Here is a 144179-nt window from a genome sequence, read left to right as displayed (position 1 = left end):
GTGCAGCCTTAGACACAAGTCTGATGTCGTCATTTTCGAGAGGGGGGGGGGGAATGTTCCGGCGGTGTCTGCTCGAAGCTGTCGCCACAGCGCAACAGCACGGGGGTGCCATGAGGAACCATGTCTCTCCGTTCGGGTCAGAAGGGGGTCGAGGCGCTTTGTGCGGCGGTTGAGCCGTGGTGCACCTACTAGGGTATGGTGTCCGGGACCAAAGAGACGGCATAGGAGGCGGATGGTGGCAGGCTGGATTCGAGACATAAGGGGCTGCCAGGATGAAAATTGCAGCAGGGCGGCAGTCTGCACTTGTGTGTAGGACAGGCGCTAGCTTTTAGGCGTGCTCCGAGAGTAGAAGGTATAGGCCGCACGTTGTTGCACTCTGGCAAGGCGAGCTTGAAGGGCAGCAGAGTGGGGCAACCAACCAGATCGCAGAGCAGTACTTTATGACAGGCAGGACTAGGGCAGTTTACAGCTGCAGAAACGCCGTGTGGGGCATGCCAACACTGCTGCGCGTGACAAAGCCAAGCATGCGGCCGGATCTGGCCACAATGCGGTGGACGTGAGGAGCAAAGGATAGGCGCGAGTCAAGTTCAACACCGATAACAGTTGTGTATATCACTCGCCTAAGTTCGCGGCCTCCAAGAGTGAGCACTGGGACTTCACGAGGGCGACACAGTCCGGTGAATGTCATTGTGCACTATTTGGAGGTGTTTACAGGGAGTTGGTGTTCTTCCGTTCAACGGTGAGACACGTCAAGGTCAGCCTGAAGGGAGGTGTAGTAAGCAGGTCAGTGGATGAGCTGGAGCAGCGTAATGTCGTGAGCGTAAAGAAATGGTATGCAGTTAGGCAGCCTTTCCAAAGCATCGGCACTAGGGCGCGCATGTGAGAGCTCGCCGACACCGGCCAGAACTAATCAGCGTACCCTTGCCCCTTGCGCCGCCTCACACGAATGCCACCTACGGTTTGTTGTTTCTAACTCTTCTTCGCGACGCGGGGGCTGAAAAATGAAGCGCTGGCCGCGCAGCTGGGTGTTTAAAGCAACGCTCTGCTAACCTCCTCCAGCGGTTTCGCGGGCTACGCAAGTCGCCTTCACTTGGCCGCACCTGCGACACACCCCTTGTAGCGCATCACGTGACTCGCCGGGCCGCGTTTGGTGTAGCGCACAAGACGCCGGCTGCCACCGGAGCGGCCGCGCAATTGATGGGCAGTCGTCCTCCCCCGCTTCCTCGCTGCCCCGCCGCTGCTGGCACACATACGCGCCCCTGGGTCGCCTCGGGCTACATGACTCGTCTTGCGCCCGGCGAAGAGGAATGCCGCGTTCTCCATGAATGAAAGCGAGGCGGGGCCTCTTTCGTGAGCGTTCGACGGGAGTCAACGGCATTTTGTCTTGGCCGGCAAACGGCGTCTGATCACCCGCCGGATATCGCTCGGCGAGCTGCATCACTGGAGAGGAAGCAAATTGCAAAACTGGCAAAGCTAGCAGTGCAGGACAAGGAGACAGAGAGAGAGAACCACTTTATTTTACAGCTGGGATTTAGGAAGGAGGGATGGCCGAAGCCCATATGGCTTCGGCGACCGCAAGGGCCCGTGCGGTTAGAGTTTCCTGAACCGCCAGGTCCGAGCTCCCCAAGGCCTGTTCCCAGTGGTGGGGCGTGGGGTAGGAGGGAAATGGGTCGTGTGGACACACACAACGAATTAAAGTTGGTATCACGTTGGTTGCAATGAGGGCAGTGTGGTGTTGGAAACTTGTGTGGGTGCGTGTGTGTGAGCGTGGTTCTGTGGGGGAAGCAGTGAGTTTGTAGGATGCGCCACATGTTGGCGGCAGCGTGCTTTAGTGACGGGTGAGGTGGGGCATAGTGCCTGCGAAGGAGTCGGTAGTGCTGGGCGACTTCTCGATATGTTAGAAGTGCATACCGAGAAGCCGTCGGGACACTGTTGTTAGGCGGAAAAGAGAGGCCTGCTCGGGTTGTCAGTGCTCGAGCTTGATGGTGGGCCGCCTCATTACCACCTATTCCAGTGTGGGCCGGGATCCACAGCAGCGACACGGGTTGGGTGGGGGGCTTCTTCCGCAAGATTTGCAGTGCTACTTTAGATATGGTGCCTTTGGCAAAGTTGCGAAGTGCTTGTTGGGAATCCGTGAGACTTTTCGTGGGGGTGGGGGTTTGTGAGAGAGCGAGGGCCACTGCCGATTCCTCCGCTGTCACCGGGGAGTTAGTGAATATGGTTATGCGATTGGTTGGTGCATCTGTGAGTGAGGTAAGCACTACTGCTGTGAAGGCTTCCTTGGAGTGATACTGTGCTGCGTCCACGTACAGCGTGTGCTCCGAAGGTGGGTAGTGGGTGTTGTGGTGTCTTGCTCTAGCTTGTCGTCTGGCAGAATGGAAGGTTGTGTGCATGTTCTGAGGAATTTGCCTGATCTTGATAAGTTGACGTAGGTCGCTTGGGATGACCTGAGGTGGGTCGAGGGGTACTGGTGGGTTGAGGTTAATCCGCTGGAGGATCCTACGTCCCGGCAGGGATTGAGACAATCTGTTTATTTGAGCTGTTCTGTGGGCCTCCACAAGTTCCTCAATGGTGTTATGGACACCCAGGACGAGTAGTCTTGCAGTCTGGGCGTGGGGGGGGGGGGGGGCAGTAGCAGCGCGGCTCTGTAGGCTTTGCGGAGTAGTGCGTCCAAGTCGTTTTTGTTGGCTTTCGGTAGATTCGCGTATGATAGATGGTAGCAGAAAAGGCTTATTACGAAGCTTTGCACAAGTCTGCGGCGTTCCATTTCGGACATTCCGTGGTGTCTGTTTGTTATTCGTTTTATGAGTCCGATGGTCTGTAGAGTGTGATTTCGAAGGGCGCGTTGTGTGAGGGTTGTGCTTCTATTTGCTTGAATCGTAAGGCCTAGGATGCGTAAGTTACTTACATGCGGAATGGGGTGATTATTATTTGATATATGGATGTTGTGTTTGGCGGGGGATTTTGTTCGCGGAGGGTGCAGGATTAAGAGTTCGGATTTGTGCACCGAGCATGTGAGACCGGCTTGCCGTGTTCTGTGTGCTGCAGCCCAAGGAGGAGCGAGCCTTTCGACGCCGCGTGCGCCATAAATAAAAGCGACGCAGGCCTTTCTTCTGGGAGCGTTGCGCGGAACCGAACAGCTTTGAGCTCTGCTCGGGAGGTGGCACCTGTTCACCCGGCGTGTGCCTAACGATGCGTGTTTATCCAAGCGTAATCAAAATTACATTGACATAAATACCCCAGAAAGCGGGGAGGAAAATCGCCCCGCCGGTAGCGTAGTGGTTATTCTGGTGCGATAACCACTACGCTACCGGCGGGGCGATTTTCCTCTCCGCTTTGTGGGGTATTTATGTCAATGTAATTTTTTCCTGTACTTGGGGTGGTAGCCAGCGCCACTCTGACTTCGCGGGTGAAGGGGACCTTCTTTTTTAATCCCCGCGCCGTGACTCGAGTGTCTACGGCATATCCAGAGTGGTCGACCAGTGTTGAACCCTCTTAAGCTTCTTATGGCACCAAGACTGCCAGAACAGAGGTTTATATATATATATATATATATATATATATATATATATATATATATATATATATATATATATATATATATATATATATATATATATATATGTCCTTGTATTACCCTGTATTGGTGCTGTCTTAGCACTGCGCCTTCCTTATCACTGGGTGACAGGCCACAGCCCATTGTTTAAGCAGAGCTCTTTCTTTTTTTATTTACATTCCTAAAATTTTTCTCGCACGGGATGTAACAAATTTCCAAAAATATTTCCTTGCCCATTAAATCTTCCTCGACGCTGGCATTATTTGTTTTGTTTACTGCAAAGCGCATATGGACATATAATTCCGCATACCGTTATTTCTTCTAAATGGGGCCTAGGAGTGTGCATATCCTGTGTGATGTGGTGGGCGCCATTCCTAAATACGTGTACTATTTTTGTATTTCTTCTTCACGTGGCAATTGTTTATGCTAGATTTGATTATTAAAAATTGTTACCTTCGAATTTTGGTGCTACTCCATTTGGAAAACTGTACTCGTGACTGCAGTTTCAATGGCGCTGCTCAAATAGATCTTGTTGAGCAATTTGCACACTGCTCCGCAGCCGAAAGATTGCTGGCTGGAAGAGAATGACCGTGCACAGCCCACTGGGCATGGCGAATGGCGCTTCCCAAATGCGCGTGCGATGACAGCGAAGGTCGCACTTTGTTCCTCACGAAAACGGTTGTAGTGCGCAACAAAACTGGCTCTCTCTGACCGCGCAGGATTTCAGCGCCGACATAACGGAAGTGAAACACCGCGAAGCTAGCTCGCGCCCTGAGAGGCAAAGCCAGCTTCATACCGAATTTCCGTAAGTGCTGTGCTTGGTTCAATACAAGACTAGCCTTGAGCGCTAGCTGGGAGCGGCATAACAATAGCACCTCTCTCTCGGCACGGACAGTGCCGGACGGGCCCCGAAAGGAAGTCGGCCTGCTTTAGAGGCACTGAGTACCCGTACCCACCCATTACGACATCATACAGCGGTTTTGCGCCGCATTTCATCAAACCCTATCTGGGCGTCCAAAAACAGACTGGAAAGGACTCGAAAGGGGCTCTTCCGGCGTGACGCGACTGCAACCTGCTCCTCTACCTGCTCCTCCGTCATGCAGCCGTAAATGGACGTGCTGCGGACCTCGGAGTTCGACCACAAAAGAAACCATCTACCTCGCTTGTGCCCGCGATACCACCTGAACCCCAAAGTGGCACTGGATCTTAATGTAAACCATGCGAACCACTGCCGCTTAGTCCGTAAAGAGTGCCTTAACCTGAATAGACTAGCCACAGTCTTGGATTTGCAAGTTTCGTAGTGTGTTTATGCGCACCACCAGGACAAATTGCGTCGGCCATTCAGTTCGTTTGACCAAATCGGTCACCTAAGGAGCAGCCGCGAGCCAAGGAGCTCTCCCAGCGACGAGGTTGCACAGAGCTAACACAATGGCTTCGAGCGACTGAGGTACGGCTTGCTCCGGAGGCGAACATCGCGAAAGCGTCTCCCCTATGCCAGCATTCATTGCGCGTGCGGCCGATCACACAAGAAAAGCTCGCTAAAGGGAGGCAGAAAATGCTAAGTATATGCGGCTCCCCGTTGCACACCCGGAGTTTGGGACTCCCCTATTTAATACAACGCAGGCTGCAAAGGTACATACCACGTGTTCGAATGAGCCAAGTCTTAAGGCAGTGTTGTCGCCCCCACGCGTGTGTAATCACTCCGTTAGGATGATATAACGCAGCATAACTGCGTTCATTGCTTTGGCCGCCACCATACAAGAGCTATTGTAAAACACACCTGGTCTTGAGTCAGAAGGGGGGGTACCTGCATGCCGTACGCGCAGGCCAGGCCACAGAGCCGTGGTGTGTGGGACAGGGAATCAACAACGGTGTTCCCTGAGATCACCTGCACAAGCAAGGAGCGCGTAGTCAGAAGGTGCGTGCAAAACTGACCTGCGGTCCTGCTGTGCCAAAGCGGCCGACACCAATTTGCTTGTCCTAACGACCAACCCACAGCTGGTCTGAATCACACCCTCCATTCCTGAAATGTGCACCCTGAATTGTGCACCTGAATACGTGGAAGCGGCGCCGAGGAGTCACCTTACCCGCTTTTACAGATCTTCTGATGCAATGCTTTACGTCCATTCGTCGTATTATAACAGCAGCCGGCGAGTAGTCATGAAGAAGAAGAAGAAGAAGAAGACGACTTTATTTTTCAGCAGACGTTGTTACAATCCCTGCTGAAGGGGCAGGAGCTAAAGGCATTGAGTGCCTGACGAGGGCTCCTGACCCTCTGGAGTCCACAACAGAGGAGTTCACAGTAGAGGACATGTTCAAATCAAATATGCGTGCTTAGCAATAAGATCCAGCAATAGAGAGAAAAAAAATAAGTAAATCAAGAAAAATACAAAAAATCGTACATTTCCTATAATGAGAATCACAAGTTATACAATATACATAGAACTTTTTTCTTCAATACCTGTTGCCAGCAGATGCAATACAACACGAAATGTTTCCTTAATGATTGTTCCTCATGTCTATAAAAACATCACGTCTTCACACAGTACAGTTTAAATTCTTCAGAGTGAGACACGCCTAGTGATTGTCATATCTCACTTTCTTTTCTATAAACATCACCTTGGTTTCAGTCTTAAATACGGTTGCACTGGTGCTAAAATTTAAATTATCCGCTAGGATGTTCAAGACATGTGGTACTTGATAAGTGGCCGATTGTTTGCCGTAATTAGTCCTAGTTTTAGGTGTACGTCTTATTGGACGCCGTACAGTAATGGCGGTTTTCTGCGTCACCATCTACATATAACTTGTTTTTGTGTACCATCTGCAGGAGTCTAAAGTAATACAGCTGGTCAGCTCTAAGTATTGAGTGTTTTGAAAACAAAGGTGAAGTTGGCAGGTCTTGGAATTTCCCTTGAAAATTTTCGAAACACCGTAATATCTTTTTTTGCAGGACAACAAGCTTATTTTAATTATTTCGTGAGGTTGTTCCCCACACCAAGATTCCGTACGTTAGTTTTGAATAGAATAGAGAATAATACATGTTTCTTTTTCGCCATAGCGGTACTAAGTGGGATATTTTATAAAGGCATCCAACTGTTCGTGCCAGAGCCGCAACTAAATTATTTACGTGTACTGACCAGTTTAACTGTTCTTGGAACCAAACACCAAGGAACTTTTGCTCATGTACCCGTGCAATAAGATGACCTTCGTATTTGAGATTGATATCTTCGTTTAAGGGCTTATTGATTGGGCGGAAAATTATATAGGTTGTCTTTGTGGCATTTAATCGCAGCTTGTTTTGTTGAAACCAGTTTGAAAGATGCACCAGATATTCGTTTACAATAGATTCCAGGAATGTTAAACTGTTTGATGAGAAAAAAATATTCGTGTCATCTGCATACATAATAATATCAGAAGAACCTGGTATTTTAACAATATCATTTATGTACACAAGAAATAATAACGGGCCAAGTAAGGATCCTTGTGGGACACCTTGTTTCAATTTCATTTCGGCAGATAATATGTCATTGATGCCAACTATTTGATATCGATCATGCAAGTAGTTTTCCAGAATTTGTAATGCGATCCCACGAATTCCACAGCTAGATAATTTTTTTAACAGCAAATCAAAATGTATTGAATCAAATGCCATTTTAATATCTAAGAAAAGACCGAGTGTGTATTTTCTGTTTTCCATATTTACGATTATCTTTTCCTTGATATATGCCAGAGCTTGCTCAGTTGACCTATGCTTTTGGAAGCCGTATTGGTTGGTTGCTATTATTTGGTGCTTGTCAAAAAAAGAAGTGTCGCTCATGGATTACGCCTTCGAATATTTTAGATAGAGTTGGAAGCACGGATATAGGACGATAGTTCGATAGGTTGTTACGGTCACCACCTTTGAATATAGCAGTGACTTTGGCCAGTTTTAAATGTCTGGGAAAAATGCCTGTGGTCAAGGTGAGGTTAATAATGAAGGATAAAACTTCGCATATTAATGGTGATATCAGTTTTAACTCTGCGGGCCCTATTTCATCTATGCCAGATGCTACATTGGTTTTAAGCATGCAGATTAAATTTGCAACCTCAACTGCGTCTGTTGGTCGCACAAAGATGGACTCAGGCACACGGGGGCCCTCTGTTAACGCATTGTCTGCGCTAATGCTAGGTCTTTCGTACGTGCCCGCATTTATAAAGTGGGCGTTGAAAGCATCGGCTAATCTCTTTCCTGCAATAGCGTCATCGTTTACTGTTAATTCTTGGATACATTCACTACTTGTACTTTTGTCAGTCAGAGCATTCACTACCTTCCAGATTTTGCGTTGGTTATCGTAGATCCTTTCAAATGTCTTTTGGTAATAATCTTTCTTGGCCTTTTTCAGGTCCGACGTGAGCGTATTTCTGTATTTTTTGTACTTCAGAAATGCTGCAGGTTCTCGTGAACGTACAAAGTCATGAAATAACTTCCATGGCTTTCTGCAATTTTTAATGGTCCGGTGGGAGAGCCTCTGTAAAGGGAAAGCTGCAGTGTAGCTTGTACGCAAGAACCCGACAAACTTATCATATGCATCATCAGGATCGGTTTGGTTATAAATGCAGCTCCAGTCATGAGCTTCTACTAATCTATAAAAGTGTTCCTGGGCCTCGGCATTCTTTTTGCGCCCAAGGCGGGTCCGAGTTCGGACTTTACTTTGATTAGGTGCTGATGGAAGAACACAGAACACCGGAAGGTGGTCACTTAACTCATACGAAATTATTCCGCTTGTAACGCTATCCGAGCTTATATTTGTTGCACAAATATCAAGGAGAGTGGCACTTAGATTGGAGAGCCTAGTAGGCAAAGTTATATGATTTGTAAACCCATAAGCTGATAGAACTGTCTGAAATTCTTGGCTGTACGGGTCAACGGACTTCATATCGATATTTATGTCGCCAATAATCATGTAGGGAGCAATGCAGAAAGTGACCGATGCTAGCGTTTTGTCTAAAAACTGTAGGAACTTCGTTTTATGTCCGTGCGGTGGTCTGTACACCAGACTGATTGTGGTCTTTCCAAAACGCATCGTCAAGATTTCAATGTCTTCATTGATAAGAGAAAAAGTTTCTACTAATTCATACTTTAGACTATCTTTAAAATAAATAGCGATCCCTCCACATTTCTTTTTTTGTCGACAAAGAAGTTCGAAACGGTAGCCCGGAAAATAAGGTGCATTGGCTTTATCCCTAATCCAGGTTTCAGAGAAAGCTATTACATCAAAATCTATTGATAGTGACTGCAAGAAAATGGTGATGTTATCACCTTTTTTTCTTATACTTCTACAGTTTACACGTAGTATGGAGGGATTCGAACGGTTCACAGCTCAAACGAACCCACGGGGAAATAAAAAGTCCAGTGGCGGTGTTGGCGGCGCCTTTTGAAGCAGTCACCAAGCTGAGACGTGCAATCGCGCTTTGTGCGAGCCATGTAACCTATCGCAACAGCGATGGCAAGGACCCGCCGCGGTGGCTCAGTGGCTAAGGCGTTGCGCTGCTGAGCACGAGGTCGCGGGTTCGATTCCCGGCTGCGGCGACCACTTTTCTGATGGAGGCGAAAAGCAAAAACGTCCGTATGCACGAGATTTCGGCGCACGTTAAAGATCCCCAGGTGGTCAAAATTAATCCGGAGTCCTCCACTACGGCGCGGCTCATCGCCTGCGTTGCGTCGGCGCGTTAAACCCTACAATCAGTCATCAATAAGCGATGGCAAAGGTAGGATCCACCGGAGCTGGCTACCTCGGGCGGTGAGTGCCTAATGTTACCCACTGTTCCCAAGAATTTTCTTGCGCAGCTAGGTTATCGCATTTATCGTACGCTCCCATATGCCCTCAAACAGAAAAAGACTGGTGTGCAACTAATAACTTATCCATTATTTAGTCAATAATAATACGCGCGATAAATTAAAATGTTATGTTAAACAGATAAATGTTTCTGCATGTTTTACTAAATATTATGACTACTCCAGCCTATAAAACCAGCAATGAGCTTCCCAGTTCCCATGTTGCAATATTTACAAGCTTGGGAATCAACCTACGATCTATGCTTTTTTTAGTCTCACCATCGCAATTTTGCAGTTATTCGAGCTTTACCTTCTTTGTAGCGTCCAAGTCCGCAAAAAGCAATAATGGCAATGCAATAGCAATAATATTCATTCAGCGAAAATTCTCCAGGAAACTGGCAGTTTTGGTTTAGTTCTCCACGCACTACAAGGGCTTTTATGCGGTGGCGTGAGCAAACATCACCGGGCGGGACATCAAGGGTTAGAAAAAAGCTCTGAGAAGCACTGTTGAAAGAACTAATTGTTTCAAACCTAAGAAGAGTGTTTTGAAACCACAGATAGTGCCGATACAGTAAGCAAAGAACTGTAGGGAATTACGTGTGGGTACCTTACTAGAAGCTTGATAGTATAGGAATGGCAAGGGAATCCTAACTTGGACAAGCAGCAAGCGGCTTGTGTAAACATTGGCGGACCTTAAAGCGAAATAGCTCATAAAACTTTGTGACGAGCTAGGCCTTGCTTTAGGCCGTGCGCAGCCGAATAATGCGATTCTCGAGATCATGCGGAAGGAGAACGTAACGGCTGAGGAAAGTACTGAGACCTAGGATGAAGTGAAAAAGCGCCATAAGCGCGAAGAGACGCTAAAAAGAACTGTGTGACCGAGAAGAGGTGAAACGGCAGGAGCGGTTCGAGTTGAAGATGCTAGAGCTGCACCTCCAGAAGTGCTCACCATCGTCTACCGTGGTTTCTTCAAAGGCACAAGCGGAAAGTTCGAGAATTTGGGTGCAACTGCACCGTTCGTTTTTGGCGAAGACTCGAAGAATTATCGCATCGATTTCGAGTACGTTTGTGCTCGAAATGACAGCGAGTGGTCTTTTGGACAGCGAGTGGCGAGTGGACTGCTTCCTGAGGATGCATCCAATGTGACAATGTGAAGTAGACAGTGGCGTTTACGTTCTCTGATGATATCATAGCGGCTCATTTGTGAAAAGTATAGGTTGTCACCCGAGGCTTTCCGGCTAAGGTTCTGGTATGAAAAAAAGGGGAATGAGTCGATGTATACTTCGAATTCCATCTGAAGGCTGACCTAATTGAGTGGCTTAAGGGCGAAGAAGTTTATGACGACCGCGACAAAGTGCACAGGGAGTATCATTGTAGCAATTCCACCACGACATCGAAGATGACTTCAGCCTGTGGCTGCAGGATAGACTTCAGAAACTAAAGCTAAACAAGGCCACCGAGTTCACTGAGCGTAATACACCCACACAAAGTTGCATAGTAAGGCGGTGCGCAGTAATAAAGAGGACACTTTATGGAGACGTCTGAAGAATGGAAACAGCTAGCGCAACGCAGTAATCGAAAATACTCATCCCCTACGAAAGATACTCTGGTTGAAGGAATAGATGAATCTCAAAATCCAGCAGTGACGCCACACAGCACATGGATGCCGCACGCGCATTTGAGTCGGAGAAGGCACTATCCGGCTACACCTACAGAAAAAGAGAATACATCACGTCAAGCTGTAATCAGAAGGATGCTTTTTCACTATCCCAGAAACAGAAAAGAACATGAGGATCCTGGAGCCCTAGATGTAGGAGTTGAGTGGGACCGCAAGAACTGCGGAGCACTGCAAGACTCAGCGGCAACTAGTGACGCACTGTGCGCCGACTTCGCACAAGTAGAAACGATGGCGGCCGCTTCAAGTGGAAGCTACAAAGCGAGCGGCATGCATCGTATCTGTCGGGGTGGCGCCCCGCCGTCTTCTCTGTCGGCGGGCTGGGAGCTTACCTGTGTGCGGGCGAGTCTGCGCGGCAGCACGCTACGAGACAACGCACGCGACCCATGGACCGCTGCGCATTGGTCAACCTGAACCCCTTTAATAAATTGGATGCGCAAAACAAACACTCGCCCGTTTAGGGAGGGACAATACAAAGTACGCGAGCCCGCATTTATATGATTTAGCGTCAAAATGTTGGACGAGACGGAAGGTGTCGTCTTGCTGCATCGTTCATCTCGTTGGATTGGAACGTTTGTCTCGATGGATCTTTCGTCTCGGCGGATAATCAGGCTCGGTTGGATCTGATGTCATGGAAAATCTGTTGTCTCGGTGGACATTCAGGCTCGAAGGCATCTTCCGTCTCAGTGATTCTTTCATCTCGCGGATATCCAGTGCTTCCGTATTACATGAACGCCCAAAGTACCCCACAATCACCTTTATTACCTCCTTCCGCAAAATAATAGTGAGGACGTCTGCATTTCAGGTTTGAAAATATACTTTCGCCTAAATAAACAATACTTTAAATTTAAACGTACACTTGGATTTAGCCTTTCAATGTGGCCAGGAACTCTATTTCCGCAAAACAGCTTCACGATGATAAACATGACTAGTTTACGTCATATATGCTGCCAGTGTAATACCGACTGAAGAACGCCAACAAGAAACAATATTGTGGATGCGGTAAGTTCCTCTTTATGCGTGTTTGGGCGCGTGTACTGGTGAGCGAGATGTGTTAAATTCTCTTAGCAAGAACACGCCAACCGCCTATCTAAAAATTGATTGATTGCGGGGTTTAACGCGCCGACGCAACGCAGGCGATGAGGCGCGCCGTAGTGGAGGGCTCCGGATTAATTTTGACCACCTGGGGATCTTTATCGTGCGCCGAAATCTCGTACACACGGGCGTTTTTGCTTTTCGCCTCCATCAGGAAAGCGGCCGCCGCGGCCGGGAATCGAACCCGCGACTTCGTGCTCAGCAGCGCAACGCCTTAGCCACTGAGCCACCGCGGCGGGTGCCTATCTAAAAATAATATAACCCTACGAACGAACTTAAGTTCCTTCCCGCTGCATGGACACGTTTAGCACTTACGTAAGCATAACGAAAACCTGCGAAATTCCAAAGCCCAACTGGGCACTTCGATATTTTCATTTATAATATGGGTGGAATTGCAGAAGCACACATGCCCCTTTTATACCATTCAGGTAATCTTACAGTTTCTAATTAGGTGCCTAACTACTTATAAATATCAAAACATGCCTCATATTACTGTTCCGCCTATCGATTCTGCTCAAGAATATGGGATATAGCGGTCTCACAAGAGTGAATGGATAAAGCCTTGAACTGTGAGTTCAGTTCTTCGGTGATTGTTCAACTGTATTAAGGAACTGAGTAAGATAAACATTAGCGGGATATTAACCCGAAGGGTGTCAGCGCAGTGTAGTTTTGTCACCCTTCTACAAAAGTGTTTCTCTTGTGCCTCAATTTCCCACCGACCGACGATTACGGCTTTTGGTAGGGCGGTCTGTGCAAGCCTATCGATAACTTTATCACACCTCCAAGACAAATCTTCGCCGTTCATTTTTATCCACTTTTTGTAAAAGTCGAAGGCACATACATGTGATAGGATTGCGGCGGTATGATTTAAGCGGTATTTTTGATGTCTGAGCACGTATTAGATAGTTTAGCGGATTGCAATGCCTGCGTGATTCGTGTTGGCCATGTTTTTCGCCGAAAGTTGCAAATACCCGCCAAATCCTGAAAGCGCTGAATATTGACGAAGAACGAATTTTCTGCCGGATAGCAAACATATGCACCCGGAACAACAGGAATGACCATAACATATGCGTACCCCTGTGACGTTCTGCCATGCACATCACTTTGTGTACGAAAGGCGAATTGCTTTAGGAGGGCGGTGAATTGATATGTAAAATGGCGTTATTACTAGGGCAAATTTACACTACAGCCTCTAGGCCAGGTTTAGACCACTCTCGTTGCATTTACGGGTTTTAGTTAGTAGAAGAATAATTTGAAAGTATTTTCCTAATATGTGCATCCTCTTTGCGATTATCTGTGACGTTTTCTGTTACGCTTACTCTTCTAAGCTTACCCCGAATGCCCCTACTGCGGCTCGCGGACACTAGGCCAGCTGCCAGTGGGTCGTCTCAGCTCATTCAGTGAGTTAGAACTAAGGCACGGCAAAAATTGTGCCCTGAAAAATGTGCTTTTATTTTCCTAATTTGTAAAAAAAAACGCTACGGCTTAGCTTATCTAACATTGGATATGCAAAGCAAAAGCTTCGCTTAGTATGGTTGAGTCTTCGTTTCGCTTGGTTAACCTTTATGTAGCTATAATGCGACCATGCCTCAGAGTCGTTCAGTTCCGTGAAACGCTCACAGAAGGAGGCCAGGCGAACGCGATGTTCATTGACGGCGAACGCATCGTTGTTTGACTATCTGGAAGGGAGTTGCGTGATTGCAGTGATTTTGAGTTTAGAAGACAGACTTTTTATTCCCACTACTCACAAACTGAGCGTCCTTCATTTAATTTTCTGTCTTCTTTTATTTCTTCTCTTTCTTGTTCTTTCTTCTGCCCTGTAATCTATAGGGCCTTTTCTTCCCCCTCACCCTTCCCCCGCCGAGTGGCATGTCGGTGTCGAAATTCCGGCGAACATCTCAGCTTCCTCTTCTAATAAAGCACCTTCTCTCTCTTCCTCTCCCTCTATCTCTCTCCCTGACATTTTCCCCATAGTTTCCACCATCGTTTTTTTCCGGTACTCGCTCACTCGGTTACAACTACGTCGCCGCCGTCATCGCTATCGTGGCCGCAAACCACAGTAGCGGCAGCCAAAGACTGCGCATTAATAACATACAACTGCAGCGAGAGCGATAAACTTTATTTTCTCGAGGAGAATAGAAGCCCAAATGGTGGTGGCCGGTAACGGGCTGAAGATCCCATTCCCTCCTGGACGTATTCTCCTCGATTTAGGTTGCTGGTCCCGTGGTGGCCGTAGGCTGGTGCTTTCTGGCGACCTCTTTCGTCTTCTTAACGAGGCCGACCGGTATGTCCGGGTAAGAGTGGCGAAGTGAGGTCTCCCACGTGTCCTCAGAGGGGATTTCGTGGAAGTGGTCCGGGGGCATGAGCGCCACATAAAGGGCTCGCCGAGGTTGGATAAAGGCTGGGGTGGATATGGGTCACGGGTGCCGGATTAGGAAGACTCATGTATGGAGTTGGCGCCAGACGTGACTTTGCCCTAATGTGAGTAATTTGTCCGCCCGGGGATAGATCCGGCGGGAGAGGAGGGAGTGCGTTGTAATATCATTAAAACCGATCAGACAGTCCCGCGTGGACGTGGCTCCATGGTAAGGATACGGGTTCGACCGATCCCGGATAGTAAATCCATGGGCTAGGTCATGGGCCGCCTTATTTCCATCGAGCCCAGAATGCGCGGGTGTCCATATCAGTTCGAGAAGGGATAGCGGTGGGTTCCTGAGCAAATGTTTGAGTGTCGTTGGGGAGATGCGTCCAGCGGCAAAATTTTGAAGGGTAGTTTTATCACCTGTAATGATTGCTGCGGGTGTGGGGGTGAGTGAAAGGGCGACCGCTATTGCTGCCTCTTCCGCCGGTTCTGGGATGGGCGTCCGGACGGTGATAGAATCGAGCATGCTGGTGTTGGGGTAATTTTGAATCGCGGTGAAAGCCTTGTGTCTGTACTCTATTGCATCCACGTGCACTACTTGCGGATCATTTTCACACTTCTTGTGCAGGGCGCGGGCTCGTTGTTTCCTGTGCTCGGAGCGTACGCGGGGTGTATGTGGCGGGGAGGTGGTTTGGCTACAATATGAGATCGAATACTAGGGGGAACTGTTTTCACGTCCTGATATACTCCTGTTCCTAGTTTGCTAAGTATATGTCTCCCAGTGGGTGTGCGTGCGAGGCGTTCGTATTGTCCCATTAGGTGGGGTCATACCTCGGCAAATTTGGCGCGGCTCACTCAAACTCACTCACAATTTTTTTTCCGAATCACCACTCACTCAAACTCAGCCTGAATGCTGAGCAGCACATCTGCGCTCACTCAAACTCAAACTCACATTGAGCGCAAAACTCACAACTCACTCGGACTCAAAACTCAAAATGTACTCAGAACTCAAAATGTACTCAAACTCAAAATGCACTCAGAACTCAAAATGTACTCAAACTCAAAATGTACTCAAAACTCAAAATGGACTCAAAACTCAAAATGTACTCAAAACTCAAAATGTACTCAAACTCGAAGTGTACTCAAAGTCAAAATGGACTCAAAACTCACAATGTACTCAAAACTCAAAATGTAATCAAACTAAAAATGCTCTCAAAACTCAAAATGTACTCAAAACTCAAAATGTACTCAAACTCAAAATGGACTCAAAACTCAAAATGTACTCAAACTCAAAATGTACTCAGATCTCAAAATAGACTCAAACTCAAAATGGACTCATAACTCAAAATGTACTGAAAACTCTGAACTGAGAACTCGAAATCGGCTGAGAATTCAAAATGAATTCAGAACTCAAATGGCCTCACAACTCTCTCGTGCTAGGAATTTACTTGATTCACTTGGGCTCAGATGGACTCTGATTACATTAGCATTCAGTGTTTTCAAATTCACGCGTGGTAAAATTATTACGGGTGAAAATTCGTGAGCTCAAACTCTTGCATTCGGCACGACATCTGTGAGGTCGCAAACAATTTTTGTTGCAGATTTATTACAGCTATACCTGCTGCCCATGATGACTAGCGCTGGTTGCAAGCAATTGCACGTTTAAATTTCACACCAAACTCTTGATGTAGGCTCCGTGTTCGGGTTCATGACAGAGGCGGTCCAGACTAGATGGTGTGCTGGGTCCCTTGTTTGAAACAAGCAAGATTGACCGAGGGGATGTACGCTCACTGCTCCGTTCATTTACGTCGAAGCTGTTTAGGGTTACGGTTCCGTGCATTCTTGCTCTGCATCCTGAAAAAACGCCTTGTGTCAAAGCGAACTGTCCCCGCGAATATCTGAAGTGCGAGGCGTTCATGGATATGCCGTTGTTTTTTTAATGCATCGCATTCTTTGCCGAGTACCCCTTCCTCCAACCCCCGCCAGGATCGTGTAACGCCCTGCATTTACACAAAATGCAGATACCACGGAAGTTCGACCTGTAATCCTTATAAGAGCGTAAATGTAGAGAATTGATAAAACTAAATGTAAAAAACTAAAAGAAAAGAAATAATAAGAAAAAATGTCGAAAATTGCGAACCGTGTAACACGGAAGTCATGGATAGTCTCAGATTGGGTTAAAATTCAGAGAGATGTGGCGCTAAAGAATGTGGGGGATCAAATTGAGGGTCTCGAGGAGGGAAATCACGTGGGACAAACAAAAAAGTGTCTCGTTGTTTGCTGAGGCACTTGTATTAGTTTTTATTAGCATTTTCTAGGTGGGATGAGCTATAGTAGCTCGGAAAAGCACCACGCTATCGTTGTAAGCAATTACCGCCACCTTATCCAGCTCTTAACATCCAGCATGCACGCGTGTGCGTGTGCGAGTGCGCGTGCGTGTGCGCCTGCGTTTGCGTGTGCGTGCGTGCGTGTGTGTGTGTGTGTGTGTGTGTGTGTGTGTGTGTGTGTGTGTGTGTGTGTGTGTGTGTGTGTGGTTGCGTCAATTATCTGTTCTTTCATTGTGTTTGACATGTAGTCGTTCGAAATCTGCAGAGCCCGAGTTAATTGTTTTTCAAACGCAGTAGCGTGTGTCGATTCAGAGATTCAATCAGGGCTAGAAGTAAATCAGACGAGGGCCGTAGGTCAATTGGCATAAGGAGCACACAGTAAAACAACAAATGAGGCAGTGCAGGGAGACTTGGGATGGGCCTCCTTTGAAGTGAGGGAAGCAGAGAGCAAAATATATTTTGAAGAACGACTTTGAAATATTGATAACCAGAGATGGGCGGCCAAAGTGTTACATTATCTTTACATGAAAAGCGTGGGCACACACTGGAGGAAAGGAACCAAAAGGCTCAGGACAAATTATATGAAACCTGGAAGTGCATGGAAAACCACCACAGCAATAAAAAATGAAGTGAAAGAATCAGACACAACGACCTGGAAAAAGGGGATGGACATCAAATAAGTCCTTAGATATATACAGGATCGGGAAGCAGGAGATCACATGGGAAAAATTCTTCGATAATACCAAAGGGAGTGTATTGCTTTTTGTAGACCGAAGGGGTTGCTTGAGGACAAAAACGCTTATCCGAGAGCCGGTGCAGAAATAACTGTGGCCAGGCTGCGGCAGGAAGCAGAAACCATGCGACATATTGTAACGGAGTGCAAAGGTATCCGCCCAGTCCTCAGTGAGGGAGCCATCTGGCTTCCGGAAGTCCTTGGCTCTAAGGTTAACTGAAAAGTGAATTTTACAACAGTAGAGGTTAGTAAATAACACGTTAGTAAATAAAATAAGAGTAAGTAACAGGTTAGTAATAAAATAACAATTTAGTAAAAGAATGTTAGAACGTTGGTGGGAAAAGAGCAGAGAACAAACTGGGAACACATGTGAACAAAGAAGTCAGACTAGCACAAAATTTTATAAAGGTATTTTCTTTTATTTTCTTTTGTTTTTTATTTATTTATTTTTAATTTTTTTGTGCGAAGTGATTGCACAGTGGCATTACGACTAAGGCCGCTGTGCAAGACAGCATAGTACGGTGCGTAGTGCGGCGCTTGCCCAAAGAAAAAGGCCGCTACTCTTGCTCACAATGCCGAGCGAATTCAGGGCAAAGATCAAAAGTCGACGTGAACCTCCGCCGAACCCTGATTCAGTCTTTACCAGTGTTTTGCAATGAACGCATGAGCCACCACTTCAAAGTCACGGGGGAGGATGGTATGCTGACACCGTACGACATGCTCGTCGGAGCGTCTTGCGAAAGTGTGAGGGGTAGGGTGGCACGTGCTGCTATGGATTTATCGCTATCACTGCCTCCGCCTCACACTTTCGGCATGCGTACCTCTGAGGAGCACCCTGCCCCTCACACTTTCGGCTGAAGCTCATCCTCGTTCGTAGCTCATCCGAACCACGTGAAGTTTGCGCAGGAGGATCCAACACGATTTGCGACAACATGGTCGCCGGTGGCGGGAACGCGCTGGAAGATAACAGCAGAGTAGCGGCGCCATCGTGCGTTGTCTGATCACGCTATCACTGTCTGAGACGCAGCATATATGCAAAATGACTGACGAGACTGCAGTTCCCGCATCGCATAAACTTTGCATTGGGGGGTATTCTGATCGACACCGCTTTTAATCGTGTAGTGATTTGTTTTTACCCGTAGAAATCAGAAGTTACCAAGGTTCTTGAATATTTTGTTTTAACTGAATGGAGTGAGGGTTGCCCGCTTCTCTGCGAGTGGGATTTTTTACATTTAAAGTTAAAACCTTTATAAGGCAATAGTTATGCATCCAAGCAGTACTAAGGGAAAACACATTTTCCGATGTTTGAAAGCCCTTCGCCACCTTGTCATCGCGTCGTTTCAGTTGTTACAGATGTATAGAGTTATGTACTTGTGCACATAGTAAACAAGAAAGAAACGGGTAGTTTGCCAGCTTAAGAAATGTCTAAACACGGAATATTACCTCTAGATTGTTTCTCAGCCAATGCAGTTTTCAAAGCATCGCTGTGCGTGTTCCCTTGCCAAAAGAATGTTATATTCTCTTTGAACTTAAATTTCCGAAATGGGCATTTCTACCAAAAGAAAAAACTACAGTCTGTTTTTAACGTACAATAAAAACATCTCTGTGCCTGTTTTCTTGCAAAGCAAATGTTGCTGACTCGTGTGGGATCACAAAGCTTATCAATAAAAATATTTTATACAGCAGGAGCTCCCAAAGTAATGAGTGTAAAGGGGACTTAGTCGTTATAAATGCTCAAGATATGCTACTATCGCTATGCCGACAAATAAAAATTGCAATGAAGGCTATTGACCTGTATAACTAGTAAGGGTCAGGTCGAAACACGCCATGGAATCCTACATCCCTGACAACATTTTAAGGTTCTCTGCTGCGTAGAGATAAGAATTGTAATCTATGCAATACTCCTTTCACAATCCACCTTACATAAAGTGCACACATTCGTCTACAAGACATGTCAGTCAGGGAAAAGTAGAATGTCGTATAAAAGCTGCGTTGAAATTTAAAATTCTGTGTCGACGACTAAAGATCTGAATCATTCAGGAAATTCAATGGGCAGAAATTATGCAATATGAAGTAAAAATCCAAGAACAAATACACAATTTTAGGGAACGTACCGGTACATACTTTGTAGATACATTAATAAACACGGGGGTGGCGGGTTGTGATTGCAACCTTTTAGATCACGGTAGGAACGAAATGCGCAGTACAATGTCAGAAAGAAAGAAGGTTGCTTTAGAAAAGTGCTAATCCCCTCCGTGGAAGGAAAACAATGGTTGAAAAGAGTAGCTCGTATTGCATACAAAAACCAAATAGGGAACCTCCAGAGTCAAACTTGCTGCAATCGAAGTCAAAGGGTCATTGACCAATGTGCAACCGCCCGAGTGTCAAAGTCCAAGCGTCGACGATTAAAGTGCGAATTACCTGCGAGTCAATGCCAAAACTGAGACTACATCAAGTAAATTCCTTACGAGAAAGTTCAATGAGCCCGTATAGGGTAGACGTAAGGGGAGTTCAACTTTATCTGTAGAGAGGATGCATCAAACTGTTAATGTGTTGTACTGCTGAATAAAGAGGCGGCACCTATTAACTCGGGAGAAATCCAAAGCGAACGCCCTCGCAATAAATTCAATGTGGATGTTAAGGGCCATGATGGCGCAATAGAATGAACGTCGGTTTCGTACCGTGCAGGGCTTAGGTTTTATACGATACATGGAAGCGCTTTTACTGCAAAGCAGCATATTTCTAAGCCCTGCCCCAATATTTTTTATTTCGGTGTTATCGATTTACATGGCGCCGCTCCGGGACTCCTCCTCCTCACTGCTGACACCTCTTTCACAACTATTTTCCCCCTCGAATCCACCGATGACCCTTTGCAGTGTTGCGCAGTCGGCAGCTGGCGGCGGTATTGCGGTTATCAGATGATTGCGAAAAATAAGCAGAAGCACGGATGGGCGCAAAAAAATGCTCTGACGATTGCTACTCTCCCTAATGTGAAATTTGCTGCCCAGTGCGACCGGCAGTATTGTCGGTAGTGACGCATTTTGCCTGCGTCGCAGGAAGTGTTTGCGTGATCAGCGAACGCACAGCGGCATGAGCTACTCTTCTGCTACCTCACAGTGCGCCGCCGCCGCCGCCGGCCAGCATGTTGCAAACCGTGTTTAAATCACCCGCGCAAATATCACGTGGTTCGGCTTACACCTCCGGCTCCTCGATAAAAGGGAGCTGTTAGAGCTGCTTTACGTTTTGCACCCGTAGCGGCGACTCGGTTGCTAAGGTTGTTCGCCGGTTATCACAAAACCACAGAAACGGTTATCTCATCAAAGGTCGCCAGAAAAAAGGCACCAGTTGGAAACACGGGAAGTGTGGGTACCAGAAACTCCTTTATACTGCCACCAAGGTAATGCTACGTTTACAGCCTCCTCTCCTCTCAGTATATCACATTGCTCTATGAAGCACCGTCAATCAGTATACAATTAGAAATTACGCTCGGCAATCCAGCTCTACGGAAATATGGAATAAAATGTACTGCCAACGAACATGCGTTACAAGACTGTACAAAGATTTGTCTGAATATTTTAAATCTCTTTATTTACACAGTTTACAATATGCCAGTAGCAAAGGACGTTCCTGCTATAAGTGACCTGTTTTTGGCGAGGGGAATTGATGGTATGGTGTGTCATAATAACCTAAACAAAAGAAAGACACACAATGCAAAAGAATATAAAAATAATGAGAGACCATGTTGGCGTTTTTCAATTGGACATTCATGCTTTCGCAGTACCTACATCAAAAAGAATGCTGACAGGCCGTCGTAATTTATTACAAAATATTCACCTTTACTAATCCCAGCGTTTGCAATGAAGAATTTTCAAGCAATGGTTGAGCAATGAGTGAGCAGGGATGCGCCGTAGCCTTGCTGAATTGTGGTTTTACGAGGTTGAGTTTTCAATTGCAACTACCTAATATTCCAGATCCAGCACCCAACGCTGCGTGACTGTCCACGTGTTGCAAAATGCCCTCACAACGGAACAACAATTTTATGCACGCGTCCAATTTATTGTCGAAAATCGAACAAAAAAGAGCGTGGAAACCTGGCCTACCTTTTACGATGGTGCGTAGGTTCATCCAACCTAAATTACTCTGGAAGTTCTCTTCGCTTCCTGCGTTCTACTGCTTTCAGTGGAAATAAGTTATTAGCATCTACAAAATATAGTCGGGTATATATTGCTCTTAAAGGTTGCTTAAGTTATAGTCGCTCTCTGTCGCTTACGTTGCACAAATTGAAACTACAATAATCAAGTATTTACCCACAAAATTCTGTTTCGACAGCTAATAAAAATTTGCGATTACATAGATTTTCTACAAACTACGGCCAGAGATGAAACTAGCCTAACTTTAAAACATGAAAGTTGAGGATATCGATTCCGCCTAAACACCAAAAAAGAAATAGTCGTTTTGAAATGTCTCTATCCTATGTACTTATTGCGCCCAGCCTGGGTAACTCTACATCATTGTGCGAGAATGCCTACAGACCTTAGATTTGCCTCTCTTCTACACACTCCTCTATCCAACAGTGTAGTTTCCCCTAACCAGGCCCAACCCGCATACCCAGTTCAACGTGGTGAGCCAAACGAAGCCAGCCAGTCGAAGCTTGAAAATTCCTCACTATGGATGAGAACTTGGGGAAGTCCCAAAATATCATCTTCTTCTAGATAAAAAAAATACTCTCTCTCTTGATATATGTCCTGGCGCCTGACCCAGACAAAGCGTGTTTTTGTAAGTACAATTGTTTTAACGATTTCATATATTCCTTTTAGAAAAAAACTCATCTTACCTTACACATTAATTTCTAATAAAATAGTGGAATTGTCTATAGTTGTACGAGATTTCTGAAAACGAAATCATGTCCTTTATAACCGGATCATTCCTTTCGGTTGTAGAAGTTTCAATTTTAGGTACACAGACTAAGGCACATTGCCCTGACATATAAACGGCTGCTGCCTCATGTTACCAAGCCGTACATTGACACAGTCTCGGAACACTTTGCTAGATCTTGGGAATAAACTAGTACCTTCTTGCGATTTATATCAGCGGGGTGCCTAAAACAAGTACTGTTACTGTAACGTATGCAGCATCCAGCTTAGCGAAAATGTCAAATATCCGTGCATATCAAATGTCAGCGCCTCGAAATAAACCCTTCCTGAAATTAAATGCACACGCATACAACAGATGATCTTTCAGGCTATTTAGATCGAATACACTGATGAAGAAGGATATTGTCGTGAAACAACATATCCCCAGTTTCCCTGGCTATAAAATAAGAGCAGACAGCTAGTGAGTATACCGTAAGCGAGGTTCATGATGCTCTGCAACACGATATTTTACGGCCCCATAGTAATAGACAAATTCGCACTTTTAAGTATGACTTCTTTAGGTATGTATTTTACAAGGTGGTTGCTACTAATTCTAATTATATATTCTTTTAATGTATAATTATTTCTCTCTTCATTATTATTTTTAAGGATCTTTTCTCAATGAACGTTTGAGTACTAGTATATCCTAGAACACCTGTGCCCCAGTCTCTTATAGCGCACGCCAACTTTGTGCATATGCTCCTGTCAGTTCGGGATTTCGATCATTTTTGAAGATTTCATTTAGCATGACAAGTAGTCCAAACAACCTTTCTATTATTTGTCCGTCTTGAACAAATGGCGGTTGCTATTGAAACGCACGGAACACAAAACGTTAAAATGCGTTTGTTTTGCCTAGCTCGCTTTTTATACTATGCTTCTACGGTAGAATCGCAGAAGGTGTGGCTCCGTGCGTGTACTGAAAAATCAAACGTCTGGAAAGTCAACTTACAGTGAAAAACCTTATCGCAAAATATACCGTATCGGCGGTTAAGTTGAAGCGACTACTGTTCTCTCGAACGTTAAAGAGCGAGAAACTAAAAATGTACATCAAAAAACAAATGCACACTTCCGCTCACAACGCAGTAAAAACTGCCCCCTTAAACGTATGAGGGGGAAAGCCATTAGAGGGGGAAAGCCAACAACCAAATTCAAGGCATATAAAAGTTCCTGTCTGATGCTCATGCTTATGGTTTCGGTTAAATGGCATAGGACCATTTAAGGCAAATAGTACGAAGTGATTTATTTATTGCAGGGGTGTCAATGAATACCCGAGTCTGTCAGTAGAGAAGGAGTTAAATTATAGGAAAGGTAATAAAGATGGCTGGTGTAAAGGGCCAGGTTGTCAGTATGCATGATAAAAGAGTGAGGTGTAAATGTTTAACTTCGGTAACCAACTTAAATGTGCGCGTATGGGAAATCATGGGGTCGTCACCTGAAAGTATGATGGGTGTACTGGTGTGTGTCATATGTTTGTTGTGGGAAGTGTTGGCACCTTGTTGCGTCAAGGGCTCTGCATTGAGTGAGGATGTGCATTCTGCCTAGGTAGGCTACTCAAGATTTTTTGGACATCGGTTTTGGAGGTCTAGTGAACAGGTGGGGGTGTTTTACATGTGTGCGGCATACCCGTAAACTAGATAATGCTACTTCAGTGTGTAGGTTGTGTGAATCAGGTGCGCATCTTCCAAGTGGAGTATTATTGCTTGCTTTGTTCTCTCTCGTCTCTCTTCCGTCTGTTTGACACGTTTTATGAATCTGTCTGATGTGTAGCTTGAGGTCAGTGTAAGAAACTCTTGTTAAGTCTACTGTGTGTTTAAGTGCTGCAGCAGCGGCCGTGTCACCCGACAGATCATCCCCGACGATCCTATGGTTGGTGCAACCCAGCATACAAGGATTTCGACATTTAAAGAATGCACTAACATAAAGTCTTACAAAAAATGTCATAATTTGTGAATGGCTTTAAGGACAATAATATCCACAGGACATTTCATGAGTATGTGTAAATGCTGTACTTAGCTATACCATAAAATACCACTTGAACGAACGTCATGTAAACGACCTATTCAGCTCTACGAACCTTTTTAAATCCTCCACTGAACCGGAATTAAACCCAATGCAAAGGCCATTCAGTTTAGCATAATTCAGTGCAGTGCGCATTTCAGCTCTACGAACGCTTTCCATGGCACCATACCCTGTGTCAGGTCATAGTCATCACTTGAACAAGTACAACCTGATCTTTTAAGCTTTATTTTCATTGAGAACAGCGTTTCATTGCCGCACGACAAATAATAGGCCCAATTTCAACTTTGAACTCTATTGAATACCTAGATAACCTTGAAGCCAGCCGAAGCCATAGCCATAGCCACAGCTACAGCTTCAGCCCTACAACTGCTACAACAAAAAAGAAAAGGCATTCGTGTGCAGGTTAATCAGCAGCCCAAACGAAAGCATCTGTCTCTAGACAAAAAACTGGATGTTTTGACTGGACTTCTGGCAGAGGGAAGGGAACGTTGCGAAAGCATCTGGTATCCCAGCGTTATCAAGGACTACGATTAAGAGCCAGCGCCAAGCCACCCCGCCCTCATCGGAAGTACCGCACCTCGACCCCGCGCGCAAGAGACTGTACGCTGGGTATTTCAGTAAAGTCGACGACACCGTTTATGAAAGCTCGGACATAGTGACTCAATCTATGGCCACTGCAGTCATAATTTAAGAGGTCAAGCAAAACATTACTGCGGTATGCAAAAGGTACTAAATAGTGAATATTCGCTGCAAATGTACAGAATGGCATATAAATCGGGTTATGTATCGTTTGAACACCCGATGTATCCGTTAGCTTGTCACAACAAGCGCTAACTTACTTATTTTAGTTCAGTGAACATTCACCGTAATAAACTTTGTCGTGAGGTCCCTTAAAGTTTGTTGCAGTGAAGTTTGCTTGTATGATGTTTGACACTAAGATAGGCACAGAGAAAAGGGTCGTACGCCACCACAGTGGAATTGCTGGTATCTAGATGCATCTTTCAACAAGTTTTAAAGTTAAGTCCATGTGCCGCGAAGGACACAGCAGAGAGAGTTTTTGACGCGCGGTTATCAAATTCTACTTAAGAATAGTTTTCCTTTACAGACAAGAACTTCTGCAAAACTCATTTACTCTCACTTGTTTCTATCCATTTTCGCAATAGAGAAGTCCCGTGACAGGGGCGGAGCTGCCGTGGTGAGAAAAAATCAGTCAAAATAACATACTAAGTTGAGACGCCTTGAAATGCCCTCGAGAGAAATAGGCGGATTAATTAAATTTAGCTGGCAGTCTGGATGTACCATAAAAGATCCATAAAAATATGGTTAGTCACTGATCAAACTTTTGGAGGCATATAGCAGTTCAACAAACAATTGCTGATGCACTCGGTAGCAGCTCTCATATTCCACATAGAGGTTTTACATGAACTTGTACGGAAAGCACCCCGCGCAAGCCGAAGGCCCAACTGGAGCAGTGGAACTAGAGTTTGTAGTTCTGGTTCTGTTGATGACCTGTCCACGTAACTCCCGTTACCGTTCCTCAATAAATAACAGATCTGCGTTTTACAGGATTAAGTTTACAACCATTTTCGTTTGCCCAGCGGGAACGTTTGTCCACCCCGTGCTGGATGTAACATTGACATTTGTACATGTTGGATAATTTAAACGACATTTGCGCATCTGCCACATTCATTGAACAAGCGATTTAAGGTGGTAATGTTTCAGAAGCGAATTCAGCTCAACTATAAATAGCGTGCCGCTCAAAACCCTGACGTGAGGAACTTATTTTCCGGAATGCGAAGGTTTAAGGGTGTTGGCACGACTCTGAAGCGAAATGTTCGTTTAGACATGTAGCCATCGAAACTATATGACATGTTACCAGATATTACAAAATATTTGAAATCTCTAAAAATGCTGTAGGGTCAGCATCGTTGGAGGTCAGTGGATTCTTGCAATTAGGATAGCCACCTTCTTTCCTCCTGTGTTTTTAAAGGAGCCATGAAGACAAAATATAGTTTCTTAGAAAGACTGCTTAGTCCTGATAACAATGACACCAATATCATCGCAATCTTCGAACAAATAACAGAGATATTAAAGAACACGTGTGAAGCAGTCGCGACCCCCTAGCCAATTTCCCGCAACTTTTCTATGACGTCACGGAACACTGTTTGTGCAATTGGCGGCCGCCTAACTGACCTGTCGCGACGACACATGACTGAACGTCTGTAATGGGGCCACTAGTTCCACTTGACCGCATCACTTGAATGCTAACGGGGCCGTTAACGCACTGAAAATTCTGTTTTATTGTTGGCCCGTATGACGTCATTCTTGCTCATAACACATCACAATGGCGCAAAATTTGTAAGTTTTTAAATACTTGCTTTTTTCTGTTAAAAAAAAACATCTTTTGTGGCTGTAATGGAGCTGAGTGACATACTGAACCCTAGTTCTTTCAAATTAAACGAAGTTGCATTTTCTCTTTATGGCTCCTTTAAGGTAAGATCATTTTATTCAAACAATTTATCTGTGAACATATTCCGTAGGGCAAGACGAAGTGTGGACATGATACGGTGGTGAAGCTCGCAGCATTGGAAAACGAACGGACCATATGTGGGTATTGGTACTGGCACACGCTCCAATGTATGACGGGGACGTGAATCTTAGGGCTTATTTCTCACATATTCATCTGTAAAGGATTAGATATAATGATATGCACCGTTTTGAATACCAGCAAAGTAAAATTATAAGAAGGCACTAATTGCCGTCAACGTCCAAAAAAATTTCCTCGCAATTTTCAGCTACTTTTTGTGACCGCACTATGTCGTGTACCAAAAAGCGTCTCTGATCAACTACTTTCACAAGCTCGGAATGACGGGTCAGGTTTTGTACACTCCTATACTAGCGATTATGAAACCCAAACAGCATGCGGGAAAGCTGTAGCAACATCTTCGTGACAGGCGTTTGCATGAGTAATGCAGCATTAGGGCTCCCCAAAAGAAAGGAAAATATCTTTGTCTGCAGGTAGCAACTTTTACTCGAATAGAATAAGTTTAACTAGCCTGTTTGATATAGTGTGCGTGTGTAGTGCAAGTCATTGTCGGAAAAAACCACCGCATCACCCATGAAAAAGGTCACATAGCACATTGGAAAACGGCCACACACTCCGTGTAAACTCGTCAGAAAGCCTCGGCCTTTCTTGAAGCTGCTCGACCTCCGGGAACTATATTTCCGCAGCTACGACGCAGATAATCGCGATTTACAGGTGATTCAAGAGTTTAACGGAGGATGGGAGCGGTTCTCAAACTGGAAAAACTGCATTCTAGCGTGATCAATCAGTAGGGGTTCCGAAGATAACAAGGGTTGGCAAGGCACATTTCATTGACCCATTTACTCGTATTATTGTCTTAATGCTTTATGCAAGCATTCCCTTGTCCGCGCCCTACAGAAAACTTGGTCTTCGGCGGCGTGCGCTTCTTTCTTCGTCAGGAACGCCCCAATTCCAATCACGTGACATGTGTGGTTCACGAATCCCTCGGAGGCGAGTTTCTTGCCCACTGTGGCTTAAACGCTCGTTGATCTACTTGTCAAGTGCTGCCAAAATCACGCTTCACTGAAGCGGATGCATCAAAACAACATCAACAAGAACAACTGCATACGATTATCGGGCGCATTACTTTCACCGTTCAGATTGTTTCGAAATGTAAGTACAAAAGTGAGCAGACCTAAAACGAGCAACTTCAACACAAATTGGCTTATTACCCAGGAGAGACAGACACAAAAGAATTTCCTTACAATACGATGAATTGCTCGGTGCTGCAAGACAATATTCTCGTCCGCACTTTTCGAGTGAAAATCTGGCTGGCGAGCTGTGCGCTTATTAGAGTGGACACCTAGAGCGTTCACATGAATATAATTAAGAATGATCCTTTGGGATAATCCCCATAATACAGTATAACGTGTTATTCAGAGCCCAAGTGCAGACTTCCTGTGGGTTGCAGTAAAAGATGAGACAACCTTTGTAAGCGGGCCGGATACGTTGCCTTTTACGGCGGAGCTGTTATAGACATACTCCGCCGCTTTAGTTTGCGTGGATAGAGTGAGTTAATTCGCTACCAGCTCCCTCACTCTGGCACACCCTCTCCCTTCGGCCCACAGGTTGCCTTCAGGGATTCGAATTTGGCTATAAAAGGCGTGTGCTGCCTCTGAAAAATATCTTCCCTGCCAAGCATTTGAGTTTATGGCGTAGATGTGCGCCGGCGTTGCGAAACTTATTAAAAACAGTCTTTTTAAGGAGGCTCTCCCACATCGTGTGGTGTACAGTGAAGACTGCTCATAGAGAAAAATAGGCGGCAATGACCGCGAAAGTTGCGGAACAAGACCCCTGGCGACGACTGGGCCGCGGAGGCCGAGTAAAAGAGCGATGCCTGTATTACGTCTCCCAAATACGGCGATGTGGGAAACACGAGGCGCCTGCGTTGCTGCAATGCCGATTAACGTTTCTCCACCCCCCCGGTGCGGTTTGAGCGGTAGTTTCTGCCGAACCAACAACCCACGAACAGTTCCGCAAGGTCATCCGCCTTCATGGAGTTAAACGGCACTGAATATTTTGTACCATCCTTCGGCCGCCTCGGTGCACGGCACATGCAATTCACGTCAGCGGTAATCTCACCAGTTATAAATTCCTGTTGGGAATATAACAATACATTTCTCGAATGCATGAATTAAATACGTTAGTTTTTTTACCTTCGTGATTTGTTTGTTCTGTGCATGGGAAAATACAAAAGAACGCGTGCCTCTCAAGGAGGTACACTTCTTTTCTGACATGACTTGGTAACGTTAGTTTTTTTATTTTGTGGGATAATTTGTGTTGAATTAACTGGTCTTCATTCGGCTGGTTTGATGAATTGCGTTAACGCCTATTTTATGTATAGTAAAGGCATTTGCAATTCCTGTTATTTCTCAATTTTATTTCTAATGCGTTGGGGTGCGTTTCTAATGCGTTTCTAATACGGTAATGCGTTTCTACTGCGCTACGCTGTTGTTGGTCAAACTTGCCAAATTTATCGCACAGCGTTTATCCCATAGACAAAGTTTTCTTCATGATGGACAGCAACGAAATGCTTGCACAAGCATTAAAAGCTCCCTTGGCGCGTGCGAATGGCAGCAGCGCGACTTCTCTCGATCCGGTGTCAGGGCAAGCGCCAGATCATCGAGGTAGGCCTCTTGTTATCTGGGCCAATCAATTCTTAGAACAAGCTGGCATGCACTTCTGCCCAGTTAGGCATCAGTCGCGTGCTCCGTTTAACTTTTGTTTCGCCGGGACTTAAGTCGAACCGAGAGAGCCATTATTGCCATTAAATTGAATTCTTCGCCTCCGACGTAGTCAGGAACCCAGAAAACATATCATCTATAAATGCGTGCATGCATCGCACTGTCACCTCTGCTAATGCCGAATTTAAAATAAAATGTTTATAAGAGTTCAATATGAACGTTTTTCTGCCAGGCAACAGCGACGAGTTAGGCGCCTTAGTTTAAACCTGGTTTATGGAACATTCGTAGTAAAAAGCAACCCGTTCAGAAGCGCCGGTACCCAGCACAGATAATCGTGTTCATCTGCTTTTCATCTGTCAGTACGTTAACCTATGTAATATGCTGCCCTCGGATGACGATAGCGCAGCTATTACTTTTATCCCGGCCACTTTTCCAGGGATGCTTGCGCTGACTCGCTTGTGTCGTTGATAGAGAGAAGAACATTTTTTATTGAGCGACTGGGGTTACAGAAACTCGGTGGTGTTTGGATTGAGGTCGGCAGAGACAATGGCCACTCGTTAAGCCAAAGCGATCTGAACGCCTATTTTGGAGCTACCTAGTGTACCCTCCCATTGCTCGTCACGAGCAAATAAATGGAAAGAATAGAAATGGCAGCCCCACATAGAGTGGAGGTGTGTGGCGCGCCCGCCACATACTGGACAATGAGATGAGGGGCAGATGAAGGGGTTGATATGATGTCGCACAGCCCTGCGGGGAAAGAAGTGAACTAAAGACGCAAAGTTCGGTTAGTTTGTTTAAGGATGATAGGCACATCCAACGAGCGCTAAGGACAGAACGCAGAAGGAAGAAAAACACAGGATGAACGGTAGGAAGGATCCGGAAGAAGTGGCGAGGTGCGCGTTTGCTCGCCGCTAAGCTTGAGATGCGCCGGGGTATCAGCTGCTGGCGGGGCGGTAATGCGTGAGAGATCTCATTATCTTTCACTGTGACCCATTCTACTTCCCATTCCGGCTCATACTGTCAGAAATCTGCCTTCTCCCCTTCCACTTTACTATTTTCGATTGACTACACTACTCACGCTTCCGTGCTACTCTTTTGAACTCTCTTATTCTTCGTATTGTCTTTCAACTACTCTCGTTCTTTATATTTTACATGTTCCTATCTTCTTCCCCGTTAAGCCGTTCTTCCCCTGACCAGTCACTTAACGACCAGTTGTTGCTAATATGCTAGCAAAAGAGCTCAGCAGTGACATTACTACCTCATTGAAGTGGCAGACAGATATCTCAATACTTTGCGTCTATTTAGAAAAAGACTGATACCATTTTTAAAAGCGCATAATAAAAATATGGCATTAAATTTTGCGCAAAAATGTAAAACCAATAAACTGTGCGAAGGTAAATAAACGTCAAAGCTGTGAACGTCGTGGTAGAAAAATTATGGTACAGACTCACAACAAACCTCAACAAAGTTGGCAACAGCTTTCTTGTCGCTATGGTATACACCAATTGACATGCTAGCAGCTGCATACCCAATCCCGCATAATTTAAAGTGGATGCACATATGCTGCCTAGTAGTCGGAAACATGCGCAAGGAAATGAATCCAACACATAACGGATTCACCACTCCCTTTTGTGTTCCGACACATACATATTGAAATCACTGAGCAGGACCCCAGGCGTAGTAGGTTCATGTTCAAACGGGTGAGACGGCATTTTATTTCAAAATACGCTCTTTTAGGTCCGTCAAGTGCCCGGCATACCACTTGAATCGATTCGCCGCCTTTTTGCTTCGCGACACCAGCCCCGCGCAGAAAGCTGAGAGTGCTCAAAACTTGAAAATGGATGATCCGCCACGTGGAACAAAGACCTGTTTTTGTGAATATAGCCTCTCGGGGCTTTGTTGATTGGCACAAAAATATTGTGGTGCCCTAGCCAGTTTACAGCTCAGCAGAAAAAAGTGACATGTTAGGAATGCAATAGATAAAAATATATGTGGCTTTATTTTATTTTCAGTTGTTTTATGGCACGTGCATGTGGATGCGAGTTGCAAGGTTGAACTAGCTCGTCCAAATGTAAGTATCCATTGAACAATTTCGGACAAGTAAGACGTTCTGGCGATTATGGCTTCTACTATTTAGAACCACGTTTGCATCCCATGCAATTTAGCACCCAAGGGTTGATTGTACTCTGCTTTCTTTAGGAGCAACAGGTTTGAATGGACTAAATTTATTTGTCCAAACTAAACGTTTTTTATAAGGCGTTTTGTTTCGTGGCCCCAGACAGGCGATTTTATGCCAAAAGCAGATTTGATGATGATTGTAGGGTTTAATGCGCCGACGCAACGCAGGCGATAAGGCGTGCCGTAGTGGAGGGCTCCGGATTAATTTCGCCCACCTGGGGATATTTAACGTGCGCCGAAATCTCGTACACACGGGCGTTTTTGCTTTTCGCCTCCATCAGAAAAGCGGCCGCCGCGGCCGGGAATCGAACCCGCGTCCTCGTGCTCAGCAGCGCAAAGCCTTATCCACCGAGCCACCACGGCGGATTTCAGCTGGGAGAACTTTTTAAATTGTTCTAACATGACAACTGATATACCTATAAACGGTGAATCAAGAAACAATTATTTTTGCAGTTCAAAGGTTGGAAATTAGAGAAAACGTTCAGCATGGCTAAGAAAATATCGGTGGAACGAAGGAACAATACAGGAACGGGTCAGGGAGGTTAACCGAGGTACAATCGTGGTGGCTACCATACACATGGACATGGGGATACCGGAATTGAACGCGAATAAAGGACGGCGATCCACAATACAAGGGAAAAATATATGTAGAAAACTTGAAAAACACAAAGCCTGACAATAGTAACTACAAAAACGGTGCAAATCACAGCTGCGAAAAAAAAAAAATTCACAATACTAAGGCGGGGTGCTAAGCTCCACAATGTTTATAGTGAAATTGAACTCACTTGGTAAGGCACTGCCTCGCTTAGTATCTTCATATATGTATGTATACGACATCAATGTCTTTTAATTCATGGAAACTATCAATTTGTGAACGACAAGTCGAGCTTGGCATCACAAAACTGGCAGGCTGGGCAGACGACAGCGGCTTTAAACTGTACACCGAAAAAAGTACTTGCGTCACGTTTTCTAGGAAGCGCGGAATTCCTCGGGACCCTGAAGCGCGAAATTCGTCCGGATCCTGAAATCAGACCTAACGGTGTTTCGACTCCTGCAAAAAAGCGTCAAAAGTTTGCGTCTATTTTTAAATAAAAAGGTCACGGTATTCCTCAGATTAAACAATGCAAACATAAATGCCTGAATACCCTGAATATTCTCAAGGTGCTCTCACATCAAATTGCCGTGCAAACAAATAACTTGTTTCATGTATTTTGACCAGCTTGGTGGCGTCTCGCTTGGATAACGGGAGTGTTATCTATGGGTACGCAGCGACAACAGCACTATAAATGCTCGCCCAGTTGTCCACTTGGGTGTTCGCCTGGTGTGCGGCGCTTTTCACAGAGACGCTGTACAGAGCCTCTATGTGGTATTTGATAAGTGGTGCCTGGAGCACCAGCGAACGTATGCCTCAGCGAACGTATGCCTCAAAGATTTCAGCAATGACACACCATCCTTTTAGTTCAATCATTTTTATACATCTTCATCTAAGCTGTTTTAAAATCGTTCATATGTTTCTGGGCCTTTCTGACACAGGGTGAGAAGGAAGGCGCAGGAACTTACCATGTGCTTTTTTGACACCTTGAAGAAATCTTTAACCTCCTCAGACCCGAGAATAATGGCACGAAGAAATAACTTTGACCAAGTTCTTATACTTACTTTTGTGTTGCATAGAACCCACAAAAAAATTATTTTGAATGTGCGCAAAGCCTAACAACAAGAAATTGCTTGTCCCCCTGCAGGGACACTGGGTCTATCCTTAGGCATGGCTAGAAATACGTATACATTTTTGCGTATTTGGAGAGGGCCGCAAATAACTGTTTCGAGGATGAGCTTTAGAGAAAGAGAGATTAAATTGATTTTATTAGTTCTGGTGACACATTTAGAGCACAACAATAGCACTTTTGGGGTGTTCTTAACCCCACACACTAGTGAGTCAAGCTATCAGCGCAATTCCTTTGCGACAGAACTCACGAATGGAATTCATAGAAGCAGTTTCTGCCAACTTCTATGCAAAGGTACACGTCGCAGCGAGCACATCTGTGGCGTGTCTTCATGCTGCATCCAGCGTTCCGGCACCTTGCTCCATTTGGCAGGTCGTCCTTCATTGGCAAATGAAGTGCGTCTGTTTTGCGGAAATTTTCTGATGGCAGAGCTTTTGGCCTCTTTCTTGGCGGGATATGTACGTCATCTTCGTCGTCTTGACGAGTTGCGATCACCTTCTGCCATATCAATGCTTCTGCCACGGAAAGCTTGAAATCAAGGTAGTCCAGAATGCTTTTTCTTTGGACGCCCTCTGCCTTCTTGTCTGCTCTGTACTGAAGCCAGCTGTTTACGCAAGCAAGATCAGACATGTGAAGAATTGTACGCAGTGTCCACCTGTTTGTGCGGCTCCTTTGAGCATACAGGGAGAGCATTCTGTCAGCTAAATCAACACCACCCATATTTGCATTGTAGTTTCTGATGACGGATGGGCGCGGGACATCCAGAAACTTCTTGTCTTTCTTGCACCATCTTTTGCACTTATCTTCAGGCTCCACTCCAAAGGCAGCCGACAGCATCACAATGGGCTTTTTGTCGACCCATTTTGTGCATGCAAGCGTGCTGTCTTGTCGCAGTCGCTGCTCCGAAGTGCCCCGAGGTTTCTTCAACAAATCTTTGTCATTTGTGAAATGGGCCTCTTTTGGCATTCTGTTCTTCATCAGAGTGCCGGTGCCAAAAATGCCCTTCTTCATGAGCTCATCCATCAAACCGACCGAAGAAAACCAACGGTCACAGTAAAGCGTGGAGCACGCAGGCACTGTCTCAACCAGCTTCAAGACTGAGTTACCCGATATGCCAAGGCCAAAGTCTGGAAACGTCTCTCTGCCTTTGTAAATTGCAAAATCATAAATCAACCCGTCCTTTCCTGCGAGAACAAAGTTTTTCAGGCCCACAGGATTTGGTTTGTTAGGGATATACTGCTTCATAGGACAGCGTCCTGAAAATGGGATGACTTGTTCATCCACACAGAAGCAGTTAGGCCTTTCCATGCCCAAGCAGCCCTTTCGCACCATCTCAACGAAAGGCGCAACCTTCCAAAGTCTCTCGCTCTTCTTTTCGTCATCACTTACGTCATCGTCAAGTTGGCAGCACAGGTTAGATCGCAGTAAGAAAAAACGATCCCGTGGCATGGTGTCCGCTACTGAGCTAACAGCCAGGCCCTTCTTCCAAAAAAATCGTATTCTTGGATAGCCAATCACTCCCATCAGCATAGAACAACCCAGAAACTGTTTAACTTCCTGACCAGTGATTTTAGATATGATTCCACGCTCTCTCAGAATTCTCTGGTTTGTTTTCTCGGCCATTTTTTCGAGCATGTTGTCATCTACGTACTGCTTGTAGTAGTCGGCAGGCGAGAACTCCAATCTAGTTTCCGAAAAAACACACCCCGTCTCGAGAGCAGGCACATTGTTTGCTGGTGAAGAATTTGCTGCCTTCCACAGAGGACGCCTTTGCGAAATGCTTGCGCCGCTGGAGCCGTCGTCGTCACTCTCAGCAGATGAACCAGCATACTCCTCAGTGTCGGAATCATACGCGGCATTCACGTCGTCGACGTCGTCTTCATTCTCGGAGTCCGAAATATCGGAAGTTTCCCGGTCGCAAATTGTTTGCAATACTTCGTCTGCCTTCTTGGTGGACAAGCCTAAAATTACAAAGCAAAGGTAAGTTAGAATTAAATCCCCACTGGTAAACTTTCATAAAAAAAGAATGTGCTAGTCGGCCATCTGACTTCAAAATAAACACGCACATGAACCCAATGTCCCTGTGCGAGGACACTAAATTTAATTAGCTGCGAAGGTCCCAATAAAGTCAATGTTTTTCTCGAAACTGTGTCAATGTGTTCTCCAGGCATTAAATCTTTACACTCCGTTGCAATTTGTTTAAATTAAAAGCGTTATGACCAACGATAAAGCGACTTACCTCGCCGTCTCGCATAAAACGTGCTGGCGCTGATTGCCGCCATGTTTTCTCCGAGCGGGAAAGAGAAATTTCGCCGAGCTCAAGGTAGATGGCGCCACAGACCTTGTCCTCCTAGAGGGACATTGGTTCTCTCCGTTGCAACAGCCGTTGTAGTTTTCGTCGCCTGTGAACCAATGTCCCTGTGGGGGGACAAAAGGTCTGAGGAGGTTAAATGATCTTTGAGCACCATGGCAGCTCCGCCCTTTATTATGTGACTTCTCCTTTGAGGAAATGGATGAAAACTGAATGCCAAAAAAGTTGTATTCTGCAGCACGTTTTGTAAATACAGAAAATTTATGATTCTGTAGAATTTTATAGCGCTGCATCAAGAACATCCTCCGCTGTGCCCCGTGCGGCCCGTTGGCCCAACTTTAATACCTGTAGAATTATGTGTACAAGCGGGTATTTTCGTTGTGGAGGCGTACGTCATTTTTTGTTAATGATATTGTCATGGAGGCATACGGCATTTTTCTTTTAATTATATGGTCAAACATTCTATCCCTAATCTATTTCCGCCGATCCTCTGTGTGTGGTACACCCGTAATCATCCGGAAAGCCTTCATAAAAACATCGTCAATGTTCTTGTTAAGGCCATTATTGCCGCTTACCCCGTTCTGGGTACCTCGCCCTACTGGGATCGCTGGAAACAAGCTGGCCGATTAAGTAGCCGCAGCCGGAGCGCTTCAAAACAAAGCTAACCTAAAAACACTACCTTGCACAGAACTCCAACCACACATCAGACAAACGCTCCGGAACACATTACAAACACATGGGAGTGCCCAGACTGGCAACAAACTACACGTATTAAAACCACACTTGGAACAACACACTACTGCCTCACACAACAAACTGTAGTTGTCTTGGCTAGGTTTCGGACAGGCCACACTCACGTAAATACTCAAACCTGCACACCGGATCACCAAGAACCATGTGCAGCAGGTATGAAGGGGCCATTACAGTCGGCAGGATTTTTTATTGAGGGGAACAAACCCTTTCACTCCGGTTGAAAGGGAAGGGTAAAAAGATTATCAGAAAAATTCCACAGCATTCCAAAAAGTGAACGAGGAAAGCTTGCTTCTGCTCTGAATACTAACAATTAAAATTCAAAATTGCGATTAACGCTCATACCTCAAAGCAAGAAGCCACTGCGTTCCATAAAGGGCCATTTTATTAAACACAACTATCGCGGGCAGAGGTTTTTGGAACAATCGCCTTGCACCGAACAGATGGTAATGTAAAATAAAATGGTTTTGCGATTTTCGAGGCGAAATTGCGAAAAATCGGTATGTGTCTTCTACGTCCATAAATACTTACAACTCATACATAAATATGAGAAACAGGCGTCTCTAATCGCGCGTACAGTAAGTAAAGTCATTATCTCTTTGAACACTATTACTATATTGCCTCTCTTTTTAATATTTTTCGCTATGCGGCTGAAGAACAATGACTCCAGAGAGGCAATTATTGGACACCGTCGAAGGAAACCACGCTTTAACACGCCGAATCACGCTAAACAAACGCTCAATCCGGACAACATATCGCGGACAATATAAAGGCCGTTTCTTATGCCCGACTGCTGTACTTGTGTACTATTCAGCAAACGGGAGAATGCCTTCCGGGTTATTTAGTGAAGGGTTTTTTTTCCCTAGACGTCGAAGTTCAGTTAGGCTGTCGAAGTTGTCGAAATGGCAGTATTACCCTGCTCGTGAAGCTTCGTTTTGAAGATTTAGTTTTAAAAACCAAATGCGCGGGTGTCTCTGAATTTTTTTCTCTTGCTCTTAGCAGAAAACCCAAGTATAGGATAATGATGGTACGGGTACTGTTTTGGAATTGCGGAGTGCTTGGCCGGCCTGTATTATGCGTGCAATGATTCGCAGCGCACTGAGGTCTCTGGGAAGCTGTTCTGATGCCTCCTCATTACCTGAATGTTGGTTTGTAAATACGGTGAACTCCAGGGAAGAAGAATTCGGTAAAGATTGATTATTGCCTATGTCGAAACACGTAAAAACGTTTTACTTTCCATAGACCCCATGCAAAAAATACGCTTAAGACGAACAGCCTTGATCTTACTCTTCGTATAATACGAACTATTTTTGGGGTTACCACCACTGCTAGTGATTTTGAGTAGCGAACATGGCAGTCTTGGCGGGGTGCGGCGGGGAATCTAAGCGACCACAGGGAAAGCAAAGTAAAAGGAAACCGCAGCGCGAAGCGAATTCGTGCCACACAGAAAGAGAGGGAGTGAGAGAAGAAGACATGCCGATAAAGCTACCAAATCTCCCAGATTTCAACCCGTGAAGCCGGGTGCAATGCAAAAGCGAAAAAGAGCGAGGGCGAGTTTTTTAACCCTCTGCTCTGGAGGAGAGAGGTGCGAAACTAGGAGAGAAAAAAAAGCGAAGATGGATACTTTCTGTTCGCGAACGTAGCAGCTCTCTGCTCGAATGCTATTTCTCAGAGGGAGGGTGTGAGATCGCGGCGCTTCGATTCTCGAGTCTCACCACCTCACCACCAAAAAAGCGAGGAGTTCCATTCAGCGGTGTTGTCGCTAGAAGTAGCGGATGAATGCTCTCCGAGGGAGCTGACATCGAATAAAAGCGGGAAAGAACACTTGCAGACACCCTTTCATGGAGTTGCGCACTCAAATAAAGACGAACGCATTTATTTTAAATGCAGAGCATTTCAGTAACTCACGATGTCACCCGCGTTGACGTCCGTAGTCGTAGTCGGCATCGCTCCCCGTCGGCATGGAGGAATCCCGTCGGTCTGTGATTGGATTGGATTCGATTGGATTGGCTTGGATTGGCTTGGCTTGGATTGGATTGGTTTGGATTTGGATTGGATTGAATTAAAGTGGATTGTGTTGGATTGTGTTGCGTCATAGCCCCTCCACGTTGCGTCACAGGCGCGGCAGGGGGTTCACGGCACGCTTCACGTTTCACCATCGACTTCATCGACAATGTCTACGCTGGAAGAGAAGGCGGCGCGGCGGCGTGCTGCGGATGCTGAGCGCAAGCGCCGCAAGCGAGCCGCCGACGCCGAACTCCGCCAGCGAGAAGCCGCAGCCATTCGTGAACGTCGGGCGGCGATGCGGGAGGGAAAACAAGCACAAAAAGTACAGAACTCCTACTCGCGCAGTTTCAGGCAGGGGGCGCGCCAGCACTGCGAAAGCGGGAAATTTGAAATGCGTCGGGTGGTAGCAGTGAGCGGGTAACGGCGCTACAGCCAATTATGGCGAATCAGTGCTCTGCATTTCCGACAGTTTTCACGTAGAGTGGAACGGCTGTAACTTTACTTCATTAATCGGTATTTGATTCACGGCGTACGCTGTGGCTGAACCTGCTCGTAGACCCTCAAATGCAAGGCGCTGCCCCCCCCCCTTTTGTTGCCTTTCTGTCCGTTTGTACTGAAGACGGCGAGCGTACGCGGGGTGGGAATGAATTATCATATTCACCCGAACCTCGTTCCTTGGAGTCATGTCTTGGCAGATTGAGCAATGCTGAGCGTAAACAGAAAATGTATGTACCTTCAGACTCTAAGCAGGCACTTTCCACCAGGATACTTTGCAGAAGAACACATTTTATATTGCTCTTGAGGGGCTCAGCACCTGCCGTAGGAAAAGGGGGCCAGGCAAGGCAAGTAAAAAAAAAAAGCCTGAAGAAACTACAGTCCGTAAATGGTCATACTAGGTCTCGAATTCGTGTGAAGTGCATAACCTTTTTTTTTTTCAGAAAACATTCCAGGATAGACTCCACTGGGTAAAAGCGTTCAAGGTTGGTTAGGCCTTTATGTTTTGTGTCTTCTTGCATTCCCCCGGAAACATCCCAAATAGAAGCGCCCCATTTCACCAACCTCTACCATTTTCTGACGGTATGTTTGCAATGAACATTCTGGAACACTTTTGTTCAGGAATTTCAGTGAAAAAAATGAGTAAGAACAAGTGGAGCTGCACGGCTGAGGAGGGGTGGGCAGGGGCGATGGAGGGGAGGAGGAGGTCCATTTTCCATTACCCTGCCGATGCCCATGGAGGGGGTCTCTCCGTGATTTACAGCTTTATTCAATGCAGACAACTAGACAAAGTAATGCTCAGATATTGATGCTTTTCAGAACTTTGCAGACAACACATTCCACCGCACCCTTCTTGCTTTATAGGCAAAAATCTTATTTTTTCAATTAAGCGCATTTTAAACCACCTAACAGAAATCAAATTTTTACACCTCATTTCACAACACACAATCACAACCTGGCTCCTTACACCTGATTTTTATATTGAGTTTTAAGCATTTCACATTAACTTTCACATTTCACATTTCGCATTTAAAGTCTCCCATCACATTTTACGATTGTGATGGGAGACTAACGAAAAACTAGGTGAAAAAATAGTACGAGAAAGGTCAGTGAGAAGCTCGGGTTTGGGCTAGTTTGATATACCTCGTTTGAAGAAACAGCGCAACGACGTGGACGACAGAATGTAAAAAAGGCAGTACAGGCGCTGACCTACAGCTGGCGTGAACGAACTGGGAGATGCACATTAAAGGATTGTGAAGAACGAACAGAGGAACGGTGCCTGGAGTAGAAGCAATGAATCTTGTTAAGACTTGGGTTTGGGCTAGTTGGCTATACCTCGTTTGAAGAAAGAGCGCAAGAACGTGGACGACAGAACGTACAAAAAAGTACAACCGCTGACCTACAGCTGGCGCGAACTAATTGGGGGATGCATATTAAAGAATCGTGAAGAACGAAGATAGGAACGGTGCCCGGTGTAGGAGAAATGAATCTAAGTTATGCTTGGGTTTGGGCTAGTTGGCTATACATCGCTTGAAGAAACAGTGCATGAACGCGGACGACAAAACGTAAAAAAGACAGTGCAAGCTTGTACAAAACAGTACAAGACAGTACTTGTACAAAGAAAGCACAAGTACAAGCCGCGCTTGTTCTGTCTTTTTTACGTTCTGTCGTCCGCGTCCTTGCTCCATTTATTTAACTATTCCGCTCATAAAGGTTTCTCCCTCCGCAATGTTCTTGAGGCTGGAACACTGAGAAATGGCATCCAAAGCCACTCAAGTCATTTTTTCAGTGCCTTTATAGCAATACACGCAGTTCTAAGGGATACGTATGCTGGCGAAAAATGAGAGATATTTCACCGAATTCAGTTCAAAAGAACAATAGTTACTTTAAAAATTATTGTATTTTGATATTTATGCAATTTTGCGGTGAAATATGAACTGCTCCTTTTAATATATACCAGTGCAGCGGTGAAGAGAAAAAAATTCTGAAATGCTAGTCAATTCGTAGCGACGATGCCCTGGTTGAAAACTATAAAAATGGAAAATAGTACGGCCATACATTGAACCCGAGCGAGAAATGATATGCTTCGAATCCCGTGCGTAATTTTAGGCGTAAAAAGTTTCCTAACACAGAATAAAAACGTTGTGCTGCAATTACCGAAAAACTCCTAGGCAAGCGGCCCCGTCATCGAAAAGAACAGGTTCCTATTTACAGTGAATTTTGTGTCTCACTGATCAGCGGTCCGGAAGCCAACGGGCAGGATTTAACGTTTACCTTTTCATTTCGACATTCATTAGGCCTCCCCATGAATGTGTAGCTCTACTGTTTTAAAAGCCCAGGTCCGCGAAGTTCATGGGCAAATTTAGGCGTGTCAACCTATTTAATATGTATTGCACCATCTTAGAGAAAACTTAGTTTTTAACGCTATTACGTTGCAGCCGGTGATAAGCAATAATATGAAATGGATGAAATACTTTCATTGGGTTTAAGATTACGAAGGATGTGAAAAGCCGTAAAATAGGGGTACCGATCAACTCCGGACTAACATCATATGAGTTAATGCGTCGCCATTCTTTTTTCCAATGGAAAACTATATGAACGCTCATTATTCCTGTTTATGTACGGTTATCGCCCAACCCAGCGCATTCAGGTAACATTTGCTTGTTATTAAATACTACAAGTAATATTACTGGTCTTTGTGACAAAATAATTTTAGAAGTTGGATGTTTTCTTTCGCCAGAATTAAAGAATAATAAACTTAACGCTTTTTGATTTGTAAGGATAGCGTGGAAATATTTATTCCGCGAGAAGAATGAGCGGAGTGCCTTCATTTTATCAATGTAAACCCTAGGGAGTTTTTTTATCTAAAATCAATATTATGAGGGCGAGTGCTTTTTAAACCCGGGACACAATTTAGTTACTGCGAAGATGAAGAAGAAACGTTCCCTGATGCAATATTAAAATTTGTTGTTCCGACTTTTAAACAATTACAGTACGTGGTCGCAGCGTGCTACTATAATTACGGATTTGGGTGCCACCATTACTATCCCAACGGGACACCCTGCGTGGTGAGCATTAATTCCATTTGCTCAAGTTGTTATAATTTCAACGCTTAGCGTCGCTTGCCGAGTATCCTTTTGCCTTTCGACAAAAATGCATAATTGGGGGAAGTGACATATTTACTGTATAGTGGGGTAAATGGACTCAATGCATTAAAGGACAGTTTGGAACACCAACGAAAAATACAAGCAAACTAAAAGAAACTACAAAAATTAAGTGATGAAATCAAAAATATGCTTCTTATACACGTCCTCCAAAAAATGACGAGTATATTATAAATCCCTGGGAAATACACCTTGGAAATACAAATAAAAAATAGCAAGAATAAGCCTACCGTGTAACGCCCTCTATTTCGAAAAAATTGCAATATTGTCGACAGTAACGGATTTAATCGTTATTCTAGCACGAATGGAGATACATCTTCGAATAGAATTACGAAATAGCGGAACATACGAAAAACGGAATAAAAAATTTGAAAACAATGAGCTGACGTAATCAAAAATATGCATTTTATACATCTCCAAAAAACGACGGTTAAATTTCGAAACTTGGAAAATAACATCGGAAAGAGCAATAAAATCTGCAAAAAGGAGCTAACGATGTAACGCCTAGCATTTTAAGGAAATCGCATCATTTGGGGAAGTAACCCATAAATTCGTAAAAGTAGCGTAAAACCAGATAATTCATCGAGCGGAATTAATTCAAAACGTACTCAGGAAAAAGGGGATTTTACGAAAATTAACTGACGAAATTAAAAATATACATAACCCTTTACATCATGTCTAAAAAACAAAGACTAGAACAACACGCGTAGAAAACGAACAAACAAAAATAAGACATCGCGACAACGGACTAGGCAATCACTACGCCTGGCATCTGCGGACAAATACGTCATTGGCGAAGTGAAGGAACTTGGCCGCTTTACAGATTGAACTTTATATTACTGGGGAAAATAAACAAAACAAGACAAACATAATCAATTAACCAAGCGTATTTGACTAATCGTAGCCAAATCTACCTGCAAGCAACACACAGTTTAGACATGCCCCGTAAGAATGCTAGGGATTAGTAGACAATTCTCGCAATTTCTGCAGATTTTTAAGGGGAAAAATATACTGCTAAATACTGGTTTGTTTGTATGGTTTCATGATTAGTTATTTCTAAGCAACTGAATAAAATTTTAAAAGAAATTGGACTTACGCGTGTAGGTATTTGCAAGCGTGCAGCTAACGAAGCTATATACATTGTAAGGTTTTCTTGTGTCACTCCTAGTACTTCCAGATAGCCTACATTTTAAACGCACCTGCAGAAATTGCAGCTTATATTTTTACCCTATTCCCCCCCCCCCCCCCAGTTTAGCCGCCCTTCGACTACTATTGACGAGATAAACATTTTGAGGTATGATTTATAAAAGCGTATTTCTCACTTCTTCACAAAAACAATCTCGCTCCGAAAACACAAAAATCTCAACATTTATTTATACCACGGAGTACTCTCTCAAATTCGTGAATGTATTTTTTAATCTAGGTTTTTTGCATTTTGAGAGGGGTAATGAGCTTGAGAGGGGTAATAAATTTGTGAGGGATAATTAATCCCTGTCGGTTGCAATGTTGTTAAGTGCTCAAGAATTAGGTGGCCCAGCCCGTGCCGAATACCGGAACTCTCCCTTTTGAAATATTCCCGTTTTCCCTAATAATGCTCTTTATTTTAGCGGACAAAGAATTAGTGTTGCTTCCGATAGCATATTTCTCGAGCCGGTGGACGAGTGCGAAGTCCATGGAGGTTTAAGAGACTGGAAACACCAGTGGTTTTGATGTAGCCAACTTGCTGATACTACAGGTGTAATATGCACTTCCATCAAGTGTGTTTGTACTAGTACGCATTTTTCACTTCACTCTTTTATCTGATACCTTACCTAGTGCAATGAAATGATCTGGCAATCTGTAGTCTCCAAACAGTAACCAAAACCTGCATACAAACTACTGCCCGATGGTAATAGTGCGGGTCTTATTTTAAGACCCAGGATATATGTTTCATTCATGGTATTATACGGTTTCAAATATGCGGTGGCGAACTGATTCACATTTTCGTTTTACGAGCGATATCTCGACTGAAACAGCTTTTGTAACCTTGAATAAACATGTATTACAAAGCATTAAAAAACATTATCTCTGAGGCGATATTTGCCGATCGCAGCAACGCTTCTGAGAACCTTAACCAGAGAATCCTAATAGATACGCTTTATCACTACAAAATTTGGGGAAAGTTGTCAACCTTAGTAAATCATATTCCTAAATCATAAGATTCAATCTTGTCAAAGTAGTATGTTGCCACCAATAACGTTAAAGTGACCTTTATGTATATTCGCCATTGGGTGTTACAGGGGAGTATACTGGGCAGGTACTGCCTCACTCGTATATGAATGATATTGCTTAAATTGATTCATCAATTGAACTTTCATCTATTCTGATGACCGAACATCACATAATTCTGATGAGGACAATATTAATGTGTGGACGCCGTTTTAAATATATTTGGATGGTCATGAACGAATAGGCTGACAATTATTGGCACTAAAACTAAAGCTGCCATGTTTAGCGTTAGACATAAACATTGAAAAATAACTAGAACCGTACGCCTTGATTCCATAAATCTAGAGCTTGTTCTTGAGCAGAAAAGTATTCTATATTATTATTCTCACGTCAGTTCAGGCGCTCATTTCAATAACATGCCTAACAAAACTATTCTGAATGACTGGCGTTTTATCCCGCAGTAGATTAGGTTTCTCACAGAAAAATTACATTGGAGTATATTATTACGAAGCCAAAGATGGCGCAGTTGTATTGAAGGAAAAACAAGATTCTTGGAGTGAACTTGTGCTCCCCTAACAATTGAAAAAATGCACACGCGCTGAAGCAGAAGTCAACAAAGTGATGTGCGCAGGCGAGTATCAGGATATCAAACGCCGCGACGTCTGTTCTGCGGGCATGTAAATTTCTGCGTGGATGTTTCTGGAACTGTCTAATTCCGTCGAGAACACTGTATATCAAAGAAGGCTATGCTAGGCAAGTGACGTTAGGGCCAAACGAGCTCCTTATCAAAAACGATAACCCGTGCGTAATAGCAACAAAAGTATGGAACACGCGCATCACTTGGGAAAAAGTTCAAACAGCCCTACCTGCCGGCCGGTAAAAGCAACACATAAAAAACACATCGAATGCATGGTTCGCGGCAATATCTTGCCTCACGTAGCACGTGTTTAAACTATTGCCCTCCGATCTCGTCTAAACCACAGATATAAACCTTCCTCTGAAACATTTGATCCTCGTCTAAACCACCGATAAATTGTGCTGAAAAATGTATGACTCGTATTGCATATACGGAATATTGCATACGTATTGCATATACACTGCCTACTTGTTGCTGCCTTTGCATAGGATACAGTTTTCGCACGGAAAAGATTACTGAATTTCTTGCCGCATAAATGAAATAATAATATTAAAAACTTCAGGTGACATCTACGTTTGGGTCTTAGGGTATAAGACGCAATACTGTTACTTCGACTCCCATGGAGCGTTTTCGAACGCAGTTTCTGTATTAGCGATTCATGCTTCACGAGCACTGAAGGTCGGCAAAGAAAGACCAGCAGCGAGGGTTTTTAATCGCTGTTGACCGGGATAGACGAAGGCCATCTCCGCTTCTGTGGCTTGGGATGTGAGCGTAAAGGTTGCATAAGCGGGGTTTTGGTCACTTTGAGCACGGACGAGCCAATCTCAGTGTCTCAAAGTGTTTATTATCTGATGCGTATGCTGGACTGAAAATTTTCGCTTTTTCTGAAGGGAGAGATAGAGAATTGGGGGGAGAGAGAGAAGGAGATGGAGTTTATGAAAATGGGGTAAAGCGATGGTAGGGAGCTAAACATTCGAACCTGAAGGCTAGGGCACCGTAAGCAGCAGCTGCTTTCTATGCGTTCTCATCAGTTCGCGCTAATTTTGAGGTAACGAGCTGGTAAAAGCTGCCTCCCACGTCTCGATATAAGTGGAATATGTGATGTAATATTTGAGTTGTTCGCCCTTGAACGTATACCCTCGCACATGGCAAGGTTTCGTGAAAGAGGATGTATGTTTCCCCGATTTTAGCAGGCTTTTAAGTTAATGCGTGACATTCACACCAAGCATCTTCGCTCACATAGACTTGCAGATACTTGTGTTGGTTTATCTTCCACAGAGCTTGCAATTCTGCATTTAGACCCCTTTGAATCAAGGGGAAAAGTGTGTTCCCGGGCGTAGGAGGGGAGTGCGGTAGCCGTGGCGGAAAGCAGCACGGTATGTGGGTTCGCGTGCCTCTTGGTCGGAGCGTCATTCTCTTCCTGGCCCTATTTGTATCCGGGTGTCCAGGAAATGTTACCTTTCTGAATTGTGGAAGGGAGCACATTACCCAAGCGTTTACGTATATTCTGCATGCAGAAAACACTCCAATTCCCTTTCAGAGTGTGCAATAATCGTTAAGCTTGAATTCGATAGATCAGCCTGTCGGATTGCCAAGATGTCTCCAACTGCGTTTTTTTGTTCTTGTGCGTATGAGGGCCATATAAGTAGAAGGCCTAAGTAGTCAACTACGACAATTGCTGCCTAGTAGAACTTCCGAAGACGCCGGAGTAGGTGTCCATAGAGGTCTCATAATTTTGGAACTTTCCTCAAATGAACTTGGTCCTGCCATATCGCCTGTTCTTATGTAGGATTGGATCCGCGTTTTTGATGGAGGAGAGTAATTGTGTGGAGTCGCTGGATCGGTGACATGTTTGTCATGGCACGCAGTCGTTTCTTTTTAGAGGATACCCTGCCTTCTGTAAGATGGCCCGTCCAGATTTTATTTTCCCAGCCCGTCTCTTGGTGCTGGTAGGGTGGTTTCTGATTTCTTCAGAAAAGTTATGAAGACAAAATTTAAGGGCCTATTTATCGTCATCATCATCAACATCCTCTTTAAGTCGGGTGCAGGAAGAAGGGCTTTCACATTGAACTTAACTGCTTTTGCCCTGAGCTGCCCTAGTCTATTCTTTGTCTCCGAATGTTGCTATTTTATCCCTTCATCGAGTTACTGGGCTTCCCCTTTATCTAGGTCCGCCTCTGGTTGCGCATGTTCTTCCCCTTGTGTTCCACGTATTGTCAGTTCGTTTTACGTTCAAAATTGCGAGGTACCCGCCGCGGTGGCTCAGTGGCTATTGCGTAGCACTGCTGAGCACGAGGTCGGGGATTCGATTCCCGGCTTCGGCGGCCACTTTTCTGATGAAGGAGAAAAGCAAAAACGCCCGTGTGTACGAGAATTCGGTGCACGTTAAAGATCCCCAGATGGTCAAAATTAATCCGGAGCCCTGCACTCTGGCGCGCCTCATCGCCTGCGTTGCGTCGGCGCGTTAAACCTTACAACCAATCAAAATTGCGAGGTTAAGGACTGCCTTATATGCTGTGTCCTGACGATGGTGTTTCTTTGATTTTCTTCAATGCTGGTGAAATTGTGGTATAAAAGGCTCTGCAATATCCGGCACATGAACAGTGGCTGAATGTGTCCCAGCGTTTCCTCTTCTTTATTCCCTGCTCTTCTCTTTGTTAGGTGTTTTATAACGTGGGAAATTGGTTAAATGTTTTCTATTTTTTGACAATTTCGAGTTCGGATTTTCCGCTTGACCCTACAGCCACTCCGAGCATTCATACGTGACTTCTCTGGGAGGATATTCTTACCTGTTTTAGGATGATTTTCAACTGCCCCGAGGAGCCGACCGTCGCTTGCCAAACGGAGCTTGCAGCAGAGACACAAGCACGGGAATATTGAAAACTAGTTCGAAAATTCTTGTGGTAATACCCAATATATTCGGTTTTTGTAGCTCGTCACGTCCTCTTTCTGTGTCCTGGTTTCTATTCGCACTTTAGCTATTTTTTTAAATGAACTACTAACTCACCCACCAGTACCCTTTGTCCGTCCATCGACTCCTTGGCTGACCCCTATTGCGTTTATGGTTTATTGTCGGGGAGAGGTGGAAATGGGGAATGTAAAACGGGGGAAATTCGGGGGGAAGGGATGACTTGGCTAGCACTCGATAAACATGGGTGGAGATCTTTGGGAGAGTCATTCGTCCTGCAGTGTCCCCAGCCAGGCTGATAATGATGATGACTAAGTTTTATTTTACTTCGTTCCTGCTCGTAGTCAATGCCTTCCTCGATTTCTGGGATACGCCTTATTCCGTTGCTCCTGCTTCAGTTGGGTGACCCAATGTTGGGGCCGGCATGAGTACGGTGGCAAACACGCCGGGGTGGCTCAGTGGTTAAGGCATTGTGCTACTGAACCCAAGGACGCGGCTTCGATTCCCAGCCGCGGCCGTCGTTTTCCTGCAGGACACAGAAAACTGAGACGCCCGTGTATCGAAATGTCGTCGAACGTAAGCATGTCCAGGTAATCGTAATCACTGTTGAGCAGCCTTCCAGTGCGCGCGCCTTGTAGCCCAGGTGTCGCTTCGGCATGTGAATTGCCGGAAATTTGTATGTTTTATCTTCCAAATGAAAGACGCATTATTGTGATAGCGTCATTTGCGGGCGCGGCTGGCGAACGTGTCTGTCGAGTATGATATCACCGACTGGCCGGCGGACGAAATTCACTGCGCTGGCGTGGCACCTGCTGAAAATGCGTGTCCTTGCTTTTGTCTCCGCGTAGTATCTCTCCACCTTTCCTCACTTCAGTGGCCCCTGCGCCATATTACATGCTCAGGCCAGCCATAAAATTTGGCTGCCTGGAGCATGGCTAATAGCGGACGGCTAGCAGCCACGGGAAAATCGAAAAATGAGCCTAATAACTTTATCGTTTTAAGAATAAAAATAATATTAAGGTCTTTATTTGGCTGGGGACCTGCAGAAAAAGCTCACGTGATGCCAGCTCAACAAGGCCGCAGGCACCTACTGCGCCCCCCCCCCCCTCGAAAACGTGGCAGCAGCCGTCACACTTTCATAAAAATATGCGGGATCCTACGCGTGAAATAAGCGGGTCTACGAGAAGAAGAATCATCACTGTAAATGTGTGGTAACACCAAACGTGTAGTGCTTGAACAAAAATCAATTTCAGAAACGGAAAATGTAGGCACATTTGCCTGAAAAACGGGAAGCATAGGCGTGATACATACGAGTGAAGCATAGGAGCACGTCTACGAGAAAACATGAGCAATCAGCACTGTACAGGTGTAATAAATATGTACATGTAATGCTAGAAACAAATAATTTCGCAATGCAATATGCAGGCGCAGTTGCCTTCCAGACACACACAAAAAAGAAAAATGGCTAATTCATCGCTTTCGCAACACCACAATACGTAGCCATTTTCCAAACAGAGAACACAAAAGCAACATTGATTTATAAATTGTAGGGTTTAACGCGTAGACGCAACGCAGACGATGAGGCGCGCCTTAGTGGAGGGCTCCGGATTAGTTTTGAGCATATGTGGAGCCGAAATCTCGTACACACGGGCGTTTTTGCTTTTCGCCTCCATAAGAAAAGCGGCCGCTGCGTCCCGGAATCGAACTCGCGTCCTCGTGCTCTGCAGCACAACTCCTTAGCCACTGAGCCACCGCGGCGGGTAAAACAACAAGATATAAAAATCTCGAGAAAACTAGAAAGCAGTAAGCAAAATACACGTCAATAAAAACGGGATAGAAAAATACGCAACAGAACGAGTGATCATGACGCCAGGCCAAAATGATTCCACAGTAGTTTAAGGTGATTTTTTTCTATTTCAAATTTTTATTCTTAAGTTTATTATACAATCTTGGAAGGTTATTTCCCTGCGATTGAAGACCAGGTGTGGTTCTAAAGGTTGGAACACTCCACACTTCATTGTTTCGGGTATTACACTTAGGCTGATTGAGTACTAACTCTGTCAACTCCTTTCGAAACGGGTTACAGTTTTTTATGTCTTGCTTATATTTCTCGGGCAGAAGAAAATCGTATATTTTATTACTGGAATTGAGTTATATTTTTAAAAGAAAGTGCAAGTATGATCAGTATTTGCTCGTTCTCTACCACACATACAAGCCTCTTTTGCAACGTATAAAGTCTGTTTATGCTTTCTTTAGTAGTTAGTGCCCAAACTAAATGGCAGTAATTAAATCTTTATACAAAGAACGTATTGTAAATTACCAACAATATATTCCCAGGAAGCAAGTGCATATTTTGGTACACAAGGCCGGCTACCCGAGAGGCTTTCGTAGCTACAAAGTGATGCCATGATAATGTTTCTTGAAATATTATTGCTAATATTTTAAGAGTGAGAAATATTTAAACAGGGGTGGAATTTAAAACGATCGTCCAGTTTGAAATTTCTGCTTTATTTTCAGCATAAAATACCATAACCTTAGTTTTTGCGAAATTTATTTCCAGACCGTTTGCTTTTGTTCATTTTTCTAACCTAATCAACAGAGGATTTGCATTTGTTCATGATTTGTGCACTCATTTTTCTGTTAACAATATATCCGTATAATCTGCATATGTTATAAATTTTACTTTAGAGGAAATGTTCACGATGTGATTAATGTAAATATTGAAGAGGAAAGGTCCCAAAAGCGGCCGCCGCAGCCGGGAATTGAATCCGCGACCTTGTGTTCAGCAGCGCAATGCCTTAGCCACTGAGCCACCGCGGCGGGTACCTGGCCATTTTGACCGTAAAACGAACTGACAATAGGTGGAACACGAAGGAAACAAAATGGACAACCACAGGCGCCCCTAGATAAAAAGGAAGCCCATTAATTCGATGAAAGGATGAAATAACAACTTTCGGAGGCAAAGAATGGACTAGGGCAGCTCAGGGCAAAAGCAGTTAAGTTCAATGTGAAAGCCCTTCTTCCTGCACCCGACTTAAAGAGGATGTTGATGATGATGACGATAAATAGGCCCTTAAATTTTGTCATCATAACGCTTCTGAAGACATCAGAGAAACCACCCTCGCAGCACCAGGAGACGGGCTGGGAAAATAAAATCTGAAATCTGGACGGGCCGTCGTACGGAAGGCAGGGTACCCCTCTGAAAATAAATGACTGCGTGCCATGACAAACATGTCACCGATCCAGCAACTCCGCACAATAACTCTCCTGTATCAAAAACACGGATCCAAACCTACATAAGAACAGGCGATATGGCAGGATCAAGTGCATTTGAGGAAAGTTCCCAAATTATGAGACCACTATGGACACCTACTCCGGCGTCTTCGAAAGTGCTACGAGGCAGCAATTGTCGTAGTTGAATACTTAGGCCTTCTACTTATATGGCCCTCCTACGCACAAGAACAAAAAAAACGGAAGTTGGAGACATCTTGGCAATCCACATGCTGATGTATCGAATTCAAGCTTAAACATTATTGCGTACTCTCAAAGGGAATTGGAGTGTTTTCTGCATGCAGAATATACGTAAACGTTTCGGTAAGATACTCCATTCCAAAAGTCAGAAAGGGCGCGTTTCCTGGACACCCGGATACAAGGGCCTGGAAGAGAATGACGCACCGACCAAGAGGAAACGAGAACCAACATACCGTGCTCCTTGCCATCACGCCTACAGCACTCACTTCCAAAACATGCCCTCGATAAATATTGAATGCTGCCCTTTCATGAGTATGTTGTACTTACGGAACCCGGTACGCTTAATCTGCTCCTTTACTTGGATGGAAAAAATCTCAAGGAGCTAATCATATACCTAATGCACTTATAAAAAGATACGCGGAGTGGTGCGCCAAAGTTCTCGTTATTACTCTAACAGGAGTCCGGCTGGAACTCGGTTAATTGTCTAAAATTAAGCCGCCATTAAACAAGAGAAAAAGACACTTCGAAATTACTGTCCTATAGCACTATTGAGCACCCTCCATCGGAGGCTATGACCTCCGATGGAGGGGCTCCTGTCGCTAGTGTTGATTCGCTGTTTGGAATCATTGAAAGATGACGTTGGAAGGCAACAAGATGACACATAAGTTGGCTTGCGATCTCACCAGCCAAACCAAGTCATAAGTCGCATCTAAGGACAGACATCGGAACGACTGCAGGTTTCTCGTGTATTGGGAAATTCTCAGCTACTATATTGATGGTTGACGACCACATCCCTGCCCTCACCATACCCTCGACAGAAACAGGCAGCAGACCTACGACTATTGTATGCTAATAGCTTTCCAAACCATTTCTGGCATCATCAGACAAGTCCAGACCTCTAGAAACCTAATGTAGGTTTGTTTCAGGGTGCGCCACACTATCGCACATGACGTGAAAGAGCCCGAACATCCCTACACACCCAGAGGGACACACAACACATTTGCTAAACGTACATACAAAGCGACAGGCAGTGTGAAGCCCCGCTGCACCGTTCTGACGCTGAAAGTTTGCAGTAAATATTCGAAATTGCAAGAGAGGCCACTGATTCGACTCTCATGAAGTCGGCCGCACCCCTGTAAGAAGAGAGGCATACGACCAGTGTTCTCATTTGGGGCTACCGTCATTTCTCTCCATATCTCACCTTTAGACCTATAGCGAAAGAAGGAACTGAAAAAGAAGCGCGTGCGGCCACAGTTCCAGTGATGGAAAATTTATTGATGTCTAAGCCTGGGACTACATAAGGAAGAGTGTGAAGGGGTGGGCCGCGTTAGTCTCTGTTACTTTGGAAAAATGAGGCCGGGTGTGTGGACACACATGTGAGTATATTTAAACCATAAAAGCATGGCCATACACACCTCACGAAGACTACAGAAAGAACGCTAGTGTGCACGAGAGGGTACACGATACATTACGGCTACAAGAAAACACAGAACGTTCTATGTGGGTCTCGATGGACCGCCAATGAGCCTAGACGAAGCGCCAGCTCACTCTCGGCTGAGCCGAGCATTTCTGGAGGACGTTTCGCAGCTCTTGCCAGAGGGAGAGATGTGACACCAGACAGGGGTTGGAATGACCCAGTAGCGGTGGTGGCAGCAGGGTGCCGGAAAGGCTCATCCGATGGTCGCGCCCGGCATCTTGCTCGATGCCACAGTCGCTGGAGACACGAGAACACAGGCCCAGCATCTTGCTCGATGGGGAATAAGATGCCGGGCCTGTGTTCTCGTGTTTCGAACGACTGTGGTCCACATTCGTATCGCCTGGTTGTGGTCCCTTGAAGTTCTGTGGCCGCTTTTGAACACAGCCGTCCTATCCGCGGCTCTAGCGGTTGTGGTGGTGATGCCCCAGTAACGTGGCATATACCCACTTAGGAGGATTGCCCAAAAGAGTTTTTGTTCTCATGAAAATCACTCAGATAAGGCAAAGTAATGTAGTGGAAGAAAGGATTTAGTATGTAGATTCAAGAGATATTGAGAAAAAAGAAAGGAAGAGGAACGAGAAAGCAAACTAAAAGTCACCCTGATGGGAATACTTTCAGAACTGCATCTTTAGGACTTTTAGAATGAACAGATGGCGTGACAAACATCCCTATGGCAGTGGCCTAGCTTTTTGCCCCCAAAACATAAAAGCCATGGGAGGGAGAGTGAATGGCAGCCCAAGACTTCACAAAGGGGTCTCCAGCAACCTTCATCGATGATTAGAAAATCGGCGGTAGAAAGGACGGAATGTTCATCAGATTCAATGGCGTTGCACAAGTGTCACAAGGGAGAGGTTGTCAGATCCGCCCGAAATAGGTATTGATTAAGGGGTGGCGATACCACAGCGAAAAGAGGCCAGCGATACTTTGCACGACCGAGTTCGACAGACACTTCTTTTCCAGAGGAACATGAGGTGTTCAAGTTCAGGATATGTGTCCAGTTCATGATCTGATACCTCTTGGGCCGACAGGTAATGGCGATAATTGGTTAGCAACGTGAAAGCGAAGGGGGAAGCACCTCTACAATCGGTAAAGCCGACGCCATTTTTGCTAACATATCCGCGGCTTCATTAGCTCCAACTCCACGTTCCCGTCTTCATCGTTCCTGTCCTATTGTCCAGCGCATACCTTTTTAGCTATGTTCCCGTGGCCTTCCCGCTCATTCACAAATATTTGCTACATCGGCCACATCACAACGCAAAGCACTGCCTGGAGTCATTGTGTCGAACCTGTCTGATAATAGAGTAATGATTTTGAGCGAGGTGGTAGCCAACCTCAGACGACAGAGAAAGTGTTTTAAGTTGGGCTGTCGTAGTTTCTAGTGATATGTCCTCGGCATACGACGCGTTTAAAGCATTTTAATCGTGCCATTTCAGGTGCAGTAAAAATAGGTTAGAAGTCTCTGCTTAACACGAGAGTAAGAAAATCGCGCATGTAATCAGAACTCAGTAATAATTGTGCACTGCCGTTCGAATACGGAATATTTTAAGTTTCAGCAAACGCGAAGATTGCTATTTTGTCTCCAGTGTATTTTAAAATTTATCTGACGGGATAGATGTCCTATGGACATGTATTCGGGCACTATTTTCGCTGTAAGATTCGAACAACAATGTTTTTACCTGTCTGCACATTGCAATATTTATAATGCTTTCATTTATTATTTTTGCATTCTAATATGTAAACAACTAGCCTAATATTCCTAAAACGACTGTACTTTCCTACATTTTATTATTTTATAGTGTAGCTCATTGCCGAAGACAACGAAGCATCACTCTGGGGCTCACTGCGCGAGCTTCGTGGCGAGAGCGGTCAGCGCTCCTAGGAACTCCGAGCGTTCGGTCGGGCATAGCTGCCGCTGGCCGGTCAGCTGCTGCCTTTTCTTCTAAATATTCGTGTTGTTATGCGGCTCGGCGTTTTTTTTTTTGCCTCGTGCTTCCACAGAATTGGTGACCACGGACATCGGACATCGGTAATGACTGACGACAATCACAACACTTTGGATGCCCAGCTCGGAGCCACAGCTGCAGACGACAGCCATCCAACATCCACCGCGGAGCAGGGTGACGTGGCTGCACTTTCGCTACAGCTTCCCCAGTACTTATCTGAGGAACCACAGCTCTGACCCATCCAGGTAAACAGCCGGTTCGCCATAGCGCGCATCACGTCACCGATAAGAAAAATCAATTTCCTCATGCCTGCGCTGCCTCCCCAGATCGCAACCGGGCTTTGTGACCTTCTTGTTTCACGACCGGCGACCGCCACGTTTGACACCCTTACGAGTGAACTCATCAAGCGGACGACAGCGACGGTTGCAGCTTCTACAATCTGAAGAACTCGGTGATCACAAGCCTTCAAGCTGCTGCGTCGCCTTCAACAGCTCTTTGGAGAAAGGGAAGCCATGTTCGATCAAACTGTGCTTCCAGAGCTTTTTTCTTCAACGCCTGCTCACCTTCGCCCGCATGGTGCTAGCGACCGCGAGTCGTTAATCCATTTCCCAGCTGGCCCCCGTTTGTGACTCCGTCATGAACGTATAAACTAATCTCGAAAATCCCATGCTAAACGTATCACTCCCGGAACGTGCCGGGCCCGCTAAAACAGCACCCATAACACAGTCTTCACCTGCGCCGTAGATACTGCGTGAGGAATTCTATGGCGAGATCACCAAGCTATCACATCAATCTCCACTCTCTCGACCCAGCGCCAGCCCTCTCCCTCGCGCAGCCGTTCCTCGCGCCGACGTTCGCTGTCGCCTTCACGGCAAGGTACCACCGCCAAAGTACCGTTGCCTTCAAGGCAAGGTACCACTGCAACTTTCGAAAAGCTGCGCGGGAGTGTAACGCACCCTCCCTTTTTCAGGGAAACTCCCCGGTGCACCACTAGGGGCGGAGAGTGGTGTCAGTTGCAGTGTAAGCCGCGTGTTTTTTGTGACAGACAAAAACACACCGCACTGCGTTTTCTCGTCGAATCCGGAGCGGAGGTCAGCGTAACACCGTCCTCAGCCGTGATGCGCAAGAGCAGGCGAGCCACAAGTAGCTTGCAAGCCACCAACAAGACTCCCGTTGCCACCTACAAAGACGAACAAAAAAATGAAAAGATATTGACAACAAAAATGACCTATGCGCACTGTACATTATATAAAAGTTTGTTACAGTCGCAGTCCCAGAAGGAGGAGAATGACATGCTATAAACTATTTACAAGTTGTTTTCAGTCCTAGTCAGGCTGTTGAGGCTGTCCGGTCACAACACTCAACGAAACCCACAAGACGGCCTCCAAACGTATCCATCTGGCTTACTCCATGGCTCCGCCACAAGTGGTTATGGTGGCGCTTCTGTAGCACCATTGCTGAAGACGACGAAGCATCACTTTCAGGCTCAATTCGCGACCCTCGTGGCGCCAGCGGTCGGTGCTCCTAGAACTGCGAGCGTTCGGCCAGCATAGCTGCCGCTGTCTCGTCAGCTGCTGCCTTCTGTTCTAGATATTTGTGTTGTCTGTGGCTCGGCGTTTTCTTTTCCTCGTGCTACCACAATAGTATACTGTGTGGACTGGTTTTATTATTTACTTACAAATACATGTGAATTAGGCGGAAACTCGCAAGTATTTTTCTTGTAACTTTGGGGTAATCGACCAGTCATGGTATGCTGACGTATTTAAACGAATGTGTATTTTTGTCTATAGATGCATTTACACTAAACCTCAACACATTCGAATGGTGGCTACCCCTTCCAATGGTTTCCGACAGGCAAATACCGAAGTTCAGCTGCATATTTTAAAGTGAGATCATAGAATTTTCGCAAATAACAACCGAATGCTTTAATGCAATTTTGAATTACAGGAAAGCATACCGCAAACAAATGTTCGTACGTGTTTACGTGTCCTATACCTGCGTTCATACTTCGCAGGAGCTTAGCTACAAAGCGTGAGGGCAACTTAATGAAGTAACTCAAAATGTATCCGCTATGACATGAAACGTGCCTATTGTTCATTTGGAGTTTCATCGACGAACTGAAAGAGTGATTCTGGCGGTGTTATTTTTCAGGGGCCGGAAAATCATGGGTATTCATGGTATTGTACTGGTCCGAACAAGACGTGCAAGGAGGGAAGTCCAGACGCTACAGAGATGTAATTCGTTTCCCTTAATTAAGATGCATCGTGTATTCCCTTGACGAGAAAACAAGTAACAAATTACGATTTCACCGATATACGAGTACCGTCGGGACCAACCAACCAGTATTCTCATGCATTTCACAAAAAAAATTCTATTACGTGAACAAGAAGTAATAATAAACTTCTTATGTTAACCAAAAGCTCCAAGGAACTCAATCCCCGTGTCCAGAAAATTGCTTTCTTGCATCATGAAGGCTTCGGGCTTTCTAAATAATTTTTTCTGCTTGTAACATATTATTTCATTTCTAGCCCCGTGGTGTGCTGGCGAATGCGCGTTATACGGAAAACATAAAATTTGATTTGAGGTGGTGGTTCTTATGCCTACGTAATGATCATTAGTAAGAATAAAAAGAGCAACTATGTATCAAGTGGAGAACGGTAACTGTGAGCCAAATTGGCGATGATGATTTAAATTGTTCGGTCTGCACCATAGAGGTGGACACCAAAAACTAGGGAGGAGCATGACGCTGGTGTTGTTCAAACACCATGGTGCTAATTCAGTGACTTCACCTCTGATTTTTAACTTGGCTGAACTTCATGCTTCATGGTTATTTTGGGCACTTGGCTTGGGATTTTTCTGCGCCATCAGTTTCGGTTCGGGCATCCAGAGAGTCTACGGCTCGTTTTGGGGCAGAATTGATGTAAGCGCCCGACTCCAGTGGCTGCATTGAGCAAATATTGCAGCTCCGCTGGAATTATATGTATGCAAAAGCATTAGCATCACCGTGTGTCCTCTACTCTAACACTGGTGATGTATTACGTCATTTGTAAAGCAAACAAAAACTCAGAATTCCGCAACAGGTAGTCGACACGGGCATGCTATTCGATCCGTCGTTTCAAAATTAATATTCAGCCTAGCTATAAAAGATCCGCCACCGCTCCATGCAACAATCCCCAATTTACGTCATGCACTTTACGCTGACAACCTCACGTTGTGGGTCCCCACCGGCTGCACCGGCGCCCAACAAGGCTCACTTCAAGAAGCAATACACGTCACTCAAACATACCTCCGAGCTCATGAACTGGAATGCGCCCCAGAAAAATCTAACGTCTTGACGCTCTGTGCCAGCACCTACGAAAAACGAACAGACCCAATCCCCTAACCAGAGTTGGTGGTGGTGGATTTTTCTGGTGCAAGGCCAGCTGGGTAAAGAGTGCCAAACAAAAGTAGATAGCAGAAAAAAGTTGGTTCTAAAACGTGCAAGCCAGAATAACAGTAAAATCAATTAAAGGCAATTGTGATGGCTGGTGTATATGGTCAGTTCTGATTATGCATATTAGAAAATGAAATTTAAAAAGTTAACATCTGACAAATATTTAGAAATGCGTTTCACAGAATCTATGGCATTGGGACCCAAAAATAAGGATGGGTGTAACAGAATGTGCTCTCTTTATAGTTCCCTGAAGTGTTTGTGTCTTGTTGTGTCGAGTGCCTTTCATGTAATTAGGATGTGGACTACCGATAGGCCCTACCCACACCTGCTACACGCGGGTTTTATCTATACAGTGAGCAGGTGGAAGTGTGTTACATGTGTATGCCTTATCCATAACCTTGCTAAGGTCACTGCGGCGGGTCTGTTGTGCCAGTCAATTGTGTATTATCGGAAGTGTGGCTTTATTACATGCAATTTTTGGTATGTTTGTTCCCTACAATGTTTTTGCCATTCTTTACGTAGGTGCTGTCTGATGAGTGGCTTGAGGTCAGTATAGGGTACTGTTCTTATGTCTAGAGTGTTTCTGAGTGCAGCAGCAGCGGTCCTTTCATCAGCCAACTCGTTGCCAGCGATCCTAGCGTGGCCTAGAACACAGCAGACGGTCACCTTTAAATTTGAGGCATATGCATATAGTTTTTTAAATCAGATTTAAAAACTAGATTGACGACGTAATTTTTGCAAGACCTTTGGGCTGATAATGTACACAGGACGCTGAGTGAATCTGTGAAAATAATGAACTTAGCGATATTATGTACCATAATGTCATTTAAAACAAGAATATATCATATACTTCCGCCGTATAAATGCTAAAATTTGCACTCATGGTTTTACCAGCACTGAAGTTAGGTCCGTCTGCAGCAGAACACAACGTAATGGACGTTTTCGAAGCATGAAGAAAAACCTCTACCGCCCCATATTTCACCTCGAGATACTTTAAATGCTGAAAAATGGCAGCTGTGGGCACCGCATTTTTCTTAAATTGCGTAAAAGAGAAATCACACAATACCGCGAGAAGAGGCCGTGGGTTTACAGAATCAATTACAGTCGTTTTAAAGATGTATAAAAATGAGACAGAAATTTCGGAAGCCTCCTCACTCACCCAGAGTTAGAAATAGATAGGCGCTGAAATAGATAGACGATTTAAAGAAAGTTGAAATGTGGGTGTATCGTTCATTATACATTCAATGGGATGGTGAGACATCGATGAAACTTTAAAAGGATATTGTAAATCCACATACTTGCGCTGGTACCCTATGCACCATTTGACACACTCGACGTACATACTTTGTTTGTAAAGCACCAGACGCAAGTCGAAGGGCCAAGTGCTACACTGGGTCGAGCATTTTCAAAGCTGTTTCCCTTCCTGAACCATATACAACACTGCCATGGTCCAACCGCGAGCCTACCCGGCTGGTAAACATCAGCAGTAGAAGTTGTTTGTCAGCACTATACGAGGGAAGCGACAGGACCTTGAGAATATTCATTGTTTTAAGACATTTTTGTTTCAGTTGTTTCATATGAGGGATAAAGGAAAGTTTTTCATCAAGGACTATACCTAGGAACTTGTGTCCTTTTTTGACCGGGATCGACACACCATTCAGTTTGACGTCTGGATCTGGCCTGATCCCACGCCTTTTGGAAAACACGGCACAAATGCTCTTCACTGGGTTCAGCTTAAAACCGTTCTGATCAGAACAGCCAGCTTGTTTGTTGACACGAAGCTGAACTTGGCGTTCGCAAATTGAAAGACTGCAGGATTTAAAATATATTTGCACATCATCTACATACATGTACAGGAAATGTTTCACGGCAACGCCATCCGAGGTGAGTTCATCCTGCCTGTTGGACCTCTGGGTCCAACAGGCAGGTCCAACACTGCCTATGAGCAAGCTGCAGTTAAAAACGCTGCCTTAGGGCACGCCCTTTTCCTGCACAAAAAACATTTGAAAAGGCAGGGCCAACTCTTACAAGAAAGGTTCATTCCGCCAGGTAGCTATAGTTTTAAACACATTGTCCGAACACCGAATGCTTTTAGACCGCTAAGTATCCTGTATCACCAAGCAGTGTCGTAGGCTTTCTCAAGATCAAAAAACACCGTAGCACAAAACTGTTTGTGGGTAAATGCATCCTTGATATACGACTCAACGGCGATGAGTTGGTCGTTTGTGGATCACCCCACCCTGAAGCCTGCCTGGCAGCTCTCGAGAGGAATATTGTACTCTAAAAAGTACACGAGTCTCCTGTTGATCATTTTCTCGAGAAGCTTCCACAGGCAGGTTGTTGGGGCGATGGGTCGATAACTGGCGGGAGAAGAAGGGTCCTTCCCCTCCTTTAGAAACGCCACTACAATGGCCTCCCTCCAACAGGCTGGAATGTACCCCGAAAGCACTATGTTGTTATATAGGCGTAGGAGTGTTTCAAGGGTGTCTGGGTGTAGGTGTTGTATTATGGTGTATGTAAACTTATCTGCACCTGGAGCTGAAGGTTTACAAGTGCTCAGGGCAGCCCTCAACTCATAGAGTGTACATTCAGAATTGTAACCAGATTTTGACCTGTTATTTTCACGTAGGGACTTCTTTTCGCAAATGGTTTTATGTTTAAGGAAAGTTTTATGCAGAAATGCATTATAGTCGGGGGTTGTCGTGCGTCCCTTGGCCGGCGTGCGCAGCGCGTCTGATGATGATTGTGGCATGATGCCCCTAGGGATTGGCCAACCAAACAATCCATCACGAGATAGCTTCGCGTTCAACCACCATCGTCATCTTCCCGTAGGGGAACCGCTGAAGAAGAAGAAGGAGAAGAAGACAAAGCTGCGAAGAGGAGGGCTGCGTGAGTTTTGGCTACCGTTATCCTCCTCGGCCGGCGCATCTTCCCGGTCGGAACCCGGTCGAAGAGCGGCGCAGCGCGTCTGATGATGATTGTAGCATGATGCCCCTAGGGATTGGCCAACCAAACAATCCATCACGAGATAGCTTCGCGTTTAACCACCATCGTCATCTTCCCGTAGGGGAACCGCTGAAGAAGAAGAAGAAGGAGAAGAAGACAAAGCTGCGAACAGGAGGGCTGCGTGAGTTTTGGCTACCGTTATCCTACTCGGCCGGCGCATCTTCCCGATCTGAACCCAGTCGAAGAGCGGCTCATCGCGCCTCGACTCCCCTTCATGAGCATCAGGCGGCTGACTCGAGGCAACGGGCAGCTTGGAATCAAGGGACAGGCGGTGAACGTGCCCATCGACGTATCGAAGGTTGTGCGGTGCCTTCCTCGCATGGTACCCGAGGACGTTGCGTTCGACGTTCGCATTTCTGCATCCTCACAATCCCCCTCGGGGAGGTGCGGGGGATTTTTTTATCTTCTGTGCAGAGCTTAAAACGTGATGGAAGTGTTGTGCAAGTGTATTAGCCTGGTCTTCGAGTGTTTCCCCTGTTGTACTGACAAGGGGCAGGCTATGTGTATGTTTTCCTTTATGTTTACGTATGCTTGTCTGTACCTTGTCAGTGTCTGTGTATGAGTTAATGGATGTGGGGAAAGCGCGTAACTCTCGTTTTTCGCCTCTCGACGCACACTCTTTCTAAAGGCCTTCGCCCGTTTAAATGAGATGAGTTTATCCGACGTGACGTACCGGCGAAGGAAACCCAACGCTTTGTTCTGGGCCTCTCCCGCTGGCCTACAGTCTTCGTTCCACCAGGGTCTCCTTGGGTTGCGCGAGGCATTGGAGGTCTGGCGAATGAACTTTTCAGCGGCGCTCAGGATGTGCGCCGTGAGGAGTCAGGCGGCTTCATCTGCATATAAATATTATCGATGTATGGTGAAGTTTAGATGCACCTGTAAATGTGTTCAAATTTTCCCTAGCTTCATTTACCTGATGGGAAATGAAACTATTTGGGCATTTACCTATATATGTTAATGTGGTAGAAAAGTGGTCCCCACCATAAGGGTTTCTGCCCGCGTTCCACTGAAGACATTGAAGGAGAACTGCAGAGCCAATCGCGATATCGATGCGTGAGTAAGTGTTGCGTGCTATATTATAATAAGTGGGCTGTTTGGTGTTAAATAGACAAGCTCCCGATGACGTTAAATACCTCTCAATGAGGCGACCCTGGGCATCCGTTCGGGAGGAGCTCCAAAGCGCATTATGGGCACTGAGGTCACCAACAAGAATAAATGGTTTCGGAAGCTGAATCACGAGATCTTCTAAATTAGAGCTTGATAGAAGATAGTCTGGTGGAATACAAAGAGAACATATTGTTATTGGCCTTGTCAATATAATTATTATTTCCACAGCCTTCAGGACAGTCTGTATTGAGACGGTGTGACAAGGAAAAGATTTTCACGCAATGATAGCCACGCCGCCAGAAGATTACGCGCAACCATTAATGTCTTTCCTCACTACAAATTAGCTATTAGAAAATTTGTATGTTAGCGGTTTAGGTGTGTTTTCTGTAAGCACGTTAGACGTGGATTATTCGAGTGCAGTATTTTATATACATTATCTTGGTTTTTGATAAGGCACCTACAGTTTTATTGGAATATGTTATGGTTTCCCATCATGTTATTTTATGAGAGACGGCACTGTACGTTCACATAAGGTCTTTCGTGGCTGTGATTCTCGGAGGGGGGTTTTTTCGGCCTCTTTGTAGGTTTCGACGAGGGTAACCGTTCCTTCCTCTGCAACACAGACAGGGATAGCCCAACGTCTATCGCATCATCGGACGTCCTAGGGGTGCCCTTTTCGGATGCCCCTTAGGTGCCCCAAAGGGGTGCCCTTTAGGAGCACCCTTTCGGGTACCCTTTGTTTCCGCCGCCACCGCCGCAGACGTCGGGAGCAGCACGGGCGGCAGAGACGGTGCAGCGGCTGTGGGAGCCGCGGCTGCTGCCTCCACGTTCATTTCCTCGGCACCCTCAGGTGTTCTGGGAGCCGGAGAAGCAGAGACAGGAGGAGCGGTCCCATGGGTGCTTGTTGCCACCGCAACCACGATGGGCTTGCACTGCAGTGTGGTGTCGAGTGGTTGGGCTGCCTGAGGCAACGCAGGGGGCGGGGGGGACCAAGTTCGAATCGCGGTACTGGATCCCCGCCCAAACCACACGCCGCTCCTCTCCCCGCCGAGCTGCGCCGGCGTATCTCCCCAGGGGGGAAGAGGCGAACCTCTTTTGCGCCTCTGGGTAGGAGACTTTTTCGGTTACCTCGATGTTTATGACTTTTACTGCAAAGCAGTGTAGGTCTAACCCCCCAGTTCTCATTCCGGTGTCGTCTATTTACTGGGCGCCGCTCCGGGGATACTCCTCACCACCGCTGACACCTCTTTCACAACTGCTTTCCCCCTCGCCTCCACCAATGCCCCCTCGGCAAGTTGCGCATTCGGCAGCTAACGGCGGTAGCACAGTTATCAGATGATTGCGAAAAATAAACAGAAGCACGGATGGGTGTGAAAAAATTCACTGACGAGTACTACACGCCCTACTATCATATTTGCGCGCAGTGCGAGATGCACTCTTCTCGGTCACGGCGCATTTCTGCTGCGTCTCAGGACGTTTTTGCGTGATCAGCGAACGTACGGCGGCGTGCGCTACTCTGCTGCTGCGTCGCAGTGCACCACCGCCGCCGCCCAGCATGTTGCCAATAGTGTTTGAACCTCTCGCGCAAGTGTCACGTGGTTCAGATTAGCCCCTCTCAAGGGAACACCAAGCAGGTTGTTGCATATCGTATTTGAACCTCCCGAAGAAACGTTACGTGGTTTGGATTAGGGGAGAATGGAACAGCGTCTGGCGAAAGTGTCAGTGTGTGGACGCTCCCTGGTGGCGACACATGAAACATGTGTGAGGGAAAGGCAGCGAGAGAGATGATGCCGTAGCCGCACGTGTCGTACTCCACTTCACCCTTCGCTAGACGCTTTTCTGCAGTTTCTCTCTGTCGTCGCTTTTGCGTTCGCTCACTCGGTTAAGCGGACATAAACAGACGCCGCTCCCGCGAAGCCCAGGTAACGGCTGCCAAAGGGCTGCCCCCTAAAACAACCGAACCCGGTGTCGCCGGGTCCACTCTGATTCATTTCGCCAAGTAGCTACAAATCCCTCCCGGTAGAAGAGAAACTTCCCCAGTTGGAACGCCGGCTTGAGCACATGTTTCTTTTTCAGCTTGGAGGGCCTTCCGGGCGGCATTTCCGCTGATGTCTTTCACGCGTAAGTATCCGCCATCACCGGTTGCCAGTTAATGCGTGCACGGTTTGCGGGCAGAAACAGGGGGGCGGGCACGCACCGCTAGGCTTCATTGCACTACCGAAAAATGCTGGTTGTGCTGGTATTTAGATGTCGAAACTACATGGCTCAGTGTGGTAAGTCGGTTGTCCTCAATCGAGTGGTTCGGGTGTGGGTTGATGTGTTACACATGCACGACGTCGCGCCGGCCCTATGGGCCACCGCCACTCCCACACCCTAAAACCTGAGTTCCAATAAAGAGGATTCTCTCTCTCTCTCTCTCTCTCTCCATCTTACACATACAGTAATATACATATTACGGGGAAGCAAAACGGACTGCGATATGTTTGTACGTGAGAATAGAGCTCAAGGGCTTCCAGGTTTTGAATCGTTATGGGACGGATGCAGGGCGTTCGTTTGAAGGAAGGGCAAGAATCGAAGCGTTGGCCCGAACACAAGTGGGAATGGTTGCAAAAACAACATAAAACAACGAAAAGCAAAAAAAACTTCCACCCCCTCCAAAAAATTACACTATCTTCCCGTTTGGGAACCCTGAGTAGTATGCGAAACAGCCATGGGATCAATAAAATTTCCCATTTCGTAGTTGTGGTAAGGGAAGAGTGTGGTAGTTACCATGTAACCCAAACGGTAAATATAACGGTAGCTACGTACCTCAACATCACGGAAACGACAAAGTGAAATCTAATGGGCACTTGAATCGACCCCATGCGTGCTTCGCATACTACTCAGGGTTCCCCTACGGGAAGATGGTGTAATTTTGTTTATCTCGACAATGAACTGGGAAGAAATCGACAACCCGCAAGACACCCCACAGCCAGATGGTGGCTGGGGTTCGGTGCACTACCGCAAATGGTAGCGTTTACTAGTGCCGGAAGGCCACGATGGCGTTACAAGCCCGCCTTCTCTCAACTTTAAACTCCATTCAAAGCGAAGGAGACCATCCCCACTTCCACGGCAGGATTACAAAGTGGTTCTGCGACCACCCGAAGGACTGAACTTGTCAGTAAAAACCCCATCACGTAGCTCAAGGGATTGCACTCGCCTCCAACAACCACCCGAGGTGTGTCCAAAATCCCCTCCTCGTGCGTATCAACCTCACCCAGAATGTCGCATGTATCAGCACATTACGCGCCGAGACGGCCGACATACTTCGAAACTCACGCACATCAAGCTCGCCGGCAAGGACCACGCCGTGTGCGCTTACGTAGCAGCACCGGACAACTCAGTGAAGGGTGTGATTCACAGCATCGAGTCTGGCACCCAGCCCTCGGAACTCCAAGCCCACCTCCGAGCCCCGAACCACAGCATCCTGCATGCGCGCATGCTCGGTCAAACACAGACGGCTGTCGTCATCTTCGAGGGGACACGTTGTGCCGCACTACGTCTACTCCTACGGTGCTGAAACAGGCTACCTCCCTTACCGATCGACGCGACAAATCTGTACAATACGCCTGCGCGTAGGTCACCGAGCAGATGGTTGCCCAAATCCTTAAACCAACCGCTACCCACAGTGCGGACAAGCAAGCCCAAGAGAAGATCATGACTGCAAGCCCACCTGCGCACTTTGCCAAGGCGATCACCCTACGACGGACAAGACATGCCCAGTGCGACTACGAAAGCACACACATCGCCAAGGCGGGACCCACGACGGGAACGGGAAACTGCCTGCTGGAATTTTAAGACGCAGCCGCTCGTCAAAGCGTTCATCTTTAGGGGAAGAGCAGCAGCGCTGCTCCTCCAGGTCTGCCTCCCGAGCCCGTTCCAAATCGAGGCGCCATTCCCCGTCCCAGAGTCAGGCTCACTCCACGTCGAAGCGTCATTCCCGATTCAAGAACAAGACCCGCTCCAAATCCACGCGCCGTTCCGGATCCAAGAGCAAGGTCTGTTCGAAATCGGGATGCCTCTCTTGGTCCCGCCACCGTTCCCATTCTTCGGGCCGTTCCCGAGCAGGCTCCAGGTCTGCCTCCAGATCTGGCCTGGATCCAGCTCTGGCAATCGGCGCAGATCCAGTTCCAAACTGTCAATGTGGACCAGGAATCCCGGTGACCCGCATGCAGGGGGCGCAGATGTCACCAAGGTGTGATGGGCGGCGCTCACAACTAACTCACGCACTGGTCTTTTTGCAGCAGGTCACTACCAGACTCACCGACAATGTAGGGGCTAACTACATAGACTTTAATCCTTGCCTGTCATCCTCTTCTTTCCATATAGTGTGTTCTTCGCTTGTTTATGACGTCGTTTTGGTTCTTTTCATTTTTAGTCTACTTTAATCCTATATAACTTCGTCTTTGTGCTCTAGTTTAGGTGTTGCGGTGGGACTGAGTGCGCTGCTGTCGACTGCTCGCAAGAAATTTTCCGTGTGTCAACGGAACGTATCCCAGCTTTGCCATTGCTCTCTTGTTCTTAAAATAGTAGTTGCTTCGCAACAACTTTATTAAACTCGGGGTCATTGTCGGGAGGTGCCGGTGGACGCCGAATGAGAGAACCGTAGCGCGCAGCTGCAGCTATAGCTTGAATAAAATAGAATCGCGAGGCCGATCAGTGGGCGCCCGGGGCACGCTAGAGAGCGCACCCCTGCAATCGCTCCTTGGTACAGACCTGTATCACAACCGATGCTGCTTGAAATAGCCGTACATTGCTGATCCCGACACTAGTTGGATATCCCGCGCTTGGAGGTGGCCGCGCGCTGGGTGATAGGGATAGGGTCTGTTTTCACCTGAAGGTAGAACCCTCGGCTCACATCGGCTCTACGACATAGAGCCGTTAATGAAGTGCAAGGTCTCCAGTACATGTCCGGTGTCTGGGGCTTGGAACCGACGTGGCTTAGAGCCGTTCATCGAGCCAGCCACGCCGTGATCTCTCAGGCGACCCCGAAGACGACTTGACGACGACACCCTGTGGCACTACGTACAGAACTACGCCCGACGTTCACTTTCTCGGTACCGTGCACATTTCACGGGTACCTTTTTACTGCCCTTAACCCTTCCACCCTAAGCATCGTTTGCATCCCTGTTTACGCTATCTGTCCGCCTTTTGTACACGCCTATATATCACGCACACACCCCAGCCGTTGACACGTGACCTTCACACGAATCCCGGGCCTATGCAATACACAGGCCAGGTGGTCTATATCGGAGATCGCTGTCGTCAGGCGCGTTCAGCAGGAGAAGCCGCAATTTTACGACTGCCCGCTGTCATGTTCCCAAATCTCACGAGAGGCTCGTTTTTGTAGCAAAAGCTACACTACGCTACTTCGGGCGCTCTTCGCGCGGTGACCAGTTTTGACCTTGAGAGCTAGGATTCAAACCACAACCCCTTCTCGAAGCGCCCGGTGCGGAGCTGTGGAGCAGCGGCGCGATGGCGGGGAGAGATAGGCGGCAGGGGAGAGATGGGCTCATTGTTGTACGATACCAGTGCGAAATTAAACAAAGACAAAGGAAGTGGAACGCCAGGACAGCCGCTGGTCTGAAAACTAACGTTTAGTATCACGAACGGCGAATATAAACACTTAGCAGAAAACAATAAAAAACACTCCGCATGAGCAAAACAAGTTTACAAAAGCCACGGTGATAAGGCAACTGTCAACCGGCTTAACGCAGATATGTAATCTCTGTGGGTTGAAGACACGCTTGCTTGGCTGACATACTTGTCTACTGTTTCTGCTATCAGAAACGCTTCCATAATTTCGCCGGGCGTTTGTTCACAGTGCCTAAATAAAATGTCACTGGCGGGAAAATTAGGTTTACATCCGCGGCACTTAGTACAATATGATGAAAGGTGGGAGGATTGGGGGCCCTTTGATTAAAATTCATGCGGTCTCAATGCACGTTGGTACAGCTTTCGTTCCACTTCCTTTGTCTTTGTTAAAGTTCGTGCTGTTTTAATCCAAGAATGTCTTTTCAACCAGCCCAGCTTGCAACTCTTCTGGCGAGAGATAGGCGATAGGGAACGAAAACGTGTGCGAGACCCGTGTCGCCCTCTGGCGGAGCGCCCAGCTCGGAGCAGAAGCCCGACGGCGAGGAGGGATAGGCGGCAGGGGAGAGGTTGGCGAGGAGGGAACGGAGGCATGTGCGGAACACGTGTTGCCACCTGGCGGAGGAAGGCGAAGAGGCCGCCGCCGAAGCGATAAGCGTACGCCCTGCAGGAAGGCCAGAAGGCCACGTGCAGTGCAGAGCCGTGTGCGAGGGAGGAAGACGAACATCCCGTTGTGGTCGCCCGTACAGCGGCGAGGCTTAAAAAACGCCGTGAGGCGAAAGAAGATGATGAATGAGCAGTATATTCATTGCAAACATGTCTGTATATGATTGCGAAACCACACCTCGACAACGGGCCTAGCCAGGGCATTGAAGGTGTCGTAAGAAGGAGGGTTAACCAAAGCTAAGCCAAAGCAATTTTTACTGCGCTTATAGGCGGATCAAATTCTCTCCGTAAAACACCTCATCTGAAGTTTTCCACACAAATGCATATTTGGCGAAAGCAACAGATTTAATCGTCCAAACAGCGTAAATGGACATAAAGGTTGGAACCGATATTTGAAAAACCAAAAATTAGTGTTATGAAATGATAATATTTTTACAAAAACAAACCAACATATGCAGGTTAGTCTTCTCCCTGAACATAAGAATAAACAAATAAAGACCGCGAGGGAACGTTCAGAACACGAATAAAAAAATCCCGGGCCATCTCCAATAACACGAAATCTGGTTTGGGCGAAGCATTCAGTGTACGACTGTATTCGTGGCACCTTGGCGTTCTTGCCAACGGAGGGGAAACCATTCGGGGGTAGACGTATACAGCTATGCTGCAAGTTTTGTGTCTTCAAGCATGAAGCATTCTAGCACGAGGCGTTGGAAAACGGTGAATGTTCCTGTGTGTTCGTTTAGTACGCCCTTTTCCCTCGCAGATGAAGCGTTCTAGCGCGAAGCGTTGGAATAGGAGTGTCCCGGTATTGTAGTACTGGGACTACATGATCCGGCGACGACATGAGACAACGAGGACAGGAGACGCTGATAGGGCGAGCCCATGAGGAGCTTCGTCCTTAAAATAGCGGGAATGGCGAACCGTATAACGCCCTGAATTTTCATAAGAATGCGGATTCGTTTGAAGTAAACCCTTTAATCATTAAAATTGCGCAATTGGAGATAAATGGTCAGACAGAACTTTGAAAAACAAAAAAATGCAAAAGTACGAGAAGTTTGATTTTATCAAAAATTATCTCACAAAATCAAAAATGTGCATCATCTTCCCCAAAAGCCAAAGAATAAACAGACAAATTGCACAAGGAACCGCCGGAAATACCTATAAAATTATATAAACGTACCAGCTATGCAGTAGGTTTTGCATGTTCAAAAAAATATATTCAGCGAAGTGATGAAAGTTCATACTCTAAAAGTATACATTTACACGGTTGGCCAAAAAAAGTAAAAGAAAACTTAAAAAAAGCAAAATAATTCAACGCCTTTCGCTACTCATAGCCATATTTTACCGCAGAGAGCTCACACTCTAGACAAGAGCCATAGGAATGCTACGCAATTAATAGGCGATTATCTGAATTTGTGCACGTGATTTACTCCGCCCTCGGTCGTAGTAAAATTATGTTGTCGCATCATATTTACACCGCCGTTTGGTTGTCAGAGTGCTTAGGCGGATGCTTCTTTTACGCCTAGTGCGGAATAAACCTTCTACTACTGAAGTGCTTACCAGAACATTTACCCAAAGGAACTCCGCCGTTTTCACGTAGCACGTAGCATTTAGCACGTTTTCACGTAGTGTGTAAGGCTCAACGCAGTTATGAGCCTGCGCTGCGGTATGCCCTGTGCTGGCATCGCTAACTGGGTGATCATGTTTTTTTTAGCACAAAATCACCCGCGTGGTAGGAAACGTTATGGACACCCTTGCCATACCAAGCCTTTTGTTCGGTTCGAGCTAAGCCAAGTCTTTTTTGCGCCTTATAAAATGCCATATTCAGCCGGGCACAGAGTTGCGACATGTAGGAGGAATTATCCTGGTTCGAACTCTCGACCACATCTTGGCATTGTGTGATTATTGCCTGGGGGATGGCCAAGCTTCTCCCAATAGTGAGCAGTGCGAGTGTAAATCCCACCTCACGGCTCTCAGCTGTACGAACAGCGAACGCTAGCTGGTTCAAGTGGTCAGTCCAGTCCGTTTTGTTCATGGAAATGCCTCGGATCATTGATTTCATGCTACGATTGAAGCGTTCCACGAAATTGGACTGGGGGTAGTAACGCGATTTTGGACGGTGATGGATCCGAAGGGATCAACACGTTTCGTGGAAAAGTCGGGCCGTAAAAACCAGAGATATTCTCTCTTTTGAGGCACACCGGGAAATCGAAGCCCGTGGTACCTTAATTAACTGATGCAGCATAGGCCGGGCTTTAATCTCACCCAATGGAAGCAATTGCGCTCATTTGGTAGAGAGGCCTGCCAGTCCCAACAGGTTCTGATATCCGTGCTTGCTTCTGGAAAAGGCCTATAAGGTCGCAGGTAGCAATTTGCTGCAGCCGCTGGCTGTCAATCGGTTTCACCAGCCCCGGTGGACAACCGTAGCATAATTTTATGAACTGACTGCATGAAAGGACCGGCAATACCGAAGTATGTTCCCATAGTCGTCCACGTGGAGCTGCATCAGAGGGAGCCAATTGTTATCAGAGCGCTCCCTCCATCCGGCACTTCGAAACTTACCTCTGCATTGAGCAAAGAGAGGCAATGCAAGTCATGATGCCCCTGAAATTACTAAATTCGAAAGTCATCATTATAGCTGTGAGGTTGATTTTTTTCATTTAAAAATGTGGCGTAGAAAAGGTGTTTTATAATTTACACGGAGTGAAAAACTTAGAACATCCGAGGAGTGACAGGAAAGGTTTGCAAACCCTTGACTATTTTATAAGCGTACAATCTTTTATGGGACCTCTCATCACGAGAAAAAAAGTGTATTGATGAGCGGGCTCACTCCAAGGTTAAAAGGAACGGCGAGGCGGGATTTTTGATACAACTAAAACCATTTATTGCGCGAACGTAGCGCATAATGTCATCGCGACAATAAAACCAGCAGCCAGCACCGCGAAAACACACGCAAACGGCAGCACAAGTGAAATATTCAGTCCTTCGCGCAAGCAAGCGCCACACGTTTTCTAGTGAAAAACGATCGGCTTCCAACAACACAAAGACTAACAGCGGCTGCGAAAAAAGTCAAACACTATTATACATGCGACAGGCTAACCTGGGTTTGGGCTGTGTCGTGTGGAAAAGCGGTCTCTTCTGCCGTCTCTTCACTGAGAAATAAGAAAAAAATTCAATAAGTTAGTATCGGGGTGAAAGCAACAATATTTCTGCATAGTATCCCTACCTGGCTTATTACAGTGATAGCTCATTTGATGCTGTTACAAATTCCAGTAAGAACACGCCTATAACAAAAGTTTGAGCTTGAGCTTAATTCGGTGACGTTTGCAAAAAAATACCAAGAAAAACAACTACCCACGTGAGCCTGCGCCTCGTGAGGAGCGCTCGGCGTAGGCCCGCTCTACATACGAGAACACTTTCCCAGCCTTCGTGGCATCATCTCTCTCAGTCTGCTCTCTCCCCACTTCATGCGTTGTCGCGCCTGAAGTGGAGAGCAAGGACGCCGACTTCAGGAAGCCGGTTACTGCGGGCGCTAGCGCGGAATAACGCGGTCCACAGTAGAAGACACGAGAAAGCCTTCGCACAAAACGAGCCGGACCGGCAAGACATGGGGACCTTTAAGCGGCAAGTTCGGGAATTCATTTCAGGTGCAACAGCCGGGTCTCCGGCAAGGAGGGAGGGCCGCCAAGTTCTGCTATTCCTCCTTCCTTGAACCACAAGCGCAAGCTGCGCCAATTTTAAAGATGATAGTCTTTCTTGGGCTACTTCAACGGGAAAATTTTCGTCTGTCTGCCTGTATGTCTGTCTGTTTGTAACGATTAGGCCATCCGGCCAAAAAGAGCGTCTAAGTCCAGTTGTAATGTTCATGCTTGTTAGCATTGTTGAACAAGAACAAGACATTACGCAAATGTAAGGAAGGAAATCAATACATGAGTAATGTTTGCAGTGTTCCTATATTATAAAATTGCGAGTGCTTGCTTTTTGCGACAGCAAATAAAATGCTACATCAACTGCAGAAAACCGCCGCCTACTGTTGCACGTGCTATCTCGCAGAATTAAAAAAAAATCGAACACAACAGCAACGAAAGGTTCCACTAGACATTCGGCATTCTGCTTCGAACGCTCGTGGAGTAGGGCAACGTGGTTCTATACACGTTGTAGTAGTGCGCCTCGATTGACGCGTGTCTCCGCCTTACGGTAGCGCTGGCAACGAGGCACCCGACTTGGACCAGTGGAACGACGTACATTTAAATTGACTTGAGCAAACCTCTAGCGTGTTACCTTTGGAGTGACGAGACGGGAGAGGAACACCTTGAGAGGTGAGCGGAAAATAGGAGGGAGGCGTGTACTTGCCAGGGGCACCAATCGACTATCGTCTTCCGTCGACAGTTGTAACGAAAGCAGCAGATACGAGGCCAATTTTTTTTCAAACCAAGGTTACCGGGCCGACGGCGCAGGCTATTACGCGCCAGGGGTCATTTATGCCCCGCGTAATAGCTTGGTAAGCCAGATGCCCGAGAATGGTTCCTTAATTATTGATGTTACCGCCATTTATTTTCACTTCAGCATCTTTCAAGAGCAGCTTCTATGGCTTGGATTGCGAATTTAGGGCGTTTGCCCTTGTGCAAAAGACGTAACGTGGAAAAGCCATCTAAAAAGGCCAAGTTATTTGCTCAAACGCAGCAAATTTTCGCAAACCTCGCAGGGGGGAATATTCCATAAGAAGTCAGGGGGAAGGATTCAGCAAGAAAAGCAAGTGCGTCTCACCACATAAAAGACATATCGCCACTTACGTCGAAGCAGAAATTCTGTACTTCAATGTGAATGTAAAGGGGCCAGCTGACAGTGAAAGCGCCAACAACAGCAGAAGACGGGTATTGCCAAATAAAATGTATATCCCCACTTGAGTCGGCCCTATTCTTCTCATGAATGTAAGACGTATATAGATATATATAGTGCATGAGCTAGTGTGTGCTTAGAAATGCCGACAAGGGCGCGGCGTGAGAGAACAACATCCCGGTGGGTGTTCTGTTAAAATGCTGTCACCGCAAATGTCATCCGCGCTTCAAAAACGTGACTTAAAAATCAAGATTATGCCTATGATAACTTGGATATGCTTTGAGAGTAGATTAAAACTAGAGTCAAAATGAAACTTTCTCTGTGTATGTATTGTCTTTTTAAAGATGACCGCCTTTAGCGCTAATTACGAATGAAGTTTCTCCATGCCTTTCAAATATATTGTGTGTCGCCTCTAGGTTTTGTGGTTAAAAAAAAATCTGATGGTTGGGTGTTTTTTTTTTTTCCTTGCGTTTTCCAGTACCGGGAAAACAACTCCTGGGGTATACGTAAAGTGCACGGTGTATAGCGCCGCCGGCGTGTGGTTTGGCACAGCTCCAGTGGTTTTCACTGCCCCATTGCAAGAAAGAACACGACCAGACTGGTAGGTTCTTTTCGATTGAATTCAATGCAGAGTCGCCAACAGCCGCCGGATGCCACCCTGTTGGGTGTCCTACATCCGATAAAAACGCTCACACAACTTAGGGGGGGGAGGTAATGGTGAATAAGATCTATACCGACGTGGCGCTATTACCTCATGCAGCTAACAAATAGTCACACGGAGCTAGTGTGCACCGCCAACAGTGCCGGCGTTGGAATAATAATAGCACTACGATCTGTATCATTTGATATGGAACTTTACGCACTTCCCGACTGTTTCGGAGCCACTATTCAAGCACTTCCTTCCCTTGCCCCCCAGCAGCCGAAGAAACGCATTTTCAACACGTTCGAACATATCACTGACAACTAGAAAAAACTATTGAGTATACACCAACCAGTAGGTTATACAAGCTGGTGTATTAACCTTTCATTTTGGACCACAGCGCCAACGCGTGAACGAAGGGAACGGACAGGACGAGCGCTGACTAACAACTACTTTATTGAAGGGATGTGTGCGGAATATAAAGGTTTTCAGCAGAAAAGAGAGAGAGAAAATAAAGCCATCAAATCAAACTCACTCCCTCGTACCGCCTCCACCACACAGTCAACAATGAAAGGCTTAAAGTGGAACACATGAATAAAAAAATTGGCCGCGTATCTGCTCCTTCCGTTGCAAATGTCGTCAAAAGACGATAGCCTTTGTAGGCATTTGCCAAGGAAATGCCCGCCTTCGCTTTCCCGCTCACCTCTCATACTGTACCTGTTCCGTCGCGCTCATCCCAAAATAAACACACTAAAGGTTTGCTCAAGGCAATTTGAATTTACCGCGTTCCACTGCTACAGTAGGGGTTCCTCGATGCCAGCGCTGCAGTACGGGGGAGACGCGCGTGAATGGAGGCGGCCGACTACAAGGTTTATAGAACCACGTGGCCGTGCTCCACGTGCGTTCCAAGCATAACGTGCAATCTAGCTAGCGGAACCTTTCGATGCTGATTGATCGTGGTGGGGGTTTAACGCGCCGATGCAGCGCAGGCGATGAGGCGCGCCGTCGTGGAGGGCTCCGGATTAATTTTGACCACCTGGGGATCTTTAACGTGCGCCGAAATCTCGTACACACGGGCGTTTTTGCTTTTCGCCTCCATCAGAAAAGCGGCCGCCGCGGCCGGGAATCGAACCCGCGACCTTGTGCTCAGCAGCGCAACGCCTTAGCCACTGAGCCACCGCAGCGGGTACCTTTCGATGCTGTTGCCGCGTGATTTTTCATATGCCGCCAGGAGGCGGCGGTTTTCTGCAGTAGAAGTAGAATATCATTTGCTATCGAAAAACCAAGCACCCAGGAATTTTTTAATAAAGGAACACTGTAAATATCTCTTGTGTACTAATTTCCTGTCTTATATTTGCGTAATGCCTTGTTCTTGTTCAACAAAGTTGACAAGTATGAACATATAAACCCGGCTTAGACGTTTACATTTGGCTGTGAGTATATAATACTATTGCGCAGTAAGCATTTTACTTTGGCCGGGTGGCTGAATCGAGTTACAGACAGACAGACAGACATACGGACAGACCAAAATTTCTGGGTGTAAGTAGCCCAAGAAAGACTGTCGTCTTTAAAAAAGGGCTACTCCCGGGCTGATAATAGGGTTAAAAAACGTAGTAATATCAAACCTGACGGCACGTGCTAATTAAGTTCGCATTTTTTTCGTCACAGAGCGCTATCCACGTTTGGCTTACACAATCGTCTCCCAGTTTCCTGATGTGAAACGCTTGAATGATTCCCCGGCCTGTCTGCCTGTCGTGCCCGGAAACAACGGTTGTTTCAGCACATGGTAACAGCCGCATGAGCGGCAGTGGTCTGCTAGCCGGGAGTCGCTTTTTCTTTCTTCAGAAGCGTGCCACTTACGATCGGCACGGCCACCGTAATTTGCGATTAGCTCGGTGGCGACATTTTGGCGCAATATGGTATGAAGCTCTCGGACCAATTAGGCAAGCGCGGCAAAGCCCATGCTTGGCCGAAGAAACCGCATTAAACAGGAGTCAGAGCCCTCCTACTCGATGAAGAGTAAAGTTTAGCAAAACTGACACATCGGTGAGATTTGCAATGTTGCAGTTTGACCATATTGGGAATTTGCTATGATGAAAACTGGATGGAAAAGATAACGACGCCTCAACTGCCCCGCACAGGTTGCAGCCGTAGAGCGAGCGGGACTGCGCACTGCCACTAAAAGGGGGGTGGTGGAGGAGACGCCCTGCGTGTAGAGGAGTAATACATGGGGTTGTAGAGGAGTAATACAACGGCGGTGTAGAGGAGTAATACATGGAGTTGTATCATCCTTACTCTGCAGAATGACATGCCACACTGTGCAACACACGAGGTGTGAAAACCAATTTACAAAGGCCAAGCTTAGATCGACACCCTTCTGGTCGGCTTCGCCTCTAAACCCAAATGCAATGCTAGGAAGGCATTTTACCTGGGTAATGTAAACCGCGTTATGCCAAATAAATCAGGCCATAGAACGTTTTCTTCTTTTGTCGTGTTTTTTTTTTCATTCGCTGAAAGTTATTGGCTCAGCTTGGTCTGTCTCGGGAGACGATCTCCTAGATTCTCGCAATAGACAGCTTGGTTGTAAAAAAAGAGCAGTGAATGCAAATATAGGCAACCAGCAAAATAGGATAAGTCAGCCAATTCAAGGCCTGTTACTTCAAAACGAATTATCTTTGTTAGACAGAGCATACAAAGTTAACAATGTATACTAAAATATATTGTGTACGTCGCTGCTTCAGACGTACTTGGTCGGTTGGATTATTAAACTTGCGGGGAGAAATGAATCACATATATTGACAGGTAAAACATAGAGTTCAAATTCATTGAATTTATAAATTTACATTTTGCTCGAAAAACCTCAGTTATTGATTTTTATAACCTGCTGTATTGGCAGTAGGCCTATTTTGTGACCCAAACAAGAGTTAATGATAACTTGTGATGTCTCCGCACGTCAGAATACCATCTGCCATGCACGGAGGCCGAGAATCGTAATGGGTTGCAGTATCCGGGTCAATCTGTCTAAGTGTCATGTACCCGCACTGCCCTTTCTTACAGCGAAGCTTTCAATGCCCTTACAGCGTAAACGAGGCTATATCGCCCAAGCAGGAAAACATATTTGCGGAAATTGGTTGATATTGTTTTTATTAGCAAAGCCACTTATTCTTGCAATATAGCTTGCGTCTAATCGGCTCATTTGCTTAGTTCTGCTATGTTCCATACCCGCATGCAGTTTTCTTTTTTATGCGTCCACTTGATCCCAGCGTGATTTCAGCTGTGCTTGCAAAATATGTCCACAAGCGTTTAGGACTTGGCGCAGTAAGCTCGACGACGAGAGGAGCGCGAATCACGGCAGTCCCGAATATTGAAGGTGGTGGCATTGCTGAAGAAGCAGAAAGCGCTCGCCACTGAACGCCTATTTCTCATCGACTCGGCAGAAGAAATGCTTGATGGTGATGATGATCACGACGAATAATGCGCCCCCACCCCCAGGATCGAGGGGACAGCATGCGGTAACTTGGTAGGATAGTCTTTTAATTTGCCTCCGGCTCTTAATTACCTTTAGTTTCGTCCAGCCGCTTGTATAAGGCATTAGCAGCACCACTTAGGAGAAGGGACGGTATCAGCTGAATTTGGCTCGAGCCGGTGATAAGACAAGCGCCAGAACCTTGAGACGGGTTGGCCGGAGGTGCCCTACCACCCTCACTATCTATGTCTCACCCACTCCTAAATCGCACTGTCATGCCGTTTTGTACAGTTTCGATTCCGCTGGGGTCCTTCGTTTAACCTTTGTACCGCCTGTAGGTTATAAGAGAAGATACTTTTACCCCCGTGTGCCCGGCGCATGATGGGCAATATTGAGGGCTCTTTTATTTACACCGCGCATGCACCTCCAAGCAGAGAGCTGAAGACGGCTTTCCTAGTTTTCAAAGTGCAATGTAATGATTGATTGATTATAAGGTTCAACGCTACAGAGGCGATGAGGCGCGCCATAGTGGACGCCTCCGGATTAAGTTTGACCACCTGGGGATCTTTACGTTGGGACCTCCAAGTGTTTTTACCCATTTGCGTTTTATGCTCACTATAGAAATATAATTAAATTAAAATTTACAGTAAAAACATCGTGGAATTAGGCTCATGAGGAAACATACATATTTTTTAGTGCATTGTTTAATTTATTCGCGTAGAGTGAATATATTGCTCTCGATATTGCCAGTACCATACACTTGCTCTTACCCGTTTGGGTCACTGATCTCCGCCAGAGTTGCTGGATGGCGCTTCGAGCTCTCCGGCGCACAGCCGCCGGAAGTTCGAGCGCTCGTCCCGGAAGTCGGGCCGTTGCAGCATAGCGCATGCTACGCATGGGCTGGTTTCGCACGCATTCTGCCAAAAATACCTGCTTGTTGCGCCGTCAACTGCACAAGCAGACAAGAGAAGTCGTCTGGGAAGACGTTCTACTTGGAAGTATTACAATATTCTGAATGACGTGCGTGATACGCAGCGAAACGCAAATGTCATATCAGTGTCGTTTTTAAGCTGAGGCTCTTGTTACGCAGATTCCCTCGCTCTAAGCCGGATTTATACCGGCGTTGGGTGGCAGACGTATACCCTAGTTACACGGCGAAAGTAACCGCAGTTAAGTTTAACCGTGGTTACTAAACTTTAACCGCGATTATCGCCAAATGCGGTTTTGGATGTCGCACGCGAAATTGCAAGTTTGGTAACCGCAGTCACTTGATTATGAGCGCAACAAAAATAAATTCCCACACTTTTAACTTCACAATAAAAAAAAGAGAAGCAGTGTAGACAAAAAGAAATATCGTTAAAACATTCGCTTATGACACCAACGCAACCCACTCGTGCGCGGCGGGAAGAGGGGCTTCCCCAACAGCTCGCAACCGGCTTGGTTTGCTTAGGTCTGTTCGGTGTTGGGAACTTTCATCTTAGCATCACGGTAGATATTTGACCACCGCTATCTCTACAACTGCGAATTACAATCCATAGCACAATTTTTCACCGCACTAACATCCATTTTCTCGAATGCAGAAGTTCTTTTCCGCGATCAGATTGATTTCGAAGAGCGGCGATGCGATAAGCTGTGGCTGCCGTGGTCTGGGACGGTTCGGGCCGCAAGCAGTGCCGTGCGGGCAGGCGCGCCGGCGTGTTTACAGGCACGGCCGAGGCGCGCGCCGATCGTTTCCGTGTGCTGAAAACGCTTCAAGATTGCCTGCTATATCCATTTTTGGCGGACGACGCGCGGAATTTACAAATTTAGCACGGCGTTTGTCGTAGTTGATCGGGCGGATCGGGAAACGAGCCGCTGCTGACGCCGTGCAGTCGCGCTTATTGCGAGAGCGATGCAAAGAACGTAAGCGCGTCTTGGGGACAGCTTTTGGGCGCCCGCTATTTGAGAACCTTTGTCTCTTCCGAACGCCAGGTGATTTTTTTTTTTCGCCTCCGCTGATGCGCCGCCACTTGCGCCCGAACTGAATTGTGCGATTTTGAGCACTGCGGCTGCAGAAAGTGCGGTTAGCGTGACCGAACTGAGGTGCCAAGCTCAGTTTGAGCTAACCATGGTTAGCGACGTAACCGCAGTTTCGTCTGTCGTGTAACGCAACAAACTGCTGTTTTGTCTAACCGCGGTTTGCTTAACCGCGGTTAACTGTGCCCGTGTAACTAGCTCTCCATTCCCAGGCAGCAGGCTCTGCAGTGACCACTTTACTGACAACTGTTTTGACAGAACGGGCGCACGAACTCGGCTACAGCCTGTCGCCGTGCCCACGTTGTTTTCTTTCTAGCATAAATCCCTAGCATAAATTTCTAGCATAAATCCCGTTAGAGCTGCGTCGTCTCTCAAACCAAGACCCAAGTGACATTTTCGTTCTCCTTTGCAATTAAATTCTGCTTCATATTAACGTCGCATATTTCGGTATAGCATATGTTGCGATCTGAACGCAATGTGTACAGCCAAAATGCAATAAAGTGAGAACAAAATGCCAAAATCCGCCAATGGGGACGCTTATCAGCGGTTGAAAAGCATAGCAGACGCCCGACTTCCGGGACGAGCCGTTGATCTTCCGGTGGCCGTGCGCGCGCCCGGCCGCGACAGCGGCGAAGCGCCATCCAGCAACTAAGTGGAGATCAGTGGTTTGGGACGTTCGGCGGAAACGTGTTTTCTGCGAGATCACTGAATAAAGAACTGGATAAATAAACTTTAAAATTTAGAAACATAAACCATTAAATAAATAAAGTGGTTGAGTTTCAGATGATGCCGCTTAGATCTGAGGTCAGGGGTTAGATCATGTAAAGTGTGTGGTGCTTAATGCAGGCTGAGATGAGCGGTGGGCTCTTCCAACCTGCACCTCAACTGTGAGGTTGGGTGAGGTCGGACAAAGAATATTTCAGTTAGAGGGGAGGTAGAAGCTGATCCTGTCATTCCCCTACCGCTGCTCATACGACACATTCCTATGCGCAGAATTCTTTTTTACGAAAGGGTCCTACGTTACGCTGCAGCGTACCAAACGAGCCCCCTTGACGGTAATCCTTACAGCAACGCCGTACTGCAGCCGTATAACTTCGTTGTGGAATAACCACACCGTACGTGAACTCAATAAGATCACAATTATGAGGAATGCTTAGAATATACAAGAATATTGAAAGCGAACGCCTAGTTGGATTTTTTTATGAGCTGCTTGTGAAAGTTCTGTTGAAAATGCATGTTTCTTTCGTCGGGCTTCGATCACATCTCCATTCATAGCTGCTTCTCCTGAAGAGCAGTTACAGCGAGCGGCATTTCCAGCTGCTCCAGCCCCTTCTACCATGGCGTACTTTCTTGGTATTTTTTTTTCGTGACTAGTGCCTAGTGCGTCGGTAACCATACTGATGTAGAATGAAGCTTTGAGCCAACGCGGCGACTTAAACTAGGCGCGTCCAGAACGTTCTAGGAACCGTCGCCCTTCCTCGGAACCGTTTTACGGCACTGCTTGTTGCGTTTCCCGGCTCTCGCCTAAATTTCTAAGGGCGATTCTGTGGAGGACTTTTATGTTTTTCCGTTCTTCAGAACGCAGACATAGAGCTTTAGGGCTGTCGCCTTAAATCCCGTCTGTCAGTCTGCAATGCCTGACGTTTCACATTCTTGCCGCGCAATAAAATGCTTCCAATCAAATGCGATAAGAAATTCATACTTTATCATGAGAATCCTTACAATGACGCTCAGTCAATGAGAACACCAGGTTTTAGTAGCCAACGGCAAACGTGGGCTATGGCGCCTCCCCTGAGAGTGTTCTCGATATACGTCGACGGCATAGGAAAGTTTGTGCGGCAATTTCTCTACACACCTAAATTTGTTTTCGAGTTCGTCAGAAAAAATTCCGCCAAAGCCGGAACTCAACAAAAAAACTTCTCGAACACTCATTTGCCTACAGTAGCGGAGACAACTTTAAAAAGGTTGTGGGTGGAGTGTTTCATATTGGGACGTGGAGTTTTATTAAGGTATTTCAGTAGAATCCCGTACAGCTTTATTGTTCTCATACAAGACCTGCGCAAAAGGTATTCGCATCCCCAAAGTGTTCATGTGTAACCAGGAAGTCATGTTTAAGGGTGCTGCGTTTATAGAACTTTGTAGTTACACGTGGGGTCGAAGGGAGGTATTGATAAATATCTAGGGCCGTCCTACTTGTAATCACACTGCTTATAACACCTGAAAAAGTAGCTTACAAGATTAAATGTATTTGTACTAGTCAAACCGATGTTAAATTGGCCTCGTGTGAACCAGAGCGGCTTAAAGGGTCCAGGCACACGAAATGGAAGTTTGTTTTATAATAATGATTCGTTTTCTATAGTGCCCTCAGTGCTAGTCTGGTGGAAATGGTGCCGCATCCACTAAGAAGTTAATTTACGTTAAAATATTTATTCTCCCGCCGAAAAATCGTGTGTTTTCGTGACGTCTGCCATGAAGTCACAGGGTGAATATTCAAATAAACTTTCGGCGCGTCATTAGGCTCAGCCGCCTAGCTTACCGTCGTTTCTCTCAGATGGCGCTACCATACTGAGCCGCGGACTGTTGTCTGCCGTTGCCTTACTTTTGACCGTATTTGCATCTTGCTTGTTTTAGTTACAGTAGAAAGTAATTGCTTTGTGAAACATGGGGTATGCTCGACCAACAAGGTCACGTCAGACAACGTCGCTTACGCCAATCGGCCAGAGTTATGTAAGAACTCCAAAGTGGTGGACGGCTGTGCAGCTAAATTAAGCGTAGTGCGCCCAGTACCAATAGCCGTGCGCATCGGTTTTTTTATGTTTACGTGTACTTTCGTAAGTTGCATTGCTTACCCCACCATTCTTACGGCTGTAAAATGAATATGCAATACATTTAAGTGTAACTAGCTCGATCGGTAAACTTAAGAGCCCTGCCTAATTTTCGTTTGCTTTTGCCGGCCTCAGCCAATCGTACACCTGTGCATATGACATCAGAGGTTATGTTGCCGGAAATGAGCTACTGGGTCGCATGGCCATTTCGTTTTTTTCTTAATTATATACCTTATTTGAGCGAATCGGGCGTTAAAAGAGGTGTCAGTACGATTCTAACGACACAATCTATCGAATGAGCTAAACTTGTGTTTTCTCTGCATGCCCCCTTTAGGCAATTAATCGACAAGTGCCACTGGGGCGTTCTTTTAAATATTTTTAGGTGCCTTGCTCTTCGAAGGTCTGCACCGGCGGCAACCTTTTTTCCGTGAATAGTATGAAGCGGGTGCTGTTCGGTGAAAATGTGGGTATTCGAAGATCAGCCATTATAACACGCCACTTTTGCACAGCCATGCAAAAAACAGCAAACGGTTACCCTGCGAGGTCTCGGTGTGGATAAGGACGTCGCGTTCTTTTTGACATCTTGTACTTTAAACTATTATTGGCGCATAAACATTGTGTGCACTCATCCATAATTGTAACAAGTACTGTAAGCCAGGAACCAACAATGCTGAAGATGTGTTATTATTTCGGTGTAATTCTGAGAAGTCTCTAAAAGGCAACTGTGCTAGAATCGCATCAATACAAAATATGCTTTGTTTCCTGAACTTTAGCCCTCCCTTAAGACGCTTCCAGGTAGAGGAAGGAAAGCCAAAAATTCAACACGTCGTTTGTGCAGAAAAAATTGACCATAGTTATTTATCATTTAGAAATTGGTATTATTTTTGTTCGTTTTATGTGTTCTGGAAAGCCAGTTATGACACCGTATCACTGAATAATATTGACAAGCAAATTATCTTTTTAGAGAATACGTTTATCCATGCAATATTAATAAAACTACATGAAGACACCAGCGGGAAACAGAGCAAACGTCAAAGCTTTTAAATTAGTGCACTGGTCCCAATTGCTGCTAATTGGAGCAAATTTGTCCCAGTTGCTGGATTTTTTAAAATTCTTTTCAATACAGGTAACCACTGAAGATTGTACAGGAACGTGCTCATTTGTAAAGAATTCCGCATAGAATACGTTCAAAAAAAAATATCAAATGTGTACTCTCCCATAAAATGTTTTTTTCCAAAAGAGCTTATTCAACAAAAAACACTCAAAACATCATCTCTTGGGGATGGCTTCTCACAGCCCATTATAAGGGCACAAACACTTGAAACCTTACCAAGAGATTTCTCGCTGTGGGGCATCATTCCTTGCATAGGACAGACCAAAGCAGGCACTCAAATATGCATAAAAAAGAACGATGCTGCGGGTAGCCGTGCACTCACTACCTAGCCACCGACACTACAGAGACATGCTTCGAGAGTTCATGTGGGTGTGGAATACATTACAACACATCTGCCTCGGCCTTTCTATAGCCTTTGTTTATATTTCTTCAGGTAAATTATACCTACTCCGGCAGGCAAGCCTACCCTTACTGCCACAAAAATACAGTGACATGCTTATGCTTCATCACGCTGAGCGTATTAAATATATGGCGTGCAAAGCAGCGAGTGGTGTGACATCCGCTGCAGTTGACAGGAGAAATCAAAGTTCCGAGCCTGAAAGTGTACTTGCGTGATCATTGCAAGGTGATTGGCTATAAAACGGCCATATGAAAAGACTATAAATTACTATTGAGCGAAAAAGCCGGTGCCTTGCATCCGTAACGAAAAGAAACCACTTCTTCGGGAGTATTCGAGAACAAAGCAAGTTTAACATCCAGCTCCCAAAGAAAAAGCGAATGAAGGGGGAGGGGAAATGCTGTACGGCAATTAGGTACTGTAGTAAATGGGTGTTTTATTTAACATCTCCTCCTCCAGATTACGCTGCTGTTTCTGTTTCTTTGTACTTGTTCATCTCGCTCTTTTTTGCTTAATTCACCCGCTATGGAAATCTTCCCGGTGATAGCCTATACGCTCACGCTTTACTCTCAGTTTCCAATTAAAAAACTCTCGCATTGTAACTTTCATGCACAATGCGTCACATTGAGCTCTGCCCATGTGACCTTGTTTTAAAGCTCTTTCAACAGTCAGCAAACAATGATGATGATGATGATGATGATGATGATGTTTCAATTTTTATGGCGCAAGGCCGACTGAGGGCAAAAAGCGCCAAAGGATGGTTATTTTATTGCAGTGGCGTGAAAGTAGAAGTGAAGCATTTCAGTAAAAATAAACGGATTAAAACACAAGCTAATGAAGCTGAACAGTCAGCAAACAAAACTCTACATTTGAGTTATGAAAAAAGCGTCAATTAGCTCTCTCTAGAGAACGCTGCTCAAGAAAGATGCATTGCCTGAAGTTCGGTGAGGCTTTTTTCTATTTTTAAAATATACCACCACAGCATGTGCATTTTTAATGGTTCTAGCTTAGCCGTCGAATGCCCTTCCCAAATCCACCTGCACACTTAAAACTTTCCACGAGCATACTAAAACTTAGTGCGAAATCCCTAAACTATGGGTACTTATTACCGTTAGTTAAGCGCCGTCTAGAAATTGTAGTACCGCCAACTCTGAATAATCGCCAATAATCCATTCTCTTTGATAACGATATCGTGGGCGAGGTGCTAATTGGCAGCACTGTGTTAACAATAGGTAACTTTGGGGTAGCTAGAAATATGTTTCATGGGCAGATGACCAGTGTAACGTCGGCGTGTCGCCGTATGCAATGGTGCACATATTCCCCCGTGTTTCACAGCATTAGTCCAGCGAGGCAGCTTGATTTAACGTTTTAATAAAGACATTCTCTACTGATAAAACAGATCATCTTCACGCTTGCACCCAACGACAATTCGTTTTAACATGTTTTTTTCTTTTATATGCGTGAGAACAATGCCTAATATAGCCTAACGAGCCTAACGAATGACCGCGAAGCAGGTGCTTTACAAAGCCGCGACAGTGTTTGATTAAGAGGGAGACCTCTCTCCTTGTCACTGTCACCATATAAAAATCGTTTATTATTCCTCGTCAGTATCACAGACTCCTCCGCATTTGAGCATAGGCTCAAAAATATTTTTGGAGCTACACTTGGCCCCCGCATTAAAGCAAAATCATTCTTCCGCTTACTTGACATAACCGGAGGCTTTAGCACAAGCCTGTTTTACGGTTCGTGTGCACAGCCAGGTACTTGAACACGGCTTGGAGACTTAACGAAACTGGAAACCATAGCAAGAAAATACACGGAATACTCGCTTAAGCTCAATTTAATTGCACAAGCGTCAATACATTCGATGGAAATTTTTAAAAGGTACCTTAGTACTACGTGTGAAAAGTTATTTACCACACATCAACGTGCACATGCTGTCCTATGGCATCTTTGAATACAAAAAATTTCTCTCACTCCAAAGAATACTGTATGGTATCCTTTGAAAGTCAACCTAACCGGAAAGCTCTACATCAGAAGTAAAACTCGTAGTCCAGTTACATTGTAATGATCGTGCAATGATTTCTGTAACGCGTAGGATTTGCAAGTTGAGCAGGGATGGTGATTTTGTTCTTGTTTTTTTGGAACTGTACAGATTGAGTGTTGTTCACTTCTGGTCCCATGGGAATTTCTACATCCATAGTTGAAATCTGTATGAGTGTAATGAGATGGAGGACAGCGGTGGTGGGCACGTCGAAGATGGCTTTCACGACGATGAAGTTAACGGCCTAGCGTGGAAGATCGCCCTCTGTGGGTATGCGTCTGAAAAGGAAGAAGAGATGGGGACTAAACAGGGGTGGATTCCGAGGACTCATGATTCGTACGGCTAGCTGCAAGATGCGGTAGCCGTTGTCTTCCGAGGCCGTCGTCGAGGACGCCCGGAGACGCAGCCAGTTAGGCTGCAGTGCCAGCCGTGCCCGCAAGCTGGCCGTCGACCGCGCATTATATCGCCGGCTTCGACTGTGTGACGTGCTCCACCTGCCAACTACTAAGAGGTCGCCGGCTGTAGTGACAGCCCGTCTACGATCAACCCGTCGACCGCGCATTATATCGCCGGCTTAGACTGTGTGACATTGTGTTCCACCTGCCAGCTATCAAGAGATCGCCGACAACAGTGAATGGACCAGCAAATACTTCATCGACTACGCCACACCACGTGAGGTTTTTTTCCTATCACGGCTCCGTCTTCCAATAGAACTCACAACCTCTATTATTTCTTTTACGCCCTTATAGGGTTTTGGATCTTCACGATAGACCGTAATAGCGCGTTCTGCTTGTAACTGCAACGTCATCTCATTACCTCGTCCAGTCTCAGTAAATGTCCGTCTTCGTCTTATAAGCCTATCTCAAGCGCCTGTCTTGTTTCGGCGACGTTATTCGCGAGCTCTAGCCACAAATACCATCACAATGAGCAACAGTTCCGCATCTCAGTAGAACACTGGGGTAATTCCATTTTTGACATTTAAATGTCGTTCACAAAGTTGTTTCCGTTGTTAGCATCTCGTCATTTCTGTTGGTTTCGAAGCATACAATAAATGTGATCTTATTTGTGACCTATACAACTGAAGCAATCCTAGCTCAGACCTAGGGGAAAAAACGCGTAAACACCGGTTATTATCGCCATCATGTCTTCAGAAGCCAGTCTCGTTTTCAAAACGTCGTTGTACGTGTTTTCATGCCGAACAAATGTTTCCGTCTTTTTGAACTTCAAGTTTCTCATTGCACGTTTATAGCTACAGCAATAAAACCAGCAGTCTCTTTCAAATCTCTTTTCAAAAAGATCTGTCTTCGTGTTCCTTGCAAAACGAAACTTCCATCTCTTTAAGGATGGAAGGACTATTTATTAATTACTTTTGCTGTACAGGCTTGGTTAATGACTTCATTGCAGAAGAAAGACCCAACGTAAGACTGTCAAAGGGAACTATTTGTTATATATGTCCAAGATATACAATCATTATTATGCCAGGTAAATTGATGTTGCAACAAAAGTGATTGATACCACCAATACCATATTGGGGTTGGACAAGAATTGTGTATGTAATTATACCGCTAAAACTTTTAAAGGTCTGTGCTCGGCAAGAAAAATCGTATCAATTACACAAAACTAAACTTCTAAGTGAGGCATACAGATGAAAAAAACATATAAAGATTGACAACGTTACCGGGCAGGCGGAAATATAGTATCCTATACTATTGAAGATAAACTTCGACATCTAAAGTACCGTGTCAAGCGGGCACCTAAGTAGCTGAAAATTGTACACTGGTATCAAATATGCAGTGCAAAACTAAATGGTGCGATAATAAATAAAGGATTGCCGGCATTGTTTCAATGCATAATAAGCGAATATTTTACAACCCTTGAATAGTGTGCGTTGTGATCGCGACGATTTTTTTATTTGTTTATTTATTTATTTATTTATTTATTTATTTATCAGTTTTTAATGATTTATTATACCTCAAAAAGCCCAGGGCGGGGTGTTACTTGAGGGGTTGCATTTTCACATTGTTTTTTCGATGTGCGTTTTGAAAAGAATGGGGTTGGAGTGGTGCGCGAGGTATGGCGGAAGGTGTTTCCAATCATTTGCTGTGTGAACATAACATGACCGAAGTTGAGCAGATGTACGGGCAGGCGCAGGGTAAACTGTGTTGTGGAGGTTATTGCGGGAAGATATGCCATGCGCAGCAATGAGAACAGATGCGTTTGACAGGGAGTGTAAGAATTTGTTAAAGAGAGCGTCTTTGCGTCGCCGTTTAAGGTTGGGAAGACGGGATTTGATCTTCAAGCTAGTAAAGCTGGAGTGGTGCGACTGGAGACAAGGCAGCTGGGAACTATGCTTTGGGATATATAAATAACATGGAGAACCTACTAGTCGAGATAGCACAACGGAATAATCTACGCATCATAAATACCTTCTTCTGGAAGCGGGAGAGCCGGAAGTAGACGTGTAGTAGCCCGAAAAGGGAGCACAAAAATGAAATAGACTTCATATTATGTGATGATCGCGGCGTCCTGTAGGATGCGGGAGTGGTCGGAAGGGTAAGGTGGAGTGCCCACCGTATGGTGACATCTCGAATTAGGTGAAATGTGAGTAGGAACCTAACAATCTAGTACAAAAGAAGCCGATCAATGAGCTAACCGTAAGACTTAAAGTTGAAGAATTGAGGATCGCGCTGCTGAATCGATCTTCAGCTCTTAGGGAGGAAGCAGAGTTTACGACGCAGGAAGCCAGCGACAATCTTACACGCTTTATCCCGGAGTGTGCAGTACAAGAAGGGGGCACTATGGCTAGACAGGATACTGGTAAACCTTTTAGGAGACGAAAACTCTAATTAGTAAACGGCAAACCATGACAATCTGCATCTCAGCTGAGGGAATAGAACTAGCGGAGCTTTCAAAGTTAATACGCGTAAGACAGCTGACATACGGACCTATAATGTGGAGAGGATCTAGAGTGCTGTAAGGAACGGAGGTAGCCTGAAAGCAGTGAAGAGGTGTCTAGGCATCTGGAAAAATCAGATGTATGCACCTGAAGATAACCAAGGCAATCTCATCACAAATAGAGATAAAGTAGTCACAGTAGCCGAGGAGTTCTATAAGGATCTGTACAGTAGCCGGGATATCCAGAATAATGCTGAATGAGAAAGTAGTTCAGAAGAGATAGAAATCCCAGCAGTAATGACATCAGAAGTAAGAGACGCCTTGAAAGAAATAAAAGGGTGCAAAGCACCTGGTGAGGATAAGATATCAGCCGACCTCTTGAAGGATGCCGGGCAAATTCTAGTAATACAACTGGCAAACCTCTACACGCAATGCCTAATGACCATGAGTGTACTAGAATCATGGAAGAACGCAAAGATCATCCTAATCCATAAGAAGGGTGACATGACGAACTTCAAAAATTTCAGGCCGATCAGCTTAGTGTCATTCGTCTACAAGGTTCTTACCAAGGTAATCGTTAACAGAATTTCTGCTATCTTTCATTTCAGTCAACCTAAAGATCAAGCATGGTTTCACAAAGCCTATTCAACAATGGACCCTACTCACACGATAAATTAGGTGATAGAGAAATGCACGGAGTATACTCAACCGCTATATATCGCCTTCATAGATTATGAGAACGTAATTGACTCGGTGGAAACCTCAGCAGTCGTTCAGGTATGACGGAACCAGGGTGTACACAAGTATTATGTAAGAATTATAGGGGATCTCTACAGTGGGTCCACAGCTACCATCGTCCTCCATAAGGAGAGCTGTAAAATACCTATATGGAAGGGCGTCAGGCAAGGAGACACAATCTCTCCAATGTTATTCACAGCATGTTTTCAAGAAGTATTCAGAACATTGGATTAGGAACTGGGGGGAGCAAGGGTTGATGGAAGATACCTCAGTGACCTCAGATTTGCTGACGTCGTTGCCTTGTAAGTAACTCGGGGGACGAATTGCAAAACATTCTTACCGCTTTGGACAAACAGAGTAGAGCCGTGGGCCTAAATATATTATGCCGAAAGCTAAAGTAACGGTCAATAACCTCGAGAGAGCACAGCGGTTTGAGGTAGGTGGCGAGGCAGTGGAAGTGGTAACCGAATATCTACTTAGGCGAAGTTGTGACCAGGAATTCCTACCATGAGGTAGAGATAATTAGAAGGATAAGAATGAGGTGGAGTGCATTCGGTAGGCATTCTCAGATAATGAGTGGCAGTCTACCATTGTCCCTGAAGAAGAAAGTGTATGACAGCTGCACCTTGTCGGTACTCACCTATGGGGCAGAAGCTTGGAGGCTCAGTAAGAGAGTTCTACTAAACTTGAGGGTGAGTCAGCGATCAATGAAACGGAAGATGAAAGGCGTAATATTAAGGGACAAGAAGAAAGCGGCGTGGGTCAAGAAACAAACGCATGTTAAGGACAAATTAGTAGAAATTAGGAAGAAGAAATGGACGTGGGCCGGGCATGTAATGCGAAGGCAAGATAACCGCTGGTCATTAGGGGAATAGAGTGGACCCCTAGAAAAAGCAAGGATGGCAGGGGGTGGCAGAAAGTTAGATGGGCAGATGAGATCATGAAGTTTGCGGGAGTAAATCGATCGCAGTTAGCACAGGACCGGGATAATTGGAGAATAATACGAGAGGCCTCTGCCCTGCAGTGGGCGTAGGCTAATGATGATGATGATTATCATGACCAGTGGCGTGAGTAATCTGAATACTGAAACCTTGCCGCTCTATTCTGTACAGATATTAACGTTTTGGATAGATAAGATGGGTGTGGGTCCCAAACGGCGCAAGCGTATTCAAGTTTTGGGCGGACTAGTGTTAGATATACTAAAAGTTTAACAGAAAGGAGAGCGAGTCATACATTTCTTGTGAAGTATGCAAGGATTTTGTTTGCTTTGTTATAAATGTTTCTTATTTTGAACGAGCAAGTAATATCTGATGTTATGTTTACACCTATATATTTGTAGCAATTGACGGGGGGCATTTCGGAACCAGAAAAAATATGAAGGAGCCGGGTGGGATTTCCTGCGATGAAAAGACACTACGGATGTTTTCCTAATGTTCAGAGTCGTGAGCCAATGTTTTCACACGGTTTGAATAGTTCTTAGATCATTTCGAAGGATCTGGGAGTCATTAGCGAAGTTAATACGACGATAAATCACCAAGTCGTCAGCGAATATATGGATTAGGGACGATATATTGGTAGGCAGGTGGTTAACATCAGTTAAAAATACAAGGGGACAGAGCACCGTACCTTGGGGTACACCTGAAAGGACAGTACGCCTGGAAGACGACATCTGGTTGGACTAAAAGAACTGTTCGCGGCTTGAGAAAAACTGTTTTATTCATTCTAGAAGTACCGGGTAATTTTTAAGCGCGAAAGTTAAAAAAGGCGATTGTGGGGTACTTTGTCGAAAGCTGTTTCAAAATCTTGGAAGAGGGCAACTACAGGAATGTTGTTATCAAAACTTGAGCTTATATCGTTAATAAAGAGCGCTAATTCTGTGTCACAGAAGAGCCCTTTCAGAAATCCGTGCTGACTTGGATGCAAGAAATTTAGAGATAAGGAATTTGACTGTTTGAGAATAAATTATATGTTCCATAATTTCACAGCTCATGCATGTTGGTTATATTGGGCGGTAGTTTGAATGGGATGATGACGGTCCTTTCTTGGGTACTGGAATGACCTCGCTAACCTTCCAGTCCCATGGTAACACTCCAGAACAGTGACTGCTGGAAGATGTGCAACAATATAACAGCAGAGAGATGTTTGGCGTTTTTTAAAACTTTAGAATTTATGCAGTCAATACTAGCTGATTTTGTCAGTTTTAAGGAATCAGTGTATTGGATGACATCACTTGGTCCGAAAATGACATTAGGAATAGCAGGGTAACCATGGGACGGCACACTTGCAAATACATCGTCAGGTTCATCGGCAGACACTGATAAAAACGTAGAGTTTAGGAATTCAGCGGCCTCAAACTCTGGAATCGAAATGTATTGTTTATCTAATAACGAAATGGATTTAGCATGAGTTGGGCTTATAGCGTTCAGAAACTTTTGGGGGTTTCTGCGTAGCATGTCTGGTAGGGCGGACGAAAAGAACGTCCGCTTAGCGTCCGAGATCATTGATCCGCAGTTTTTCAATTTCACGATATTTTTCCCACGCGTGATTAGATTTTGATTAGAGTAACAGAAATTAATTCATGAGGGCTATGGCTCAAAAGAAAGATAGTTTGCTTGCGATAGGCTTTTATCGGCAGCTTTCGGGCTGTAATAAATTATATTTTTCAAGTAACCACGTAATACATGTATGAACAAGGAAGGCTGCAGCGAAAGCACCGGTGAATGAAATATTTGGCTAGTACGAGAAATTCGGAAACATAATGCAAGTGTTAATCAAATTACGTCATGACTCAATCTGAGGCACTTTAGTGGCTAAAATGTATTACAAGAACCAGTAGTCTTCGAAGGTGTTCTGGACCTGGCAAGTGGGAGAAAGACTTATGTCACAATCGCAATAAAGATTAAGTGAGATAGCTATTAAATATTCATAATACGATGGCAGAAGCATGTGTCAGTAGAGGCATTGTGGTGCTCTATATAGTACGTGTGCTTAACGTCGCTTCTAGGTGCCAATTTAGTGTGCACAGTAACTTTAAAATGTAAGTCAAGCAGAACACCAAGAAATAACGCATTAAATGCAGGAAAGGTCTGATCGCCATCAGTGACGTGTGTGGTTTGTATAAGGCGTTTGTTTTGTGTGAAAAAAATCATGAAGATTGTTTTTGACTAATTCAGGCGCAGAGAATTTTTTCAGCACCATACTCGGTGTTTTTTAGATCATAATTTACTTATTAAAGCACAACTTTCAGTCTCTCACTGATAATGTCCGTACACGAAAACGCACTGCCGGAAAGCCAACATCCCTCAACGATGGTTATGATCGTGGGTGAGGTGTAAAAAAATAGAAGCCTTTCCTTGCGAAGCTAGGAGACAACCCTGTTAGGCACCCTCCGCCAAATGTTTAAGTGCAACAGACGGAGGAGGTGACACAGGCGTGGGACGGGACGACGTATACAGGCCTAATGTCATGCTTTGAGGGCAACGCCAACAGCCGTTACCCACTGTTCGATGTACGATGAGAATGACGTTGTTCCGTATGCCATAAGGCTGTTGGCCACATGGCGATAACCCTAACGTCGCATTTGGAGGTTTACGAACTTAAGCCTAACGTCGTATTTTGCAATTTACTACCCAGAATGACTACCGCTAAAAAAAGTACTCACTGTACCCCAAGCAGCAGCTAACGCGTCATGACGTAGACCCCAAAGTCAAACGTTAGGCCTACAGAGTGTATACGCAAGAGTTGCTGCGGTTTTTCTGGAAAAGGAGTGCATACCACCAGAGCCTAATATACGCAATGCGAGTTTGGTGAAACAAAGAAGCCACCAAAAAACGTGTTTCGCCATCATCGTGGTTAGACAAAAGGGAGATGAAATTTTTACTAGATTACCTAAGTCATTTGTGCACAAATATCATCCCGTCAACTGACCAAAAATTACAGTTAAATTTTTGTAATACGTAAACAGGTTGGTGATGTACTTTAAAAAAAAATGGCCTTAGAATACACCCCGTGAGGACGCCATAAGTAATATGAATAGCGTAACAAGACCCGTTTTATATTTTCACAATCTGAGTTTTGCTAGACAAATAACTGATTGGTTTGTGGAAATTGGGTTGTGGGGAAGAATTGAGTGTGTTATTGTATCAAACGCCTCCGTCAACTCTATAAAAACTGCCCCCTTCCAATACGGATCGTCAATAAACTTTTTTATCGTATCAGTAATGTCCATCAGAGGAAGCTCTGTCAGCCATGAACATAAGGTTTATAGTGCCGTGTTTTTATCTAGCAAAAAACTTCATAGAACTTCTTTCTTGTCTGAGCACTACAAAAAGCCCAATATCTGGGAGCCAATGTACTCGTTAGAAGTTTTTTTTTCTTTTCATGCTTTTATCTGTATTTCGATAACTAGCACTATAGTTGCCCCACTAAACAATGCTGGTTTTTGGAACAAAATTGTCTCCAATCCGCGCTGTGAAGGAGTTTGGGAAGCAAAGCTTTTAACGGCACCCACAACAAGTGCCCATTCGACATCATTTGAATTCACACACGTAGCTTAGCAAAGATTGAAAGGAGAGATTCGGCGGTCATTACTTGGAATTCGTGGGGGTGGCGTCCCAAACGCAGCAGCGTCGGCCATGGCCGGCCTAGAGCGGTGGACACCACCGCCGTAGCCCGGCCGCGCGTCGGCATAAAGAAAACGGAGAGGAGCGTCTTTCGAAGGGTGAGACAGGGGAACCTAGCCATCCTGATGTGCTTGCTCGGGACTACACCACCCCGAAACGCAAGAGTAGACACCGAAACAATTCGGCATGTGAGCTTAGTGAATCCCATTTAAACGGATTAAATCTAGTTAGTTTAGTAAGTTTGAGAATTGCGAGAAAGCTGAGGGAACTTTTGTAATCACTATTTGTCAGGCACAGTTGCTCTGTCTGCTTTTTGTATTACCTCTTAAAACACGACCGAATTGGAATTCATCAATTTCGAAAACGTACACCCAGTCGTGGGAAGCAGTGCGCAAAATATACCGTTTGTCTTGCGGCCACATGTCTGTATGTGGTCTCTGCATTTTGTTTTCCAGCCCTTCAAAGCAATCCTTAACATAAATTTGCCATACAATCACCTAATTCCGTCGCGCCCGGCTTACGGAGGAGGGGCTGTCGAACAAGTTAATCAATCCGTGCGAAGAAAGCGCGCAATGGACGCGAAATGCTTCAAAACACGCCCAAAACAACCGTCGCTAAAGCAGACGACAAAGCCGTACCACCGACGCACCCACCGGCGAGCAGGGACCGCCGCGAGGGGAACGCTGGGAAAATTCGCCGCGCCATGTGCAGTGTGCTCCGTGAGTTGAGCGTCCCCCCCCCCCCCCCCCCCCCCCCGTTCCGCCACCGCCTCCGCCGCGTTGGGAGTTTATTGTCCCGCACGCCGCGAAGGAATTGTTTCCTGGTAGAGGTAGAAAACTTTGCCTTAAAAATTTTAATTTGAATGGATAGTGCATGTATAGCAAAATAACTTCGCAAATTATCAATTATAAAACTGAAAATTTCTGAAATGGTAATTTTTTAAAAAAAGTCATCACAAGCGGCAACTTTATTTCTTTGGTTCGTCTATCTATCTGAGGAGCCCTCCATAAGCATGTACTCTTTGCAAGCAAATGCGTCGTATATCTATCATGTACTAGAAGGAACATCTCCGGTTTTCTACACACTCAGGCGGTCCTTAAAGGGTTTAACGATAAGACTTTCTAGAGTTTTAACATATAAGGTTCCTTGTTACCAACCGTAACGCGAGCACACTTTCTAAATATATGACGGGGGATTTTCAGCTCCATAGCCATATTGTGTGCATGGTTGTATGCGAGAAAAAGGTGGCGCAAAAATTAAGTCAGCTTCACTTACTTTGGTTTGCAAACATTGCTGTTACCGGCGAAGCTGCCAGGCGTTCCCTAATTCCAAGGCTAAGCTTCATATAACTTCACAAAGACAGCAATGAATTCCGTTCCCACGATTTCATTTTTGCTGTGCTCCGCTTCTGATTCCATCTACTGAAAGCTTTTGTTACTTGGAACTAGAAACACTGCCAAGCAGGGCCGCCTCTAGCACGTTTTGTTTTTACTCGACGTACTTTTTATTTGTTATCAAAAAAATCAAATAGCCGTAAATTGTACTTAATATACCAATGCAAACGCCTTACCTATCCTTAAAGTTTTCCATTCGATCAACAATGTTGACATATATAAACATTATCACCACATTTCGTAATGTACAAAAGCTTTGCTTATATCAATATCTCGTTCAAGCATTCTGTAAACTTGCCGCACGTGTGCAAGGCGCTTGCTCTCCTCCTAGCTAGGCTATGCCCTCTCCACATCGCTACGACCGCGTTTTCTCATTTTGTCACAAGAGAGCCGCGACCACGGAAAGATTCGCTGCTAAAAATAACGAAAAACTAACTGGCAGCCGGGATGGAGAAGCTATGGCTAAGTGTAAGCCGCCGATACCATAACGTAGTTTTAGTATATTTAGGCGCGTAAAACTTCTCTTTAATAGAAATAAACCAGGCAAAAAAATTTCCACTGGTTTTGGAAGGCCATACATAGAACAAGTAAACGATGGATAAGCGCGACACGCTCCACGATCACAATTTCCTAACACGTATCCAATCATCGCACACATCCAAAATGACAATTGGTACCTAAATCATACAAATCTATTCTATTTACGCAAATTTATGGAAGGGAAATATTTCTAAGCAAGGATAAATTTAAGGAACCATCCTCGAAGAAGCTCTGTCTTATAAAATTACGTACACCTTAAATAGTTCCCAAATCGACGGCCGCGATGTTTGGTTGGCTTGTAATATACCCCCACATTATTCGAACCCTGCTAACGGCTTCCAGTTTTTGCAGCTGTTGAACCGGGGTGCCAGGTTAGCGTATCGCGTGCTTCATATGCCTCCGAACGCTACCGCAGCTGCAACTCTCCTCTTTCCACCTGTCTCTCTGTTGTTAGCAGCGCGACCATTACTTCGTTTTTATTCTACTGCAAAGCTCGCGCAATGTAACGCGGTAGTTTTCGTTCTTCGCAGCGCTCCTCAAAGAGCTGATTTCAGTGTAGTCACCATAGCAGGAAGCCTGTTTCTTGAAACACGATACTCTTTCTTAGGCTACTAAACCACGAAACTTTGGGTTTGTCTTGGCGCCTGCATGCCTGTCTTTCTCTCCCTCGATTCAGCGAGCCAGCCAAAACGAAACAATTCTTGAACTAGAAGTTTATAGACAAGACCTGTCCGAACCACCACATCTGGAAACATGATCCATACTTGTAAACGTTTTTGAGCAAAACGTAAACACCGCGCACAATTGACGCAAAACAGCAATACATAACTAAAAATAGCAGTGTACTTTAAACAAAAAATAAGTGTGTGCTTGGTATCTACGATAGCAAAAAAAAATAGGCAGTAAAGACCATAAATTTTTACGCAGAAATACACAATTGCTTGTGGACGTCATGGCGGTGTTCCAAGTTCAACGGTAACAAAATGTTACAGTCGATAGTTGGAACCGTGGAACGCGTTAAATTCCCTCCTGGTTATTATGGGGGCAGCGACAAATACGGGAAAAGTGGGAGAGGTTAGCGGGGGAGGGAAGAAAGGCAATTACGTGGCCGTGGCGGCAGAAGACTGTCGTCGTGCGACGACATTTTCAGCGAAGTGGGCATATGCGTGGCAAATTCGTTTTTGACTAAGGGGCCATTTATTGGACGTTGTATTAAACCCCAGAGCCAATGTCACGTCAACAGCACAAGTTTACGGACTACGACCGCAGCACTTTTGCGTTGTTTCTCTGCAGAACGGCAACGAGGAACCTTATGTGGGGTGCTTTTGCACTACCTTAGTAATTATACGACATGTCACCAGTACGCCGCAGTTTGTGGGCTGCTACAATAACCGAAACAACCTAAAATGCCATTTTCGCAGCTTTTGAACTTCTACTCGCATCTGCACATGTATCTGTTCTATTCAAGGTGTACCGAAGCATCAAAACGGCCACGTGCCACGGTGCTCTCAGGGATGAATCTTTAATAGACAGTTCCAACGCACTCCATCCTGATCAAAAATTTTGAGGAGGCCCCGGAATTAGTTGATTAGGACACAAATAAAATATCAGTGAGCCATAAAACACTTCAAGCCATAAAGTTAGCCATAACGCAACACGTTGGTCCTTACAGAGCTCCTAATAGGACTGCTCAAAATCTTTTATCAAGGTCAATGCATGCAAGTTCTCCCGGATCCAATCAGAACTTCGAATTAGAATTTCATCAGCGCCCAATCAGAGCGGAATAGGACTTTAATGAGGATTTGGTTCTTTTCAGCCCCCACTTATATTCACGAAAGTGCACAAACAGCACTCTGCGAGCGGCCAACCATATGGTAGTGGGCTCTAGTGATTGATGTTTGGTCTGCGATTCTACTGTTGCTGACATCAGGGGACATCGAGGAAAATCCTGGGCCTGGAGTAGAGCAAATGATACAAACAATCTTGGAAAACCAGGCAAAGTCAGATGGTAGGTTAGATGCCATCAGAGAGAAAATGTCGGGCCTAAGCAGTAAAACGGACCGACTAACAGATATTCTTGAAGTGTTCCAGGAAATGAAAGCGAAAATTCATTTTCTTGAAACGGCCGTACAAGACCAAGCTCACCGACTAACGGAGCGTGAAAATATAAACAGGCGGAACAAACTTGCATTATTTGGCGTTGAGGAGCAGGTCGAAGAATCGGACGCTGATTCGAAGAAAGCTATTGTGGATGACATACTTAAGAAGCAGTTTAGCATTGAAGTGAATTCGATAGAAAGAATTCACCGCATTGGTACAAAACACCCAGAAAAATGCCGACTCGTAATAATGAAATTTTATGATTGCAGGGAAAAGGATAGCGTGCTTTAAAACCGCAAAAAAGCTGAAGGGCACTTCGGTTAGCATCAGCAACGATTATGCGAAGGAAATGTTAGCCGTTCGCAAAAAGTTGTGGAAAAGTGCTGCTGTAGACAGGGCCAACGGCAAAATGTAACGCTCGGTGACAAGATAAAAGTAAACGAGGAAAGATACTCACGTGACACCACACGGAATGAGCGATGTCCTTATCAGAATCACCAAGATAAAGCCCATCAGGGTAAATGGTTTAAAGCCAGCCCATCGCAAAACGCGCATCCATCGCATAACAAAACACCTTACGCACAGCTACGCTTGATTCTCCTAAATGCCCGTAATATTGCTAATAAAATTACTGACCTGGAATATGTGATACTATCAGCGAGTCCTCACGTAGCTTTAATAACAGAAACTTGGTTAAACACCTGCATTTCAAACGATTGTACTGCGCCACCAGGGTACACCATGTTTAGATGGGACAGAGGTTCACGAGGCGGGGCGTGGCCATCATTTAAAAAACTGTTTGCGGGCCATAATGGTTGAACGCAATATGAATGAGTCGGTATGGTGCAGCTTAACCTTTGGAAATATTGTGTATCTTATTGGTGCAATTTATAGGCCACCTTCTGCCCCACCTCACGTCTTAGACAACCATAACGAATTTTTCTGCATTCACGTAAAAGGTAACACCCGACTAGTACTGGCCGGCGACTTTTATTTAGGGCGCATTGATTGGGAGGCTCTGTCATATAACCACACTGAGACGGTAAGTGCAAATAAACTACTGGAAATCATGAAGCTTTTATCATGAATTGAGAGAGATTGTTAAAGAGTACACGAGGGTAACACCTGAATCCCGATTAATATTGGATTTGGTGTTCTTGTCCGCTAAAGTAGAAAATTACAATGTATCAATTCGAGATGGTATATCAGACCACAAAATAGTTTCAGTAAACATACTGCCCTCGTCGTGCCATTATGCTACTAACCCGGGAAGTAGGACTAGATACATGTAAAATCACTGGGCACTCACTGCATAAACGTCACCCAAGAAATGCATTCCCAGTCTAAGAACACATAATATGGCACCGCGAAGAACTGAACCTCTCAATTACACACACACACACACACATAAACGTTGGAAATAAAGTCTCCGAAGAGCGTACTTCTACTTTGTGCGTATTCCTGCAGTAACTAAGGACTCAACTTCACGACTATATATATATATATATATATATATATATATATATATATATATATATATATATATATATATATATATATATATATATATATATATACCCAACCGTGTGAAAAAATGACTGCCAATCACCTTCGTAAAACCAGCTGATGTCAGCGAAAGGGGGCAAACGGTAAAACAAAGTGGAAAAGAAAACTGAACCTGCCCAAAAGCGATGCCAAAGGAAGGGAACAGAAACCTCAAGGTGAGAAATTCAAAGTGAATCTGTAACGGGAATGATGACTTCGTGTTTATTCCATGATTTTCCCATCCTGATGCTTTTCCGTACGCTTCAGAATTAGCGAAAATTTTATTACAACTAGAAGGAAACTCGCCGGACTAACAATTCTGGTAGACAAGAATGGCGCTCTGTATTGAAAATAACGTTATGAGTTGGCCGTCGTAAACGCTGCAACTTGATTTTTCCGCTTTGAAAAATACTTTTCTAACCTGATGCTGCGATAATAATTGATAAGAGTTTGAAAAAACAAGCAATGAGAGCATAAACACTCGCAACGCCACTAAACATTTTCACGCCACCATTATATATAAATGAAGAAAGAGTAGGTTTGGCGCAAAATAAAAAATATTCATTTTGACTGAAAGAGCTCTCCCGCTGTCCGTAATGGTGCCCTCTAGACAAAACGGCACAATTTCGACTTCAAGCAGCACGTACCTGACACATTTGTTTTATTTTTTCAGTGATGAAATATTGGTATGAATAACACCGCTGATATGCATCAGCAGAACACCTTTTTGTCTCCTACACACATATAAATGCTTAATTATGGCACTATTTTTCCTGTGGAGTAGACTCAGTGGAAAGCTTTCTAAGAGCATCACTGTTTGACAAAAAAATTCTCCATTATAGTGAGAGTGATATCCCGTTTATATGTCCCCTGTTTTTACGAAAACCCGTATGTTGCGATGAACTAGTAGAGTCTAGGCGGATTCTTCTAGAAAAAATGCCTTAAAAACTTCGGGTATGGTAGCTGGTTCTATGCCTAACCTAAGTTATTTGAAGACCCACGTGAAGCGCGCGACCGACCGGCGTACGAATGAAAGAGCCGCGGGCCTGTTTTTTTTTTTTTCACCTTCTGTGTCGTCTCCGTCAAGACGGCACTGCACCATTTGCACGCACGCGGTTCACTTGAACTTGACCCCGGTCAACCACGTCTCTCCGGAACTGATTCCTTCCAAGTCTCATCTCTCATTTCTCTTCTGTCCAGAAGCCGCCCGCCATTTGCACAAGTGCTTCCCCCTCTCTTAACTAGGCAATGTGAGGCTTCCCCATGTTCTCGTGATTAGCATCTTCTTTGCTCTATGCTACGCCCCATAACTCCTCTCCTGATGTTCCCCCTTACAAAGACCATAATTTTCTACATCCTCTGGTGTTTCTTCAATCAAAAGTGGCCTAGCGCATATAATGTGACATGAGGTCTATCCCCCTTTTCTCGAATCCTGACGCATCATCTCCAAAATGTCCTAATCATGGCTAACTGATCACAACTTCCTCATCCTCTTACCTTCTCACTGTTCATCTATTACAGCCATGCAGCCTCCCACATCTTCATAAATGATATTCAGTTCACTTTCCCCCTCTTTTCGCTGGTGTCTCCTCTTGTAGCGCAGCTTTCGCAGGGGCTGTGTGCAGGTTTTTATTCGTCCCACTCAGCATTTAATCGCCAACGAGGATACGCTGACAGGCTTAGGCCTGCACATGTGTTTGTTGTGATCGTGTATGCCCTGATTCTACTGGCTGGTGGAAATTACAGCGTAATTGGCCCCTGCACTGCACTATATTTTTTGGATTTAGTTTTTTTTAGTCATACGGTGTTTCAGGGCCTTGTAAATCGTTAGTTTGTAGTTTACATTTATGTGTGTCGATAAAAACCATCGCTCCCAAAGACGTTGACGGCCTCCAAATAAAGGCCGTAAAATGTGTTGCAGCCATTATGGCCCCAGTGTTAGAACACGTCATAAATTTAAGTTTTTCCGAAAAACTTTTCCTGGACGCCTTCAAATAGCGAAGGCATTCCTGAAGCCTTCAAATAGCGAAAGTATAGCCGTCATCCTTAAAGGAGGTGACAGCAATTCTTTTTCGAATTGTTGACCAATATCTATACTTTCAGTATTCTCAAAATGTGCAGAAAAACAGATAAATGAGCGCATGACTCACTTTTTAAACAAACACCGACTTATCAGGCCCTGCCAGTCTTCTTCAGGAAAGGGTTCTCTAAAAAACGGCTCTACTTTCCCAGATAGAACCCGTGTTAGCATCTTTTGAACGGCAGTTGTATACGTTGTGGGTATTTGTCAATTATTCCAAGGCTTTTGACTGTAATAATCACATGACCCTATTGTCAGAACTTGTGCGGTATGCCTTCCGAGGAACTTTTCTGGCTGTCCTTAAATCGTACAATTTCGTCGTCAACAAGTAAAAATTACAAAATCCACATATGAAATGACGTCTATAAACGCTGGAGTACCACAAGGCAGTATTTTCGGTGCATTTTTATTCAATCTGTGCATTAACGAGATCATAAATATTGATAATGGCACCAAGTTTATAATTTAAGCAGATGACACCAGCATTTTTTTGACAGACAAAAACATTCCAAAAATTAATAAACAGCAATGAGGCATGGGCGACATAAAGTAATAGCCTCCAACGTCAGTTTCAGCAAATCAAGCGCTCAATTATCGTTTCTTTCCGTATTCTTGTGCGCTCTTCCATTAACGCATTTGTACTTCCAGAACACTGTACCGAGAAGATGTGTTAAATAAAATTATGAGTGCCGAGAACTGTGTGTTTACGTACCTTTATTGTACCCAATTACAGCAATGAACTGTCTAAGCAAACATTAGCTAGAACTGTCTGCGCCACCTCTAGCATATATCTTATTCTCTCATTTTTTTCTACAGAAAAATTGGTATTCTACAGATACCAATGTGTGTTTTAAATGAAATTTTTGATTTCTTATAAATCATATAATTCGAAGACACCTGGAGGTTCACCTCTGAGTGATGCGAACCCGGTGATGCCATGGCTGCGAGCATATCAAAAACAAAGTCGCGTCCCTGACCTCCTGAACCTAGATTTGCTATGCGCTTCTGTAGTTTTTGTTAATTATCTGTTTAATTAATACCTTGTTACAACACTTCAGGACCTTCCACATGCAGAGAGAGTTACGGCTGATGGGTGTTTGCTCCTGTCTCCATCAGAAAAGTACTCGTGGATAGCACCTAAAATTTATTCAGAATTTTATTTTGCACTTCGAGGGCCACAGAAAGGCCAGGTGCAGAACTACATATTTTAGTTGCCTGCTAGCAGCGTTCAGTTATTCAGATTTCTACAAAAGGAAACGCAATTTGTCAAAAACTTATGTTTCCGCGAAATTCTTAATTTGAATCTGGCCTGAAGACTAGCATTTCATATTATGGATGATGTTCTCACTTTCTGCGCATAAAATGACGTTAACACCGAACGAATATTCAGTGAAGCTAAGACCATTAAGCTCAGCTACATGCATTTTTACTGCACCATAGTAGTCGGTAAGTTCACGCTTCTTTTGAGTACGCCTTTTCAAATGTGCTCTTAAGTGCACAACACATTAAGAGTCTGCCTTGTCTTAATAGCTTACTCGCTGTAACACTGTTGGATGTCATGCGGCTGCCGGAACCAGGCGCCGCAGCGAGGTAACGAACCCAAGTAGAGCCCACGGTGTACCGTAACGGTGTCCCACCGAGGCTTCGAAAACCAAGCGGTTCCTATTGTCATAACCGTTCGAAACTCTTGAACCACTGGCGCTTGTCACACATCCCCCCGTTATTTAGCGCAAAAAAACCGGCGGGTACAGTTGAGGCAAAGTCTGCGTATACAACCGGCAGACCCTTCGTCGATTTAGTTAAGATCACCCGCTGGGTTGGTTTTGGCGACAGTAAGCGAAAAAAGTGGCTGCCAAAAACGACCAGTTCCTAACTGCGCAAGCAAGCACAAAAAGAACAGAACTGCCGCTCGCTCTGTTCTAGACTGGGGGGTGGGGGGGGGGGGGGGGGGCACGCGAGCACTGCGAAGGCGGGAAATACGAGTTGCACTGGACAACATCCGTTCCATTCATCAAGTGAGGAGTGAAGCAGGGCGTGATGGGTGATAGCTGTGAGGAGATAACAGCCCCACAGCCCATAATGGCGAATCTGCACCTGCGACAGCTTTCACGTTAAGTGGAACTGCTTTAATTTTTACAGCACCGCTTTTTTGAAGCCATCTCAACAAATTCCGGTATTTTGTTTCCATGTATCTAGGGCGACTATTTCGGCACGAATATTTTGGCATTGTTCAGCAGAGGCATTTGGTGCCTACCCACCCTGCTCTCGGACCACACGTAGACTGTGTGTAGCGCTTAATATTGTCGCAAGTGGCCCTATTGCTCATTACAGCATGTGGGTTTCGGAGGATGTTGACACCAGCACGGCATTGTATGGACATTGTGAATTCAAAATCGAAAACGGATACACATCAACTGGAATAGTACCACTTGGCCCACCTCTCTTGTGCGAAAACGTGGTCCGACACGAGCCGGTGGCACCTGATATCAAGCATATTATTATTGAAAAATAGGTTGTTAAGAAATTTGGAAGTTTTCTTAATGTGTACATCGCACAAAATTAACGTGTGATTGCGCTTTTTTTTAAGTTGCTGAAAGTGTCAATGCCTGTGTTCGTTTTCGGTATCTTTTGTTCTCCTCTCTGCAATGACACTTAAGTGAGGGTTGACAACCTAAATAAATAAACATCTTGTTCCACAGAGCCAGCGCAATGTTTGCACACTATTTACACAGCCTTTCCGCGGAATGTCAAAATAAGAGCAGTGTGTACTTCGGTGTGTCCTTCAGTAACCCATTGCCCCTCAAATTTGAAGTTTTGCGCATGATTTTTTGAAATGCCGCTGGCTAAGTAGTGTAGGTATTCTACTGCTGCGTGTGTTTGTCGAGCGATACCTAGGCAAATTTGCTGTTGGTTCTTTGTTGGCTTTACGAATAATTACATTGTTTAGATATCACAAACATGTAATATGCTGCGCACAAATTCCTTGGTTTGTTGTGGGTGCTTGCCAGGCCTTGTGGTGTTATATACAGTGGAATCCCAATAATACCACTTTCAAGAGACCGCGAGAAAGCGTCGTATGACCGGGGTGTCATACGACTGGGGTGAGGGTAAATGCCGACCTAGTTGACGGTCTCACACGACAGGTTGGCTACGAACTCATTTAAACAAGTATATTTAGCGCATTCTCGCGTAATACGCGAAACATTATCTGAAATCACAAGTTAAAAAAAAAGAAATGCCTATGTTTTGCCCCCTCCCCTCACCGGCATCCGAGCTAGCCCACCAGCCCTGCACCTCGCACGCGCGTGGTCCAGCAAATTGAGAGGGGAAATAGAGAGTGTGAAAGTGCCAAGGCTAAGCGCAACGAGGAGGCGGAGGTGAAAAAAAATGAACTTCTCGTACAGGATGGAGACACCAGCAGAACGGTCCCGTGCCATCGCTAATGGGTCGAAAGGCGAAATAGGTAAGATGACTTAAACTTCGGGAGTAAATCGTGTTGCGGCGAAAACTATACCGCGGTCTCGCTAGAGTGAATTACTGCGGCGGCCAGCGAGGGACCCAAAACGGCTGTGCCAACGTATGCATGTCTCCACCCTTGCGGCGGAGGCCCGTAAATGTAGGCCCCTTAGCAAGGAAAGTAGAATCGTGACAATGCCACCAAAGCCGCTTTGAAAGACACTGATAAGCAGAGAGCACACACAGATGAAGAGAGCGTGGTGAAAGCAAGAACCTTGGATTGAGAGGGCGAGTGAAGCGGGTGGAAATTTACCGCCGTGGCGTTGTGTTGTAGTGGTTGTAGTGTTTTCGCATTCGTCGGCGGCTGGATGAGAGCTTCGAATTCACAATCCGGCAGCCACCTGAACTCTAAAGTATGGCTTCTCACGATTGGCGCGTTGGCGTAGTGCTGCCGCGTAGGACCGTCGAAGGTTAACTCCCGCTCACGAGTACCCGCCTGCTTGCTTGCGCCTGTTCAGCAAGTGGTCTCGCCTTCGGGCGGACCTTTGCACATCAAGCAGCATCAAACGGGGGTTAAGAATGAAGGTCGCGACGAGGTGGTGAAGTGGTGTAAAATATGAGAAAAAACACCGGTTTATCTACGCGAGGAACTGACGTATGAAGCGGACTGCGTACACTCGAGCGTAATATCATAGCGGTTTTTCATGTATCGTTTCTATGGGGAGTTTGCCGGGACCGTGGTGATTCGTCGTAAGAAGAGGGTCGTCGCAAGTCCGGGGGACGCACCAGCGGGGTTCCACTGTATTATATTGCTGGGACGGCGCAGGCTAGTTGTGTTTCGCAAAAGTTGCGCCGATTTGTGATTAGAGCTGTGCTTATTCTCAGGGATGGGGCTGAGGGATCGGGCTCAGTGACTGAGTGACCTCCTTTAGATAATGTGATAATCGACGCGTAGTGTTTCCCCTAGGCGTTCCCAAGCGCATCTTGGAAGCCGTGGGACAGCAGAAATTTGCCTTTGTGTCGTGATAGACACTGTTTCCAATTACGGTTGGGGTACCTGTTATGACATGGATGAAGATGGTTCATGTAAATCGCCTCATGTATTTTCTGCCCTTTCTTATGGTATCTTTTGTGTCATGTAGTATGACGCACAATAAAATCACCGATGAAAACCAAAGAAAGCACGATTTTTCGCGCGCTGTTTACCACCCTCCAACAGATTATCAGGCCGGCAGGCTGAAGATTGACAGTAATTGGGAGCATGTTTGGCTCGACCTGAGAATGCATGATTCCCTTTATTTCTGTCAGTTTGAAGTGCAGCAGACATGCGTGTCCGCATTGGCCTCCATGCCGCTCACTTGGCCCCGTACCTTACCCAGAATACAACACCCAATGATCTTCGTCTTGTCTGCACGCATTCTATGTGCACACGTGAAGGTCAATAAAAGATTAGATGAGTGTAAGTACCTTCGGATGCATCGGTGGGGCTCACAGAGGTTGTTTTGCAGTACGACAGTGCATGGGATTGTCACTTTCTTCTTCGTGTGTTGCGTGTGTATTGCGCTGTTCCCCTCTTTGTGAAAAAACCGCGAGCCACGGAAGTTCAGCCTTTCTTCTTCGTGTGTTGCGTGTGTATTGCGCTGTTCCCCTCTTTGTGAAAAAACCGCGAGCCACGGAAGTTCAGGATGCTGAAATGCTGGATAGGCCTCAATTTAATCGCCTAATTGGGGTAGAATGCACTCAGTACTTCTGAAAATGTCACGAAAAAAATAATATCACATTCGAAGCTCAAGAAGTTTCAACGGAATAACATCTCCCTTTAACTTTCAGCCAACTCTGTGGATGAGCACCGCCTCTTTGCCTGTCCCCCGATCCAGGCCCTATATCTCACCCCTGCATAACAAAACAGGCAAAAGCGGTAAATGTGTCAATCAAAACACTATCTGCGGCTCAAGAAGCACTCCTATCTCAGGGGCAGACATTTTTCTCAGCTTCCTCAAGTTTTATTATTATTTTTTTGTTTTTCTAGAATCTTGATACTTCCGCACGCTGCCTGCGTCTACGGGAATCCTGCTATGGGCACCCTAGTTCAAGAAAACACAACTTCCAGGTTTCTCAAACCCATCCTGGATGCCAAAACAGCGGCGATAACCACACCTGAATGTACACGTAAGGGCCATGCAGAAGGACGTCGCCCACAAACCCGTCAATAGAAGTTGAGTGCTGAACTCCAGCTAAGTTCTTGACCCGCATGCTTGGTTATAACCCCTTCGAAGTCCACCAAAAAATACTTCCTTCAGGTAAGTGGCAAGACGATGGGATCCAAGATGGCTCAAAATTGCGCCAACATTTTTATGGTATCATTCGAAACACCTTTCATTGAGAAACAACAAACCAAACATCACTTTTATAGGTGTTTTTTATCTGTAGATATTTGTGGTATGGAACCACGAGAAAGGAAGGCTTCTCGACTTCATTTCGCCATTCAACTGTCTCCCCGAATCAATGAATTTTACCCGCTAAAAATCTCAGGATACTATGAACTTTTTGGATGTAACCGTTCAGCTACATTGCAGCACCCCCGTGACCACTCTCAAACAGTACTTACCGTTTGACTGGAACAACCTACCAAAGTGTAAAGTTGCCATACTATACTCGCCGGCAGTCAGGTACCGTCGAATCTGCAGTGACTTCCACGAATTTGGGACGAATTCTCGCAAGCTGTCACGGATACCATTCTGAATTCAATTTGTCGAGAGAAGATAATTGATGTGCAATCAATGGTGCAGGTCATGCAGACCACCAGCCAGCACTCTCGAAAGCCAATGCACAAAAACGGGACAGAACTTTAGACTTCCCCGGTAGTAACACATTGTTTGCATATACCCCGAGTAAAGAATGTACTGAACAACCATGTAAGTATCATCAGAGAAAGTACAGCCATTCTCCACGAACAACCTCGTGTGGTGTATCTAAGAGGACACATTATGGGATATGCTGGTGTAGGCCAAAATCGGACCCACGAGGCAACAGGTAGACTTCTGGCCATGCGGGTAAACGCGTTGCAAAACACGTTTCCACATCTCCCCAACCGGCCATGCAAAATATACCTTTCCTGAGTTCTTCCAAATAAAGAAAAGCCTCGACTGATAGTAACAAAGTATACAGACTACACTATGTGGTGTGTGACCAAGACTGTATTGGCCAGACCGAAGAGGCACTCCGGCTTATATTCAGTTAACGTAAATCTCATGTTGCCTCTCAGCCAGATTTGCCATCCTCCAAACGCCTGCGCCTTCCGAATCCTTCAATTGAGCATGTTAGAATTACTCTCCTCCAGTCCAGCGTCCGCATCACCTGCAAACGGTAACTGAGGGAGCCCTTCTTATGCACAACTTAGAGGATTTCACCCGGGGGATGAATGAGGATCCGGGCCACCTGTCGTTCTTACGGAAAAAAGTGACACAGTTAGTGATAATATTGGGGCGTTGCGACGTGGGGTGGGGATGGTGAAGCACAGTTCCAAAACAATGTGTGCAAAAAACATATACAAAAGGGAACTTATCACCCATTTAAGGATTAAAATCAATGGTGAAAAAGCACCCCCCCCCCCACTTCACTCCGCGCAGCGCCTCTTAACACAAACGCCGAAACTGAAGTAGCTTCCACTGCTCCGGCACGTACCCGTTAGCTGGTCTCATCGCTGAACGTGGACCGCTGTCGGCACGCTTAGTGAGCTCCCCAGCACATTTTGGTCTGAGTTACGACCGTCCGAACCATCCACAAATGAACAGCGGAGGAGCGGCCCTGAAAACGTAACCAAACCCGGCATTCCTAGAATCCTCTCGCCAGCCGCGTAACAAACATCCACTTGCACCCTTGGTTCATCCACGTGGCGCAAACATGCATGTAGTTGTGGCCGTAACTGAGGTTAAAACCAAACAAAAAATTCAGGGAAGCTTCCACTCACGCGCAAGATTTAGCTGGCGAAGCTGCTGTAGGTGATTATTGGGTGACACAAAAACCAGTTTTAGTTTTGTTGGGGTGTTGTGGTGAACATCGCTGGCATGGAATTTCAATGACCTTAAGTTCAGCAAGGGCACAGTGAGCTCGTCGTTTTGGTAGCCGTTATCGTACGCCGCTCTGCAAGCGCGACTGATCGCCTCTAGCGGATGCTTTGCATGCTTAGAGTCTCGAAGCAAAGCGGTCTCTACTAGGCCGTGCGAACTGTCCGCGGTCGGCCCATGTGGAGTCAGCGATCACCTACAGTCGCTTTGACATTCAAGTCGCGGCTCTTCTACGATAGAGAACGCATGTGCACGACGACAGGAGGACGAACGAACGAGTGCCGTACGCCTTGACATGTTTTTCTCGATCTGAACAAGTGTTGTCACTATATGGTGAACGCTGTAGTCATTTCTTTGAGGACGGTAATATTTGGCGATTTCATTGTAGCGGAGAGAAAACAGGCCGTCATTGCATCTTGTTTGAGTGACCCTCGCCAAACCAGCGCTGGAGCGAAAATGTGAGCCGCCTGTTTTCTGCAGAGATAGGAGTGAGCTGGGCTCAGGTGATAGTTATGTTTTTCTAAAGTGGGTGTTGAATGATGTTTAGGGCGATAATAGGTACTCTTTCTCCCGAATAATTTCTGTACGCCCTTTGACATTCCGTGATAATAATGAATGCTCGGTGTGCGTGTTACCGTCGCTTCCGCTCGTAGGATAGTTCGAATTTCACGCAGGACATTTTCAGCGAGTCGAAATATTCTGTCAATAGTAAAGGTCTCTGTGCGAAGCAGTGTCTGCTCACCAGACACAGAATGTGTGGCCTATTTTAACTGAATGCATATTTGTTCTTTTGAGCTGATGGGCTGTTGTTAGGGACCGAAAGATATCGCTTCGGCTGCGCATGTGTTATGCCATTTTAAAGCAGTCTAACTGATCCAGGCTGACCGGTGTAATTAGTTAAACAGTTGTGCTTTTTAAAATGCAAATCACGAACTCAAACCCGCGACACTCTTCATTCAAATAGAGCCTTAACATCTATATTCGTTTACGCATGGGTTACAGATTAAGACAATTGGAGAATACAACGAGGATAAAACAGAGTAAAATAAGAAAAAAACCATGGCTGTGTTAACGTCAGTACGCTTGCAGATATAAACTTCGAAATCAATGGCTCAATTGGAAGACTTCGAAATAAAATTTACAATCTCTTCCTAAAGAGAGTTTACAGAAACGTGAAAACTAAAAGTTGTCGAATCTTCCCTCCAAGCGCATTAAATCGATCGCCAAACCTTCGAAGATCCAAATATCAATAGGGGAACTAACCCATGCGATTATTTTTCGCACACTAAGTAAATACGTCCACGAACGATCTAAATGTACCCATACGTAGATTATGAGAAATAATTATTATATTGTAGGCCGTCTCTAAGATCATTGCGTGTAATGTCTTGTCTAGAGCCGTTCCTTAGTGATTTTTGTGTAACAGTTTCGACCCAATAAAAGTCACGCCCGCATCGTGTGTCCTGAGGTATTACCTGAGCATGTCGATCGACCAAGCTTTTAATTGGGAAACACGTTAGGTTTCTTACAGAAAACTATCGATTCCACTGAAAAATATTTCACTCTAATGACGTGCAACGAGTTCTACCGAAGCGGCACCTTTCACGCTGTTTGTTTACCAACAGCAGATCATTTATTGAGAGCAAAAGCAGATGCGAATAGGTAAAATAGGCTGCACTGCCAGTATCTAGTCAACAAGCGCGCTTAGAGGGGTGGACCTTCAATATGTTTCAGGCCTGCCCGCGTTGAGTCCACTTCTGCTCCCGACATTACCACTTCCTTGGACTTTTCGCATTCGTCTTCAAGAGCTTGTGCCCTAGTCATTCTTGCAGAATGATAGAGTAGGTGTCGCGCGTTTTTCAGTAATGGGAAAGGTTTAGTCTAGATTTCATTTCTAGGGGTATTATGGCGATGTCCTTCATCTCCATAAATCATGAGGGAGGCCAGTAAAAGTCCACAGACGCTCTTGGTTCCCACTCAGACGTTCTTTGCAGGGAAGTAGGCATCGACGACATCTTCTATGTGCTGCGTTGAAGCATTGTAGGAAACCTAAAATTTCGTGTGTAGTATGAAATCCGTGTTCTCAGGTTAGTTTCGAATCGCTGTAGCGCAACGTGCTGTGAGAGATACCCGGCACAAGAGGATAGAGGTTCGGTTTTGTTTGTGCATCCATCGTCTTTTCTTTATTTTGGATTTGCCTCGAATCGTCTTTTGCGTCGTTTTAGGGAGTGCTACGCGCCCTTGGGTTATGACTGCATTGTACACTTTTGTACGGGAATGGCGGTCGTTTTCACCATGGTGTTGCACAGCTCCACGTTTCGGGCTTCTGTGCAATTGTCCTCTGAAACCCCCGAAAATGATGGACAGGCGTGAAAAAAAATGTGGGAAACAAAAACTACAAGCAAGAATGGACAATATCAAAAATGTTACGTGGTGACCAAGATAGAGAGGTAGTAGGGAAATCAATGAGGAGTTGGAAAAAGAGGATCAGGGCAAGTTGTTGGAACGTGACCCAGCTTTTGCACATTCTTGTTAAGTACAGGCGGCTTCTTATGTCAGAAAACGAGCACTAGGCTGCGTTCTCAAATTGAAACCCTACGTAAAAGCACCATCGACGATGCTAGCCGGTGCCAAATACCAGGGAACAAGACCCGGCTTAGCTGATGAGGTGGGACGCTCTAGTTTTTCACCCATGGTGGTAATGGTTCGGGTATCGGTCTACATAGCACTAACTCCAGGCAGCTACTACTAGGCTTATTATGATCAAGCCCTACCTAAAATACTGACATCAGCACCACCACTTCCAAAACCGGAAAGTCAGCGACGACTGCAAGCGTCAGAGAAAAAGGCATAAATAATACTTACCCTAAGACCTACGAAGAAAGATTCAGCAATGACATTTTATCATAGTCTGCAGTAAATTGCTTTATGTCTCAAAGTGTAATTGTGCCATTTTTAAGAGTCACCTAACTTGTTTCTGTGAATCCCATCTCCCGCTTGATTGATGTGACAGTAATAAAGTCACTTATACTTTTGTACTTCCTGGAATTGGCTATTTTTAAGCAGGGTGAAAACTGACTGCTCGCTTGCTCGAAATTTATGCATTTTCGTTAGTATTGTCTTTCAGATATAAATGTGGAGATGTTTAAAGTGGTTTGCCCAAAATTAGTTCATTATTTAGCAAAAACGAAAACATGTACTAACAATGTTGTATTTCTCTGCCAAAAGCGTGTGGCCCTATCACGACAAAGCAAGGTAAATTATTTCCGCTTTTTTTCAGTTCTTACACTATACGGGTACATTGCAAGTGGCTGCGGAGACATTGAAATGAAACCTCCGAAGGTAAGAATCTTCTCAGGAAAAATAACTGCACCATTTTGGGCAAATAAAATCCTAATGCCATGTCGTGGGCCTTCTTTAAGGAACTATTGTTTCAGCACACAGGTTTTCGGACCGGAAGGCGCAATTTTATTTGCTCTTTAGGCATATGATATAGGTGGACAGGCGCAAAAACATCAGGACTGATGCGTTGCATATTAGGTCTACACACGCATTAAAGCGACTGCATTGGAATTGAAATATTTGTGGGCCGAAAATACTTGGAGCCCCGAGAATGGGTTGTATCACTGGTAAATGATGACCAAGATTACAGTAAGCACGAACACGGCACCAACGTATTATGCACATTTAATGAAAGAAACTCAAACAAATGAACAGGTAAGCTTTTTGCCTCAATTATGGCTGATGTTTTTCTTGTGCTGAGCAATTTTGAAAATTGTAAAATAAGGTACCAAATCTAGAGCTATGGCATTATTTTGCCTTTATAAACTTCACGCTTCAGTGTTATTTTATCTTTGGCCGAATGGTTCAATCGAAGGACCGACAGACAGACAGACAGACAGACAGACAGACAGACAGACAGACAGACAGACAGACAGACAGACCAAGGTTTTCGGGTTTAAGAAGCCCAAAATTGCTGTCGTGATTAATAGGCGTGATGTATTCTCCAACATCACGCCGACGATGATGCTGAAAGGTTACGAACGTGTACTTATATTTTAGAATACATTGGCCTCTTGTCAAGAGGGCTGTGAATGTTAAGATTCTTTTTCTCGGCGCGTTCTTCGCACCGTGCGGAGATGCAAATTTTCCGAACAATTGAAGGTTTTTCTTCAGAAAGTGACCTGTAGCGCATGGCAAGCAGCTTCTGAGTGAACCCATTAGTGTGGAAATTCTGCGACTTCAAATATGCCTGCGGGTTCACACTAACGATTACTGGGGCGGATACAGAATGTAAACGCAATGCGGGGATTAAAAAAAGGTTCTAATGAAACTGTCTTTTAACTCTCTGCTAAGTGGCAGAAATAAACCCTATTCGCATCATCGTGAAATAATTTCTGCGGTAACGAAAACGTTCAGCTTAAATCACAGCATTTGAATTAAGCACTCAATTTTTAAAATAAGCGCTATATACCTTGTGGTTTGTTGTAACCACGTACCGAACGTACCAAATATCAAGGGTAGGTGCCCTTTCAATTAAAATCCGACTCGCCCTAATGGGAAGCATTGCATTAATATTTCTACAAATGCAGATACTAGACAAGATTTCAGAAATGCAATAAAGCTCAAATAACAAACTAATGCAGCAATTTAAATTACCCTCGCACGGGGCCCCGTGAGCAATCTTGGTGACGGTACTGGCGACACTGTGGACCCCGATCCCCACACTCACACTGTAACCAACTGTAGTAATGACTTGTAAGGCGAAGGGTACAAACCACAACCCACGGAGCCGTGGTCAAGCTCCGGTGGTTGGGCTCTCTGTCTGTTTACCAGGCTGCGAGCTTCGGGACCTCTTTGACCATCAGGGTAAAGTCAAAGAAGAAAGTACCCCGGTTGCCTGCTCTATACTATTGCGCATGGTATTACCTAAACCACTTCTTTCAAGTGATCGGGCCCCGATAAGGGCCATACCGAAGCAATCTTCAAACCCCTACCCAACCTTGTTTTCAACAACGCTAGCAACTTTCCTCGCTTCTTACTCATGCAGACAGTCGACAAAGCTACCTCTAGAACTTCGAAATCTGTGTTCTTGATCGCCAAGTTCATTGAAGGTGTGGTCGGAAAAAACTATGACGCAAAGAAACTTTCATCTGCCGACACGCTTATTGAGGCCAGAACTTAAGAACAATCGGCTAACCTTCTAAAACACACAAGCATCGGTGCCTTGCAGATCACTGTAACTCCTCACCTAAGCCTCAATAGCTCCCAAGGCGTCATTTGGAAAACTGAACTCATAAATGAAACTGATGCAGATGTTCTTGAGGGGTTGCGTGAGCAATGTGCTGTTAGACGGATCACAATGAAGCGCGATAGAACTGAGATCTAAACCATACATGTCATCTTGACTTTTGCTCGTAGTACGCCCCCCAAATCTATCAAAGCAGAGTTTCTCCACTGTCAGATAAAGAAGTACATCCCAAACCCGCGACGTTGCTTCAAATGCTAAAGGTGCGGGCACAGTAGCAACAACTGTAGAGGGCAAAACAAATGGGAAAAATGCTCGAATCACGACCACCAGACACATAAGTGTAATACCACAGAATTTCCTATTGCAACTTTGAAGGATCCCCCCCCCCCCCGCGTATTCCCGTTCTTGCAAAATATAAAAATGAAAAACAAATCCTAAGCCTCAAAGGGACCCGTAACCTGTCTTACACAGAAGCTCGGAAAATGCATTCAATACCTCCGTCAAGCAGTCACGCTGACGCTGCTCACCGGGGGGTGGTGCGGCGCCTGGTTTCGGTGGCGACCCAGTGCAGCAACGCTGAACTGGTTCCACCCCTGTCCCGGCTGCCCAAAATTTTGTACCGCAGCCTGTGGATTCCACTGCAGCTGAGGAGGCAACGAACACTATGGGTGGAGACGGCTTGCCTTCCGCTTCTGCTGCGCTGTCGCCCGTGAGCGCAGTACGCAGTGGGTTGGGGAACCTTGCATCCACATCCACATGCCCAACGCCGCTAAAGTCGCCATTGCCCCGTGTGGCAAACACGATTGGCCCTTCTTGGGGTCCACGGCAAAGGGAGGTAGACCCTGCATTTACTCTTTCGCCGATGAAGAGATGGACGTGACACTCACGCCAGCTCGCTCAGCTCCTCAGCCAAACGAGCAGCGCGGCAACATCGGCCGCGGGTAAAAACCGGCTCTGCGCATAACTAGCCCTAACGCAGGCTCAGTGACATATATAACACCACCGGTCTGCAACACACTGATACACGCTGCACTCCATCTTTAAACACTTATGGTAGTACAATGGTACACAATAGAACTGTTGACATACGAAATTCATAAAAACCAATCAATCATCTTATGTCTCCAGGAAACACACTTACAATCGAAACAAACAAACTTTTTGAAGCGCTATTCGGTGTTTATTGAAGATAGGGACAACTGTTTTCCTTCCTATGGTGGTGTAGCGATTGTCATACAGCATTCTATTCCCTGTATATTTGTTCGGTTGACCACAGCCCTCTAAATGATTGCTGTACGTGTAATAATTGTCAACTGGGTAATAACGATAGCTGCAATATATATTGCCCTTGACTTTCGATTTTGTAGTTCAAAATTTGAATCAATAATGGATCAGCTACCGGACCAATTCCTACTAGTGGGCGACTTTAATACCCACAGCGAACGGCGGGGATGTGGCCGCGAAGATGCCCGGCGCCGTTAAATTGAAAGATTTTTACTGTGACCTGGTGCCTGTATATTTATTCAAAAGCAACCAACATACTACAGCACAACGCACAACACCAACTCAAACATCGATTTAGCAATTGGTTGATCCGTTCTCTTCCCTTGGTTCGAGTGGAATGCGGACTACAACCCATATGGGAATGAGCACTTCCCTGTCCCTCCTAAGTGCTTAGATACACTCTCTGACAGTTCCATATACCATAAAAGGTTTAAAGACACCCGTGCAGACTGGGTGGCGTTTAAGCAAAAGTAACAGCTCTACTACACATTCATAAAACAATTACAGATTGATGAAGTGCGTAGTACAGGTTACCGCCCACATTCTCGAAGCTGCCAAAGTTCAATCTCTTAAACCTCCAGTGGTCCACAAAATCCCAGAAGGCCCTGGTGGAATGAAGAGTGTCGAAACGCACACAAAGCAAAAAACTAGGCCTGGGATAATGTTGGAAGGCACCAAACGGCAGAGGAGCCTATTGCTTTCAAGCGTGCCAACGTAGTTGGAAGGCGTATTCGCCGATAAGCCAAAACCAACAGCTGGATAGCTTTTGTGGGTTCTATTAACTCTTACACTGACACGAGCAGGGTGTTGAACCGAATAAAAAAGTTCAAAAGGCACAAAACTACCTTACCACTTGTTAGCACCACTGGTATCACATTAGAAGACCAGGAAAACACACTGGCCAAACACTTCGAACTTATGTCAAGCTCTTGACATTACACAGACAGATGTATGAGGTACAAAATATCTGCCGAGCGCAAATACATTAGGAACATCAAAAAACGTCACGACACTCTTACAACTGTACATTTTCCATTCACTAGCTTAAGGTTACCTTAGCGACTTGTAAGACAACAGTACCAGGTGCAGACGAAATCACATGCACAATGATTCAACAGCTCCACGCAGACACCCTCCAAACACTCCTTTGTCCGTTTAACAAGATATGAAGTGCAGGACATTTTCTGCGGGCTTGGAAAGAGGCAACTGTGGTGCAATTGCTAAAACAAGGAAAATATGCATATTCTACTTCAAGCTATCGGCCAATAGCACTTACCAGTTGTTTAAGTAAACTGTTCGAGAAGATGTTCAATAGAAGGCTCTTGGACGTTTTAGAAAACCATGTGTGAGGAGGCGCTTTTTGGGGTGCAGAAGAAGTGACAAAAAAAACGTGCGCGTTACGAAGGGAGCCGGCCAAGAACACGTCGAAAGAGTGTGTGGGAGGAGGAAGAGGAAGAAAAGGTGGCGAGCGCTGGAGGCAGGAAGAAGCAGGCGGTTCCAGAAGCGCTAGGCTGGGCGAGAACGCCCAGGAGATCTTCCTTAGGGAGCCGCACATTCCTCTTGGAAGCCTTCGGCTCGGTGTCAACGCTCAGGACAACTTCGCGCCAGGCTACGCCGGGTCTCTTCCAGTTCAGACCGGCCACGGAGCACCCGGGCCGAGTCTGACATGTTGTTCATCGACCGCAACACCTGAATCGACAAGCGCACCAAGCCCTGCCCGCCGAGCCAGCTCATCTACGGGGACCCACACGTGAGCGCGAACAGTTGGGAGTGGGACTGTTTTCATGGGACTTTTTGTCATAGGACTGTTGTTGCTAGGTTAGCTTGATTTTCATTGCTGCACCTTACTTTCTAATGTGTGCCGTCAATATATTTGTTTTGTGTACATAGCCAAATCGTCTCGACTTCTGTACGCCTGATAAATTAACGTCCTCATTCACAAAAACAACTTGCTCAAAACGATGGTAAACTAGATAGCTGCCAGGTAGGTTTCCGTTCAGGAAGATATACGACCGACCAGCTTGCGGCCTTGGAATCGCTTGTGGCCTTGGAGGTCCCCTGCAGTTTCTGACTTCGGGACATCCTCCTGTATATACCCATTGTATGATGTTTCTTTCATGAATAAAGCACCACGGAATCGAAAGATGTTTTTGACCACAGGCACCACTGTATGTTTGTTTTCTTCGACTTGGAGATGACGTACGATACTGCATGGCGCCATGGAATCCTGAGTGACCTCAAAGTTTACTGTGTATCTGCAAATATGCTCAACATTAGAGAAAGCTATCTGTCTGAGCGAAGTTTTTGTGTAAGGGTCGGAGCATTACTTTCTAGAACACACATCCAAGAAAACCGGGTCTGGCATGGTGGAGTACTGAGTTGTACACTTTTCGATGTAAAAATGAACTCACTCCAAAAGGCACTGCCACCCGCAATTTCCTGCTTCGTCTGCGTTGATGACATTCAAATCAGCTGTAAGTCTTGTAATCCCTCAATCTTCGAGCGGCAGTTACAACTGGGTGATAATAAACTTGAAAAATGGGCCGACGAAAATGGTTTTACGAGTAATCCTGAAAACTGTACATGTGTTTCGCTTTGTAGGCAGCGTGGAGTCCTGCCTGACCCTGAAATCCGAATTAATAAGGCAGTTATTCACGTCAAAAATGAACACAAGTTTTTGGGTATTCTGCTGGACGAATGCTTCACATTTATTCGTCTCAATAAACAATTCAAGATTAAATGCACTAAAACAGTGAACGTTATAAAAACACAGTTTAAACAATCATGTGGTGCAGATGGGACATGCCTGCAGCTTCTTTTCAATAGTTTCGGGCGATTGCGAATAGACTATGGCAGTGTCGTGCAAGGTTCTGCTTCTAAAACAGCTGTAAGCATGCTCGACCCAGTCTTGCATTTAGGGTTACACATTCCGTCTGGGACTTTCCGGACAAGCCCTATAAAAGTCTGTATGTAGAAGCCGACCAGTGGTACTTAGAGCACCAGAGCACACACATGGCGCTCTTGTACTGCGTTAAAGCGACGTCGATAAGGAATCATCCGTTCAATGCTATTATTCAAAACACATCATCTGAAAGGTTCGCCTACACCTACAAAACAAACATCACCGAGTATATTGCACCTTGGAATCTGCTCCCTGTCATCTGTGACATGTCTTTCAAAGAAATTGATACAAGACACGCATTCAAGGAACTCATTCTGCAACACTTTCTACACTTACAATACATGTACCCATACAATGCTTTTTATACGGATGTTTCAAAGTCTGCTACTGCGGTGGCATATGCGGCCCATAGTCCCCCCTTTCCCAACCCACGAACGCTAAACAGGAACGCGGGCACATTTACGGCCGAGGCACATGCTTTTTTAATAATCGTGGAACACATAACACGAACAAACACCAAACATTCCATTATATTTAGATTCCTTCTGAGTTGTAACAGGGTGATGCTCAGGAAAAAAGTAGAAATGTGATATTGAACAAGATTATTAAAGAAATCATGTCAGCGTATGCTTTAAAACAGACCATAATAGTGCGCTGGGTGCCTGGACACTGCGGAATTCCTGGCAGTGAAATCGCTACCCAGAGCACCGCTACAGCAGCCCTCCGCTGTGAAATCGATTTTGCCCTGCTGTCCTATCTTGAAATAAAACCACTCGTTCGTAAGGCACGGCAAAACCCCTTGCAGCAACACTGGGAAATACAGACAGAGAACAAACTCCCCACCATAAAACCTCAAAGTGGCAGCTACTACACAAAAAAACATCAAATAACAACAGAAGTAAGGATGTGCTAACTACCTATAGGCCATACATATGCCACTCATTCCTATCTTCTAAATGGAGCCCCACCGCCACGATGCAACAGGGGTCGACATCTTCTGTAAGTAATGCATGCTCTGATTGTATGACCGCGCTTTCACAGTGCGAGAAAAAATCATTTCTAGGAACTGTTCACTCACATGGTTCCACTTCATACGCGATTGCAAATTAAGTAATCAAACCTTCATTCCAAGTAAACGTTTCTTCGCTTACGTTGGAGATGTAGGATCTTTAAGCAAACTGTGGTACTGGGCTAGTTGGTGATTCATCTTAACAATACAGCGCAACAGAAACCAAGACTTAAGCGAGGCGCACAGGACGAACGCTGACTTCCAACTGAATTTTTATTACAGAAACAAGCCATATTAATACAAACACGCATGCACACACCTACGATGAAGCAATTCGACACGATAGATAATCTATATCAAATGTTAGGGAAACATTACATTCAAAACAGATAGATACATATATGATAAACAGCCCAGACATACTCAGCACGTGTGTGTACATTGATACGGCAGTTAGGTTGCTCCTTTTTGTACGTGTAGAAATTCAAGTTCCTTAGTGGACAGGGCTATAGAAGGAGCGCTGACACAATCTTTGCCTAGCCTACTGATTTGCGCATCCTCCACAATTTCTATTGTCAACTGGTCACAATGATGCTGAATGACCTGGCATTCATCACATTTTGGAGTGCTTTTCTCGGTGGTGCCCTAGCAATATCGGCAGGGTATGCCTAGGTGCCCTCTCACACTTTTGTGCACGTTGTTGCTGTGTTCTCTGAGCCTTGTGTTCAGACACCTGCCCGTCTGGCCCGCATGCTTTTTGCAACGCTTATGGCGTCATGCTGATGCCGATGTCGAAAAGGTATTCGTTCTGGCTTTCTCATGCATGCAAAAGTTAAAATTGATTGAGATATATTATAGTGAACGGGTAGAGCGGGAAGTTCCTGGGAAGAAACTCGATAAACAAAGCTGTTGTAAAGTTATCGCAGTATTACAATTTCGTGTCAGTTATTCTATGTTTTCCCACATCCAAATTTCGCCTCGCCCCAAATACGCCAGCATATACTTATATTACGATACTCTATAAACACAACAAATTAGTTCTTTTCTTTCTAAATTATTCTAAGATAATTGTTGAGCGATATCAACTAATTTTCTTAAGTGTGTGCCAAGAAGCCTCGCACATAATTCTTACTAAGAAAGTAGCAATATACACGAACGTATGAAATAGGTTGATGAGAGCATTAGTCATTGATTAATGTTATCTACACTTTTTACACGCTCACAGGATAACAAGACTGTGCGTGTTTGCTACTATGGCCATGGGTGTAATTATCAGCATTATCCTGAAGGCACACCCTGCCAGGTGAGAGGTTCATTACACTCGTGTAATTGCTATGCAACTTCTACTAAGAGAACATAAAAATGAAGCGGTAAAAATATTTTAATGTCCTGTCATTATTGTTCAGCTTGTAAGTATTCTGGCCGCGCCATTACACTTGCTTGAGTTCTCCGGGGGATTTTTTGGTTGGGTCTCTACTGCAGTGAGACAACTTCAGACTTTATCTTTTCAGTCTGCTCAATTTTTCTTGCGGTTCTCTTCAACGCTGCTCAAAACTGCATAATGTATTTAGTTGATCAGCTGGCTTAACGCCACTGATCGCCGCAATGCGGGAAATGAAACTTTACAGAAACCAATCTGCATTCTAGTAGGCTTCTCGGCGTAAAACAAACACCTGAAATGTTGGCTTTACCTTTTTAAACATGTGCCACGTCGATATAGCCCTCCCTCACGGAGGAAAACTTCATTCATCACCAACTTCTCGAGTCCGAAAGACAAGAAATGCGTCTGATGGTTCCTCAGACTAGGCGCATCCCATCGGCGCTTCGTCTAAAACTTCGCAAGAATCACCGAACACCTCACGCGTCCGACTAAAGACAGCGGTAAATTGAGCTCGGAGGTACTGCAGCAGACGCCTTTCTGTGAACTTCAAAATCTCCAACAGTGCGGGCTTGCAATTGCGCATTTCGACGAGTATGTCGACAGAGAAATACCCTACGCATATTCCAGTGCTGTATGGTTCGGTGCGGTCCTTATCCGAAAGCACAATGGCTGCAAAAAAATATACGAATATGTCATACGCACTGAATAAAATGAAGTAAGTGTCTATTCGGTTTTTGAAGGAAGCTGCCTCGGGTTATTAAGGGTGAATAATAGTTTCGAAGGCACGTGTACAGCAAGCGCTTTAAGGTGTTAACCGACCACCATGCACTCTGTTGCCTCAACCATTTCAAGGACCCTTTTCGCCACCTTGGGCGACGCAGCCTGGGCCTGCTGAGCTTCGATGTGGCCACAGTTAGCAAATCGCGCAAACACTCGATCTCTGACTGCCTGTCACTCGCCCCTGTCTATCTTTCGCCATAGGACTGCGAAGAAGGCGCTTCGCTCGTTGGCGCAATGAGGCAAAGAGACCTAGCAGACCGCGAAATGCGTGTCATAATCTACCTGAAAGACGCAATGTCGTAGTGCAAAGGACATTCAGCCGCAACTCCTCTGCATTCTACGCGAAAAATCCCGTGCTACAACGAGAAAGAAGTATTTTCGCATCACCCCTGCCGGCCTCCGCGACGAAACATTGTAACCATGCCACGCAGAACCATTATCACGACACACGTTACTGGCACGGCACGACACTCACGCTCGGGGAGATTACGACAAAATACTACTTCCCCCACCTTACATCCGACGTCTACCAGGAGTGCACTGACTAACAGCGGCGGGAAACGCCGCTGTCAAGGCTCGCCGGACTTCTACAGCACAGTGCAAGGCCATCGCGGCCGTTCTAACAAATCAAAATGTATCTCCAATACCCGTTCTCTACGTCACGAGCCGCTACCAGGTGGATTGTTTTAGCCACATACAATATGGCACGCTACGCGGAAATGGCCTCTTCCCAGGAGGATACTCAAGGATTCTTAAAATTTTTAATTCAACAAATTCTGCTGCCGCATGGCACCAGGTTAGACGTTTGAGCGTTTTAAAATACCGTTAGTAAAATCATACGAAGATCAACGTCGCTCTACAACTTAAAACTACCAACCCAAACTCACACCCGCCAGCCGAGACCCCCTCACACGCCGCGGATATACAAAAGGGCCAGCCACAATGTGTCTTCTCGCCATCCGCCAACACATTCATTTAGACCCACCAAGCGAAATGCGCACCCGTATTACAACGCAGCACGCCCCCTACTACGAGGTGGTGCAGTTACAAGGAAGCACACAGAAAACTCCATGACGCGGTATACAGACGGCCTCCGCTACCCCTACCAACCCTGCCACTTGATGCTACAAAGGTACAACCCAATCGTAGACGTCATGACATGCACCACCCCTAAAAAAACCGTTGAAGAACTTGTAATTGCCTTAGCATCCACAACACATACTGGGTATGTCACAACACACAAAACACACGTTAGCCTGAATAGGAGATTTTTGGCTGGAATACGTCTTTTAAACTCCTGGCGGCAGGCGTCCTTCTCCCACGCCTGGTAGTATGATGGTGGAAAAACTGCCAGTTTACAACAGGGACCACAAGCCGTCGTAAATAGGCGCATTTACCACGATTGTACCTCTTCACAAAACGCAGTATCTAGCTGTGAATACTGCGTTTCTCCTAGTGGGAGTATTAAAAACTCCCACGCCTCCACCATCTCCTTCTCCTCCTCCTTCACCCCTTCCTCCTCTAGGCCTCCTTACAAAATGTCTGCCAGTTGGTGTTGTGTGTCGTGTGAGCTCCAGCGTCCACAAAAATGTATTGTCGTTGTGAACTTGCAGCCGCACGAACGGATGTGAAGTGCTTCCCGACAATCGAAGCTCGTTGCGAACATTGTGGAACCAGCCTAGACTGACGTGCGACACACTGCAACGTCACCTCCGTGTCACCGACCTTCGAGCCGACGGAATACGCCAGCGAGCAGACAAGAGGCCTAAATGCACTGATCGCTGAGAGTGGCTCGTTAAAAACAACGCGGTTGTGCCTCTGCGAGGTGGTTGAAGGAAGAGTTTCACGTTTTTTATTGTACCCAACATTTCGGGAGACTTGTGCCCCTTCTAGTGTCAAATAAACTCAGCGTGTTTCCCGCGTCACTGCACGGACGATTCTCCGCCACTGGAAGTGGGCGTTGTGCGTGAAAGACGGCGCCATGCCCGGAACGTCATTGGGAGGCCGAACGGTGACGGTGTGAAAGCAATTGTTGCGTATTTGCGCGGGTCTCGAGCAGAACACTCACTCATTCACACTCGCCGGCAGAATGAAAACTGTCCGAACTCTGAACGGCTGTTAGCTGTTTTTGTTAGGCTGTGTCTTTGGCTTATTGGCAGGCGAAGGTGAAGTTGGCCGGTAAAACGACGCAGGGCGGCCGCTTTTCTTGAGAGGTACGTGTGGTGCCAGCCGCGCCTGATACGAGAAGGGTGACTGCCGCGTGCCGCCGGCGATTAATTTCTTTCATTGGAAAGGGAGAAGGTAGGGGCCCCGTGGGAGCTCTGCGTACGCTAGGCGCGTGTAACCACAACCAGCAAACGCCATTCGAGGGAGCATTCTGTAGAGTCGACGGACGACTTCTTATTTAAGTTTTTATTTTTTTCAGGGGGGGGGGGGGGGTTGCAGGCGCAGGCGTCACACCGACTGAAATTTTTTCTTAACTTTGGGTTAGGGGAGAGAGGGGCAGTGCGGGTGGCAAAACCTGAAGCTCGCTCTCAGAACACTAAACGCAAGGAAAAGAGGGAAAGGAAGCATTTTGAGAAGTTGGTCGCCACAAGGCCACAAGGGTGGCGCACCTTTTTGAACAGCAGAGCACTTCTTTTTCGCGAACTAGTGAGCGCAGGTCTATCGGACGGAAATGCAATTTTGCGTAGCTTTAAATAAACATTCAGACATTACGGAAAGTTGGACACAAGAGTGACAAGTTCAGCGTCTGTACAGTGTCGTTTCTTTTTTTTTTCTTTTTTTATTACCGTCAAGGCCGAATAACCTTCCCGACTCCGCACTCCCAGTTAACAAGAGCAGATGCCACCACCCTTGGAAGACTACAGACAAATACGTACCCCCACAGAACCCTACTCCATGTGATTTACCACACCCAATACCCGTCTACCTGCAATTTCTGTCCAACGCCCGGCACACTGTACCACCCGATTTTGGAGTTCCAGAAGACCCCAGGCCTTGCCCCAATAACCTCCCCCTCCTACAAGCAGTGGGTGAACCGCCTCACGAGCCCGGACCTTGGGATCCAGCGTGAACTGGTGCAGAGGGCCTGGACCACCAGCAGAGCTCAGGGTATCCCGGAATAGGGAAGCCCCCTACCGGGCGGGTGCCCTAACATCTGTATCATTTTTTTCAGGTCAGATGCCCAATATGCTTCTGTATTTGTTGCCGCTGATTTAAAGCGTTTTGCTATCCCTCTAATGCATGTGTTGCTGTGACTTCCTGGGGAACGTGCCAGGAGGTGCGGCAACGTCAGCGTTTGGGAGGCAGCTGCAAGCAAACAGCGCACCGACGACAGGCTGACCTCATTGTTTGCAAATGCCTTAAATTTTTTTAGTTGAGTCGTGTTGTAGTAGATCAAGTTCTTACCAAGATACCTTGTGTTCTCGATGAAGGTGTTTTGTTGATTCAGTGTTTTTATTGTCTTATTAACGTGCTCACACGTATATCGTATTTATGTAATTTTTATGCAATAAATTTACTTTGCAGAAAACAAACTTTTCACGTTTCGCCATTCAACGTTTGAAGCGGAAAAGCGCTAGAAATTACGTAATCGTAAATGAAAAATGAAAATGCGGCCTGTGCGCTCAGTAAGAGCTCCCAAATACAGTAATAAATTCCTCTGCAGCGCTTATAACAAGCGCACAAAAAATCCTCGAATGCAGGTCAACACTGCTTCCAACGCGCCCCATGAAAACTCCCAGTTGGAGGAAACAATACACTCCCAATGGTGCCCCTGGAAACTCCCATTGTAGCGGCAGTAAAATGATACTCCCATATGCTACTGAAAAAATTGCGGAACTAATGGGAGTGAGGCGAAATTCCCATTGGAAGGAGTTTTGAAAACTCCGAATTTGTATTAAGTTATGCAACAAGCCATTTACTCCCATTCCGGCTTATTTGTGTACTGTGTGAATGATCACGGACTCGCAAGTCGCAAGTCAGCCTTCCGGCTCACCATCACCCCGAACACCCCACAGTTAACGGACATCTAAATAGTTTGTAGCTCTTGTCTCGAGTATAATGAGAGAAATAGGCAACACACGCTGCTTCCGCGGTGAATACCATCAGGGTAATTTTCGGAGAGCTAAGACCAGGAGAAGACCCACCACAACCCTAATTACTACGCGTACATGTCCCACTACAGACAAAAATCGATGGCTCTCACCACCCAACTTTCCTGAGTCGGACCAATCACACTCAGCCGGCTCCAGACCAACCTCTACCACCTCAATCATTTTTCACCATTTCTACCCTATCCAATACTTCAGCCCTTTCAGGTTTGCCCACAGGCTAGCACCCGTGCCATCTAGTGTGAGAATACTCATAATTCCAATTCTTCACTCCCGGTCGTACGGACCCGTCATGGTGGCTGAGTGGCTAAGGCGTTGTGCTGCTGAGCACGAGAACGCGTGATGGATTCCCGGCACCGGCGTCCGCATTTCTGATAGAGGCGAAAGTTGAAAACACCTGTGTGTTCGAGATTTCCGCGCAGGTTAAAGATCCCCAGGTGGTCACAAATAATTCGGAGCCCTTCACTACGGCTCGCCTCATCGCCTGCATTGCGTCGGCCCGTTAAACCCTACCAAAAATAAATAAATAAATAAATAAATAAATAAATAAATAAATAAATAAATAAATAAATAAATAAATAAATAAATCAAGCAAGTAAGCAAATAGGCAATCAATCAATCAAATCTTTGCAGCACGAGCATTCTGTTGACCGGCTGTCCATCACGGACCTATCGACTCAGCGCACGCTAACAGAAGAGCACGAGCAGGCAGCGAGAACCGGGGAATCCCGGACGAGAGAACGCCTCCCCCCTGCCGGCGATCTCACCCTTACGTAGTGGTGAACTCGTGATGAAGGAGGCTTATTTGCTTTTTCTCTCTCTCCTCCTATACACATCCAAAGCGGCTTATAGCAAACTCTAAGTGTGGCGAAAAGTGGTCGTTGTCAGTAGTTCATTGTAGATGGACTCGCCCTTGAAAACGCGCGCTAACGAGTGAACATGCCAAACAACGCCTACGGTCACAAATTCAGCCCCGCTGCTTGCTTATGAACGAACTAAATGGTGTTTGCGTCGAACCTGCCGGTGCCGGTACAAGACCCGCGAAGAAATTCTTTCGGACGAGTAATATGGTATCCCTCGAAGACCGAGCCCCGAAAGCCATATTTTGTCGTAGAGGTGTAGACGTGCTTAAAGTGTGTCTGCGTGTCGGTTTCGTAACAATGTGTATCTAATGTTGTCTGCGCCTCGTGCGGAAGGCATACAAATGCCAAGACCTATCCTCAGCTCATAAAGTGAAAACAGGCAGTTATAGGAGTTGCTCAATTTACTGCTAAACCAGGATGTAACGAACCTCTACGTAACAAATTTCTGGGTTTTACGAAGTTTTTCAATTCCCAATTTTCGACCTTCATTGAAGCCCTTGTGTTTGCGACCTCTATGTAACAAAGAAATTGTGACGGTTAACCTGGATGCGACGAATTTGATACGCTGACGAGTGAAGGTTTCTTGCCCTTTTCTGAAAAATCAGATGGCGAAGCGCACTAATTTATCAAATTTTCCCGCACCACAATCTCTCCTACGTTTCCATGTGTGAGTGTGGTGTCGGTTAGGTGCTAGGCCTTCGTGTGTTACAAGCTTATTGAACGTTATGGTTAGAATGGCAACAATCTCAAGGGTGGTCTGTAGTTGGATAGGGTGGCACACCATGGGATTTTCGGGCAATGATGACCACACCTCCTGAAGATGGACGGCCACCGTCCCTGTCCTTTCTAACTATCATGTAGCTATCCAAGAAATTTGTGCGCTGGGAGTTCAATTGTGTTTCTTGGAGACACATCACACTCGGCTGATTGCAATGCAATAACTCATAAACATCAAACTTTTAAGGAGGCCTCTGCACTTCCAAGATGGATAATTTCCCTTCCGATTATAGATATTTAAGATCTACTTGAATATGTGTGTGTATTCATGTTTGGTCTTTTGGTGCTTGTACTCTCGTAGAATGCTTTTCGCAACTATTTTCTTGGCCTAGACGACGGAGGCTGTTCGTTGGATTGCGATGCAGGGAGGAACGGCGGGTCGTCCATCTCGTCGGCAAATGTCCCAGGGATGCCCGATAGACCAGGACCGCTGGACTTGGCACACATTCATGTGCCCATTGTTTTTTGAGCCACTACCTCCGAAGGTGTCGGGAAAGCCACAGGCGGCACTGGAGTTACGGTGGGGGTGGGAGCCAATGCGGGACCCGCCGCGTCCATCTCCTCGGCATCCTCCAGTGGAAGCAGGGAGGGTGGCGAAGCAGGGGCCGAAGCGGCATTAGTGCCGACGGTGACTGTTGTAACCACAGCCGCCATTGACTCAGGAGCCGGTGTAATGACGAGTTGGGCAACCTGAGGCAACCCTGGGACGGGGAGGAGGGGTGGGGCGTACGACGGCCAGATAAGGTCCGACTCCCGGTACTGAGTCCCTGCCGAAACCAGGCGTCGCTTCGCCCCCCCCCCCCCCGGCGAGCTACGTTGGTCTATTTCCCCAGCGGGAAAGAGGCGAACTTCTTCCCTGCTTCTGAGCGGGTGATATTCTCCGTAGACTTGATGTTGATGAGTTTCTTTTCAAGTTGAAACTTTTCGCATCTCCTGTAGTATCCCGCGTGTGGATCCTGGTAGTTTACACAAAGAAATGGTTGTGTCTTGCCATTTCCGGACAGGTGGTCATGGTGGACGCATTTTGCATAGGTAAGTCGGCCACGGCAGGGGTTTGTGCTGGGCCCGAACCGTTGGCACTTGAAACAGCGCCGCGGGTTTGCGATGTAAGACCCGAAGGCATCCTATGAAACCTGCATTCAGGGTGGGTTGGCCTGTCAAAAGTTAAGATGGGGTGCTTCGTGGGCATTTGTCATCTATACGTATGGTAGTGCGCCTGACCCCTGTTACGCTTTGATCACGAAGGCCCTCCAGCAGGTCGGCTTTAGTTTGGTTCAGTAGATAAAGATTGGAGACCACGCCCTAGGAGCTGTTAGGCTGCGGTGCGGCGTGACTCGGATGGGCAGATTGGGGATGTGGTTTTGTGCAAGAAGTTTATCGGCCTGATCCTGGTTACCGAGCTCGGCAAAGATTTCACCGGTCCGATGGTTTTGGCATATATTATTCTCAAATGATGCCGTCAAGAAATTTTGAAAGAAGAAACATGGACTGTGAAGCAAGAGTTTTTGACCAGTCGATTGTTTCTATCACCAAGAACAGAGGGTAGTTCACGTTAGGAAAACTGTAGTTAGGAAGGGGTGGGAAATTTCAGTGCGGCCCCTGTTCGGGGGCCAATCATCTTTGGTGAGGCTTTTAGCAAATTCGATATGCTATAGTATAAAAGCAGGGGCAGGAGTAGTTTCTCCTGTAATTTTGACATGATAATCAGAGAGGAACCAGAGCACTCTGACCGGTGAACAGCCAGGGAGCCCATACCCCAGAGCTTACCTCTGGCTCCGACGGCAACCGTTTCTGGTTTCAGCCCGTCACCTTAAAGCTCATTACCGAGGTAGGACGCAGCATGTGTATGGGAGCTCGGAGTTCACGCCAATACCGTCACCATAAATACTCAAGGTTCGCCGTGCGGGGTAGTGGACAGATTGACTGGGAGTGCCTGATCGAACATCTGGAGGACTGCCCTTGATGACAGCATTTCCTCGACCTTCCCGAAACTGCGGTCTGCTTCACTGACCAAATGAGTGGCTTATTCTGGCGTAGTACAACCGTCATCCGCTGGACAGCTTGTGTCCAGCGTGGAAAACGCTTAGAATAGTATTGTGCGAGACCCAGAAATTAACGTAGGGCGGCCATAGCTGTCGGCACCGGTGTATTTACTATTGAGTCTACTTGCCATGAAAATGGCTAAATACTACTCGTAGTAACTGTGCGTCCAAGAAACGAGAGTTGGAACGTCAAAGAGGCATCTATAGTTGAGATTCACGCCTGCGTTCTTTATAGTTTCCAGAACAGTTTCCCGTTTTGAAAGATGTTATTCTGATGTCTTTCCAAAGATTATCACATCATCCATGTTGAACACACCAGGCCAGACATCAAGAATTGTCGCCATTGTCTACTGAAAAGCCACTAGGGCAGAAGCTAACCTAAATCAATCTTTTTTCACCGAAAAAAGCATTTCATGTGTGGTGAACGCTGTCAGGTCTCTGCAGTCAGGGTGCAAGAGAAACGGGCTGTAAGCGCAAGGCACGTCAAGTTTTCAGAAGTGTGTAGCGCCTACCAAAGCATAGAGAAATTCTGCTGTTTGAGCAACGGGGAAATGTCTGTAGAATAGCGTTGTTACGCTCCCGAAGTTAAACCCAGATTCTTATTCTGTCATCTTTCTTGTGAACAACAACAATGGTTTAAACCCATTTAGAAGCGTATATGTGTTGGATGATGTCAAAGTTTAGCAACCTGTGAAGGCAATTTTACACCATTGGAAGGGAGAATATGGCAGACTGCGAAGCTCAGACGTTACAGGCGGCACGTCTGGCCGCGTCTGGACACAATGCCTGTGACCCAACTCAGGACCGAGTGAAAAGTGAAGTTAACTCATATGCCAAGGCGGGCGTAACGTTTTCTTTAACGGGCGGGGCGCTTCACGTTTCGGGCATGAAGGAACAAGGCGCTAGGTCATTGACACGCTACGGTGGAGCAACAGATGTTTCTAGGCACTCGAGAGGGGAACCCTGAATACGGAGATTTAGAGTCCTAATATCATCAAGGCCAATCAAAGAGGTTTCTGTGCGAACAATATAGAAAACGAGTGATGCTGAATGCCCTTTTGAACGGAACATCCGCCTGAAAACAGCCTAGCACGGGAATTGGACTCCTAGTCGAGCAGAGTGACGTGAGGAGCAGGCAGGATCGAAACGCGTTGAAAGTGCGGCGAAATTCTTGCTCCACCAAAAATGAAGACAGACCACCCTGACTCGACAAGAAATATCAACTTGACATTCGCTACGTGCACTTGTATGTACACTTTACCACAGCCAAGACTTCATCACTACTGCCACATTGCGTAGCATCGTCATCATATCCCACTAAATGAGCCATGGCTTCCACTTGCCGTTTTGGGTTAAACACATTGTGAAAGTGACCTTCGCGAACCAAAAACAAACACATCTTGACGTGCACCGCACATTGCGATGCTGACGCGTGGTGGTTACACAAGCCACATCTGAAACAGTGCGGCGAAACGGAGTGCCAATCTCGGCGCTGCTGAGCGGGGCGGTTCCCCTGTGGCGCGCGTGACCCGTTCGGGCTCCTCGGGAATGTCTTATTAAAAGGGGCTGCAACCTGTAAATTGTCTTTTTGCGAAGAATGCGAAAATCGATTGCGACGATGTGGATCGACCGAAGAAATAAATTTTGTCACCTCTTCAGCCGCTTGTTCAAACGGAAGCGTGATTTGTACAGCGCTCTTGTACGAAACTGTGCACCCTCGAGCAGCTAGTGCTCACGTACGCGGTTGGAAGCTACACTGGCAATAAATTGGCCGCGAAGAGCATATTGTGAACGAACGAACAATGCGAAGCGAGCTCCCGTAACGAAGCAAGAAGTTATAAACAGAGCTGCTTGTATTTTGGGTGCGGTCGTGGATGATGACACTCGAATACGATGTTGCACGGCGTCGGAAATTGGTGCCGTAAGCTGGTGAGTGTGGTGCACGACCTTTCCGGTGTCGTACTGACCAGTAACAGATTTGTCACCACCTCTTACGGCGAGTGCTGCGGTGCTTGACGCTGCCGGTGCTGCGGCGTTGGATACTGCAGGTACTGTCCGGTAGACACGAGGCCCTTCCGCCCCCAAACAATATAGCAGAATGGCCTCACGTGGCTCTGGTAGAAATTCAGCTGTTCGAGGCGCTAAAAGGTAGACTGTGAACATCCCTTCCCACTGTTCCCATTACAGTGGCGGATCAAGGCTGGAGAAGCTCATGTTCAGGCACATACGGAGGGTTACAGGAATGCTTAAGGTACACTTGGCGATCTTTTACGACATCCTCGTCGCCTCGTTTGCGATAGACGGGAAGCGCACATGCAGCGCCACCTTACAAACAAACGTTTATCTATACAACACAAGCGAAAATTTGCAAGTGATATCTACGTATGGGTCTTAAGATGTAAGACACGATTGCGTTACTTCGACTCCCAGTGAGCGTTTTCGAACGGAATTGCTGCATTTACGATGTAGGCTTCACGAGCATTGAAGGGCAGCGAAAAGTGAAAGACTATCCGGGAGTGTTTTTAATCGCCGTGGACCAAGAAAGACAAAGTCCCTTTGCGTTTCTGCGGCTTAAGAGGTAAGCCTAAAAGGTTGTGGATGCCGATTGATTGTGTGTCAGTTGGAGCGAGAAGGTGTCAGTGTTTCAGTTTTAATAAATATATTCCGTTATGCTTAAGCCGGACTCAACAGTTTTGCGTTTTTTGAAGAGAGACAGTGAGAGAGACAGTGTGTGGATGAAGATCTTTGCTATGGAAGAGATAGTTGAGCTTTAGGAAAAGGGGTTAAAAAGTTATAGGGAGCTCATGGTTGGAACCTGAATTCTAGAGTGCCAGATGCAGCAGCTCCTTCCCTCGCGGTCTCATCAGCTCGCGATGATCTTAAGGTAACGAGTTGGTCAAAGCTGCCTCCCATGTCTTGACAGAAGTGGGATATGTAATGTTTGAGTTGCTCTCTCCTGAGCATACCCTTGAACATATCTATATTCCATGGAAGAGAATGGACGTTTCTTTAATTTTAGCACAGTTAAGTTAAACTGTGATCTTCACCCAAACATGTCCGCCCACATAGATTTGTAGATACTTGTGTTCGTTTATCCTCCACAGAGTGTGCGATTTTTCGGCGTCAAGACCCTCTGGTAGCAAGGAAAATTGTCTTCCTAAGCGCAGCATGAGGAGACATTCTTGGCGTTTTTTTTGGAGGAGAGTGCAGTAGTCGTGCTTGCAAGAAGCACGGTGTGTGAGTTCTCGCACCTCTTGGTCAGTGCCTCGTTCTCTTCCAGATCCTTGTGTATGGGCGTCCAGGTGGCGCTATTATGATGCTGGGTCTCATGGAAAACGAAAACGACGCAGCCCTTTTGTTGCCGAGCCACTGCACCGCGAAGCTAAACAGACAGCCGTCCTGGCAAGGTGGCATAGCACATGCACAAACTGCTCATTGGCGCCGGAGTATATCTTGAAAGGACAGCTTACCCTATACCGTCACGTGGGAAGCCGCCGTCCCCAACAAGATGCGTACGACCACGTTAAACACTACGACCAAAAATGGGGTCATTTGAAAGAATCGGTGGTTTCAAACTTGTCCAAGGGTTGCTTTGCGCTGCATATTGCCGCGAACCATGGATTGGGTTAGTTTATTTCTGGTTTGTTTTTAGTACCCGGCTGCGCCTGACTGTGTTATCTGTGTCCCGAGCGAAGCGCATGTTCCATTCTTTATTGTTATACCGCACGGGTTATCTCTTTCAGATAAGGAGAGCGTTTCGCCTCCGCGTCACTGGCCTGGAATAATCTTTTTTGGTCTACAATATTCTGGATGTAAATCGACTGTTGGAGAAACACTCGCGCCGAGAGATAAAATCCTTCAGAGCAGACACCGCGGTATTCGAATCTTCGACGCCCGCCTCCACACGTCACTTTGTTTACTGCTGCTTCGCCGACTGTATTCTTTGAGCCGTTGAGGGAGCACAAGTTCGCTCTGAAAAACTGGTTTTCCTTGAAGACAACTGCGTCGTCTTTGGCGTCGTGGCAACATTATCAGGCTCACAGCGCCGCTCTGTAGACGCAAGCGACGAATGCAAACTTTTGCAGTCTCCAATCCGACGTGTCATAATTTTCTTCACCCCCAGTAAAGATGGATGTTGTTCGTTTCCCCGAAGTCCGGTGTCGATCAAGAACCCAATCGCCCGGGCTCCGGTTGATTTGGCAGGAGCCTGGCAGGGCGATGGTGTTGAAGTTCTTGGAGATGGCGGTCGAATTGACGAACTCGAGGCGTTGAGGTTGATTAAGGGAAACAAAAGTTTATACACAGCTATTTACAGTAGGATAACTGGGTACATGAGTAGTAAAAAAAACTTCAAAATTCAGCTAGACGCTAGCTCCGAGTGCGCACAAATCACTCGAGCTCCTCAACTTCGTCTAACTCTCCTATCCTCGGAGCGTACACAAACCGCTCGAGAAACGACGGCCGAGACTCTGTCTCGCCGCAAGACCCGTCTAGTTGCCCGGTACGGCGCTGTACCCTAAGCCTCCGACGCAGTCTCAACCTCTAACCTAGGGGGCTCACAAATTACAACCTAGCTTTAACGGTCGAGACTCCTTGTCCAGCCGGGAACTGCCCAGCTCGGTGCTCAGACGAGAACCATTTCCAACGGCCAAGTTCGGCCTTATAACACCTCGAGATCACCCTCTCTCGGGAACGCCCCTGCAGCATTCGTACACGCGTAAGGGAGTGCCCAAATTCACGTAGACAGCTGTCACTCAGCGCGCTACGTAATATTTAATGAGGCGCCGCCATCTTTGGGTCAACGGCACGCTCGCAGACGAGCAGGTGCACGCGACCCTGTGGGGTGAGAGCGAAAGGCGGCGAGGGTGCACTGTGCCGGCCGGGGCGCGTTGACAATGGTGTCTCGCGCGGCGCGCGCTTCGATGCCGGTAATCCTACCACCTCCGCGCGTCACGTCGACGGTTCCCGGAATCCGGCGGCGCCGTCTGCTTTCTGAATGGGGGATTATCCCTGTGGTATGCGGTCGGCCAGACGACACGACTCCCGTGCGCGCCGTGACGAATTGGCGACGGCTGCAGCGTGGAGTCTACAGTGCTGAGCCACCAGATATAGTGGCGAGTTCTCACGCGCCGCCCGGGCGCTTGACCCCTGACCTCATTAGTGGACCTTACACCCCCTAACCCCGCTTTTGTGGCTAGAAGATCTACTAATTGGTTGAACATTAAAAGTAAACCTACACTTTACTAGGTCACTATAGCTGAGGCAACAGTGCGTCAAGCTTAAGTTCTAAAAATCACAACTAGCTTCTCCCGTTCTTTGTAGTCCTCCTGCTTACGCAGATAGATGGGCTGAATGCTTTTTAAGGGAGCTAATATTTGACTCGTTGGCTCAAAAGGTTGTCAGCCAAACTAGGGAAAATTATTTTTTGATAGGAACAATCTGCTGTTTTGCCAACGTCGTAAGCTGGTGTTTTTCATTCCACAAGGCAAGAATAAAATACCTGATGCCGTCCGATTAAAACTAAGCAGGCAGAAAAAGTACTCCGAATCTACGGTAAAAATTAAATTTGAATAGTTTACAGCCGGTTCAAAATAGATGGACAGATGTAACCTTATTAAAAGAGGCTCCCTCAGAGGCCTATAAATACGGGGAGGAGGGAAGACGAGGGGTGAAATTAACTCTGTCTCGCGATGTCTGCCTCGCGGACGAAATCCCACAGTTAACGCAATAGGCGGGCGGTGTTGGTGCTCGGAGATTGCGTTATCTAGTTATTATACCTGGGCACTGGTCGGTTGTGGCGTTCGCGAACATCCTCAAGACCCGGACGCTCCAATACGAGTTTTTGTCTTAATAGGGCGGACCTCGAAGTCACACATTTTGCAGCTGACTTCAGGATGTGTGGGCTGAAGGTAACCAGGTTGCTGGCGTCCAAGACAAGGACGTACATTCGACACTTGGTGAGGACATCTACATTCAGCGCAGCTGCATCTCGCGCCTTGTGTTTGAAAACCTCGGCAGCCCGCGGTAGTCCACTCGCCTAGAATTGATCGTTAGGAAGTACTGAGGCCAGAAGCTGTGATCGTCATCCTTGCTTCAGCAAGTCTCACGGCTCTTTAGGCTCCTGGAGTAGACGGACGCTAGTGAGCCCGTGTCCCAGTGACCACGAGCGGGAGGAGAGAAGCGTGCTCGCCATAGCGTGAGTAGTTTTATTTTTGCAGACACCCGCGTGCCCGGCAACCCAGTTCAGATGTACGTTCACATTATGTTGAAAGCGAAGTGTGCGGCAACTGCTCTTAATTTGATTAGCTAGAGTGCTGCCGTGGAATCTACACTACTTTTTCCCAGGGCTTGATAGGAATTTGTATGAATTGTTAGGCTGCGAGGGGGAAATGCGCCCTGTGAAGCTCGCTGCGATATCAAGTCCAAGGTAATGTGAATAGCGCGCAGCCCCATTTACAAGACGGGGGTCATCTTGATCTTCGTACAGGAGCACCAGGGCATGTTCTATGCTTTCGGGGTGATAAAAAAGCAATTTCTGCGCGGTGTGTGGAAGAGTCAAAGGAGGCGTCCGTGAATATGGCACCGGAAAGTGCATCTGGGCGGGTAGCTAGAGCGGATCGATAAACAGCATCGCATCCTTTATTCACCATGCGGATAATAGGATTCTGAAAGAGGGCGTTCTCATACTCCCATGGTGGAACCTTGGGAGTAATATGGGACATGTGTGGAGCACATGGGAGTCCTGCAATATTATCCTCTGGCCAGAAACAGTCCATGTGCGGCGAGTGATTGCTCCTCCACTCTTGGATAACCGCATCTATTCTAGTAATTGCATAATAATGGTGGAGCTCTCCTACGCGTGTGTGCCGGGGTAGGCCCATAACAAACATGGATTCTTTTTGCAACACCTCTATTCGTTTCGTTTGGGCCTTAGTGAAGTCAAAACACGAGGCTCCAAAATAAGCGCGTGACGTTAGTATTGCGGTGTACTGACGCTCGGGTTACCATCGTACCTGCACCCCCGTTGCCATGGGAAATCCTAACAATGAGATGCGGGACTTTCGACAATGCAGGCCCGAATCCTTTGAGGCAGGCGTCGGCGCCTCCATTCTCGTGAAACGGTACCCCTCGAGTACCAACTGGACGCGTTGGCGATCTGACAAATGGTTGGTCTTCAATCCTGAGGCTGACTTTGGCTGTTTCTTTGTTTGATCGTACCAGTACAACGTACTGAATTTTTCAGCCTATGGGTGCGTACGAGTAGGCGAGTAGGCGAGTAAAGCTTCCTGGGTTGTCTGCATGGCCGTTACTGCTTATTCTGTTGAGGCATGCTGCCCTTGATGAGTCCATATAGTAACATCATCCGCGTACATTTTAAAACGAATGCCCGTGGCCCGGTTGTGAAGGCAATTCGCTAGCGCCGCATCATTAGATTGAATAACTTTGGTGAAAGAGTTGCCCCTTGGGCACTCCTACCCTATTTGTGTAGTGGCGGGGGTCATCACGCCAGCTACATATCTCAACGTACAGTCTTGCAAGAATGTCGTAAGAATGTTCCCGATGCGTGTGCTTGGGCAAGCTCCTCCGAATGTTCCAATAACGTCGTTGTTTGGACGGTATCAAAAGCCTTGAGAAGGTATACGGCGTGCAGGATGCAGGGTATAGTGCTTCGCTGGTCGCGGCGCTTGCTTGCCACATGGCTTAGGAGGTGGAGGCTGTATTGTGTACAATGGTGCGGCCGGTATCCCTTTTGCGCTGAGCGGAAATGGTCGCATCGTTCTTCAAGTTGGGGAATGGGACGTGTGAGGACAATTCTCTCCACCAACTTATTAGGGTATAAGCCCGTGAAATCGGCCACATGTTGTTCAGCTGTGCAGGGGGCTTGCCGGTCTTAAAATAGATATTAAAACTGTATGCTTGCATTCCCGTGTAAGAGTACCTGACGTCCAAGACTGATTCAAGTTGTGTAGTAACAGCTGTTTGCCATTGTGGTACACGTTTCGGAGCATCTGCAAAGTGATGCGGTCATTATAGGGGCACTATGCTCATTCACAGAGTCCAAAGCGTGGAATACTCCTTTAGCGCTAACGGGACACCAGTTTCATTCGACACAGCAGCATTCTGTATAAGTACATTATTCAGAAAGTGCTAGAAGTAAGATGCAAACTGACCCGCTAAAGACAAAGCTTGCCATATCGGTGTGCATGCGCCCAGACATGAGTGCGTGAAGACGACCAGATTTCGCGTGGCTACGGGACCTTCGTGCGCAACATCTCCGTGACTTGGTCCTCATGTGTGGGGGCTTCAATGCTCAACATCGTGATTGGGGATACGTTTGGGACTCAGCACGAGGAAAGCGCCTCAGCGACGAAGACGATGCTGCTGTATTTGTACTGGCCAATGACACCGCTTACCCAACTCGACATGGGCTCCCTTTGCGCCTGCAGGACACAACCCTTGACTTAACATGGAGCACACTCGGCCTTGTCCGTGAGTGGTGGTGTGGACTGGAGAACATGGGTCATGATCACTACCCGATATGGTTAGAACTTAAGGTAAGCGTCGGGACAATACGTACACGACAAAGTAAAGATGTGAATTGATTCGAATTCCCGGCGGCCTTTATTCGTTACCACATGGACATGCCATTCCAAGCCAAAATTTGCGGGCAGCACTGGAAGAAAGTCGGCATAGTGAAGTAAACGAGCGTGTGAACACGCCAGATAACCATCTGTGGAACCTGTGGATTGCGAGGCAGCGGTTGCAGCATGCTTACCTTGCCGGCGGATGGTGGTATGTAGACCTCAAGGTGCGTGACACGATGGTTTAAGCACGCCTTTACTCAAAGCAACGTGCTCGTGAACGATGAGTTGACCACTACGCCTGTTTCGGAGGAAGAACAGGTCTTTCAAAACTTGTATGCCTTTCGAGCTATCAATGGTGAACGCAAACACGGCAATCCCGTACAGGCAACAGTTTCTAAAGAAGAAATCACCACTTTAGAGTTTGAAGATTTGGCTGCGTCCACTATTTTTCCCGCAGCCTCGCACAGCGCAAGCACTTCACGTTTCCAATAAACGTATCGCCGAATGCAATGAGGGTGTAGAGGCTGGCTTAGAACCAAAGATTTCACTCTCCAGCAAACACCAAGGCTGAATAAGCGGCGCAGGTTATATAAATTGTATTTCCCACTATTTAAAAAAAACCACTATTAAAATTTACCACTATTAAAATTTACCACTATTAAAATTTTATTCTATAAGGCTCCGGTTTTTCTGTAGCCTTTTGACAGTAACTTTCGGTAAGAAATCATTTCTGCCCAGATTCTCAGAGCACTACGCCTGTACCGAGCAAACCCCTCAATGGTGTAAGAACTATGGGTTTCCCTATGTGCCTATTTTTCTCTGTCCTATTAGATCACGCAATATTTTCCCATCCCTAAGAATGAACGCGAAGTGGGCCAAATAAAGATATCTCTGTCTTTTAAATTTGTTTGTGCCAATGCCAAATGCTATAAATCAGCTGAGTTATGAAAACTCAAAAATGTTTACTTCAAACTTCAAAGAATGCCGGCATTAAGTTATAACAAACATGATTACCGCTGCCTGACGGAGTATCTTGAGAATGGTACGTCGTAATGTCTGAATGTATATGTGTATTGTACATTGCAATCCACATTGCAATATTTTTTATCCACATACCTTAAAACTCTCCGGCCGCCACGTCTTGTTGCCTATGAGTGTATAATTTAGCGCAAAATCAAACCATTTATTCAAATGGCGCTTACCGCTATAGCACGCGATTTATGCTATAGGAATAGCAAATCGCGCAGGGAAAGCTTATTCGTGCTGTTTATACACTCGCACTGCGTTCATAGATGACAGTAGCACATATCAAAAGCAACAACGCAAAATTTATAACTGAACTCCTTCAAACCCTAGCCTAGTAGACAGGAAAACTGCTTAGCTAACGTTCACCTTCTAAGAACTCGCGACACACCGCAACAATAACTGGTTCCTCGAATTTTTTCAGGGCAAAGATGACGGTCTTTGGGTATGCCACAACAAATACTGGTGCACGAAGACGTACGACACTTACGAGTCCTAAACGACTATTCCGACTAAAGTACTTGTGTAAAGAAGATGACAAGTAAAACCATTTTTTCGTGGACTCTGCAACAACTGTAGCGCGGTAATCTAATAAACCATGCTGTCTCAAAGTGCACGCAAGTATTTATTTATTTATTCATCTATTTGTTTACCCTTAGGGCCGGTCGGAATTACAGAGGGCAGAGGTTACAACATAACAATGCCAACGCAAAAAAAGTAGTAAGTTTTAGTACAAACGCAAATAAAGCCGTGCGTTTGTTATATAAATTAAGTCAGATAAATTCAAGAAATAAATAATTCAGGTAAATAACAAGAGCAGTCAGACATAATACAAACACAAATAAAGCGATCAGTTCGTTATATTAAGAGGAACGGCATCGTGAAAAAAATGGTCATCAGTAATGGATACAACTTCTGCGAGAAGGTGGTTCCAGTCTCGGGATGTACGGGGTATAAATGATTGCGTGGACGTTCTGGTAAGACGTGAATTGAGACCTACTTTATGAGCGTGACCACTGCGGTGGAAAGAAGTGACGGAGAGGAATTAATTTCTCGCGTAGCTCATTATGATGGTATAGTTTGTGCAATAACCTAAAGCGAAACATTTTACGACGAGTCCGTAATAACGGCAGGTGAAGACTGGACTTCATTGCAGTTATGCTAGCTGTACAGTTACAATTGGAAAGAATGAAGCATGCAGAGTTCTTCTCAATCATTTCTAATCGGCGGATTATTTTATCACGACTCAGATCCCATATAGATGATGCATATTCTAATTTAGAGTGCGCTAAGGTTTTATGCAGTAGTAGTTTTAATGAAGATAGTCTGTTATAGAAGTTCTGACGCAAGTACTTAAGAATCATTCTGTTAGCGTAATTAGACGCATACGGACACCGAAATATTTGAAACAGTCAACGGATTGCAAGCATACGTTATTAAGGTAGTAGGAACATGTAGTTACGTGTATCTTAGAAACATGCATGGCTTTACATTTATTGGTATTTCGTTCCATTAGTAAGGAATTATATCAGTTATTAACAGCACTGAGATAAGGTTGAGGTATTGGACTATCGTTTTCACTGGTTAGTTCCCGAATGTAACAGTCATCCACGAAAAGGTGCAAATTAGAAGTAACGGCACTATGAAGGTCGTTAATATAGATAATAAGTAAAAGCGCTCCAAGGACCGATGCTTGGGGTACGCCAGAATCAACATTACTTAGTTGCGAACTATAAGCCGTTAGCTGAAACTAATTGGGTACGATTAGTTAAACAACCCTCAGTCAGTGTAAGAACATTCCGATGTATGTTTATTTTCCTAGTTTATGGAGTATTTTATGTGATACCTTATCGAGTGCTTATAAAAAATCCAGAAAAGTACAGGCGGCATGTGATGAGCTATCTGCAATTTGGTGCAGCTTATGAGTCAGCAGTGCAAGTTGAGTTTCACATGATTATGATTTGCGAAATCTATGTTGTGATGATGTGAAAAATGAGTTTGATTCTGGGAATTCTACCAAGTTGTAGTAAATAACGTGTTCTAAAAGCTTTTTCATTTGAGCGTTCTTATAAGTGAAGAACAGCATTTATACCGTCTGCGTGCGGGATGTTAGTGTAAAGCGATGCCACATCAAGTGTTACAAGAAGCGAACCATGGGGAATTTTACGATCGGCTACATCAACTAGGAAGTGATTCCTGTCTTTATTAAAAGACGCCAGAGTTAGAGGTATTTTGTTAATGAGGTTATCAACAAAGCGCGAAAGAATCTCTGTCACAGTTCCTGTTCTAGAAATAATTGGATGCTTCCAAAATTAATCGGACGCCCCGGTGCGTCCCATTATTTCTTGAATAGGCCCTGGTAACTCTTGATGTGGCATCGCGTTACACTAACATCCAGCACGCAGACAGTATAAATGCTGTTCTTGATGATGACGAACGCTCACATGATGACAAGACTATTGACAGTTCCGCCCTAGCAACCATGCTGAAATAATTACTTGAACTAAACAATTGTTATATATTATTGAGAGCCGTTGGCTTGGTTGAACTGAAATAACTCGTTTTTTTATTTAACTGATTATATTTACACGGTGGCTCGCGCGGCCCATCGGGGAGCGCTCTTCTTGCTCTCTGCGGCGGCGTTGCGCGGACGCGGCTTCCGCTCGCCTGCTCATCGCACCTGGAGCAGCTCGGTTGGCTCGGTGGCGTCATCCCGCGGAGGCGCCGCGTACATTCGGCCATCCTGCATTAACGACCGTCCCGGTCGGAACTTTTGTCTTCGTCCGATTCTGAGCTTTCCGAGTCGATGTCCTTCGCCCAAAGCTTCAGCTTGTCGACGGGGGCTACGCTTGAATATGCCCTTCGTGTCCTCCGGGTGTGTTGGACGTCTCTGATGCGGTAGCGGTCATTGGGAAGCTTCTCGGCTATGACGTACCGTCCCTTGTATTTGACCTTAAGTTTTCGGGATTCTCCGCTCGCTGTGGGTTCTCGCTCAACTAGAGCGATGTCTCCCGGTTGAAACTCAGACGGTTCAGCCCGCTTCTTGTTGTAACGTGTTTGCTGCTTATGTTGGGCCTCACGAATGTTTTCCGTTGCTGCGGCCCTCTTCTCCTCCAACTCTTTGTCGAAATGTTCTGTGAGAGCGTCCTCCACGCAGTCACCCGTAATGCTCCGTGATCTGAAGTTGAACAGAAGTCCAAACGGTGTAGTCTTCGTGGCCTGGTGCACGGTGTTATTAATACCCCACTGCACCTGAGGCAGTGTCGAGTCCCAGTCCCGACCGTCTTCTCTTTTGGTCATGCTTGCCACCGCCGGAGTTATCATGCGGTTGTACCGTTCCACTTGACCGTTTGCTCGTGGGGTGGCAGTTGCAGTCTTGACGTGCGTGATTCGAAAGCTTTCACACATTGCCCTGAACTTCACACTAGTGAATGCCGTCCCTCTATCGGTGATTAGCACATTCGGTGGCCCGAAAATGCTAGCAATTTCCTGAAGAAACAGCACCGCTGGTCCAGCCGAAGTGTTACGAACAGCTCGCAACATGACGAACTTCGTGAAGCCATCAACAGCCACAATTATGTACGCGTTGCCCGACTTGCTCGGAACAAATGGGCCGAGATGGTCGATGTGGATTGTATGAAATGGCCGTAGCGTCAGTCCCGCTCTTCGTAGAGCCTCCAAAATCGTTCGCAGGTGCTCGAGTCCCTCGTCTACAGTTGTCGTTGGGAGCAAGATGTCATCCATGTAGGCGAGTGCCACAGAGTAACGCAGAGGTCCCAGAACCGCGTTGATCATCCGCTGGAATACCGCTGGGGCGTTGGCCAACCCAAACGGCATCCGGACGAACTCGTAGTGCCCGTCAGGGGTGACGAACACTGTCTTGTGTCTGGACTCCTTTTCCATGGGGATCTGGTAATAACCAGACGCCAAGTCGAGACTCGTGAAGAAGCACTTTCCGCGGAGGCGGTCCAGCTGATCATCAATTAGTGGCAACGGGTACCTGTCCTTTTTCGTCACACGGTTAAGTGCACGGTAGTCGACACAAATCCTCAGTTCTCCTGTCTTCTTTCGCACGAGGAGAATAGGGCTGGCGTGGTCGGAAGTCGAGTCGACAACGATTCCCGCTTGCTTCAGTTCTTCGATCATCTCTTTCGTGTGAGCCCTCTCTGCGAAGGTAAGTCGGTAGGGACGGAATCTCACTGGCTCATCTGTCGTCAACTCGATCTTCATTTCCGCTGCACTGGTCTGCCCGATCTCCGAAATGTTGCGTGCGAAGCAATCACGATACTCGTCGATAAGGCATTCCAGCATTTTTCGCTGGTGTGGAGTGACGGCAGGTCCAGTTTTTATCTCTTCGCGTGGCATCGGCTGTCGCTGAGCGACGTGGACGTTTATTTCTCGCTCCGGCATGTCGTCTGGATACCAGATTTCCGCTCGTGCTACCCGCTCGTGTTCCTTGATGTCCAAGTCATGGTTTGACATGTTCATGATGGGTAGTCGTGTCTCGTACGCC

The sequence above is a fragment of the Haemaphysalis longicornis genome, unplaced genomic scaffold (genome assembly GCF_048455015.1).
Source record: "Haemaphysalis longicornis isolate Haplotype H1 unplaced genomic scaffold, Haemaphysalis longicornis Haplotype H1 scaffold_19, whole genome shotgun sequence".
Lineage (NCBI taxonomy): Eukaryota > Metazoa > Arthropoda > Arachnida > Ixodida > Ixodidae > Haemaphysalis > Haemaphysalis longicornis.
This window is presented reverse-complemented; position numbering follows the sequence as displayed.